Source organism: Bidens hawaiensis, unplaced genomic scaffold (assembly GCF_021521415.1).
Source record: "Bidens hawaiensis isolate Kalapana, Puna unplaced genomic scaffold, B.hawaiensis_p1.1 tig00027332_1, whole genome shotgun sequence".
NCBI lineage: Eukaryota > Viridiplantae > Streptophyta > Magnoliopsida > Asterales > Asteraceae > Bidens > Bidens hawaiensis.
In genome coordinates, this window is record NW_027494422.1 from 56,855 (window position 1) to 201,033 (window position 144,179).

At 35.8% G+C, this 144,179-nt stretch overlaps 6 protein-coding genes and 8 pseudogenes across 12 annotated transcripts; 11 read left to right on the top strand and 3 right to left on the bottom strand.

Moving 5' to 3' along the window:
• Positions 1–30,298: 30,298 nt before the first annotated feature.
• LOC143575290 (mitochondrial phosphate carrier protein 3, mitochondrial-like) lies at positions 30,299–33,243 on the top strand (annotated as a pseudogene). The gene is made up of 6 exons (XR_013142735.1): positions 30,299–30,651; positions 31,524–31,884; positions 32,025–32,068; positions 32,468–32,682; positions 32,777–32,901; positions 32,993–33,243. The product of XR_013142735.1 is annotated as a mitochondrial phosphate carrier protein 3, mitochondrial-like (transcript).
• A 536-nt stretch (positions 33,244–33,779) lies between these two features.
• On the bottom strand, positions 33,780–36,937 carry LOC143575291 (uncharacterized). 2 transcript variants are annotated; one of them, XM_077059700.1, is made up of 7 exons: positions 36,843–36,937; positions 35,500–35,583; positions 35,340–35,394; positions 35,105–35,155; positions 34,901–34,992; positions 34,751–34,828; positions 33,780–34,638 (listed from the first exon to the last, which is right to left on the bottom strand). In XM_077059700.1, the coding sequence occupies exons 2-7, from the start codon at positions 35,553–35,555 to the stop codon at positions 34,488–34,490; spliced, it is 483 nt and encodes a 160-aa protein (XP_076915815.1). In that variant the 5' UTR covers positions 35,556–35,583; positions 36,843–36,937; the 3' UTR covers positions 33,780–34,487. The 2 variants fall into 2 exon arrangements, with proteins under 2 accessions (XP_076915815.1, XP_076915814.1); XM_077059699.1 differs by having other exon boundaries at positions 36,898–36,918.
• Positions 36,938–39,292: 2,355 nt separating this feature from the next.
• LOC143575292 (sialyltransferase-like protein 2) lies at positions 39,293–44,904 on the top strand. Its single transcript, XM_077059702.1, has 12 exons — positions 39,293–39,504; positions 39,596–39,669; positions 41,442–41,531; positions 41,664–41,741; positions 42,149–42,246; positions 42,510–42,702; positions 42,839–42,929; positions 43,008–43,072; positions 43,328–43,482; positions 43,727–43,808; positions 44,016–44,125; positions 44,212–44,904. Exons 1-12 carry the CDS (start codon positions 39,417–39,419, stop codon positions 44,399–44,401), a joined length of 1,314 nt encoding a protein of 437 aa, XP_076915817.1. The 5' UTR covers positions 39,293–39,416; the 3' UTR covers positions 44,402–44,904.
• Positions 44,905–45,791: 887 nt separating this feature from the next.
• On the bottom strand, positions 45,792–66,999 carry LOC143575294 (F-box/kelch-repeat protein At2g43270-like). 2 transcript variants are annotated; one of them, XM_077059703.1, is made up of 2 exons: positions 65,553–66,999; positions 45,792–45,895 (listed from the first exon to the last, which is right to left on the bottom strand). In XM_077059703.1, exon 1 carries the CDS (start codon positions 66,997–66,999, stop codon positions 66,244–66,246), a length of 756 nt encoding a protein of 251 aa, XP_076915818.1. In that variant the 3' UTR covers positions 45,792–45,895; positions 65,553–66,243. The 2 variants fall into 2 exon arrangements, with proteins under 2 accessions (XP_076915818.1, XP_076915819.1); XM_077059704.1 differs by lacking the exon at positions 45,792–45,895 and adding an exon at positions 46,089–46,205 and having other exon boundaries at positions 65,746–66,999.
• Positions 46,389–49,940, bottom strand: LOC143575278 (F-box protein CPR1-like). Its single transcript, XM_077059693.1, has 2 exons — positions 49,501–49,940; positions 46,389–46,974 (listed from the first exon to the last, which is right to left on the bottom strand). The coding sequence occupies exons 1-2, from the start codon at positions 49,938–49,940 to the stop codon at positions 46,389–46,391; spliced, it is 1,026 nt and encodes a 341-aa protein (XP_076915808.1).
• Positions 53,299–55,277, top strand: LOC143575293 (shikimate O-hydroxycinnamoyltransferase-like; annotated as a pseudogene). Its single transcript, XR_013142736.1, has 2 exons — positions 53,299–53,696; positions 54,375–55,277. The product of XR_013142736.1 is annotated as a shikimate O-hydroxycinnamoyltransferase-like (transcript).
• Positions 57,174–63,111, top strand: LOC143575279 (structural maintenance of chromosomes protein 3-like; annotated as a pseudogene).
• A 1,433-nt stretch (positions 67,000–68,432) lies between the features above and the next one.
• On the top strand, positions 68,433–70,840 carry LOC143575295 (shikimate O-hydroxycinnamoyltransferase-like; annotated as a pseudogene). The gene is made up of 2 exons (XR_013142737.1): positions 68,433–68,890; positions 69,733–70,840. The product of XR_013142737.1 is annotated as a shikimate O-hydroxycinnamoyltransferase-like (transcript).
• A 1,801-nt stretch (positions 70,841–72,641) lies between these two features.
• Positions 72,642–78,857, top strand: LOC143575280 (structural maintenance of chromosomes protein 3-like; annotated as a pseudogene).
• Positions 78,858–79,461: 604 nt separating this feature from the next.
• On the top strand, positions 79,462–82,818 carry LOC143575281 (structural maintenance of chromosomes protein 3-like). The gene is made up of 6 exons (XM_077059694.1): positions 79,462–79,475; positions 79,534–79,543; positions 81,015–81,161; positions 81,243–81,335; positions 82,118–82,292; positions 82,628–82,818. The coding sequence occupies exons 1-6, from the start codon at positions 79,462–79,464 to the stop codon at positions 82,816–82,818; spliced, it is 630 nt and encodes a 209-aa protein (XP_076915809.1).
• Positions 82,819–95,360: 12,542 nt separating this feature from the next.
• LOC143575296 (shikimate O-hydroxycinnamoyltransferase-like) lies at positions 95,361–97,342 on the top strand (annotated as a pseudogene). Its single transcript, XR_013142738.1, has 2 exons — positions 95,361–95,799; positions 96,457–97,342. The product of XR_013142738.1 is annotated as a shikimate O-hydroxycinnamoyltransferase-like (transcript).
• A 259-nt stretch (positions 97,343–97,601) lies between these two features.
• On the top strand, positions 97,602–101,413 carry LOC143575282 (structural maintenance of chromosomes protein 3-like; annotated as a pseudogene).
• A 3,116-nt stretch (positions 101,414–104,529) lies between these two features.
• Positions 104,530–124,600, top strand: LOC143575283 (structural maintenance of chromosomes protein 3-like; annotated as a pseudogene).
• A 4,492-nt stretch (positions 124,601–129,092) lies between these two features.
• On the top strand, positions 129,093–132,615 carry LOC143575284 (shikimate O-hydroxycinnamoyltransferase-like). The gene is made up of 3 exons (XM_077059695.1): positions 129,093–129,528; positions 130,626–131,471; positions 132,595–132,615. The coding sequence occupies exons 1-3, from the start codon at positions 129,121–129,123 to the stop codon at positions 132,613–132,615; spliced, it is 1,275 nt and encodes a 424-aa protein (XP_076915810.1). The 5' UTR covers positions 129,093–129,120.
• Positions 132,616–144,179: the final 11,564 nt, after the last annotated feature.

Consider the following 144,179-nt stretch of genomic DNA (forward strand, 5'->3'; position numbering starts at 1 on the left):
TACTTTATAATCGTTTTAATGATTATTGTATAACAACTGTATTAATAGTGTTTAACGCGTTTATTGTTCTCTTGTATACTGATTATTTATTAAATATTGTACTTTCAAGAACTACTCGTGTAATAAACGGGCCTCAAACTTTTTTTTTGAACGACCAACTAAGTAACGCCGGGTACTCCGTACGCGGCCCCCATTGGCTAAAGGTATCCCGAGCCGGCCACTAGTCCGGACGGACGGAGCCCCTAGCGGTCCACCTATTGAGGGATTCCCCGGATAAAACCCGACCCCTACGCCCGCCAAACGGCACGACAGCGAGCCCGAGCGAGGAACCGGTAAAACCGGGTGAGATCAGGACTCGAACCCTGGCATGCCAGGGTCATCCCTCATATCTCCCATATAAATTGGTGATAGTGAGGTTTGAAACCCCTACCTCTCACTTGTAAAGTGAGTGCTCTACCACTGAGCCACGTCCATTTTATACACGGGCCTCAAACTAGTATTTAATAATATATAATGTAGTTTATATTAAAATATTTAACACACAAAGTGTATAGTTACGTTAGTGAAAGGTGACCCTCAATGTTGATTCGTGAAGAGGTAGGTCCCAGCAGAGCCCAGTTGGACCCGCAAGACTCACCTTGAAGAGGGACGTCTGCGCAAAGACCAACTGGTTCCGCATGACCCACCATGCTCAGAGAGATGAAGACCTTACGCGCAGTACGCCAGCTGTTCCCGCAGGAAAAGCCTCCCAATGGTGAAGTACCCCGCCTATTCCCGCAGCTGCGGATACAAGCCATCAGGGAAGGCTACCCGCACTAATAGCAAGGCTACACGCACAAGGCACTCAATAATTCAGTAATGTCACCTGAAGGAATGAGCAAGGCGGGAATACTCCCGCCCAAATGAGCCAGTCCGTACGCTTCTGGAAGATCTTTTGTACTATACCTGCCAAGGTATGGACAAAATAGACAAGATCTGACCAAAGCAGCCCATGAACCAATCACAGGGTGACAGTTCACCGACAACAGTACGAGGAGCACGCTCTAGTACAAAATGTCACTATCAGCCGCTGCCTACTCACCAACCCTTGTTGTGGCACGTACATAGCCTGCAGTTGGTAGGAAAGGAATAGTACACAGCCGGCCATGTCACTATCAGCCGCTGCCTACCACCAACCACCAGCATGGCACGTGCGTAGCCCACAGTTGGTAGAAAAGGAATAGTATACAGCTGGCTGTACCTGCTTGGAAACCTACCTTCGGCTATAAATACTCCAACACCTTGGAACGGTATGGATATCACATCTTATCACATATCATCTGATACTATCACATATCTGCTCTAGCTATCTCTTAATATACACTTATATTCGGAGCAATCTAGTCTGATTCTCACGCCGGAGGGTGGTCACAAGGAGGAACCCCCCCCCCCTTCTTAGTGACGAGCTCACGGTGTCTGTTTTGCAGGTCATCAGAAGAACAACCATCTTTGCCGGACCTAACCCTCGTAGGAAACATCTACTTAACCCCCAGATTATCTGTAATCTGCCGGGGTACCTTAGTGTTTCTTCATTGGCGCCATTCGTACATAGAAGCAAAAACTAATTCTTCTTCACTTTTTTTTCAAAACCTCTAGAAAGATGGTTAAGGTTACTCCGGTGCCAAGGCCAGCGAGTGACCAAGAAACTCCGGTAACCACAACCCCAGCTACTGGGGGGAACACCGGCGAATACACAATTTTTACGAACACTACCCCGGTTACCCAAGCCGGGGCAAGTGTAGTAAAAAATCCTTCACTGGGATTCACCGATACCCAGTTGGAGAGACAACAGATGAGGCTCCCCCGCCAAACACTTGATCAAGTTAAAGCATGGGCGGAAGCACGTCAAAAGGAATTCCAAGCTGAGTTGGATGAACGCTTACGTTCACTCCAACAGGCTGACGAATTCGGAAGCACTCGACAACAGCTCAACATGAGCAATGAGTGTGAATACTTGGACGATGATTGGGAGGAGTCCGACAGTGACGCAAACCCTCGTCACAGGGCGAAAAGGAAGCGTAAGGAAACGGACTTCCAACCAAGAAGGAATTTTGGAGAAACCTTCAAACCAAGGAACGCGGGGGGAAACCCACGTGACTTCTCCAAAACCTTTAGACCAACTGTTGCAAATGCGGGAACGTCCAAGTTTGCAAGGGACATTGCGGAAGCAATCGCTCCGAAGAGTGCCAAACAGATGTCCAACATCGGCACTTATGATGGTATATCCGACCCAGACGATCACTTGAACAGATTCATAGCGGGGGCAACCGTCAGCAACTGGACGGAACCCACGTGGTGTTATATGTTCCAGATGACGCTGGTTGGAGCGGCCAGGGCGTGGTTTGATCGTTTACCGGTCCACCACATCTATGATTGGGCGGATTCCAACACAAGTTCAGCCAGCACTTCAGTCAACAGAGGAAATATACTGAAGAGCAGTGGACGATCCTCAACTGCGTTAGAGAGGAGGATGAATCTTTACTGGATTTCATCACTCGCTTCAACTCGAAGAAGCTGAGTCTGGGCACCATAAGCGAAGATCATATTCGCTCCGCTTTCATCCAGGGCGCCGAATACCCAGAGCTTATCCGCACGTTGACGGGTAAAGACGGCATGCCATCCACATGGGATGCCATCATGACAGCAGCTAAACGTTTCGCGGAAACGGAAAAGCAACTGGGTAGAGATCTTCCCCAGAGCACAAACCTCTACACGCAGAGGACTAGAGAAAACAATGTCCGGACCGCCTGGCACAACAAAAAGAGGAAGCTAGGTATTTGGCAGTCAAGGGTAAACTTTGACACCTCATCCAGCTCTCGCCCTTTAGTAGGCAGAAGGGATAACACGCACCCATCAAGCCGAAAACCCCGGTGGACGCCACTCACCAAAAGCGTCACGGAGATATTTGCCACCGAAAAACTCCCATGGCCAAAAGCTCCAATGATCTGGCAGCGACATAACGCGGATCAGAGCAAATCCTGTGACTTCCACGGGACAAAGGGTCACACCACTGAGGAGTGTACATCCTTGAAAGATATTGTTGAAACATTCGTCAAGGATGGATGTGACAATCGTCAATTTCAGGTTAACTCCGTTAACTCAACTCCGTCAATTCAAACTTAAAGATCATTGAATCTATAACGCACACTTCATTACATTTAAACTAGGGTTTAAATGACGCTTAACACTTACTACATGTGTAGTCTTTCGGGAGTTGCACCGAAACGCAAACGAGTTGACGCAAACGATTGATGAATAAACGAAAAACGTCAAAACAGTAATTATGTGATAATTATATGTTAAATTTATGTGTTATGTGATAACATGGTTATAAACGTTAACTCAAGATGTAAACTAGTTATTTAAGTTAGAAAAAAAAACAACAATTGAAAGTGGAGGGACTTGAGTGTAACTTATTATGTTTATAAATAATAATAATAATAATAATAAACAAACCCTAACCTATTTCTTTCCCCCACAACCCCGATCGGAAACCCCATCCCCACCTCCTTGGCTGCCGTCGACTATACACACACATACAACCATCAAATCAAGCCCTTGATTGAAGAATTAGGTGCTAGGAAGGTATAATCGATTATCCTATACATCCTTATTACTTGATTTTGATGTTTAATGGGTTAATTGAAAACCCTAATGAGCCGATTTTGTGTGTGTGTATAGTTAATATGATTGTTGTTGATTGGGTAATGATTTGATAACTAGTCTTGATATTGTTACACGTTAATTGTTGTGTCTTTGATTTGAGTTCAAACAAAAACCCTAATCATGTATGTAATGTGTAATTGATGTGCATGGATGGTGTTTATGGAGTCTAGAGTGTTATATGAATGCATGATAGTTCATAGATTGTTAATATGTTGAGTTTGGATGCAAACGGTTTCTGGACAGAATGTGTATTTGATGTTTAAGTGACTGTAACGAAGTGTAAATGTGAAAATTGTTTGAGATTAATGATACTACAGTAAACTAGGTTGAGTCTAGTTTCTAAAGAATATAAATTTGCAATTTTTGGACGTGTAGAAGTTAACTTTTATGATTTTACAAAATCGTTGTGCAAAGCTAAGCTGTTAGACCTGCTGTTAGGTTGTTTTGTAAATGTTATATCTCATGAACTACGAGACCAATTGGGTTGGTTCCACTTTTGGAAGTTGACTTATTGAGTTAGGAACCTAACCCAAGTGGTCTTGCATTTATTGGATTTTTCGTTTAACGGGAATTGCAAATAACATTCTGTTGCGCATGAATTTGATTGTTATGAGTTTGCTGTAATGATTTGATGATTGTGAGAAAACTATGAGGAATAAAAATATAATAAAATATGTTATGGAAACCTAAGACATATATGCTTCTGTGATGATTTTTGGTAAATTAATTGAGATGCTATGATCATTGGAATAGTACAATCTTTCAAGTAGAATTTCTGTCTCGGTGAAACTAGCTGCTGAGTTTTGTGAAAATGCATGAAACATGATACTTGCTATATAATTGTTATGTTTTGACCAAATTACCCTTGCGGGGAATAATTGCTAATTGATTGTCATAATTTGACCAAATTGCCCTTATGGGGAATAATGGCTAGTTAATTGTCATGATTTGACCAAAATGCCCTTACGGGGAGAAATTGCTAGTGATGTACTTTATGAATACATGACACGTATATGATTGCTTACACATGTAACGTATCACAGATATACTTGTCAAAGTCACACACGATTCACAAACGAAACACGAAACATGTTACGTGCATAGGTATTATGTGCCGGGTCTAGAGACTCGATAATATTCCGACACTTAGAAAAATCTCTTTGTTGTTTTAGAACGCTAGAGAGAGTTTTTCTGTGACGCGCATCTTGGTGATTTAATTTGGGAATTTCTTCGCAAACAGTGAGTTTCACTTTCCCCTTTTTAAACTGTTTTAAACGCTTTTCACTTGGGGGAGATAACATACTCCGAAACGCATTTAAGATTTTGTTAATATAGATTATATATCACTTGTAAAGACTAAGTGGCAAACGCGTAAACTAAAGTCCTTCATAACATCGAACCGGTTAATATTTGGATAATAGCGAGTCATTGTTGAGTAGTACTACTGGGTTTGACAAACCCCACCCAACGCTAAACTCGACTGGAGGTCGAGCGGGTGTAATCTTGGCTAAACAAATACCATGGTCTGGATGACCTGGTGGCAAGGCAAATGATAAACAGTCAGCTTCGGTGTCGAACACTTAGTGATACTTGTTTTATAGGCTAGCTACCTATAGATATATAATTGACATAACACTATCTGGTAACGCAACACGCTGAACGCAATCGCTAAACATTTATTTTTATATAACTTGTGAACTCACCAACCTTGTGTTGACACTTTTAGTATGTTATTCTTAGGTAGCCTAGGCGGGCGCGCGGTTTAGGAACATGCATTGCTTGAAAACGCTTTTGTTATGCAAACTTATTTTTAACAGTTATCATTGGTTTTAAGTCGTCCTGCGTGACGCAACTTTTGGTTAAAGGTTTTTACGCTTCCGCATTTAATTACTCGTAAACGTTTCTCATGGTTTTGAAACTTTATTTTATGGTTTGATTATAACTGATGATTCCGATCCTGTTAGTTCACACCCTCTGACGGTAAAACTCCGTTAGTGGATTTTGAGGGTGTGACAGATTGGTATCAGAGCCATTGGTTATAGCTAACTAGAAGCTGCATGCATACTAGACTATAACCGCGACGACCCATTAGTTATAATGATACGCACTGCATAGGTTTGTGTAGTCTTGTAATCTTATCTCTTTACATCTTTCACTCATACGCGCGAGCATACACGGCTTACCTGTAGGAATGTCGACGCCGCCACCCTCATTCTCATCTGATCCGATGACGCATGCTCACGGGAAGGAACCGCAGTTACCTACCGCATCGCCACCCCGAGTAGTCCCGGAACTCGAAGCTCCCGCACCGAAGAGGTACCGCTTATCCGGAGGCATATACGAAAACGACGTTAGCTGGGATTGGTACCCTAACATGATTAGACGTATGGTCTATCGCGAACAAGTTCCCCCGTTACCTCACCCGAACCATCCTGCTTATCCCAACACCCTACCACCCATAACCGAACCTGTAGAGCGAGTTCTCGCAGCTGTTGTTTCATGCTTGGAGCGTGACGTGGGTTACATGCGCTATACGAGAGCGAACGTTTCCGAACTGTTAAAAGACGGAACCGAGACTAAGGAGGAGATTGCCCGCATGGCAGCGGCAATGAAGGAAATGCAAGAGGCTAGTGATCAACAGATGAAGATTATGAGAAAGATGCAAGCCGAGATGATAGACTTGCAAGAGCAACTCCAAGTAGCAAGGACCCGAACCGAGATAGCTTTAGAGCGTTGCGATGTCTTACAAATGCAAATTGCTCAGAATGCAGCCGAACCTGAGGCAGAGCCTGAGGAGGATCCCTAGGAAGATCCCGAGGAGGAACCCGAAGATGAACCGGAGGAGGAACCGGCTGAGCCAGAGGAACACTCAGAGGTGTCCTCAGACGATGACATCTAAGGATGATAACACCTAGATGGAAGGGAAATGGCTAGAAGAAACGCTGGACACGGACGTGGTAACATCAACTTGACTGCAGCTGAACTCCAAACCCTGCTGAACGACCATGCGGCGGCCGCTCTAGCCGCACATGTTCAGAACCAAGCTGGAGGTCCAAGTGGAACGTGTACCTTCAAGAATTACCTTGACTGCAAGCCCAGCTCGTTTAAGGGCACTGAGGGAGCTATAGGCTTCCTGCGTTGGGCTGAGAAGGCCGAGTCGGCATTTGAGATGTGTAATTGTCCCCCTGCCAGTAGGGTCAAATTCTTTGCTGGAACACTGGAGGATTCTGCCCTCACTTGGTGGAATTCGAACGTGCAGATCCTTGGATTGGAACTGGCTAAAGCTATGAACTGGGAGGAGTTCAAGAACATGATGCGAGAGGAGTACTGTCCGAGAGAGGAGATTTCGAAGTTAGAGTCAGAATTTTGTTCACTAAAGATTGTGGGCTCAGAAATTGAAGCCTACACTACCCATTCTCACTAGTTGGCTGTGATGTGTCCGCGGATGGTGGATCCGCCGAGTAAGAGGATTGAGATGTATATCGATGGGTTAGCACCGCAGATTCAGGGCATGGTGACGTCTTCCAGACCAGCCACGATTCAACAAGCGATCCGTTTAGCTCACAAACTGACGGATCAAGCTGTGACCCAAGGTGCGTTACCACCTAGGGGTTCAACCACTAAAGCCTGTGACAACCCGAGCAATGACAACAACAGCAACAACAACCCGAGCAGCGGAAAGAGGAAGTTTGACAACACCAGATCCTCGTCCTCGAACCTCCCACCGCAACAACACTACCGTAAGCCCGAATTCACTCGGAGCTTTAACAATCAGAATCACCACAACAATAACAACGGTAGCGGGCAGGGTTCGAGCGGATATGCTAAGAAATATCCGAAGTGCAATAGGTGCAACTATCATCATGTTGGCCAGTGTGACCGTGTCAAGTGTCAGAGATGCGGAAAGATGGGTCACCAGGCGAAGGAATGTAGAGGAGACCTTGCGGCAAAGGGTGCTCCTAAGCCAACTATGACGACAAAGGGATGATTCGAATGTGGGCAGGAAGGTCATTTCAGGAAAGATTGTCCCAAGCTGAAACAGAACGACAACAATGGAGGTAATGGAAGTGGCAGTGGTGGTGGAAGCAATGGTAAAGGAAGAGCTTTCGTTATTGGGTTGGGTCAAGCCCGCAATGATCCGCACGTGGTGACTGGTAAGTTCCCTGTGAACGATTGTTTTGCTTCTTTTTTTGTTTGACACTGGAGCTGATAGGACTTTTGTGTCGAAAGCCTTTAACCAACTCTTAGACTTAACTCCAACTCCGTTAGATGCTAAGTTTCCTGTTGAATTAGCTGACGGTAAGACTATAGTAACGACTCATGTACTTGCGGGATGTAAGTTAAAACTGTCAGGTCATGTCTTTGATATCGACCATATTCCTTTACGCTTAGTAGTTTCGATGTCGTGGTCGGCATGGACTGGTTATCCGAGAACCGAGCGGAGATTATATGTCACGATAAGATAGTTCACATTACTACCCCTTCCGGCGAGATCATTCCGGTCCAAGGTGAGAGAAGCGGCATGACCACCAGCGTCATTACCCTTATGAAGGCGCAGACCTGCGAAAGGGTCATCCGGCAATTGTGACGTAGATTGTTGAGAAACCCGCGGAGGAGAAGCGAATGGAAGATATACCGATTGTGCGCGATTTTCCGGAAGTTTTCCCGGATGCTTTGCCTGGACTCCCTCCTGTACGACAAGTTGAATTCCAAATCGAGTTGACACCCGGTGCAGCACCCATAGCACGAGCCCCGTATCGGCTCGCACCGGCGGAACTTCAGGAGTTGTCCACTCAGTTGCAAGATTTGTTAGATAAGGGTTTTATCCGACCTAGCTCATCGCCATGATGAGCCCCTGTCTTGTTTGTCCGAAAGAAGGACGGGACTTTCCGCATGTGCATCGACTACCGGGAGTTGAACATGGTGACGGTCAAGAACCGTTATCCTTTACCCCAAATCGATGATCTGTTTGACCAGCTTCAAGGATCGAGTTACTACTCGAAGATCGATCTGCGATCCGGTTACCATCAGCTAAGAGTGCGCGAAGAGGATATTTCAAAGACGGCTTTCAGAACACGGTATGGTCACTACGAGTTTTCGGTTATGCCTTTTGGCCTAACCAACGCACCAGCCGTATTTATGGATCTCATGAATAGAGTATGCAAGGCGTACCTCGACAAGTTTGTGATTGTTTTCATTGATGATATTCTGGTCTATTCCAAGAACGAGACTGACCATGAAGAACACTTAAGGGTAATTCTGGAATTGTTGAAGAAGGAACAACTGTATGCTAAACTCTCGAAATGTGAGTTTTGGCTTCGCGAGGTTCACTTTTTAGGACATGTGATCAAAGAGAATGGTATCCATGTCGATCCCGGTAAGGTAGAGGCCATCAAAAACTGGGAAGCACCTAAGACTCCGACTGAGGTGCGGCAATTCCTAGGCCTGGCCGGCTACTACCGGCGTTTCATCGAGGGATTTTCAAAGATTGCCCAACCCCTCACCGCTTTGACTCACAAAGGCACTAAGTATAATTGGGGTGACGCGCAAGAATCCGCTTTTCAACTGTTGAAAACCAAACTCTGTAGCGCCCCTATTCTAGCCCTCCCCGAGGGAACGGAAAATTTTGAGGTACACTGTGACGCATCTATACAAGGTCTCGGTTGTGTGCTGATGCAACTCGAGAAGGTTATAGCTTATGCCTCTCGACAACTACGGGTTCACGAGAAGAACTACACGAGCCATGATTTGGAACTTGGAGCTTTGGTTTTTGCTCTTAAGATATGAAGGCATTACTTGTACGGTACCAGGTTTACCATTTACACCGACCACAAGAGTCTCCAGCATATCTACGATCAGAAAGAGCTGAACATGCGACAGCGTCGTTGGGTCGAGCTGCTTAAAGATTACGATTGTGCCATCAAGTACCACCCTGGCAAGGCCAATGTAGTGGCCGACGCTCTCAGAAGAAAAGAAACAGATAAACCCAGACGAGTGCGTGCGTTGCAACTCACGATTCATGCAAACTTACCCGACCAGATTCGCGATGCCCAACTCGAAGCTTTGAAAGATGATAATCTCCCATAGGAACTCATGCGGGGCATGAGCAAGCAACTTGAAACCAGATCGGACGGGGTCCGATATTTTGAGAACCGGATTTGGGTTCCACGATACGGAGAGTTGAGAACTCTAGTGATGGACGAAGCTCACAAGTCCCGGTATTCTATCCACCCTGGCTCAGATAAAATGTATCATGATTTAAAGGCACTTTACTGGTGGCCGAACATGAAAGCCGACATTGCCACCTACGTGAGCAAATGCTTGACTTGTGCCAGAGTCAAGATAGAATACCAGAAACCATCTGGCTTACTACAACAACCGGAACTCCCAATGTGGAAATGGGAACACATCTCAATGGATTTTATCACGGGTTTACCTAAGACACCGACGAGATGCGATACCATCTGGGTGATCGTTGACCGGTTGACTAAGTCTGCACACTTCTTAGCGATTAAAGAATCGGACAAAATGGAAAGACTGACTCGCGTCTACATGAAGGAAGTAGTGTCTAGACACGGAGTGCCTGTCTCAATCATTTCTGAGCGAGATTCTCGTTTCACTTCGCACTTTTGGAAGTCACTACAAAGCGCACTAGGCACCCGTCTTGATATGAGCACAGCATAGCATCCTCAGACGGATGGGCAAAGTGAACGAACTATTCAGACCCTGGAGGATATGTTGCGTGCATGCGTGTTGGATTTCGAAAAAAGTTGGGAATCTCACTTACCTTTGGTAGAGTTTTCGTATAATAACAGCTACCACGCAAGTATTAAAGCAGCGCCGTTTGAAGCGCTGTACTGACGGAAGTGTCGATCACCACTCTGCTGGGCAGAGGTGGGTGACAGCCAAATCACTGGTTCAGAACTGGTACTCGAAACTTCGGAAAAGATTGTTCAAATCCGAAATCGCATGGCAGCAGCACGAGATCGCCAAAAGAGTTACTCTGACAAGCGCCGAAAACCTCTCGAATTTCAAGTGAATGACCAAGTGTTACTCAAGGTCTCACCTTGGAAAGGTGTGGTTCGCTTTGGTAAGCGAAACAAACTCAACCCACGATATGTTGGTCCCTACCGGATAACTGAGCGCATTGGTCCGGTGGCGTACCGACTGGACCTACCAACGGAACTCAGTGGCGTACACAATGTATTCCACGTGTCCAATTTGAAGAAATGCCTGTCCGATGAAACCCAAGTATTCCTTTGGAGGAACTGCAAGTTGATGAACAGTTACGTTTCATTGAAGAACCAGTCGAGGTTTTGGATTGGGAAACCAAAACGCTCAAGCACAGCAAAATACCAATCGTTAAAGTTCGTTGGAACTCGAGACGTGGACCTGAGTTCACGTGGGAACGCAAGGATCAAATGATGAAGAAGTATCCTCACCTTTTTGAAGGGCTGACCAAACACAGAAAACCGCGAAACCCGGCGAACCGTCAGAAATCACCGGAGGTATGAATTAAATTTTGGGACGAAATTTCTTTCTACTAGGGGATGATATGACAAACTGAAAATTTTTCTTACTTTTTCAGACATTCATCACGATTTGACTCAAATTTTCGGGACGAAAATTCTTTAACATGGGAATGATGTGACAATCGTCAATTTCAGGTTAACTCCGTTAACTCAACTCCGTCAATTCAAACTTAAAGATCATTGAATCTATAACGCACACTTCATTACATTTAAACTAGGGTTTAAATGACGCTTAACACTTACTACATGTGTAGTCTTTCGGGAGTTGCACCGAAACGCAAACGAGTTGACGCAAACGATTGATGAATAAACGAAAAACGTCAAAACAGTAATTATGTGATAATTATATGTTAAACTTATGTGTTATGTGATAACATGGTTATAAACGTTAACTCAAGATGTAAACTAGTTATTTAAGTTAGAAAAAAAAACAACAATTGAAAGTGGAGGGACTTGAGTGTAACTTATTATGTTTATAAATAATAATAATAATAATAATAAACAAACCCTAACCTATTTCTTTCCCCCACAACCCCGATCGGAAACCCCATCCCCACCTCCTTGGCTGCCGTCGACTATACACACACATACAACCATCAAATCAAGCCCTTGATTGAAGAATTAGGTGCTAGGAAGGTATAATCGATTATCCTATACATCCTTATTACTTGATTTTGATGTTTAATGGGTTAATTGAAAACCCTAATGAGCCGATTTTGTGTGTGTGTATAGTTAATATGATTGTTGTTGATTGGGTAATGATTTGATAACTAGTCTTGATATTGTTACACGTTAATTGTTGTGTCTTTGATTTGAGTTCAAACAAAAACCCTAATCATGTATGTAATGTGTAATTGATGTGCATGGATGGTGTTTATGGAGTCTAGAGTGTTATATGAATGCATGATAGTTCATAGATTGTTAATATGTTGAGTTTGGATGCAAACGGTTTCTGGACAGAATGTGTATTTGATGTTTAAGTGACTGTAACGAAGTGTAAATGTGAAAATTGTTTGAGATTAATGATACTACAGTAAACTAGGTTGAGTCTAGTTTCTAAAGAATATAAATTTGCAATTTTTGGACGTGTAGAAGTTAACTTTTATGATTTTACAAAATCGTTGTGCAAAGCTAAGCTGTTAGACCTGCTGTTAGGTTGTTTTGTAAATGTTATATCTCATGAACTACGAGACCAATTGGGTTGGTTCCACTTTTGGAAGTTGACTTATTGAGTTAGGAACCTAACCCAAGTGGTCTTGCATTTATTGGATTTTTCGTTTAACGGGAATTGCAAATAACATTCTGTTGCGCATGAATTTGATTGTTATGAGTTTGCTGTAATGATTTGATGATTGTGAGAAAACTATGAGGAATAAAAATATAATAAAATATGTTATGGAAACCTAAGACATATATGCTTCTGTGATGATTTTTGGTAAATTAATTGAGATGCTATGATCATTGGAATAGTACAATCTTTCAAGTAGAATTTCTGTCTCGGTGAAACTAGCTGCTGAGTTTTGTGAAAATGCATGAAACATGATACTTGCTATATAATTGTTATGTTTTGACCAAATTACCCTTGCGGGGAATAATTGCTAATTGATTGTCATAATTTGACCAACTTGCCCTTATGGGGAATAATGGCTAGTTAATTGTCATGATTTGACCAAAATGCCCTTACGGGGAGAAATTGCTAGTGATGTACTTTATGAATACATGACACGTATATGATTGCTTACACATGTAACGTATCACAAATACACTTGTCAAAGTCACACACAATTCACAAACGAAACACGAAACATGTTACGTGCATAGGTATTATGTGCCGGGTCTAGAGACTCGATAATATTCCGACACTTAGAAAAATCTCTTTGTTGTTTTAGAACGCTAGAGAGAGTTTTTCTGTGACGCGCATCTTGGTGATTTAATTTGGGAATTTCTTCGCAAACAGTGAGTTTCACTTTCCCCTTTTTAAACTGTTTTAAACGCTTTTCACTTGGGGGAGATAACATACTCCGAAACGCATTTAAGATTTTGTTAATATAGATTATATATCACTTGTAAAGACTAAGTGGCAAACGCGTAAACTAAAGTCCTTCATAACATCGAACCGGTTAATATTTGGATAATAGCGAGTCATTGTTGAGTAGTACTACTGGGTTTGACAAACCCCACCCAACGCTAAACTCGACTGGAGGTCGAGCGGGTGTAATCTTGGCTAAACACATACCATGGTCTGGATGACCTGGTGGCAAGGCAAATGATAAACAGTCAGCTTCGGTGTCGAACACTTAGTGATACTTGTTTTATAGGCTAGCTACCTATAGATATATAATTGACATAACACTATCTGGTAACGCAACACGCTGAACGCAATCGCTAAACATTTATTTTTATATAACTTGTGAACTCACCAACCTTGTGTTGACACTTTTAGTATGTTATTCTCAGGTAGCCGAGGCGGGCGCGCGGTTTAGGAACATGCATTGCTTGAAAACGCTTTTGTTATGCAAACTTATTTTTAACAGTTATCATTGGTTTTAAGTCGTCCTGCGTGACGCAACTTTTGGTTAAAGGTTTTTACGCTTCCGCATTTAATTACTCGTAAACGTTTCTCATGGTTTTGAAACTTTATTTTATGGTTTGATTATAACTGATGATTCCGATCCTGTTAGTTCACACCCTCTGACGGTAAAACTCCGTTAGTGGATTTTGAGGGTGTGACAATGGAAGACTTACACACCTTGTGGCATCAATCAAGAATGGAGGGAGGAATGATAACCGATACAAAAGCAACGGACGAAAGCCCGTTGACATCAGCATCCACATGGTTCATAGTAACGTCAGAGGAAGAAAAAGACGAACGACAGAACCATGCGCGTGGAAGGAAGCTGAGGTGCGCTTCCCGCGAGTGCCAGGAGGACCCAGCAAAGAAGGCCCTATCGTCATCAAAAGCCAGCTGGGGCACTACATCACTTCCCGCACTCTTGCTGACAACGGCGCCTCGTCAACGGTTATGTACAGGCAGTTTTTCGACAAGCTAGACGACGAAGACAAGGAACGCCTGGAAACGGTCTACGCCTCGATGGAAGGGTTCGACGGCAGCACAAACACCCCCCTGGGTATCCTATCTTTCCCTGTCATTCTCACAGACTGGAAACACTCCCGCACAGAAGACGTGGACTTTGTCGTAATGAGGAAGCCACACCACACGTACGACATTCTCTTTGGGGAGAGACGGGATGGCAAGGTTCAATGTCGTGGTATCTTCAGTCCATGGCATGATGGGATGGCCAACAGCTGAGGGTGTAGCGATGATCACCGGTATTCCCCAGAATTTGGTGAGCGATAACGGCACCAACTTTGCTGACAAGAAGTTACAAAAATGGCTGGAAGAACTTCAAATCACCCACACCTTTACCTCAGTGGCGCACCCGCAGGGTAATGGTGAGGTGGAAAGAGCAAATAAGAGCATCGTCGACGGCATAAAGAAAAGACTATTGGAATACAGATCCGGCTGGGTGGACGAAGTTCCACACGTCCTTTGGGCAAACAGAACGCTGAAAAAGGCCAGTACGGGAGAAACCCCGTTCAGCCTCACTTATGGCACTGAAGCCATGGTCCCGGTCGAAATTGGTTTACCCTCACCAAGGGTCTTGATTCAGCCAGAAGACAATGATGCGGAAAGACGGTTAGACCTTATGCTAACCGAAGAAAGCAGAGACTTAGCCGCAGCGTGTGAAGAGAACTGCAAGCGACAAATGCAAAAGTACTACAATACACGGGTAAAACTCTGCAGCTTCAATGTCGGAGACTACATACTGCGTAACAACGAGGCTTCGAACCAAGAACGCCCAGGAAAGCTGGCCCCGGTCTGGGAGGGGCCATACATTATCAAAGAAGTTTTGGGAAAGGGCGCATACCGGCTCTAAAGGCTCGATGGCACCCCCATCCCAAGAACATGGAATGGAGCTCAATTACGCAAATGTTACATGTAGATCAATTCCAAACTTGTAAAGAAAAGGCCTAGAGCCACTTCTAATGGAAATGATTCTCCTTTCACATTGTGTTGATAGCCTTACCTTTATACTTATGAACTTTCCACACTGATTTGCCGGTATTCACCGCATAAGTGTGAAAAGAAGTAAGTCGTTGCGTGTGGAAGGCGGCAAATCCCGCATAAACACAAAAAACGGCAAAAATTTCTAAGAAAAAGATGAGGAAAACCTTCACGCAGGTCAGTTATAGGTGAAGTTTAATCATCCCACTAAATGAAAGTGACGGTCTCACCCGCACAATCATGATAGAGGAAACTGAACATCAACCTATCGACAACCGCGCGTCGAAAGGTCAACTTATTTAAAACACTTAGAAAATTTCTAAGGAAAAGATGAGGAAAACCTTCACACAGGTCAGATATAGGTAAAATTTAGCCACCCTACTAAGTGAAAGTGACGGTCTTACCCGCACAATCACGAAAGAGGAAGCAAAACTTTAACCTATTATCTGCCACGTTGAGAAGTTAACTTATCCAAAGTAATCAAGAAATTGCTAAGTTAAACCAAAATATGCGTGAAACAAAACATATAAGGTTTACAAGGCAAGGCATTAACAAATAATATATATTCCATCAAAATTCAAATATTACAAGAATTGCTGGGCACATACCCGCATGCAAAAATATAAATCTATTCTAACAGTGGGAAGGGATCTAAAGGTTCAAACTTCAGGACCACTCCCTCCAAACCCACTTGAACCCGCACCATCAGTTGGCCGTGGCGGTTCAAGGAAAGTCTTGAGAATAATTAGCCCATCATCAGCAGCAACAATTTCGTTCACCTTCTCCATCACCGGATGCGGGAAGGCAGCATACTGGTTCACTGCTTGGTCGTAAGCAGCTTCAGTGTCCACGTCATAAAGAGGGAAGTTGGAAGGCGGGATGCCCTTCTCAACAAACCCCAGACCAAGCAGGAAACCAGCCTTTTCCCCATCATCATGGGAAGCGTTGAGGGCTGCGCTCATGGCATCGTCATAGGATGTGTTTGTGAAGACCCGATGCATAACCTACAAAAAATATGTATCAAAAACTTCTTCTAAGTATAAAGAAAAGCGTAAAGATATTATGAAGCTACGCATACCTGCGACAACGCTTCTCGTAGAAGCCATTCCTTGGTGATCAGAGCTTCCTGGAGGGCAGCTTGAGCTTGGTCACGGGCGCGTTCGGCTTCATTTTGGTTAAGGTTGGCAAGCAACACTTCTTTAGCTGCAGCCTCTTCAACGCCCTTCAGCTTACGCTCAGTGTGGTCAAGCATACCCCTCTGGTCCAAGATCTCTTGAAGCTTCTTGGCGTCTTCCATGGCCAAGGCATCATGAGCCTGCTGGAGCCTCTCTAGTTTGGCTTTAAGCTCCTCATTCTCGGCGCGCAGAGGCTCAGCAATGGCTTCAGCTTTGGTGGCCCTCTCGGTCGCGTTCCGCGCAGTTTCCTTAGCCAACCTAAGCTGTTCGTTAACAGCTTGGGTAGCCTTGGAACGGGCTTCGAGCCGGGCCTGAACTTCAACCTCGAGGGCCTTGAACGCCTTTTCCTTATCCGCAGCAATGGCGGCAAGTCTCCTGTTCTCCTCCCGGATAGCCCGCGCCTGAGCCACTTCCTGGCTACACCGTCTTTAACTTGTCGTTTTCACGACAAAGCAACTCGACGCGCGGCTGCATCTGGGCAAGGAGAATCCGAAGCTCATTCGTCAGCCTACCCTCCTGGTAGCTAGACATGGCTTCCCCCAACGCACCACTTGGGGCTGCGTGACGTGCCCACTCGACGCAATCCACAGCTGTTCGAAGGGTTGTTCCCCGGCGGATGTTCCACCGTGGAACATTCACCTCATTGGAATCCGAAACTGTAAAAACAAAAAACAGTTAGGAAAAGACGATAAAAAAAATAAAATAAAATAAAATAATAATAATAAGCCAAAATAACCCTACGCACCTGTAGGGTCGACAACAGGCCGATAGCCGCCAAACCCATCACCCGAACCTAAGGGATATCCATCCAAGAGGTCAGGGAGATGGGAAGGAGGCAAAGATTGGCTAGAAGCCCCAACCCGGAACGCACCTGAGGGACCGGCCGTAGTCGCCGGCGCTGGAGGAGGCATTGTAGAGGCCCCTGCGGTAGAAACCAACGGAGGTAAACTCACTGGAGGTGAACTCACAACCGTGGCCGTAGTTGCGGAAGAACCCGCAGGATAAAGCACCGCCGGCTCAGTGAAGGATTCCGTGAAGATGGCACTGACAGCCGGCGGGGATGACGTTACAGTTGGAACAGTTGCCTCAACGGGATGAGCAACTGAACCAATGCTGCAAACAGGCGCAGCCGCTTGGGTCATCGCCTTGGGTAGGTTGACCAAACCTACCGTCATGGGTCCAGAGAAGCTCCTTCCCGCTCCACTCGGGAATGCGGTTGCATCCATGCCTGCACGAAGACGATATATAAGTATGATGGCGGAAAGATATGCAGTTAAGCTGAATATAATTTATACTTACGAGTTTTCTTGAGCTTGAAGGTTCTGACAGGCGGGGATGAACCCGATGGAGCCGGCCTCTTCATGCCGGTCATCGTCGTCGTACTGGGCTGCCAGGAGGTGACAGCTGTCTCAACCTCCGGAACAGTGGTCTCACCACCCCCAGGGTTCCCCTCCGCCTCCTCGCTTTCAGTCTCGGAGTCAGACTGATTTCCTAGGTCGACGGTGGAGGTAACCTTCGCCTTGCCCTTCGCGCCAGTAACCTTCTTCTTCCTCACGAAGAAATGACCATCTGCAGATTCCTCATCAGAAGATGACAAAATTAGAGGAATTCCAGCAGAGGTTTGAGCATTGAGAGGGCGAGGGTTAAAGAGTCCCTTACCTGGCCGGGTGGCGCTCGAAATCTCATGGCCCGACGGGTAAACCTCCACAAACCAATCCGTCGTTTGCTCCAGGATGGGCAACTCGTTCTCGTCAATATCACGAGTACCCAACCGAGAAGGACCACCGTTCTCCCGCGGCTGCAGAAGAGACTGCAAGTTGTTTCCCTCTGAAAATAAAAAGAAAGAAATGGTTAGAACAAAAACCCTAAATTAGCAAATAATATGAAGCATACCGTAAGGGATAGAGTTCAAACCGTATTCGAGGACGATGGGAATATGTGGCGCCTCTGCCCAAGCATCTTTCCACACCCGGCTCATACCGAGCATCACCATCCCAGACTCCGCAAAGCGGTAAACCGGAGTCTGGATCTGGGAGATCTTGGTGAACCATTCCGCCTCTTGGTAATTGGAGGCGTGAAGGCTAGGGAGCGCCCTCCCGTTCTTGAACGTCATCGCAATGGGGACGACGCGAGAGGAGTTGTAGAAAAACTCCCGCTTCCAAGACCGAAGACTGCGCTCGGTAGCGCAGATCTTCAAACCCTTGATCCGAGTGACCAAGGTATACCAGCCCTGGATGCACCTCCAGGAGTAGAAGGTCATCAGGCAGTCGACACGGGGCTCAACGCCCAGAATATGGCACACCCATTCAAAGTGGCGAACCTTAGCGATCGCCATCGGGTGCACCTCCGTCAAATGTACACCGTGTCTCTCCAGAACACGGTATACGAACTTCGTTAATGGGAATCTGAGATTCCCATATATGAAGAATGAGGCATAAACCCCTATCTTGCCCTTGGGGGCATCGTACACCGTCTGGTGAGGCTCAGGAAACTCAGGCTCGAAAGGCTCGAGCATGAACTTCTTGATGATGTACTGGTACAGGTCGACGGTAAGAGCACACTGGCACTCGCCAGCAGTACTCTTATCGTACTTATCAGACGCGGACATTGGGTTCTCGGTGTACACCACAGACTCCTCGGCAGTAGCCTCATGATCATGAATGGAAGACATGTTTTGGATGTAAAGAACGATTTCAGGAGAATGCTCGACGGGAAAGTGAGAGTATTCGCCGGAAATCGTTTAGAAGAAGAAGAGTGAAGTGAAGGTGTGGATTAAGATGCACCCTCTCCCCCTTTATATACTCATCGCAATGAATGCGATGAATTTAATGCGGAGGAGAGAGAGAGCGTAGGTGCAATGAAACTATGACACGTGGAAAGAGCAAGCTGGCAACAGCTATTGAAAGGACGCGTGCCGTAAAATTTGCGCCCACGCGCCCGAAAACTCGCGCCCACGCGCCTGAAAAAGCGTCTGGAATGACCATATACCGTCACGTCGCCATAACTTCCTGCACGTCCTGAAACTGACAAGAAACCGTCGGACGACGCTAACGTCCCTTCAACAGTTTGGACTGTTCTTATCCTTTCACCAACTCTTCGAATTTCAAAAACATTCAAAAAGATTTAAAGATTCAAAAATAAGAGGGAATATACCCTTACCTTGGAAAGCGAGAAACCATAAGACGAGTGCGGGTACAGTGTCAAGGCGAAACCCTTCACATAACACTTGCAGGGAATCAAAGCTAACAAGATACCTTGGGAAACAAGAAACCGTAAGACAAGTGCGGGTACAGTGTCAAGGCGAAACCCTTCACATACTTAGCACTTGCAGGGAATTGAAGCCAAGAAGGATCTTATGGACCATGCTTGCGGAAAGGGAAATAGCACCCCCGCATAGCGGGAACGTTGAGAACTACCTTGTTTGAAACTTCAAGGTGGAATTGGTAGTTTAACATAACTGATCACTATGTCCAAAACTACCAAAACCTCGTGAAGAATCTATGCAAGTGAAACGCAACGCTCCCAACGTGCGAAGGGGTTAAACACCTACCCGCATCATAACCAAAGATCAGGCAGAAAAGTCGGGAATTTCTGCGAGTGACATTAGGAAAACCGCGGGAAGAATCCCCACGGAAAACCTTAAAACTAAAAACCATTTTCAAAACCCTTTGCTTAAGTCCAAAAGTTCACCTCATTAACAATTCATGAGAAGAACATTGGACTGGGGGGACTTGAAGAGGTAGGTCCCAGCAGAGCCCAGTTGGACCCGCAAGACTCACCTTGAAGAGGGACGTCTGCGCAAAGACCAACTGGTTCCGCAGGACCCACCATGCTCAGAGAGATGAAGACCTTACGCGCAGTACGCCAGCTGTTCCCGCAGGAAAAGCCTCCCAATGGTGAAGTACCCCGCCTGTTCCCGCAGCTGCGGATACAAGCCATCAGGGAAGGCTACCCGCACTAATAGCAAGGCTACACGCACAAGGCACTCAATAATTCAGTAATGTCATCTGAAGGAATGAGCAAGGCGGGAATACTCCCGCCCAAATGAGCCAGTCCGTACGCTTCTGGAAGATCTTTTGTACTATACCTGCCAAGGTATGGACAAAATAGACAAGATCTGACCAAAGCAGCCCATGAACCAATCACAGGGTGACAGCTCACCGACAACAGTACGAGGAGCACGCTCTATTACAAAATGTCACTATCTACCGCTGCCTACTCACCAACCCTTGTTGTGCCACGTACATAGCCTGCAGTTGGTGGGAAAGGAATAGTACACAGCCGGCCATGTCACTATCAGCCGCTGCCTACCCACCAACCACCAGCATGGCACGTGCGTAGCCCACAGTTGGTAGAAAAGGAATAGTATACAGCTGGCTGTACCTGCTTGGAAACCTACCTTCGGCTATAAATACTCCAACACCTTGGAACGGTATGGATATCACATCTTATCACATATCATCTGATACTATCACATATCTGCTCTAGCTATCTCTTAATATACACTTATATTCGGAGCAATCTAGTCTGATTCTCACGCCGGAGGGTGGTCACAAGAAGGAACCCCCCCCCCCCCTTCTCAGTGACGAGCTCACGGTGTCTGTTTTGCAGGTTATCAGAAGAATAACCATCTTTGCCGGACCTAACCCTCGTAGGAAACATCTACTTAACCCCCAGATTATCTGTAATCTACCGGGGTCCCTTAGTGTTTCTTCAATTTGTGAATGAATCATAGAAAGTAATTCATGTAGAAAATAACTTTCGTGTTCATTAAATTAAAGCTTTTTTACATTGAGTAAAAGTAGACACGCATCTAAGAAGTTACGTATCTAATAACAATTTTTAATTTAACAATAGAAGTATAAAGGTTTTTAATGTGATCATTTACCATATATTGTAGAGCAATAGACCATGTGAATCACAAATAGTAATTTAATTATATAGCATTGTGTCATTCGTGTTTATCGATCTTTTTGTTTATATATAGCAGGCCAATTCATGTGATCGTACATCATACATTCTTCTTATTTTTAAAATAATAATAATAATAATAATAATAATAATAATAATAATATGAAGTCACTATGATTGGTATTTTATTTTATTATATAAAATTAAGAAATTTGTATCCATCTCAAAAAAATATGTAATAAATAATATATGGTTGGTAACTTATTTTTTTTTCCTCGTAAAAGTTCATGAACAATTCTTTTGCACATGTTAACATACTTTATGCTTTTTTTTTTCCGTAGAAATCCGTTAACAATATTTTGCACATAAAAAACCAATATATTTTATAGCCGTTAAATACCTTAACATGCATAAATTTAAAAAATAAAATATCTCTTAGTTATGATTTGGATGAAATCATGAAAACGTTAATTATTTGACGAATTACATTATAGTAGCGATAAAAATCATTTGTTTATATTTTCTTAACTATTTTTAATAATAATAATAATAATAATATGAAGTCACTATGATTGGTATTTTATTTTATTATATAAAATTAAGAAATTTATATCCATCTCAAAAAAATATGTAATAAATAATATATGGTTGGTAACTTACTTTTTTTATTCTCGTAAAAGTTCATGAGCAATTCTTTTGCACATGTTAACATACTTTACGCTTTTTTTTTCGTAGAAATCCGTTAACAATATTTTGCACATAAAAAACCAATATATTTTATAGCCGTTAAATACCTTAACATGCATAAATTTAAAAAATAAAATATCTCTTAGTTATGATTTGGATGAAATCATGAAAACGTTAATTATTTGACGAATTACATTAGCGATAAAAATCATTTGTTCATATTTTCTTAACTATTTTTAACAATAATAATAATAATAATAATAATATGAAGTCACTATGATTGGTATTTTATTTTATTATATAAAATTAAGAAATTTATATCCATCTCAAAAAATTATGTAATAGATAATATATGGTTGGTAACTTACTTTTTTTTTCTTGTAAAAGTTCATGAGCAATTCTTTTGCACATGTTAACATACTTTATGCTTTTTTTTCCGTAGAAATCCGTTAACAATATTTTGCACATAAAAAACCAATATATATTATAGCCGTTAAATACCTTAACATGCATAAATTTAAAAAATAAAATATCTCTTAGTTATGATTTGGATGAAATCATGAAAACGTTCATTATTTGACGAACATTTTCATTATTTGACGAATTACATTATAGTAGCGATAAAAATCATTTGTTTATATTTTCTTAACTATTTTTAATAATAATAATAATAATATTATGAAGTCACTATGATTGGTATTATTTTATTATATAAAATTAAGAAATTTATATCCATCTCAAAAAAATATGTAATAGATAATATATGGTTGGTAACTTATTTTTTTTTCTCGTAAAAGTTCATGAGCAATTCTTTTGCACATGTTAACATACTTTATGCTTTTTTTTTTTTAGAAATCCGTTAACAATATTTTGCAAATAAAAAACCAATATATTTTATAGCCGTTAAATACCTTAACATGCATAAATTTAAAAAATAAAATATCTCTTAATTATGATTTGGATGAAATCATGAAAACGTTAATTATTTGACGAATTACATTATAGTAGCGATAAAAATCATTTGTTCATATTTTCTTAACTATTTTTAATAATAATAATAATAATATGAATTCACTATGATTGGTATTTTATTTTATTATATAAAATTAAGAAATTTATATCCATCTCAAAAAAAATATGTAATAGATAATATATGGTTGGTAACTTACTTTTTTTTTTCTCGTAAAAGTTCATGAGCAATTCTTTTGCACATGTTAACATACTTTATGCTTTTTTTTCGTAGAAATCCATTAACAATATTTTGCCCATAAAAAACCAATATATTTTATAGCCGTTAAATACCTTAATATGCATAAATTTAAAAAATGAAATAGCTCTTAGTTATGATTTGGATGAAATCATGAAAACGTTAATTATTTGAAGAATTACATTATAGTAGCGATAAAAATCATTTGTTCATATTTTCTTAACTATTTCTTATTTATACAAATCATTTTATATGTTTTTAACTTTTTTTAAACTTACATCATCCACGCTCTAAGGTTTTTTTTTTCAACTATATTGGTTTTGAAAGATTATTTGTTATGATCAACTTGTTGAATAAAAAATATGAAAAACAAAAAAACAAACATTGAATGGACTTTACCTTGCCACGTGTCCAATTTAAAGCATTCATTCATCTCAAACATTTCTTCTCATAAACTAAAAAAGATTCACAATTTGTTTAAATTTGACATCCGAATGACTTTAATGTGTAAAAAATATAAAAAAACAATTTCAAGAGAGAAAAAAGAAATTAAATTGGTTAGTTATGTGATTTTATTTTTTTGGGATTATGTTTGAATATAGTTAGTATGAGTTATCTCCATTTTAACACAAAAAAGGTTTACACTAGCGAAAAGTGATACTAATGACCCGTCAAAGACCAGCAAGACACACCCTGCTCCACAAGCCGGAGAGAGGGCGTACCCAAGACAATCTTACATCAAGTTGAAATTGCACCGCTTAGACTACTCTATAGATTTACATTTAGACATACATTTGCACCACCAAAAGCCTGATCTCATCTCATCAATAAAATCTTCAACCTTGATCGCTTTGTCTTCAAAGATTCTTTCGTTCCTAGCTTTCCATAAACTCCAACAAGCTATAATGACGATCACGTGGAAAGTATATTACTAGATGAGTAGAACATAGATACACAAAATTTTAATATCTAATACCTATAAATATAAATGTTTTATATAACAACTATAGAATAATAGTACATTAAAGAAATAGCTAACCATTTTTAAGATGTAGTAATAAAAATAGTAGTGTAGAGGAGCAAGACAACATATGAATCACAAATTTGTTCAATAGTACAATGCACATACATAGTAATTCAGTTGTGTAACACTGTATCGTGCTGTCATTCGTGTTTGTTGATCCTTTTGTTTATGTCGTTGGCCAATTCATATGATGATAGTATGATACATTATATTTTCTTCTTATTATGATTTTATAAAATAATACATAACTCTCATATAACTTATGTTTTTTTAATTGAACGACAAGAAGATTTATAGAGCTATGACTAGCAAGTAGCTAGTCGACCAACGAAATAGTGATTACATGAAGATAATCGGGTTTTGCAACTAGTTTACCCGGTTAATGTTTAACTGACTGTTTCTACTAACAAACCATCGAAACAAATACAAAACTACTTAATCACATACATAACATGTTTACCTTCCATTTGGAAGGCGTCTAGTTGTATCCGTCTATAATTACTTCCCATCATGGACATCTTGTCATATTCAACCCTATCGGAATTGCAACCTGAAATTTTAGCAAAACTAGTCACCTCTTGAGAATCCACCCTACTCCAGTTAAACTTGACTTAATTGAGTTTAACTCGCTATACATTTGTTCGTATATTTACATGGAGGGTCAGCACAAAGATTTTGGAGTCCTAAATCGAAATGAAATTTTGTAGCACTTTCATGATTTTGAAAAAAAAATCTTGAATCAGTCTATAGAACTTATGACTTATAGCTTAGCAACATACAAGTTTACCACCAGACCAATGCATAATTTTGTATTTATACTATCTATTATAATATATATATATATATATTTAATGTTTGTATATATTTTTATGGATTTGGAGGTACTAATTAAGTGTGGGCCTAAAATCTTTGTTTGGTTTTGCTAGCCCACTGGTCGGCCTTGTTTACGTGTCTCGATTATATTTTTATATAGATTAACCTAAAGTAACATATATATAACTTGTTTCTCCTAATCCTATTAAAATAAAATTTTCAAGTAAATAAACTTTGAGAAATTAAACTGCATAAAAATGAAGATAGTAGGTAGTGTTTTGATGAAGCCTAAATCATATATTATCATTTTCATAAAAGAAATAAAACGTGTGGTGATTATAGAATTGCGAGTAGGAAAAAGGAAGAAGGAAAACCAAGGATCCCGTGAAGGTTAGTGGTCAGTCACCACCGCACCCTTGCAATGCAACTCTCAGTTTATACAATTATATATATATATATATATATATATATATATATATATTTAAACAACGTAAATTATATTTTATATCTAATATCTAGCTATTTTTTGGTATAAACTTCAATAAATGATGTTTATATAATATTCAACCCATCACCCACTTGTGGTTTAGTGGTAGAATGCTTGGGTTTTACAGTGGAGACTTAAGTACGATTCCCACTTGTGTCATTTTGGCGTGAATATTGGCAATGAAGAACTTGAGCTAGGTTTTGTGCAAATGTTGTCAGTTTGAATATTGAGCCCATTTGGGTTTTCGTTATATTGTGTGTTACGCCAGAGAGTTGTGCTCTTGTGGTGGCACAATGACTGTCAAGTGGTAGCTGACCCAATATCACATACGTCTTAATTAAGAAAAATAGCTTAGCGTATATATAAAAACCGAGCCTACAACATCACGTCGAGATAACAAGATAAAGCCCATGGCATCAATATAACAGTGTGATCCTCTAGACGGATCTACATGGCAGCAAGAGGATCTTCATGATAATGATAGGAAGTCGTATTAGTAACATAGTTGTAAATGCGATATTGGCTTATATATGTGTAATTAACGTGTGTTGTCTCTTTCACGAACTCTCATCATCTTAAAAACCATTAACTGTGTTTTAACAAACGTATTAATCTAATTGCATGCCATACTAGATTAGATTTTAGTGTTACTACTCTTCCTATTGCAAGTGACAAGATACAAGCATCATATGTCATTATCTTTAGGATACACCAAAAGATATCTTTTTGTAGTGTCTTTTGTCGGCATATGTCTTTCATTGCTTGTCACTTTCAGTCCTAAATGTTTCAGTCTCATATGTACAAATTACAAAAATGTTTTTGACTATATATTTGAATGAGTTCAAGTATTTCAAATAATATTGTGATTATTTTCCTTACTAATTGTAAAATTATATAGTAGGTGTATATAAGTTTCCAACTTTAGGAAAACATGTAGTGTAGATTTTGCTTGACTTTTTGATGTTTGAAGTGGGACAAAATAAATTAGACTTAAAGGTATAATCAACACACAATCAAGATTTTTAGTGTCTTTGGTGGAATTTTAATGACTTATGTCACCTCGTTGATCTTCAACCAACGGGTTTTCTTCACTAAAATTTTATGCATAGTAGAAATCACTAATGCACAAATTTTTTAGGATAGAGGAGCACATGTGAGGTACCTGATTTCAGGTATAGTACTCTAACTGGGTACACTGTCGTCGGTGGTTGGGGTGGGTATGTCTTAGCAGGTATTAGTTACCTCGAAACAATGCTGCAAGCATCCAAAAGACAAACTTGCTTCTGTTAAGTAGTTTAAACTTTCAATTAACAAAAATAAGTCGCTTGGAATATCATTTTAAGATAAGTTTTACATTAATCGACCCGTATCCTCCTTCTGATCAATAGCTTTCAAACATCAGTTTGAAATTAAGATAAAACTTAACAGATTTATTATTATTATTATTATTATTATTATTTTTATTATTATTTTTAACAGAGGTCCCATGAGAAAAAAATAATGTAATAGATGGGACTGTTGTAAGAGTATTTTTATGTAGAATTATTATCGGCTAACTGTTAAAATGTGAGATTTTTATAATCCAATTTTCCTAATTATATATTTAAATAAACTTCTACTCGTTTTCTCTCTTGTTCTTCGTCAAACTGATTCAAGACTTATGTGATGTCATTGCATTCCGCCTTTGATATCACGGATTGATCCGTGTTATTGTCTAGATCAGGTTTCGGGACCTGCATAAATTCAAACTAAACTATAAGGATTACTTTTAAATTTAGTAAGGTATAAAGAAGAAAAAAAGTAAAGTGTATAGAACAAATGGTACAAAAGGTATTGCCTTAATTATTTAAGGAAAGGAATTAAAAATTGGTAAAGTTTCATGGAAGAAAACAAAATTTTTGATTTTGGATAAATAGTAAATTTGTCTCACAAAGTATTTTTGATAAATAATATATATATATATATATATATATATATATATATATATATATATATATATATATATATTTTTTTGAACGGCCAACTAAGTAACGCTGGGTACCCCGTACGCGACCCCCATTGGCTAAAAGTAGCCCGAGCCGGCCACTAGTCCGGACGGACGGAGCCCATAGCGGTCCACCTGTTGAGGGATTCACCGGATAAAACCCGACCCCCACGCCCGCCAAACGGCACGACAGCGAGGAGCCGGTAAAACCGGGTGAGATCAGGACTCGGACCTTGGCAAGCCAGGGTCATCCCTCATATCTCCCATATAAGTTGGTGGTAGTGAAATTTGATCCCCCTATCTCTCACTTATAAAGTGAGTGCTCTATCATTGAACCACAACCAACTTATTTTTTGATAAATAATATACGATTAACATTAAAAAAACCTGATATATATAAAATTTGTGTTTAAAAATTATAAGCAAAGAAGTACAAAGTAATAAATGAGAGATAATATTCATCTTGTAACCTCGTGAATTTGGATGTAGATATGAATCTACCAACATTCATTGCTTCATTTGCAAATACATTTTCAAACTTTTATAGACTTCAGTGCAAAGAATATTTTACACGGGGAGTTCCAATAAAATGTGTTGGAAATCAACAATAAAATTATCTACCTTCTAATAATGTTAAAAGCATATGGCTTCCGCTTTAAACAGACCGGGTATTATGGGTAGTTTCAAACACTGTAAAAAAAGATTTTGAAGTATAACATTATAAATATTATAAAACTATAAAACGATAGAAGTATAAAAAACACTCGGCCTTTGTTTTAAATTATTTTATTTAAATGCATTTCCATTAATTTTTTAATGTGTTTATATATTCTTTTCTAAATTTAAATCATAAATCAAGAACTTCGTATCTTTTTTTTTTGTTTTATTTTTTTTGTTTTAGTATAGTATTGCTATATTTAATAAAATTAAAATTGATAAATCATAAATCACATCTAGAGGTGCTCAAATCGCATTTTGGCCTAAATGTACCGCTTTATAAGGGGGAAAGGACCGGGTTTTAACCGGTTTTGGGGTATAGGTTACAACTAGAGGTGTACAAAAAACTTGTTTGGAACCGGTTAGCTGGAAACCGAACCGGACCGCTTCACATTCAAACCCGGTTTCAGTCAAACTGGTTCACAAACCAAACCGAACTGCTGGTTCCTATAGCGGTTCAACTTTTTCCCAATCTGACCGGTTAAACCGGTTTGATCAGTTCGACTTGTTCTACTCTAAAACAGGTTTGGGTTAAACCTGTTTTGATCATGTAAAACCCAAATCGGTTCGGTTTGGAAAAAACGGTTTTGGTTACAACCCCACGGTTTGGTTCGGGTCGGAACCGGGTTTTCTCAAACCAGTTTTATAAGCCCATTCGTAATCACAGCCCAAGTTGGCAGTTAGGTAATCTTTTTTGGGCTTCTAAAAGCCCATTTGTAATAAACCTTACAAATCAATACATCAAACTTTACAAGCCCATACATAAAAATAAGGTTTAAAAAAGTCAATTTCTTTGAAGTATCCTATTTTGACTGAAGCCTTAAAACTTTACTTTTAATTTTGTGTCGTCTAATTAAAGTCAGTTTTCTTATGCTTGTTGACCAATTTAGAAACTTCTGACGGCGTTCAAAACCATAATAAAATTCAACTTAACAAGATTCATGTGATATTAAATTTATAAATAAAAAAAAGAAATAAAACATATCCATAGTTACTACATAACATTTAAAAAAACATAACGTTTTTAGAACGACGACTTTCTTGTGTTTTTAGGCTATCGCACTTCCTAAATTGGAGAGTCATGTACCCCACTCTGGCCATACTATTTTTGTCTTAACCACGCTCACGTTGGCTTCAAAGTTTGTCTTCGGCGTTCCACTGGGAATCCATATTGTCTGCTGTCACTTGACAGTCGTTGTGTCGCCACAAGAGCAGAGTACTGGTTAACACACGGTGGGACGGAAACTTGGGTGGGTCCGGGATTCGAGGTGACAACCTTTCAAGGCATAGTTCAAATCTTTCATTGTCATATCCATCAAAGCACACACAAGTGAGAATCGAACATGGGTTCCTATCATTAAGCCACATGTGGTGGATATATAGCACCTAAAGTAACTCAAAGTTTTTATAGTTAGTAGGCCTGATGGCTTATTGCGGAGTCAAGTTGTGATAAAAAATCTTATTAAAATTGAAAGAGTATTTTTATTTATATATATACAATATTAATAGTTTAAAAGTACTTTTATTAATATATATATATATATATATATATAATATTAATAGTTTAATATCTATACTAATTTTAGCATCATATATTTATATTATATGACATATATATCGGTCTAGGTCTATTTAGATGAGATGGTAAGGTGATCAGAATGTTAAAACATAAAAAGTTAGGGATTCAAATCTAATAGTGTACAAATATTTAGTCGTAAACGTTTAAAATATATATTTATATTCCGGTCCAACAGGGGGAGGTAAAGGTTGCAATTACGTTGTTTCTTCGCCTTTGGCTACCTTTTTATTTAAAGAAAAATCATTTTAGTCAATTACGATAATACCCTTCTAGCTACCCATTTAAGTTACATCACTCTTGTAAATTTAATGCAAGTCCAGGGGCAAAAGTTAACTACAAAAATCTATATGTATAACTTCTTTTCAAAGTCCACATAACATGTCATTCGAACAATTAACATTTCAACACTATCACAATTATTATTCACCAAAGTTAATCAAACTTGAAGATAGTTAAAGAACATTTGCTAAAGAATTAATGGAAGATTCGAGGCGGTCGTTGATTCCGAGCTTCCTATACTCGTTGAAGAACGGGTTTGAATTTGATCAGGTGGTGGTGAATCAACGGAACACGAGTGATGGGTTGGGTCTTGTGTCATTGGGTGGTGTGGGAAGAGGTGTTGTGGTGCAGGCTCTAAGTGAGCCTAGTGGTATTAAGATGTTCCGCCGGCTTATTATGCTGCTTGTACCGCGGGTGGTACTTTGTCGTGTGGGATTACTCATACGGCAATAACTCCCTTGGATGTCGTCAAATGTAATATGCAGGTGATTTATTGATTATTTTTGTTAGATATCGTCAAATACGTGAACATGTTAGAAAATGACCAAACTTCAAAAACGGTATAACTTAGGCTATGCTTGGAATTATGTGGCCTCACGAATGAAATGAAAATGAAATGAAGGGCTCTCAATGGGCCGAATCATGTAATAAATGTCATTGACGAGTTGTTTCACATATATAAAATATATGAAATAAATCATTTGGAGTCCAGATTTTAGATTCAACGTTTTTATTAATTTTAACTTGATTTCTTCTTTTTTACATAAAAACCTTTTAATTTGACTAATTACATGTTTATTTAAGAAACTAATTTCTAATTATGCACTCAAAATTTTAGTTTTTACAAAATTTGACTCCACCTTACAAATATGGAACCTATATAAAAGTGGTGTTCATGTAATAGTCTAGGCATTCATAGAGCTGCTAAATGTGTCGTGTTCGGCAATTGATGGGAAAAAAGCGTGACTTAAACTTAAAATTTTATATAAACATAGAAGTTGTGTTACGCACATCAGCACATGAATCCTGAATCCGGACATGACCTATTTAACAAAAAAAAATGTTTTTATATATTAATACTTTAAAATTCTAATTTACATATATTTTTTATTCTCTTGAACCAATTATGTCTAAACTATGTCATCTTATTCTTTTATTTTGGCATAAAAAATCCCAATAGTTTAAGTTATTGTATTAAAAAAAACATTAAAAAAATACTAGATAAATAAATAAACAAGTTATATATGCCAACCTGCAAACCTGTCAGGTTGACACAACACATGACCTGTATAGCTAAACGTGTCCATGCGTTCAATCCAAAGCTGACCTGAACCCGTTCAAACCTTTAGTTATTCAGATTGACCCTACAAAGTACAAGAACATTTCATCTGGATTTGGTGTATTACTCAAAGAGCAAGGAATCAAAGGATTCTACAAAGGTTGGGCACCAACATTTCTCGGTTATAGTCTACAGGGTGCTTCGAAATACGGGTTTTATGAATACTTCAAGAAAACATACTCGGACATCGCTGGGCCCGAGTATGCAACCAAGTACAAAACATTGATTTACCTTGCTGGTGCTGCATCAGCTGAAATAATAGCCGACGTCGCTCTTTGTCTGTTTGAGACGGTTAGATTCGTGTTCAAACACAACCGGGATACGCTAGAGGTTTGTCCGATGGTCTTCCAAAGATCATCAGGAATGAAGGTGCTACAGGGTATGATTATTGATCACTTCATTAACTAATAATTAATTTGTAAAGTTTAAGTAACATATTTGTTTCCACCTAAGTAAATTTGCATAAAAAGTTGAGGATTAAAAATATTTTAATAATATTTTTTTATATATATTTTACAGGCTATACAAGGGGCTGGTTCCTCCATGGGGAAGACAAATTCCATGTGAGTTTATAATTAATAGTAGTTTGTTAATAATTGTTAATTTATTATCCTTTGCATCATAAATTCATAATATAGTTGTAGATGTTATTCAAAAATATGAAAATGGTTGAAATCCAATATTTATTTCTCCTAGTATTAAAAAAAATATATGAATAAAGAATAAATTTTGTTTATTTATAGAACCTACACATATGCAAGTCATGTGTAGGTTATATTACCTACACATGACCTACATATGTGCATGTAAATGTTAAACATTAAAAAACGTATGATTAGTTTTTCTCTATGTTCCTCGAATAATTTAGTAATCTGTAATGAACCTCTTCATACATTAATTAACTAATTAATTTATTATTTGAGTGTCATTTTTTATTAATTTTAAATTACTTTGTTGTGCAGATACAATGATGAAGTTTGCGTCTTTTGAGACAATTGTGGAGATGATGTACAAACATGCCATCCCCACACCAAAAGAGCAATGTAGTCCGAGCTTTCAGCTCGGAGTGAGCTTTGCTGGTGGTTATTTGGCAGGTATATTATGTGCCGTTGTTTCTCACCCGGTTGATAATTTGGTTTCTTTCCTCAACAATGCCGAGGGTGCTGCTGTAGGAGATGTAAGTATAAACCCAATATCTTAAACCCTTAAACCCGTTGATCAAATATTAAAGTTGCAGTTTTGACCATTTTGACCTACAACCCATTCTGCAGGCTGTCAAGAAACTCGGTTTATGGGGTCTCTTCACGCGTGGGCTGCCTCTTCGTATAATCATGATTGGAAGTCTTACAGGAGTACAATGGGGTATCTATGATTCTTTCAAAGTTTACGTCGGGCTGTAAGTTTCTTCTAAATCATATTCTCTAGCTTTATAACTATAAAACGACGAATTTGTTTTATTTATTTGTTTTATTTCGTTATTCTTTTAGGCCGACTATCGGTGGCACTGCTCCTGTTGCTGCAAAGTAAGCCAGCATAAGAAATTATTGTATCTGATTCTTTATTGTCTAGTGATTATTTATTAGACACCTATGTTGATTGCAAATAAGCACCTTATGGGTGTTTCAGACTTCAGTTGCTTTTGCTTTGTTTATTAGTATTTGTATTTTTTAAACATTTTATGAAAATTTTGTAAAACAAGTAAATTGTTTAGAGAAATTATATATTCACTATTTCTCCTGTAAGCCTTCTAATGGACCATTTTGTGCGCGGTTAGATTTTTATCATTTTAATATGGTTCACGGTTGAACTGTTATTTTGTTATTTGATCATTATGTATTTTGTGATGTAAGTTTGTCAGGTAGAATCATTTAGTCTGACATTCTCGTTTCTCTCGCGTATTGTCACGTAAATCATTCGTACTACAATCGTCTCACATTCTTGTTTCTCTCGCGTATTGTCACACGTAAATCATTCGTACTTCAACACTATCAAAGAGTGGTGAATACAAAAGGACAAGGAGGTTGTCTGAGTTAGCTAATTATGCAACTAATTGTGTTAATAAAATGCAAATCTCTTGTAAGTGCTCCAAACTAGAAGGGGGACATCAAACACGGTTTCAGACCCGACCCACAGGTACAAACCTGGTTCCGTTTCTCAAAGAAACCATTCCTGGAACCAAATCGAACAAAAACCTGTTAGAAACCCGGTCAAAAACCCGACCCTACCCGAAATCGGTTCCTACCCGACCCTGTTCTTAACTTTGTTGACCAAACCCATAACCGGTTCTAGAAAGAACCTGGTTTGCCACCCCTACTCCAAACTATTGTCGCTATTCTTTGAAGCTTACTTCAATAATCGACAAATTGGGGGCATTTTGCAACCACCATAAATAAGTTTCCAATTAGGACTACAAATGAGTTGAGTCAAGTCGATGGCTCAAAACTGGTTTATTGAGCCAGCTTTCCAATTAGGACTACAAACGAGTCAAGTCAATGGCTCAAAAACATCTATTAAGACTAGGCTTTTGATCAAACAAGCTCTACTTGAAAATGTGAATAAACGAAAAAGGCACATCATGCATATCTCCTATTAGACAAGCTCGAATTGAGCCACACCTAGAACTACCGACGAAAGTATGACCATAAGTGCATATAATCGAAGCACTCAACACATTAAGTAAACTATCCTAAACACTCTAATCCCTAAGTGAAGAAACATTTTTGTTGCTTCTTAAAATCTCATCCAACCAAGAAAAATATTCATATGTGATTCAAAATTTCAAATCAACTTTATATAATCATACTCATAATCCAAATCCTCCTAAATCACGAGAAAAATGTACGCATAAAGCTTCTTTCACTTAGCTGCCAAACAAATTATTCATTCTAAGCCATAAAATGCTGCTACAATCTCATAACATTAAGTTTAAAAGCTAGTGTTGACATTCTTTTAATACCTTTTAAACGAATAATTCCAAAAGTTTTAATCCTCTGCTTCTGAGCTTTTGACCTCTTTAGGAGATGCAAAACTCTTGCTAAGCTGTGATCTAGTCCACGGATCCAATGGTGGCCTTTGAACTGGTTGTGGGGCCGGCGGTTTTGACTGTCTAAGCTCATTTTCCCTGTCTATGAACCTGTTAAAGTCACAATGTTTAAAAATATAACTTAATGTATCATAAAGAGAGAATAAACTAATGAAAAAGTACTTTAAGCCGATGTGATAAAAAAAAGAAAAAAAAAACTTACTCAATATATGCCATTGGTGCAGCATCACCAACCCTTATACGAGTTCGAAGCACTCTTGTATATCCTCCTGCTCGATCTCTGCATCAGCAATATATTGTTTAACCACAGTTAATACTGAGTAAAAAACTTAAAAAGAGGTTTAATGTTCACTTGTATCGGTAAGCTAGCTCTGTAAATAGTTTGTGAATAACATCATCTCCTCGCACAAAGGCGGCAGCACGCCTAGCAGCACAAAGGGTACCCTGTAAATAGTTTAGACAACAGTTCAAACATATTGATGATGGGCAGATAGGTAATTGGCTTCAACAAATAACATAAAGTATGAAATATATAAAAGGTTCAAGCTACACATACCTCTTTCCCAAGTTGCACCATGTTATCAGCAAGTCGGCGGACTTCTTTTGCCTATAACAATTAAAAGTAAATAAGATGAAAATAGGAAACATGTAGCACTCTTTTTGAAATAAGTAACAAGGCTTTATAGTTTACAGCCTACAGTTTAATTCACACTATACACGAGTATTGTCTTAAGTTTCAACAATGCAATTTTGCTAATGATAATAAGAGAAAATCCAATAAGGTAGTTTACCTTGGTAATAGTAGTTTCAATTCGTTCATGCTTCACCAACTGAGAAACCATGGTCCTGCAAAAACACACAATACTACTTAGTGTTTTCATCCTAGGTGTCATGCAACGCTTGCTACAAGCAAGGATAAACCACATGTAAGACAAATCGACAATCAAAAACCTGAGCATGGACATCCTATGTCCAGTAGGACGATTGAGCTTCCTGAACTTTGTCATAATGCTCAAGTCTAACAAACGTAGAAACCTGCAGTGTTGACCGCACTAAGTTTGTGAGGTTGAATATAAGAGCAGTGAATATGGAGTCATTTCATACATTCATTCTTGTGTAAGGAATCAAGTGGCACAACGGAAACAATCAAAACACGAACATATCTCATGCAGAAAATAAAAAAACATAACCAGAGAATTTAACGTGGTTCGATCAAGGCTGAAACTAAGGTTTATCTTTAAATAGTTAAAGTTGCAAAGATTACAATTACAGAGCAGCGTATATATAGATAACAACTAGAGCTAAGAACTTGGTGAACAGGATACAAACAATGGACCTTCTAATAATTAATTAACCCGACCCAAAGCCTTAATAACCAAACATGCTGCACTTAGTTGTTGATTCTTGATTAGTCAACTTGATTGATTGAAGGCAACAGGATATTTTATCCGTTTACTCTTACATCAATGTCATTTGATGTATGATATTAACAAATCAACATGCATTTAGAAGAAGTTAGAACTACTAACAAATGAAAAAAAATTCCAGCTGACAGAAGATCTACACCGAGAGAATAAGTTATACTCCTTTCATCTCATACTCAGTCCACTTATGACTTTGAATACTCACTATGCAGTTAATGTGGAAAAATATCGGATATCGGTCGAGGACCGATATTTGAGATATCGGTTATCGCGGTGGGATAACGGTAACTTTAATATCATGCAGAATTTATATATACAACTAAACACTAGCAATTCAGTATACTCTCCTACCATTAACAAATTAACCTTTTGCAACTTACAAAACACTAACAATTGTAGCAAACTAATTAAGACTTAAAACACTAAAAATTGACAAATAAGACTTAAAAAACTGACATCCGGGAAAATCGGTGATATATCGGCCAAATATCCGTCAGCATCGCCTATGGACCGATATTTTGCAACGATATTTTACCAAGGAACCGATAGCTTCCAAGATTCACACTTTACTTCGATATATTGAAATTAAAATTTATTAAGCCGCTAATATACTCGACCGGAAAGTCATATTTGTATATTAACCTAATGAATCACCAGCAGTTACTCAATTCTGAAGACAATAAAACCACTTAATTGACTCTTTAACAAATCAAAATGAACACTAATTTAAATGAATTGATTCAGTACTTCAAATCATGAACAAATATTATTTAATTGTTCAATCAAATGAAACTACAAATTAGGTTAAATACAGAACTGATGTACGGCAGTCAAACCCTAACCAAATTAAACCAAAATTGGTCACCGTACGTGTTCGTGTGTGTACGTATGTGTGGTGGTATAGTGAGTACGCCGGAGAACTAACCGGTGGACGACGACGGCGGAGCTGATGCAGTAATCGTTAGTGGTGTGGGCGAGACGGCGGAGCCGATGATCAAATGCTTTATTATTATTACTTACAAGGTTAAACTAGTAACACAAATTACCCTGTAAGTATGCATATTCACAAATATGGTCCTTGTGTTTTCTTGTTTTTTTTGTTCTTTTACTCTTCGTATACATATTAGGGTTGTTCACGGGTCTAGCCTTAGTCGAATCAGGGCGAGTTCAAGCTCAAACTCAAAATTAAACGAGGCAGCTCGGCTAGGTTCGAGTTTGAGTTCGAGCTGAGCCATGAACTGAGCCGAGCTTGGGTCGAGTTCAACTCGGTTACAAAAATGAGCCAGATTGGCTTAAATCGTTTCAAATCAAGCTGTTTTAGCTAGTTTTATTTGAGTTTATATCGGGTGAGCCACTGGTTTTTTGAACAGACCTGATTCATATAAGTTAGATGTTTTAAATTTAAGTATGTTATAAAACTTTTGTATAAAAACGGGTAGTTTTGTTATGAGTGAGATTTTGCTAGTTGTTTTTATTTGTTTATGTTATTAAACTCAATTTGATATGTTGATGACATTGACGGGTCTATTATTATTATTTTTTTTTCATATAGGTTCTTCGTTCGGGTCGTGTTGTGTTGGAGAACATTATAAAATATGTTATCGACTTATCAAAATAAAAGGATATAATAATTAAAAAAACACATGACATAATTATAAATTGCATTTATTAAAGTAAAGAGAAATTTCATATTTCGATCTTTTTATTTCTCACACATGACTATTTTACCTTTGTTGTAAACAATGATATAAAAAGTTGCAATAATATGCATAACCAATAATGTAACTTTGTTTTCCAAAATAGTAAAAACTAGTTGTATGAATACCACATAAAGGTTAGAGTAACATCTCTCATAATTTACACTTATGTGTTTATTATTTCTTCCAATTATTTTTAAAGTTTTTTAAATCACATCATTAATCTTGAGCTAATCATAGTTATATTATAACAAACATTATTTTTTTGTTTTCAAAGTGTAGAATCAGTTTTGCCCTTTAAAATAAGATGACGACGCAATTTATTGTCCACTTACATGTCTTTTTATTCTAATTGAATATTTTTGTTCAGTTTTATGGCTAGATCTTAAAATATGGTAAAAATATTAAGAAAAAAAAGAGTGTAGTTAATTTTCTTTTGTAAGTTTTATAAAAGTTAACTATATTTGATATGACTAAGTTTCTAGTAAAACCTATATTGGAGTTTAGATTAAAAAAAGGGTAACAAATCATAACAGTCCATCTCAACTTTATAAAATTATTTATTAAAAATTATAACAAAAATAAAAATAAAATGACTTTTTAATATACACATTAAACAATTATAATAATAATAATACCATAATCTATGGTCGGTTTTAGTTTGGGTTGATACCGGTTATTTGGCTGGTTTATGATAAGTTTTTGTCTGGTTAACAAGTTTGAAACCGGTTTAGCGGTGAGAATTACAATTCCAAACCTACGGTTTCAATCTTTTCAAACTGGTTAGCCCTTATCTAGTAGATAAGGGCTATTGTCCTGCTCGAGTCGTACAATGCGATTTCGCATTGACGACTCCAAGCTCGCATTTCGGACAACAGTTCCTTCGTGGGGCGGCCCTGCATCAGCAGAAGCGGTTGAGGCGCCCTCCGTTGATGTTTCGGGAAATGGCTCCATCAACACTCCTATCGAGAACGAATCTTCCGTCCAGGAGTTCGAGTGTGATGGTCCCCCGGAACCTGAATTGGAAGGGATTATTTCCCCACCCGACGGCATCATATTGGCTCCGGCCCCAAATCGGTTGATTTTGATTCAATTTTCGAGTCGATTCCATTAACTGGAATTATTTGCCCAGCTCTAAGTAGCAGTAGCTTATGAGTAGTAGTAATACTTACAATACTTATTTGCCCAGCTCTATCTCTATAACTAAACCAAAAAACACTATATTTTCTCTCTCATTTTCAATTAAATAATACTTTTAGCTTTTATCATTACATTTTTTCTACCCTCCACTCACAACCACTCTTAATACGTTAAAAATTTGTGTAGGGTGAACAGTGTTTTCCAAATTTATTCACCAATAAAAATTTCTTTATCTCCTTCAGTTACAAACACTTAATAGTAAAATCCACTCACAATAATTTAAAAGACATGTTGAGAATGCTCTAATATAACGACGTCAAAAAAACTAGTTCACTAATTACCCGACACACATACAAAACTTGGGGGGTAAGTAATAAGTTACAACACTCTTAAAGGGCCATAACTGCTACTTTGATGTAACTATAAAAGTCCTCTGTTTGCAAATCAGATCGAGAAAACACAATCACACCTCACTAGACTGCAATCCGTTAGGGTTTCAATATCTTTCAATTACACACAGTTAGTTAATTAAACTTTAATTAATTAAACTAATCAACCTCAGATCTCTCAATACATTATTAATCTCTAAACAACAACTAATTGATACATGAGGCTCTTACAATTAGCATTCATTATCGCTTTAGCGTCTGGATTTGCCGCCATTTTCATCTACATCACTGGCGTCTCGGATCTAAGTAAGCTTCGTGTTTATATTATTTAGTTTCATCTCTAATTGTTGATAATTAGTAGCTTAATTTGGTGTTGTGGTTGTTAACTTGTGAACAGACACGACGTTAAATGTTTCGGATGATGAGATCGAAGCGTTGCTGTCGTTGCGAAGCGGATTCCAGAAGTGTGTGGTGAGTTATAAAATATGTTGTTTATAGAAGTTAATTATTTAGCTGTATATGTTTATTTATCTATTAGTTGAGGAAACAGGATTGTAACATTTTAGTGGCTTAATGCTTTACATGCTGCAAATAAATTGAGTTTCCGTGTTATTTTTATTTTTTAATATAACATTGTGTGTAAAAGTTAGTTATGTGAGAAATAGAGGTAATCAGGTATGGATTGTGATAATTAAAGGTGTGAATGTTTAGTTATTGATATAGGAAGTAGAATAATTTAAAACTTAGAGAAGTTGTTGTTTAGTGATTTTAGTGGCTTGATGTTTTACATGCTGCAAATAAATTGAGTTTGCGTGCTATTTTTTATAAATATTGTCTGCAAAAGTTAGTTATCTGAGGAATAGAGGTAATCAGCTATGGATTATGATAATTAGAGGTGTAAATGTTTGCTTATTAATTGAGGAAATAGAATAATAACTTAGAGAACATGTACTGTAGTGATTTCAGAGGCTTAATGCTTTACGTGCTGCAAATAAATTGAGTTTCCGTGTTATTTTTTAATAAAACATTGTCTGCAAAAATTATTTTTCTGAAGAATAGAGGTAATCAGCTATGGCTTCTGACAAATACAGGTGTAAATCTTTGTTAAACTTAGAGAACATGTACTGTAGTGATTTCAGAGGCTTAATGCTTTACATGCTGCAAGTAAATTGAGTTTTCGTGTTATTTTTTTTATAAACATTGTCTGCAAAAGTTAGTTATTTGAGGAATAGAGGTAATCAGCTATGGTTTCTGATAAATATAGTTCAGTAGATGTTTATTTCTTAATTGAGGAAAAAGAACAATTTGCAACTTAAAGAACATTTACTCTAGTGATTTTAGAGGCTTGATGCTTTACAAGCTGCAAATAAATAGAATTCAGTATACAGCCGTAGTTCTAAAGGATAAAGGATTTCAGAAGTGTGTGGCAAGTTTCCTTGTAATTTTTATAAAGCATTGTTTGTAAAAATTTGTTATGTTCGTTCGTTTAAAAAATGAACATGTTCGTTTCCGTTTATTTTTCGTTCATTTAAAATCTAAACGAACAGTTCACGAACATAAATGAACACAATTGAACAAAGATAAACGAACATATATGAAATGCGTAAACAAACACAAACAAACATAAATGAACACAAACGAATAAGTATAAACCCATAAGTAGATGATTCATTCTAAAACCACATCAAAATAAGTTTTTTAAAAGTATATAAATACATGATTCATGAACATAAATGAACGAACATGAACGGACATAAATGAACGAACATTAATGAACGGACATGAATGAGCATAAACGAACATAAATGAATGAACAAATTATGTGTTCATGCTCGTTCATTTAAATTGAACACAAACTTTTTGTTCATGTTCGTTCATTTATTTAATGAGCGAACGTAAACGAACTTCCGATCGAACGGGTCAACGAACAGTTCACTGAACGTTTGGTTCGTTTACAGGCTTGTTTCTGTATAGTGTTCATGTTGATTAATAGAGCTGTAAATGTTTATTTATTAATTGAGGAGTTAGTACTATTTGAAACTTAGAGAATATGTACTTCTGTACTTTTAGAGGTTTGATGCTTTACATGCTGCAAATAAATAGAATTGAGTGTGAAGCCCTAGTTCTAAAGGATTAACAGCCTAACAGGACTGTTAGAAGGTTATGTAGTAACACTATAATAAGAACATCAGTGTGTTCTTGTTTTGTGATTTGTTGTGCTCACATTGATCGTTTTGGTTCAGGCGGCAAATGGATTAGGGCTGCAAGCTATTGGTAGCAGAGACTACTGCAAAGTTACACTACAATTTCCCAGTGACACCATTCCTATGTGGGTAGGTTTTCTCAAATTCAGGATTTTTGTTAACATAATATGGTTAAATGCCCATAATTAGTTTTTTCCTCTTCATGTTTATCTTCTACTTGTATCTTTTTGTATAGTATCTTAATTGACTGTATTTTAACAGAAAGACCCCAAAACTGGAAACGTGGAGGGCTTATCTTTCGAGTTTAATCTGTGTGAAGCGGTTGCCACATGGGAGCAGGTTAGTCTATGATGTGTAGTTAGTTTTAATGTTTTTATTTTGTGAAATTTGTAGTCTTCTCTTATCAAGTTGTATAATAATAAAATTCACACTTGGTGCCACCTAATGTACTACAAGCAAAACTTAATACATGATGTTGATTCGTCTGCTTTGAAATATGCTACTGATTGCCAATTTACTTTGTAGAATGACACTTTTAAGTGATACTTAAGTTATCTAACATATATGGAAGCTTTTTATGCCAAACTGGACAAAGATACTTTAAACTTTATTTTTGGTATCAAGAAAATATCAAGGTGCAGAATTTGAATCATTGATGGGTACTTTAAATGGGAACTGATATTCAAGCTGTTTAGTTTTGTATTTTTTTTATTATTGTTTGATTACTCATACGTTGAGTCGTCCAGGTTCGGAAGAGTACCACCATTCTCACAAAGGAGTTCATTGATGTACCTAATGGATGGACAGATTATGCATGGAGAAGGATTAATAAAGGAATACTTCTGTAAGTCTACTGTCCGTTTATGCATGGATTTGACTATTTGAGTAGTTTAAATGTTCTAACTTAAGCGGATTTGACTGTCTGAGTAGTTTTGATGCATGAATTTGACTATTTGAGTAGTTAAGCCATATCCGGCTTGGTTCAGGAAAAAGAATCCAAATTGCCAATATTTCTAGTTAGATTATAAATGTCCAGTTTATTTTCATTTCGCAAAATAGTCTTTCATAGTTAATTACCTGTCTGATTCGGTCCGACTCATGTTGCAGTAACAACTGTGCAAATAAAACACTCTGCATGGAGAAACTATCTTTGGTACTACCTGAAACACCACCATATGTGCCCCGTCAATATGGCCGATGTGCAGTTATTGGTAACTCTGGAGATCTGTTAAAAACAAAGTTTGGGAAAGAGATTGATGGTTATGATGCTGTTCTCAGGGAAAACGGTGCACCAATCAATGTATGTATCAGTTACATTTGAATCTTAGCATATAGTTTTTTTTGGTGAAAACAAATGTTCTTCAATATGGTTTATTAATCCAAATTTCAGCATATAAAACTTATTAACCCAATGCTCCCCTCCTGTTGCTATGCAGAATTACACAGAGCATGTGGGTACAAAAAGTACATTTCGGTTACTTAATAGGGGTTCTGCCAAAGCTTTGGATAAAGTCGCCGAGTTATATGGTATTCTATTCTTGTAATTTTACATGCGTTATTTCAGTATTATCACTGGAACTATACTGAGAGTTTCACATTTTACAGAAACTGGGAAGGAGGTGCTACTCGTAAAAACTACAATCCATGACATCATGAACAAAATGATTCGAGTGAGTACAGTCTTTACATGGTTACTACAAATGTTAATCGAAATGCTTCACTTGTTACAACCATTATTGAACATCATGCACACTCTTTAAGTTTTGATGAGAATGTAAAGTAAAGTTTAAATATATATTTTTGAATGTTTAACTCTCAGATTTTTTGAATTTAATTACCAAGATGTTGTACATGCTATTTTTGTGTCCAATATACCCTTTTGTCTTCAGTCTCCCTGATTTTCAAGCTATAAATTTGTATTGTAGGAAGTTCCAATTCTCAATCCCGTATATCTCATGTTAGGTGCATCTTTCGGTTCAGCTGCAAAGGGAACTGGGCTCAAGGCTCTTGAATTTGCTCTGTCAGTATGTGATACTGTTGACATGTATGGATTTACTGTGGATCCAGGATATAAAGAATGGTATACAATCTTATATAAACTTCTCTCTCCTCTTATTATTGGTTACTATGTGGCATGCCATATCACTTGCATCAGGTTTTAGTCAACAACCAGCCAGCTTTGCTTAATTTAATCAATGAAGTCTCTAAAGTCTATTTGTCTTGTTGAAACATAGATAAACTAGCTCCGTAATTTGTCGTTATGGAAACAGTGTTTGAAGTTATGTAAAATGTCTAATGAGTTATCATGGAAATGCTGGTTTCAGGACAAGATATTTCTCCGAGTCTCGACAAGGCCACACCCCATTGCAGGGTCGCGCTTACTACCAGATGATGGAGTGTTTAGGAGTAAGTTCATTATATACTCCTTGTTCAAGATTATTATATATTACTTTTAGGAGATAAACTCCTCCCTTTCTCTAAGAAACGAGATTATTATATATCCAGCATCATGTTTCTGCCTTTTTAGTAATACTATTGTTGTTTCTTGATATAAAAAGTTCTCACTCTCGCCACACTAATTTATTGTTTATTTGTTCAAATTGCTTATATAAGCTTATCAAAATCCATTCGCCTATGCGAGCTGACCCAAACCGTGTTGTCAAATGGGTGCCAAGCCAAAGTACAATCACTGCTGCTAGACTCGCGTCAGAGAAAATGCTGAGGTATTTCTGTATCCACCATTTGCATCTTGTTATCTTTAGAATAATGATCTTAATCTTCGAATAAAAACGGTTTATTACTGTACCAGATGGGTTGCAGCCGGGTCCGATGACCCACTTGCATCTTGTTCCATCATCAAGAAGAAACTCCACAAAAGCCAATTTTCATCCCTGAGAAAAGCGGCTATTGATCATCAAAAATATGTGAAAGAGACCACGATGTACCCTTTGGAACATAGCGTTGGACACAGTCAACTCTGCACCTTGTCCAATAGCTGACCCGACGTTTATCATCACCTCCATATACACAAACCGCAACCACTGCTGCTCAAGTTTATCAGCATGTTACCAAATACCCGTTCTTCACTATCTGTAAGTTTCTCTATAGTATCATCCCCTCCGTAATTCGTTCACTCCTTTTAATAAATACTTATATGCTAATCACCCAACCGGATCATGCAATTTGGTTTAGGTTGGCGTTTCTGATCATGCGCGGAGCAGATTCGGCTTCACTGAACAGTTGTAAAATTTGTTAATTATTAATATTAATGGTCTTTTTGTATGGGATCAAAGAATCAATAGGCTTAGCATCGATTATTTTATCAGTGTCGCATCATTTATTTCTTTTTGTCCGGCCATAGGTTTATGTTTGATTTAGTAACCGAACGTGTTTTGTCCCGTGACATTACAAATGGTCGCTACAATGTGCTTTTCTAACCATTATTAATTAGAGTCGAACTGGATATTGAGGATGTGTTAGCTCTTCGTCATCCACTTATCTTTGAACTCGCACTTTGAAGGTTGCTTTTTTTAAAACTCTTGTGCATGGTTTTATTTAGGTGGCTGAAACTCCACGGGATAACGTCCAGCCTTACTAGACAATGCGTGTGACATGCTTATCAAACATGTTGGTGTTAGGGGTTGTTTGGTTCATTCAGAGAGCCTCTGTCACATTCAGCAATAACAATAAGTTTGAATGATTCAGGTCTAATTTTAACCATTCAGATGTTTTTCTGTTTGAAACCAAACAGTCTGAAGTCTGAATGAATCAGATGTTTACATCTGAATGGTTCCGTTCAGATGTAAAAAAACAGCCCCTTAGTCTTTAAGAAAATAACATGTTTGGTTTTGAGTTTGCTAGATGTGTTAAACGTGTTGTTTCGTGCTCAATCCGACACATTGCTAGCTCTAAGGAATGAAACCTTGTTTGAAGAAAAAAAACAATTTCGTTGTTAAAACAATTGTCACTATTGTTCACATAATGTACCAATACAAGAACAATTATAGAATGAAAGTAGACAACAACTAATTTAACCGAAACTGATCTAAAACCGGTTTAAGTGAAACCTGTTTAAGACCAAACCATGGTTTGCATACTCCTATTTTATTAAAAATCGAACCGAACCGGATAAAACCCAGTTTCAAATTGAATCGATCATTTTTCTACACACATTGGTTTTAAATCGAATAGGTTTGGGTAGAAACCAATTTTGACTTTCTTTGACCGAAACCAAAGTTTCCTGAAGACCGGTTTACCTCGGAAACAAAGAAGAATAAGAGATATCTATGTGCTAGGCTTCAACTTAAATATCACTATGTGACTTGGCTGATATAAATTGGAAACCCACTTCATATTTTCATAATCTTGAAATTTTGTTTAGCATTTTACCAGAGTGGCCAAAACCGATGCAGCCCGATAACCAAAATGAAGGTTTTCTATCACAAACCGTTTTGATTCGAGTCAAATTGAAGGTTTTTTCAAATCTATATGTTCTGATCCAAACTTGACTCGTTAACTAGCCCGCTCCGCTTGTTTTGCCATGCATATATCTCATAATTTGTGTTTTCGTCATGCTCAAAAACACTTACTGTTGATGTTTATAACAAACATATTTTAATTGAATATAATTCGAAGGGTAAATTAGAAAGATACATTGAGACAAAGATCAGCATTCAAACTTCCAAACAGATGTGAATTCAAAATATAAAAGCACAAGTGCATCAAGACAAAGATCATGTGCAAAAGAAATGTTTAATAATTTGAAATTAAACCTAGAACAACTTACCTCAATCTTTATACTGGCTTGCATGCTTCAAATGTCTTTTGTTCTTAACTCTCCGCTTTCAAATGTCATTTATAAACCACAAGATCTTTTTGATCAAGCAAAAGCAGTGTTTCCATATAGTCACACACAGCAAATGAATCCAATGATCCATCAATCCCAAGATTATCGACGTGTTTTGAGTAGGGCTCGTAAATAGCAAGCTACCCACGATCATCATCTCCTTGTTCTCGAGTTTCAATGATAAGTTCACCACTCTTCCGAAATCCCAGTTCATTAGTTCCTTTTATATGTGTAAAAGTGAATAACTTTGTAAACGATTTCGGATCACCATCGCACATCATCCACACATCGTAATCTAAATTAACGGTTTCTTGTGATCCATACACAACAAGCGACTCCCCAAGCTTAGGCATGCCCCCAAGTTGTAAACCATGTGGAAGGTTTACTACTCTAAATTCTTCACTTGTCATATCAAATGAAATAATAATAAACGCATCCCAAAAATTACCGTCTGTAATCTTACCGAATGCAACCCAATAGATAACTCCATCTATAACTACCACATTCTTGCGAACGTAACTTAATAATATATTAGCGGGGAGACTGCCATATGACCTTCTCCAAGCCCCTGTGCTTAATGTAAAAACCTCAACCTCAGGGTTGCAAGTTACATTTTCTATACCTGTCGTCGTCATCTGGTAAACAACATATGTAATCTTGACAATCTTAGGGTCCTTGGTCTCACGACAAACCCCAAAACCAACAACAGTTTCATATCCCCTCCCTCTAAAATTGTAACATACGAAAATCGAAACCAAAAAATATCAATTGTCGAATTAATAAGTCGGATATTGTAAGGGTTAATAACTGGTAGGATAGATAAAACGTTAACGAAGAAAAATCAAAGATTTTAAATATAAATGTATTTTGCTAGCTAATAAGGAAAAGATTTTAATAACGACAAGATTAGGGTTGTTTAAAATTATTTCTAAACTTAAAGGTTGAAAGTGTAAATGTTTAAATTAATGGAAGGACCATTATTGCCCTTTCATGAAACCTCAATTTGAAGAATACATGAACTATAACTCTTGGCAGCCGACTTTCCGGCGAAAGGTGATCAACTAAATATTAGATATTACTAACTAATAGATATTATCGCAAATTTTGTGGATCAACTCGTATAAGTATACGTAATAACATGAAGATTTCTTATATCAAACCTTAAAGTCTCTACTTCTCCCTACCGTTTCGCCATCACCACTGCCCCTACGAATCGCCAGAAAACCGTCGCCACCGCTAACGGTTGTAGCTTGAGGCAACCATCACTGCCGCATACGTTTTAGTGTTAGCCAGAAATCACCAACACAGTTGTTCTTGTCCATTCGAGTTACGCCACCGACATCGGAACCGCGAGTGCTGGAATACGACGCCGCCGCCCTGCAACTAGCCGGAGAAACCGCAGCCACCTCTACGCGGGTTCTCGCTGACGCTGCTGGTAGCCAGGCAACCACCGCTCGCTTGCACTCCCTGCTCGTACACGTGAGGTCTTCGCCACTACCGTAACCTGTTGTTGCCGGGAATCACCGACGCTATCACCATCTCGAGTCGACCTTCCATCTGAATCGCCGTAGAAGGTAAACCCATATCGATCAATAATTGTTTCGTTATATCAGTTAACAAAGGGTCGGCTTAACAACTCTTGGCTAATGGGTTTAAAGAACAAAAACAAAACATATGTTTTAAGATATATATATATATATATATATATATGTTCGAAACCAAATATGAAGTCTGAAATAAGAATGCCAACTTTAATATGTTGCTTTTATTCTTTTTTATTTACTGTTTATGAATCCAAAGCCAATATTAAATTACGTTAATAAAAGTGGAATGACCTATTTAAGTTATGTTGAGAAGCTTGTATAATGAGTTTTAGTACTAATATATATAATTGGAATTCAACGTAAACAGTTTTATGAATATGAAATAACTACTAAAGTATGTAGTATATATTAATGAAATTGGGGAAATAGTAATTATAATAAGACAATTATATACGTATACAGAGAACATTACCAAATAAATAAAGTATACATGGATATCAAAGCATAATCTAAATTACAATAATATTATAGGTCCCCACGACATATAATTCAAGCTTACGGTTACCGCTATTTCGCTTAAAAGGTACAGATTCCATGTTTCTTTTCTTTTAGCTTTATATTGTTTTCATCGTTCTCGTAGTGTACGGATTCTGTGGTCTTTTACTTGTAGCGTAAATATTGTTTCCCATCGATCTCATAGTGTATGGACTTCGTGGTCTTACACTGGTAGCGTCATACCGTGTCTTTGCTATCATAGTATATGAGTTCTTGAGTTATTGATCGCGTTATATTTATTGAGTTATTTCATAGTATCCTGTCACCGTTATTTATTGCAAAGTGTTAGATTGCTATTGTTAAATTGTCATGCATGCGATATAATATATTTTATTGCACTCATTGTCGCATGTTCCTAATAGACCATTGTACATTGATTGATTGTTATTGAGACATATTATATTAATATTGACCATTGTTATTGTATTTTATTTGACCTCAATACCCGAGCATTTATCCACCTATGGGGATGTAGGGCGTCAATCGAGGCACCTTTGACGTGCTATATATGTGGCGGAGTGATTAGTCCACAACGTCTCTATTTTATTGTGTGATGAGAGCACTTACTGATATACTGATTACTGAGAGACGTATGGATCGATCCTAGGTAAACTGTTACTGGAGTGAGATGGTTAGGTGTGTGTGTCCACATTCCTATCTCACTTAATTACTGGTGCATTAGTCTGCAGCTAATGTACATACTGTTACTGTTACTGGCTCACATGGGTATTTCCATAGATATATTGTTATTGTACCAATTCATAACTGATAGTTCAGCGTATTGTTAGTGTTACCGGCTCATAGACTGTACTTGTTTCCCCTGTAATCGTTTATTGTATTGCGTTGTTCTTCACCATTTGTTACTGCTATTTTCCTCCATTACTGGGCAAATTTTTGGCTCATCCGTGTTTCTTTGTTCTGTGTTTTCTTTAATTTGTTACAGGTACTCAAGGGAATTCGGGGAACATGTGATAAGAGAGTAAAAGTGAAAGACTAGAAGTTGGAAAATAAGGAACTTAAATAATTTTCTTTTGAGTGAAACAACTTTATTTAATTTTCGTTGTCGATGATATTGAACCTTTTTGGTATTTAATGATTTTAAACTTTTAAATTTGGATTTATTTATCGTATCGAGTGACACGTCGGCCCTAACCGGGTCGGGGTGTTACAAAAATTCCCTTGTCTAACATTCGGCACGAAAACAGCAACCGCTTTTCTAATTGAAACATTCCAAATAACAACATCCATTCTACAATTTCCATCACCTGGAGTACCGCTATACAAACCCACCAAACTGTGAGAAGTGCCGATTACCCTAGGACGTTCAAGCTTCTTAACCAATAGAGGAACTTTGAGAGAAACTTTGTGTTTCGGGAAATTATGATCATCGACGATTGAAACATATTTTTGCTTATAATCAACTTGACCACTAAACCTAACAAGAGTATCTTCATACATCACGAGCAGATGTTGTGGCTTTGTGTGGTGTCCCTTGTAATGTTTACTAATAAAATCCGAGCTGTCGATGATAGACTTCCATGTTTTGGAGACCGATCGGAATTGAATCAACGATTTCACAAGAAGCTGAGTCATGATTTCCAGTTGGATTTCATGCGGTAAGTAGTCTGACATTATGATTATTTTGAGTCTTTGACTACTGAAGATCGGTGTGCATGGGTTTTTTTTAGGGTTTTGGTATATATAAACGAAAGAAAGAGAGGTAAACGACCTTGGTAAACTAAACTATAATAAACGGAACCATCAATATAAAACCGAACTGAAATTAACCAAAAATTGCATTAACCGACAATAGGTTATCGGCTATTTTTAACCCTCGATTAACCGAACAGAACTATTCATATTTTCATATATTTTTAGTTTTTATATCTTAATTTTTTGTATTTTATATTATACCTCCATTTATAATGTGTTTGTACGTACATCAATTTCATACATTCATATCATGTTTATATACATCCAATTCATTTATTCCTAAGCAAAAAATTTAGCACAAATTTGGTTTTGGTCATTAACCAAAACTCCGAACCGAAAAATTAACTAACCGAATAAATCGTGCCGAATTAACAAAAAACCGGCTGGTTAATAAAAGTGATTAGCCAATGACTTTGGTTATGGTTATGGTTTTGGTTTTGATTTTGGCTAATAAAATATGAATGAAACGTTCACGAATGCAAACGAACATAACAGAAGAAAGATAAACGACCATAAATTAATGAACAAGGGTAAACAAACACAAACGAACAAATATAAAACTATAAATACATTATTCATCCAAAGTTATTTTTTTTCCAAAAAATGAACATAAACGACCTGAAAGCGATCATAAACGAGAATAAATGAAAAAACATTATCGAGCATAGATGAACATTCAAAAGATATGTTCATGTCCGCTCGTGTAATTAAATGAACACAAACTTTTTGTTCATGTTCGTTTGTTTATTAAATGAGCAAACATAAATGAACTTTATGCCGAACGGTTCACGAGCTGTTCACTGAGCGTTTGGTTTATTCAAAGGTATAGCTAAAACTTAAAATGAGACGTAAATGATTCATGAAATGGCCGCTAAATGTCTTTTGTCTAAAGTCTAAACCCAAAATTTTACCTTGGGTTAAACCGGTGCAAACTTGTATTACCGGTAATTATGATGGTTCAAACTATAAGTTGGTCGCCCAATTTACACGGCTAAAACGTACTAGGCTTGTTTTTTCAGTTCTACTGTTCTCCACGACTATAACCACCTCTAAGGTTGTGCGCGGTGCGGTTTTGGGCTAAAACCGAAATTGAAAACCAAAATTTCAGTTTTTTTGTTTTTTTCTAAACGTTCGGTTTGGTTTTTTCTTCTCTTTTTGGGTTTTTGGGATTCAGGTTAGGTTTTTTCGATTTTGCTAACTGGGCTAGTAATTTCCGGGGCCAAAGAAATTTGACCTATGATATTTTGAAATGGCCTAATATTTAAAATAATAATAATAATAATAATAATAAATTAGTAGAATGTTGTACATTTTGGCCTAAAAATAAGAAGAGAATAAAATATGCTTACATTTAGAATGATTTGATCTCATTTAAATCTACTAAACATAACTGATTAATGTTAAAAATAAAATATATATCATGTTTATAAAACACAAACAATTCAATGAAAAACTAATTGAACAAATCGGTTTTCTCGAATCGGTTCGGGTTTTTCGTACTTTCACAAAACCCTAAACCGTTATTTTGGTTTTTAAAAAAATAAAAACCGAACAATTGGATTCTAATTCGGTTCGGTTTTCTGGTTTGTTTTTTCTTTTGGATTTCCCCCAAAACGGTAATTAATTCCTATTTTCTTAACCTAAATTGGCCATCGAATTGCTCAATGTTTGGCGATGATATTGTGTTATGGCTCTTTTGATACTATTAGAGTTACTCATTTAATTAGTGTTGTTGGTAGTTAGCTCGTCAGTATCTGATATTATATGTACTTGAGAATATTTTATTCCAGTTTGAATTGTTGATAGATGTTATTATTTCATTTTCAGCATTCATAAATCGTTATAGTTGTCCGAACACTCCAACTATAAATTTGAATTGTGTTTAAGAAAATAACATTGTTAATCTTAAACCGATTTTCAGAGTTTGCAGCGTAGATACAACAAAAACAGCCTGAGATGAAACCAAAAGGTTTGTCTAAAGCTCAACGATTGGATATAATCACAACTCTTCTTATACCATCATAGAAACCATTCTATGTATTTTACCAATTGAAGAGATAGCAAGGACAAGTATCTTCTCAAGGGAGTGGAGGTTTAAATGGACGACAATCCCTAAACTTGTGTTCAGTCTGCCTACCGTACTCGAAAAAAAAATTAAAAAGAAACAAACATCTAACATGGCGAGTGCAAGTAAAAACATGGACACGAGGTGTAAACTTTTTTATGCTATATACCAAGTGTTGTTACAATGCAGAGTCCAACACACGAGTTCTCGCTTTCGATGCGAACATGTTACACATGTACTGAAATTGATCAAATAATACTTCATTTGTCTAGAAACCATACCATCAAGAAATTAACACTTGCGGTGCATGAATTCAGCGTACCTATATCACTATCCTCATCGCGTCAGTTAACGGAGCTAGATCTTAAATATTGTGATATCATCCTTAAATCAATATTCAATGGTTTTGGTAACCTTACAAGCTTATCCTTGACGTGGGTAAAGATATCTGCAGAATATTTACTTCATCTAGTATCTAGTTGTTCGTTACTTAAGATCTTCAGTATGGTATGTTCTTCCTATCCTTATAATGTGGTGTAGTGATAGGAAGCCAAGGTTTCTCGACAGAGACCCACGTTCAGTTCTCACAAACAATACTTTAAAAGGGGGTATGGGTGACTCAATGAAGCAGTTTGCTCATAAGAGTGTTCGGGTTTACCAACAGTGGCCTTCGGGCGGTGAGTTTTTCTGAAATTGAAGATAACTTGGAGACGCTTAAGGACTCCGTAGAGTTAGGTTAAGCTAGCTGGCGATGATCATTTGTCATTTGATAATCCCGTACAAAATACCTAAACAATTTGCATGTTGGTTGTTCAAAAAATATATATAATTAAAGAATGGCTTCCTCGTATTAACCATAAATCCAACATTATGATCATATTATGTATATCTTTACTAGTTACCCAAAGTATGCCTGTTTTGTATATTTTTTGTTCTTCTAAATGTTTGTCTTGTGTTTGTCATTATTGAAGATCAAAATTGTTACAAAGTTCGAACCAATAAGACAAATGTGCAAATCAATTAATTAAAAACAAAATTCCGTATCTGAAAATATCATATCAATTTTTTCAAAACATTTTATATTATTCTCTTATATTATAAATACTCTTAAAGTTCTAGCCTCATTTCATACAAAATTATCACTTCATCTCCAACACATTAATACCTCAAAAGATGAAGCTCATGGTACGAGAATCAGCTATGGGGACCAGACTCCAAATATAAACCTATGGAACTCTAACCTCGACCTCATAGCCCCACATGTTCACACGCGAACTGTCTATATATATCGTCCCAATGGTGCTACCAACTTCTTTGATACTAAACTCATGAAGAGCACTTTGAGTGAAGCTTTGGTTGCATTTTACCCGTGGGCAGGCCGGTTGAAGGAGGATGAGAACGGTAGGATTGTGATCGATTGTCAAGGACAAGGCGTGTTGTTTGTGGAGGCGGATTATGATGGTGTGGTTGATGATTTTGGTGACTTTGCACCTACACCCGAGCTTCAGGAGCTTATCCCAGAAGTTGATTACTCGCAAGGAATCGAATCATATCCATTGCTGGTCTTACAGGTGATTAAAAACATGCATGTCCATGCATGACTCGATACGTAGACATTATTAAATCGATCATTTTACTAGATAGAACATGTCGAATCAGTTTTAAAAGGCATGTGACATTATTTAAGGGTTAGGCTAAATGTACCCCTCCCGAATTAATTAAGGGTTACTACACAACATTTTCAAATTTTATGGTCTCTCTTTAAAAGTTTTGTTTTTTTTTCTATAATGTATTTTTTTTCTCTCGTTTTGTGTTTATTGTCCTTGATCATAATAATATATATTATTATCACTGTCATGCATTATTATATTTATAAAGTTATATATAAATATGTGTGCGTGAAAGATTGATACTAAGTTTTCGAAGCAGATTTGTTTTTGGACTTTTCTTATACACTCTTCTAACGCGAGATAGGTTTACGAAAAAATTTTGGTTTCATTTTATATTTTTTTAGTATTTTTAACCTTTTCACGGTTAAACGTGCATGCACGCGCAGTTCAACGTTTTAACGTAGTTTTTTTTTATGTATAAGGCCTCTACCATAACACACGGCCTTCATACCTAGTCATTAAAAATAATTTAGAAACTTAAAGTATAAACTTGGTATTTAACCAATTTAAGTCAAAGTACTTTGTCTTTAAGTTGTAAGCTAATAAACACAAACGTGTTTTATATGTAAATTTGAGCAGGTTACTTTCTTCAAATGTGGAGGAGTTTCTCTAGGAGTTGGAATGCACCATTATGTCTGTGACGGGGCCTCTGCGTTGCATTTCATGAACGCATGGGGCGATATGGCTCGTGGCCTTGACCTCATCATGCCGCCTTTCGTAGACCGGACACTCCTTCGCGCACGTGACCCCCCACATCCAGCCTATGAGCACAACGAATGCAGGCTCACACCGCCAATGAAATTGCCACTCGAAGCACAACCACGAGAAATAACCGTCTCAATTTTGAAGTTAACACGAGGCCAACTCAACAGGCTCAAAGAAAAATCCGTGGAAGATAGCAGCCCAATAAACTATAGTTCATTTGAAATTTTCTCGAGTCATGTTTGGAAGTGCATTTGTAAAGCTCGTGGACTGCCTGATGATCAGGAGACCAAGCTTTATTTTATAGCTGATGGGTGGGCTAATATTAAGCCCGCTCTGCCACCGGGGTATTTTGGGAATGTTATCTTCCTACACAACGCCACAACATTAGCAGGCGAAATTATATCAAATCCTAGTTGGTACGGTGCTAGTAAAATCCGTGAGGCGTTAGGAAGGAGAACCACCGATTACCTAAAGTCAACAATCGACTACTTGGAACTTCAGCCTGATCTGGGGTCTCTGGCTAGTGCCGTTGTGGAGACTTATAAAAGCTCAAATCTTGGTATAACCACTTGGGCTCGGCTCCCGATTCATGATGTCGACTTCGGATGGGTGAGACCGATATTCATGGGGCCCAGTGCGATCGATGTGGAAGGAATATTAACATTGTTACCAAGCCCAATCAATGATGGAAGTTTGTCTATAATAATTTCTCTAGAAGTTGAACAAATGAAGCTTTTCAAAAAGTTGTTGTATGATATATAACATGTTACATACGTCTATTTCTGTATTTCATGGCAAGTTGGCAACTCTATGTGTGAGTGTCCACTTTCTTCTTTCTACATCCTTTTGAAAGTGTCTTGCATGTTCGAACCTTTGTGTATTTGGTTTTTGATAAAACTTTAATGAAAAAAACATATAAATGAAGAATAAAGTATGCTTGTTTGTTAACATCTCCATCTTCTAATAAATATGGACACATGGTAGGCATCCTAGGGTTGTTTCTCACAATCAAAATCCTGCCCAAAATTATCCTTTTCTTATTGTCAAAAATCTCTCCTACCCATAGAGTTTGACGACTCGATCTCTCTTGCTAATAACAACCTAAGATATAATTTGTTTTTAAGAGGTAAATGTCTGTAGTTTGTGAATACATCTGCAAACCTCTATAGAAAAAGATGTGGACCAAATGTATGCAGTCTATAATTAATAATAAGGCTATTTGTTTTTTATTTTTTATTTTGTATTTTTGCAGATTGCTAAAATAAACTGATGTATTATAAGGCTAATGATTCAATCTCCTCAATTAAAAAATCAAACCTAGGTCTTTTCAATATGAGTTCTCAAATCCTATATATATTGATTTCAACTTTCAAATACACAAAAACCTAATGACTAATTTCAATCTTATTATGAGAAAATTTTAGCAAATACATCTTTTTAAGGCTTTTAATTTCACTTACAGTCAACATCGAAGTTCGGGAGAGTAGGGGTTGTGGAGGGGCGATCGGTGGAGGAGCAAGGGATGGTGGCTAGTGTTGAGAGTCTGTGAAGGAGAACGATGGTTCATGTCTGCGCGGTGCAAACAAAAGAACTCCCGCGAAGCTTTTTTCAAAATACCAATACCACCTAAGTCTACCTTGACACTTCTGGTTCTGCACGACTTTAGTTTTCCGTTGCCAACCCTTTCCATCGGTTTTAATAAGTAGCAAACCTGATAATCGTTTCCACATCTCAACTTTAGAATTTTGATGTTTTTTTTTGCCTAATCTTTTCAAGTCATTTGAGAATTGAAGTTTCCTCCGAGTGCCGGCCGAATCTTTCTTCGATCAGGTACCAGCCATCTAATGGTGTTAGCTGGTAATTAAGTATCACCATAGTTACAAAATTCCTAGATCTAGGCCACCTTAGTAATAAGTTTATAACCATTGGGATCAAGTTTGTCATTAGTTAAGTTTGAGACTCGAACATGGGCAAACCACATGGATCAACCATGCAGTCAGTTACTCTATTTATTATGAACTTCAATCAGATTTACATTGCTATCCCTGAAATTTAATAGTGTTACTCTATTAAAACTTTGGGGTGATTTATGTTTTCCTAACATTTTTTATTTAATTCCATATATGGTTTTTGATAACTTGGGATTCTCCGTCAAAGTGACAGCCGTCATGATATGTTTGTTTAACTCTGATGAGGTGTAGGGTTGTTTACATGGCTCATGGGCCCATTTTCTGCCCTAAGGTATTTTATTAGGAATGTCCAATCAGACTTATAAAACATTAACAGCAGTACTAGCTAGGTTTCTCTCTTGGTCAAGTAAGTTATTCCTTGCTCATCACAACTGATTATCATGCATTCTAGGCGCTAGTCGGCCGCCGGCGTATCAAGTATAGATTAATCAGGATTAATAGGGTTTAATCGAGATTAATCCGATCAGAATTTTATATATAGTATTTCATAAATACACACACCAAATTTTATACATAAATTTTCACTTTTGACCAATTATTTCGAGTATAGTTAGTTTAAATTAGTGAGTTTCGGTCGTATTTGCGAAATGTATTATCATTCTTGATTTTATGATCATGCTGTTTTTTTCACATTAGCTAACTTATGTTGACACATTTTCAATATGATTACCTATAGGTTTAAGCAACCTATAAGTATATCAGAATGTACATAAAACAGGTAATTGTTTTAGTTCATTTACTTCTACCTTTTAATTAGCTTCTTCTTGTCTTGAGTTATTCATTATTCTTTTAATTATATCACCTGCATTTGCTTGTGGGGTTGTACTGCAGGTCATTATTCAAGGGTTTAAGAGCTATGAAGAACGAATTGCTATCGAAGATTTCAGTCCGAAAGTTAACTGTCTTGGTATTATGATTTACTTTTTCATGTTTCTTTTACCAATAATACTCTTTTATTCTCATGTAATGCTTTCTAGTATTTATCTTTATCTGTTATCGTGGCTTGTCACGTAGAGATGACCAGGTTGGACCCATAGTTATCAAAGCGCTAGGCGCACTCAAGGCGCATAGGCCTCGCCTAGGGCCTAGGAGCAAGGCGCAAAAATAGCGAGGGTCTGAAGAAAAAAAACGCACTTGAATAAAAAATTTAAAATATATTATGAAAAATAATATTGTTCTTCAAATAAGATAAACAAAAGCTATTATATAACATTTAATATCATCTAATTAGTATCAAAAGTTTTAAAATATTCAAGGTTCAAATTTAATTCCAGAACTTGAATAACAAAATGTATCAATATAATGCCTTTGACCTCTTCTAGATCTAAGTTTTAATAGCACTTCTTGCGTTTCTTTTGCTCGGCTTTTATCTTCTCATATTCTTGGCATAGACAATGTTGAAGCGCTCGCCTAGGAACTAAAAGCGCATTTATTGAGCCTAGCCTGAAAAATGGGCCTAGGCGCAAGAGTCGAGAGCTTTTAATAACTATGGTTGGACCTGTTGTGGGCCGTGACCTTTTAAATATATAACCATGATTAAGGTTATCGTAAGAGGGATTATTGTAATCGAGTTTTGAGTTAGCTAGTTTCTTGATTATAATAATACGAACGTTCATCCTAAAATTGTGTGTTTGTTGGTATTTTGATTATCAATTCGTTCTTGAAAAGATTCAACTAAGTTAACACTATGTATTCTTTTCGCGATAATCTTTGCACTATGATTATAATTATTCAAATTTAAACTGCAGTTGGTACAAATGGATCTGGGAAGTCTAATATTTTTCATGGTACGTGTAGCTCAATAACTTTTAACTATCTATTTATTCGCTCGTTTGTTTGCATCTCAACCTACCTGATTTACGTTTGCAGCAATTCGTTTTGTTATAAGCGACCCTTTTCATAACCCGTGTGTTGAAGATCGGCTTGCCTTCCTCCATGTATGTTGGTTATCTTTTTATGGTTTTATAAAATGGTCATATCAAACTTGTTTGCAATAATAAATAATAAGTTTTATGTGAACATTATTGCACAGGAAGGAGCAGGACAAACAGTTCTACCAGCGTTCGTTGAGATTGTTTTTGATAATACCGACAATCATATTCCTGTAATGTTTATCATTTATTAGTAGGCATAATCTTTACTTTGTATATGTGTAAATTATCATTTATTCTCACATTTTGCTATGATGGTAGCTCACAATGTTAATATTGCACACACATGCTTAAAATGGTCATATATCCTTTTATGTTCCACAATAAAATTGTATTCTTAGTTTAGAAAATGTTGGTCATAGCTTTTAAGTAGTTGATCAAAACACATAAAATGTTATTATTAAAATGTTAGTCACACTTATTAGCTGTTTTATTTTGCCAGATGAGTTTTGCTACTTTTTTATGTATTGCTATTGAATTGTGTTTCGTCTGCACGGAAATATGTCAAGTATTTAATTAGTACTAATGGTTGCTAAATATCTGTGATTTGAAGGTTGATAACATGGAGGTGCGGCTGCGAAGAACAATCGGTACTAAAAAAGATGAATATTATTTGGATGGGAACCATGTAACGTAAGAACCGCATAATTGATAATTTGAATTCTCTTATTATCATTTTTGAATATCATGTAAAAAACTTAAAGAAGCAAACACATCATTGTAGGAAAACTGAAGTTAAGAATCTGTTGGAAAGTGTGCGGCTCTCTCTTTCCAATCCATATTATGTCGTGCAACAAGACAGCGTATGACATCTCTTCCATTCGAATATTTTGATCACAGGTGAAGTGTATATTTATATTAATCATGCATTTTTTGCAGATGGCATCATTGGCCTTGATGAATGATTCGGAACGACTGGACCTGTTACTGGAAATAAGCGGTATTCGTGTTTATGAAGAGAGTCGTCTTGAAACCATGAAAATGTTGCAAGAATGGCAAGTGATTGTTAAGATTGCCAGATTGGTATTTAACTATTTATTGCATTTGGTTAATCTTTTCTTATATACTTTATTACTTTTATTATAAGATCAGGAAATAACAGAAACCAGATAATTCAAATCCTGCAATACTTGGATGAGAGATTACGCGAGCTAGATGAACAAAAAAGCCGAGTTGAAGAACTATCAGCAGCTTGATAACCTGAGGAAGTCTTTAGAATATACTATTTATGATAAAGAAGTTAATGATGCTCGTCGGGAATTGGCTAAGGTAATTATCTATATAAGTTTCAAAATTTTGTTGATAGTAATACATTTTTGGTAATGCAGGCTTGTTTAAATGAGTGTGAAAAGACTCGTCAAAATGAAGATAATCGAGCGGAACAACTTATTAGTAGAAAAAACATTTTACTTGCAAAGCAAGAAGAACTCACCGAGAAAATCAGAGATTTGGGTCCGTTATCATCAGACGCGCTTGAAACGTAATCATAGTCTCTTGACCACCATTCTATTTGATTTAACTGCATTTTCGTTATCATTGGCTGATATATCTGCCAATAGAGCTTGCCAAATGAGTTGGTCGGCCGGGTTGGGTATGGATCGTTTATTTTTGTACGTGTTAAAAGTGGGGTGGACATGAGTCAGTTTGGGCTCAAACCGAACCAAAAACAAAAACAAAAGGAGTTGGTTTTTGAGTTTTTAAAAACCGTTTTGTTCCAGTCTTACCATTTGGGCTTGAAAGTTTTGGGCTATAAAAATATGGCCCATATTAATGAGCTTTGGCTTAAAACTCACCTACATGTTTTTGTTTGTAATTTATTAATTATTATACATTTGGGCTACAATATTTAGTTATCACTATTTTTATAACTTGTTTAAAATACAGATTTAAAAATAAACTCTATAACTCTGGTTTGGTTTGGTTTTTTATAAAAAGATAAAAATGTAGAACCAAACCGTCAGTTTTTGTTGGGTTTGGTTTTTGAATACACTTTTGGTGGTTTTCAATCCGTTTGATCGCTTGGCTCATACGCCCTCTTTTTAGCCATCTTTGTATTTTATCGTTTTAACCCGTTACAATATAGACTCAAATCGATCCATTAGTAAGTGAATGGGTTGTTAACACATCAAATGCAGGCACAAACAGAAAAGCTTAGAAGAATTATATAAAATGCTGCGCAAGTGCAACGAGAAGTTAAAACAGTTTAGTCATGCAAACAAGAAAGTACTTGATCAGTATGCATACTTTTCGGATCAAAGAGAAGAACTCCAGAAGCGACTACAAGAACTTGATGCTGGTGATGAGGTAACATTAATCTTATTTATTAATTTTCACTTCTTTTAAGTTTTGAGAAAAAAATATGAAAAGGACTATGAAAGTAGTGTGATTTTCTTGTTTGTGTTCGTTCGTAAAAGTTGTAAACATACAATCAAACCAATGTGATTTTCTTGTTTGTGTTCGTTCGTAAAAGTAATGTGCAGAAGAGTGAGTTAGGCCTAGTTATTAAAACTACACCAAGTTGTAATGATACAAATAATAATTAAATGAATATATTGACAAACATATATGAACAAACATAAACTAACGAACACAACTGAATGTAAATGAACGAATTTAAAATTAACGGAGATAAATGAACTTCCCGTTGAACGGTTCGTGAACTGTTCATTGAATGTCTAGTTTTAATCTTTTACATCGTAAATTATGTTAGTTTTGGTAACCGGCATTTTATTCCATCAATAAAACCATTTCAATATCTTATCTACAGAAAATCAAAGAACTTGTATCAATACTGGATCAACGCAACGATGAATATATTGAAAGTACTTTGGAAGGTGTGGCTAAGCATTTTCGAGATGTATTTTCTGAACTTGTGCAAGGTGGTCATGGACTTTTGATCATGATGAAGAAAAAGGTCGGGTTTTTTACTTTCCTTTATACGTACATTTTCTGTCCTTGTGGGATTTCTAACTTACTTCACGTGTCTTCCAAAGCAGGATGGTGAACCCGCTGATAACAATTATGATGATCATGGGCCTCGGGTTGATGCCGAGAAGCCTGTTGATAAATACATTGGTGTAAAAGTAGAGGCAAGTGTTCTCTACAGAATCTTTCTTTTATCATAGGACTTATGGGTGTAAACAAGCCCGAGCTCGGCTTGTTGAATATTCATTAATTAATTTATATACATTTGTGTTTTTTTTTGTATTTTATAAACTATACTTTTATATATAACATAATGTGCATTGTTTAGTTATATTATTATAATTTTTTACTACTAATTATTTTCATATAAATGAATATTTTAACACATTAAACATAAATTATATCAGGGCCGTCTCAACGTCCTTGTAGGCCTAAAGTGAACTAAAATGTTGAGAGATTTTTTAAAAACAACTTGATATAAACCCTCATTCTATACCCGGGTTTGGGACCGGCAATAGTAAACTATTAAGTTTATAGTTGGTGAACTTAAATTTCTTTTAAAAAATAAAAATTTTGTATGTAAATACATATTTTTTTGTTTTTTGATTTTTACTCTATCAAACATTCAACATACAACAATACATAATCGAAAAGAATTGGGCCTTCATTTTAGTTTGTGGCCCATTTTTAACACATATATATTATATACATGTTATGACAATGTTATAATAATTGGAGGCCCAAGGCAGTGGCCTGACTTGGCCGGCCCATGGGCCGGGCTTGAATTATATAAATAATAAGCTCGCATAGGCTTGCAGCCAGCTCGAGCTTGATAAGAGAAGCTCGGGCTTTGATTGTTTGTTAAACAAATTTACTTTAAGGCTCGGGCTTCGATTGTTTGGCTTGATCCAAGCATTTAACGAGCTGGCTTGGGTTTGTTTACGACTCTTATCATAGTTAGAGGTGGCATGTATGATGTATGTTTTGAACTTGTATGTGCAAAGGTTCATTTTGATTTAAGGTTATTACTGTAGGTTTCTTTCATGGGACAAGAGGTGACACAATCAATGAATCAATTGTCCGATGGTCAGAAGACTATGGTTGCATTGGCACTTATATTTGCCATTCAAAGACATGATCCTGCGCCGTTTTTCCTGTTTGATGAGATAGATGCCGCATTAGACCCTCAGTATCGAGCTGCAGTTGGAAGTATCCTGCCAAATATTTGAAGTTTTGATAATAGAGCAAATACTATAAAAAAACCAACATACTTTCTGTTTTTTTATCGTAAAAGTCCCTTAACAATTTTTTAAAAAATCTAACATATGGAGAGTTTTTGATGTGTAAATATTGTTAAAAGAACTTTTACGAGAAAAACAGAAAGTATACTAGTTTTTTTATACTATTTTCCCTTAATAATAATGATCAAATTTTCCGTGTAAAATGATTCAAGAGATTAATCCATTTAAAAGTAAATAGGTGGAAATTGTCAATTTTATTATTAAGTTTTAGCTAGTCAAATAATCGTTGACTTGCACTCGAGTGTGTTGTCTCGTTTGTTCTATTATTTGCATCCTTGACAATTTGTTTCTAGATATCATTCGTCGCTTCGCAGATATGCAACGTACACAATTCATTGCAACAACATTTCGACCCGAGCTTGTGAAAGTTGCGGATAAGATATATGGTGTGACAAACAAAAACCGTGTTAGTCATGTAAATGTTATCACCATCGAGGAAGCATTGGATTTCATCGAGCACGATCAAATGCATATTGCTGAATGAGCTGCACCTGGTAAAGTCTAAGTCAACTTGTTACATTATTTATTTTGAAAATAATACGATAATTTGAATAAAATGTTATAGGTCAATTTTGGTTGTTTTAAAAATTATATGGGTTGGTTTGGGTCATAGGTTTTAACTAAATTTGTCAAAATGAGTCACTTGAAATTCCACATTCTTATTTTCGGGTTAAAATGAGTCGACAAATTTAAAGATGTGGGTCGATGTGGATTAAGTGTCTTAAGGAAAAATGGCAGGTTCGGGTTGAAACGGGTTTTGGGTTAAAACGAGATCGGTTTAGGTTTCGGCTCGGATGAGGTTTCGTGCCGACGGAGGAAACATTTTACTTTTAAAAAAAAAAATTTTTTTTTGTGTTTTATTTATATTTTGAGTTCTGATTTTTTATTGTTTTTTTCTAATTCTTTTTTAGGAGTTTTTTATCTCTAAAAAAAAAGAAAAAGAAAAATCATTACGCAAAAAAAATAAAATAAAATCATAACCCTTTTTTTCTTATTATTAAAACCTCATTAAAAAAATTTGGCTACTTTTATACCTTATTTTAAAGTCACTTATTAACAAGAATTTGTGTATGTTTAGGTGTAGTGGCTCAACATGGACTAGAGGATTTGTGTTGAATGAAGAAATGCATCATCTTTTTTTTTATATGTTAAGACTTGATCGTTTGATGTGATTTGATTAGAATAATTATTACTCAATGTAGAAGTAGCTACCAGCAAACTCTACTAAGCGTATGCATGGGTCGGTTCAGTTTTTGGCTAAACTCGAACCAAAAACCAGTATGTACTGTTCCATTTTGGTTTATTCCGGTTTGGGTGTGCTACTTTGGTTCAGTTTCGGTTTTTTTGGTTTTATGACTTTTGTCATTAAAGCTTGAAAATTTTGAACCGAAAAAAATGGCAAAATATATTGAATTTAGGTCAAAAGGTTTTTGCTAGTTAATAATTAATTGAATATTGTACGTTGGGCCTACGAGTCTACGGTATTTTTGGTTTGGCCGAAAAGAAAATAAATTTCACTTAGCAAAGCAAGAAGAGCTAACCAAGAAAATCAGAGAGTTGGGTCCGTTATCATCAGACGCGTTTGAAACGTAATCATAGTCTCTTGACCACCATTCTATTTGACTTAACTGAATTTTTGTTATTATTGGCTGATATATCAGCCAATAGAGCTTGCAAAATGAGTTGGTCGGCCGGTTTGGGTATGGATTGTTATTTTTGCGTTAAAAGCGGAGTGGTCATGTTAATCCACGGGATAACGTTCATCCTTGTTTTGTTCTAGAGTTATTTGAGTGTTTACTAGGCAATGCGCGTGACACGCTTATTAAACATGTTTGTGTTAGTCTTCAAGAAAATAACATGTTCAGTTTCGAGTTTATTAGATGTGATAAACATGTTGTTTCGTGCTCAGTCAATTTAATAAGACATGACACATATTGCTAGCTCTATGGAATGCAACCTTGTTTGTAAGAAAAAGCAATTGCGTTGTTAAACAATTGTCACTATTGTTCACATCATGTAGTCATGTACCAATACAAGAACAATTATTTGAATGAAAGTACACAACTAATTTAACCGAAACCGATTTAAAAACGGTTTTGATGAAACCTGTTTAAAACCAAACCATGGTTTGTATACTCCTCTAGTAAAATGCGAACTGATCCAGATAAGACCCAGTTTCAAAACTGAACCAATCATTATCGTATTTTTTCAAATATGTTTGAATAAAAACCAAATTTTGACTTTCTTTGACCAAACCAAAGTTTCATGAAAACCGGTTTATCTCGGAATCAAAGAAGAATAAGGTAGCGTTTGGTATGAAGTAATGGTGGGCGGAATGGAATGGATCATTCCAAATGAATAAAATAAAACATGTTTGGTTGTCTTCATCAATGGAATGAATTATTACTAAGGAATGAAAATCATTCCATATATAACATTTTTCATTCCATAGTAAAAAGTGTTTTTTTCATTCTTTCAAGGAATGGAATGAAATGATCAACAATTATTATTATTATTATTATTATTATAGTATAACTATTATTTAATTATAATAATTATTATATTATATTTTTTATTATTATATCGTATTATTTTATTATCGTCTCATTAACTAACAAATAAAATATGTGTGTATAGTTTACTATTTAATAATAAAATAATAATAAAGTGATTATTCTTTTCATTCCTATATGGTAACCAAACAACATAATGAAATAGTAATGATTCATTTCATTCCCTTATCCATTCCATTCCACTCTCTATTTTATTCCTTCGTTCATTCCATACCAAACCGACTAAGAGATACACTGAGAATCTAATTGTGAATGAACAAGTATCACCATGACGGATTGATGCAAACAGCCTACGATGTAATGGGTCGATCTAATAACTGGTTCCCGATAGGACCGGATCTCTTTGTTTGACTGCACAGTAGCTATGCAATGCTTATGTTCACTTCTAGAATCCATTATAGCATTATTCAAAGTAATTTAGTATGCCAGGAATAACTATAATAATGATAATAATAAAAAAGAATCAGCATTCAAACTTCCAAACAGATGTGAATTCAAAATATAAAAGCACAAGTGCATCAAGACAAAGATCATGCGCAAAAAACATGTTAAACAACTTGAAATTAAACCTAGAACATCTTACCTCAATCTATATACTTGCTTGCATGCTTCAAATGTGTTTTGTTCTTAACTCTCCGCTTTCAAATGTCATTTATAAACCATAAGATCTTTTTGATCAAGCAAAAGCAGTGTTTCCATATAGTCACACACAGCAAATGAATCCAATGATCCATCAATCCCAAGATTATCGATGTGTTTTGAGTAAGGCTCATAAACAGCAAGCTGCCCACGGTTATCATCTCCTTGTTCTTGGGTTTCAATTATAAGTTAACCATGCTTCCGTAATAATAGTCCACGACCTTGAACTTTTGAAGTATAAGTGAATAGCTTTGTAAACGATTTCTAAACACCACCGCCCATCAAAAATACATTGTAATATGAATCAGTGGCATGTCCAACCACAACAAGAGACTCTCCTAGCTTAGACATGCCCACGAAATTTAAACTATGTGGAATGACTACTTCTCTAAATTCTTCGCTTGTCATATCAAATGAAATAACCATATCCCTAAAATCACTATTATGGTAGTATTCTTAGCATTAAGAACCCAATAGAGAACTCCATCTACGACTACATCATTCTGGATTAAACTGTTAATTAATATATGAGAAGGGATATTGCCATTTGACCTTCTCCAAGCCCCCATGCTTAATGTGAAAACCTTAACCTCGGGAGGGTTGTCAGCATATGTAATCTTGACAATCTTAGGGTCATTGGTCTCACGACAAACTCCAAAACCTATATTAGTTTCATATATCTCATCTTCGATAATATTAGGCACGAAAACAGCAACGGCTTTTCTAACTGAAATATTCCAAATAACAACCACATCCGTTCTACGACTTCCCTTGCCTGAAGTACTTCCATCGCCCGGAGTACCGCTATACAAACACACCAAACCGTGAGAAGTGCCGATTATTGTAGGACATTCAAGCTTCTTAACCAATATAGGGACTTTGAGAGACACTTTGTGTTTCGGGAAATTATGATCATCGACAACTGAAACATATTTTTGCTTATAATCAACTTGACCACTAAACCTAACAAGTGTATTTTCATACATCACAAGCAGATGTTGTGGCTTTGTGTGGTGTCCCTTGTAATGCTTACTAATAAAATCCGAGCTGTCGATGATAGACTTCCATGTTTTGGAGACCGATCGGAATCGAATCAATGATTTCTCAGGAAGCTGAGTCATGATTTCCAGTTGGATTTCATGAGGTACGTAGTCTGACATTATATGATTATTTTGACTACGAAGATCGGTGTGCATGGTTTTTAGGGTTTTAATAGTGACAAAAGAAAGAGATGTAAACGACCTTGGTAAACTAAACTATAATAACGGGACCATCAATATTAAAACCGAACCGAAATTAACCAAAAACTGCATTAACCGACAATAGTTTATCGGTTATTTTTTAACCCTCGATTAACTGAACTGAACTATTCATATTTTCATATATATTTAATTTTTATATCTTGATTTTTTGTATTTTATATTATACCTCCATTTATATCATGTTTATATACATCCTATTCATTTATTTCTAAGCAAAAAAATTAGCCCAAATTTGGTTTTGGTCATTAACCAAAAATCTGAACCGAAAACCAGTTAACTAACCGAATAAACCGAGGCGACTTAACCAAAAATCGGTTGGTTAATAAAAGTGATTAACCAATGACTTTGGTTATGGTTTGGCTAATAAAATATAAATGAACTGTTCACGAACGCAAACGAACATAATTGAAGAAAGATACACGACCCTAAATTAATGAACATATATATCAACAGGGGTAAACGGACACAAACAAAAATAAATGAACACACTAAATAAACACAATCAAACAAATATAAAAGAATAAATAGACGATTCATCAAAAGTCTTTTTTTTTCTTCAGAAAATGAACATAAACGACCATAAAGCGATCATAAACGAGCATAAATGAATAAACGTTAACGAACATAGATCAACATTCAAAACAAGTGTTCATGTTCATTCGTGTAATTAAATGAACACAAACCTTTTATTCATGTTCATTTGTTTATTAAATGAGCGAACATAAATGAATTTCTTGCCGAACGGTTCACTAGTAGTTCACTGAGCGCTCGGTTTATTTACAGGTCTAATTAAAACTTAAAATGGGTGGCTCCATGAAGAAAAATTGAGATCTTTGTGATCTCCAATTCGATCATAAGGGCGTTCGGGTTTACCACCAGTCATTCAGGTGGGTGAGTTTTTCTCAAAATTGGAGATAACTTGGAGACGCTTAAGGACTCCGTACGGCTGAGTTAAGCTAGCTGGCGATAACCTTTTGTCATTTGATCACCCCGTACAAAATACCTAAACAGTTTGTTTGTTGACTGTTCAGAAAATATATATAATTTAAAAATGGCTTCCTCGTATAAACCGTAAATCCAACATTATGATCATATTATGTATGTCTTTACTAGTTGCCCAAAGTATGTCTGTTTTGTATATTTTTTGTTCTTCTAAATGTTTGTCTTGTGTTTGTCATTATTGAAGATCAAAATTGTTACAAAGTTCGAACCAATAAGACAAAATCCATTAATTAAAAACAAAATTCCGTATCTGAAAATATCATATCAATTTTTTCAAAACATTTTATATTATTCTCTTATATTATAAATACTCTTAAAGCTCTAGCCTCATTTCATACAAAATTATCACTTCATCTTCAACACATTAATACCTCAAAAGATGAAGCTCATGGCACGAGAATCGGCTATGGTGATACCCGCGGACCAGACTCCAAATATAAACCTATGGAACTCTAACCTCGACCTCATAGCCCCACGTGTACACACGCGAACTGTCTATATATATCGTCCAATTGGTGCTGCCAACTTCTTTGATACTAGACTCATGAAGAGCGCTTTGAGCAAAGCTTTGGTTGCATTTTACCTGTTGGCAGGCCGGTTGAAGGAGGATGAGAACGGCAGGATTGTGATCGATTGTCAAGGACAAGGCGTGTTGTTTGTGGAGGCTGATTATGATGGTGTGGTTGATGATTTTGGTGACTTTGCACCTACACTCGAACTTCAGGAGCTTATCCCAGAAGTTGATTACTCGCGAGGAATAGAATCGTATCCATTGCTGGTCTTACAGGTGATTAAAAACATGCATGTCCATGCATGACTCAATACGTAGACGTTATTAAATTGATTACTAGACAGAACATGTCGAATCGATTTAAAAAGGGTGTGTGACGTTAATTTCAGGGTTAGACTAAACGCACCCCCTCCCTTACTTGTCAAACCCCCCCCCCCCCCCCCCCCCCCCCCCGAACTTTGACTTCCTTCAACAATTTTATTTGACATGTTACTACACTCTAACCGTTTTTAAATTTTATGGTTTCTTTTTTATAAGATTTATTTTTATTTTTTTCTATAATGTTTTATTTTATTTTTTTTGTATTCTCTCTTTATATGTTTATTGAACTTGATCATAATAATATTAATTATTATCAATGTCGATGCATTATTATATTTATAAAACTATATATAAATATGTGTGTGCGTGTGTGAAAGACTGATACTAGTTTTCGAAGCAGAAGCATACAAGTATCAATGTCCTTTTGAACTTTTATTCTTGCAGTTCTAACTTTCTTTTTAGATTTGTTTTTGGACTTTTCTTATACGCTCTTCTAACGCGTGGTGGGTTTACATAAAAAAATTGATTTCATCTTATAAATATTGTGAAGTTCAACATTTTTACGTATGTTTTTTTTATATGTTTAACTCCTACTACAACACATAGGCCTTAATATGTTTTTTTGTATATGTTTTAACTCCTCCACTACAACACATAGGCCTTAATACTTTGTTATGAATAAATTAGAAACTTAAATTCTAAACTTGTATTTACCTAATTTAAGTCATACTACTTTATCTTTTAGTGTTACTTGTAACTAATAAATACAAACATGTTTTATATGTAAATTTGGGCAGGTTACTTTCTTCAAATGTGGAGGAGTTTCTCTAGGAGTTGGGATGCACCATTATGTCTGTGACGGGGCCTCTGCGTTGCATTTCATGAACGCATGGGGCGATATGGCTCGTGGCCTTAACCTCATCATGCCGCCTTTCATAGACCGGAGACTCCTTCGCGCACGTGACCCCCCACATCCAGCTTATGAGCACAATGAATGCAGGCTCACACCGCCAATGAAATTGCCACTCGAAGCACAACCACGAGAAATAACCGTCTCAATTTTGAAGTTAACACGAGGCCAACTCAACAGGCTCAAAGGAAAAATCCATGGAAGATGGCAGCCCAATAAACTATAGTTCATTTGAAATTTTCTCGGGTCATGTTTGGAAGTGCATTTGTAAAGCTCGTGGACTGCCTGATGATCAGGAGACCAAGCTTTATTTTATAGCTGATGGGTGGGCTAATATTAAGCCCGCTCTGCCACCGGGGTATTTTGGGAATGTTATCTTCCTACACAACGCCACAACATTAGCAGGCGAAATTATATCAAATCCTAGTTGGTACGGTGCTAGTAAAATCCGTGAGGCGTTAGGAAGGAGAACCACCGATTACCTAAAGTCAACAATCGACTACTTGGAACTTCAGCCTGATCTGGGGTCTCTGGCTAGTGCCGTTGTGGAGACTTATAAAAGCTCAAATCTTGGTATAACCACTTGGGCTCGGCTCCCGATTCATGATGTTGACTTCGGATGGGGGCGGCCGATATTCATGGGGCCCAGTGCGATCGATGTGGAAGGAATATTAACATTGTTACCAAGCCCAATCAATGATGGAAGTTTGTCTATAATAATTTCTCTAGAAGTTGAACAAATGAAGCTTTTCAAAAAGTTATTGTATGATATATAACATGTTACATGTTACATACGTCTATTTCATGGCAACTCTATGTGTGAATGGCCACTTTCTTCTTTCTACATCCTTTTGAAAGTGTCATGCATGTTCGAACCTTTGTGTATTTGGTTTTTTATAAAACTTTGATGATAAAAATATATAAATGAAGAATAAAGTATATTTGTTTGTTAACATCTCCATCTTCTAATAAATATGGACATATGGTAGGCATCCTAGGGTTGTTTCTCACGATCAAAATCCCGCCCAAACCTATCCTTTTCTTATTGTCAAAATCTCGTGGGCGGATCTTTGTCCTACCCATAGATTTTGACGACTCGATCTCTCTTGCTAACACCATAAGATGCATTTTGTTTTTTTAAGAGGTAAAATATCTGTAGTTTGTGAATAACATCTCCGGACCTATGTAGAAAAAGTGGACCAAAGACATGCAGTCTATAATAATAAGGCTATTTGTGTTTTTAATTTTTGCACTACTAAAATAAACTGATGTTTTTAAGATTAATGATTCAATCTCTTCAATTAAATCAAACCTAAGTCTTTTCAATGTGTTCTCAAATCCTATATATTTATTGATTTCAACTTTCAAATACACGAAAACCCAATGACTAATTTCAATCATGAGAAAATTTTAGCAAATAATGAATTTGAAGACTGTTAATTTCACTCACAGTCAACATCGAAGTTCGAGAGAGTAGGGGTTGTGGAGGGGCGGTGATCTATGGAGGAGCGAGGGGCGGTGGCTAGTGTTGAGAGTATGTGAAGGAGAACGATGGTTTATGAGATTAGAAAGATGTTAGAGGAGGTAAAAAGAGGAGGAAACATTTGTGAGAAAAAAAAACACTCTCCAGAAGCTCATGTCTGCGTGGTGCAGACAAAAGAGCTCACGCTAAGTTTTTTTTTTTTGAGAAAACAAGCACCACCTAAGTCTACCTTCACACTTCTGGTTCTACACGCCTTTAGTTTTCCTTTGTAGATCCTTTCCACCGGTTTCAATAAGTTACAAACTTGATAATCGTTTTCACATCTCAACTTTAGAATTTTGATGTTTTTTCCCCTAATCTTTTCAAGTCATTTGAGAATTTAAGTTTCCTCCGATCACACGCCGAATCTTTCTTCGATCAGGTGCCAGCCAACCATCTAATGGTGTTAGCGGGTAAGTACCACCATAGTTACAAAATTCCTAGATCTAGGCCACCTTAGTAATAAGTTTATAACTATTAGGATCAAGTTTGTCATTAGTTAAGTTTGAGACTCGAACGTGCAATATCTGCAAACCACATGGATCAATCATGTAGTCAATTACTCTATTTATTATGAACTTCAATTAAATTTACATTGCTATCCCTGAAATTTAATATAGTTACTCTACGGCCCATAACCTTTATTAAAACTTTTTCGGGGTTTTTATGTTTTCCTAACATTATTTATTTCATTCCATATATGGTGTTTGATAACTTGGGATTCTCCTTCAAAGTGATAGCCGTCATGATGTTTTTGTATTTGAGTTAATGTTTTATAAGTCTGATTGGACATTCCTAATAAAATACCTTAGGGCAGAAAATGGGCCCATGAGCCATGCAAACAACCCTACACCTCATCAGAGTTAAACAAACAGATAATCACACAGCAGTACTAGCTAGGTTTCTCTCTTGGTCAAGTAAGTTATTCCTTGCTCATCACAACTGATTATCATACATTCTAGGCGCTAGTCGGCCGCCGGCTTATCAAGTATAGATTAATCAGGATTAATAGGATTTAATCGAGATTAATCCGATCAGAATTTTATATATAGTATTTCATAAATACACACACCAAATTTTATACATAAATTTTCACTTTTGACCAATTCTTTCGAGTATAGTTAGTTTAAATTAGTGAGTTTCGGTCGTATTTGCGAAATGTATTATCATTCTTGCTTTTATGATCATGCTGTTTTTTTCACATTAGCTAACTTATGTTGACACATTTTCAATATGATTACCTATAGGTTTAAGCAACCTATAAGTATATCAGAATGTACATAAAACAGGTAATTGTTTTAGTTCCTTTACTTCTACCTTTTAATTAGCTTCTTCTTGTCTTGAGTTATTCATTATTCTTTTAATTATATCACCTGCATTTGCTTGTGGGGTTGTACTGCAGGTCATTATTCAAGGGTTTAAGAGCTATGAAGAACGAATTGCTATCGAAGATTTCAGTCCGAAAGTTAACTGTCTTGGTATGATATACTTTTTCATGTTTCTTTTATCAATAATACTCTTTTATTCTCATGTAATGCTTTATAGTATTTATCTTTATCTGTTATCGTGGCTTGTCACGTAGAGATGACCAGGTTGGACCCATAGTTATCGAATGCGCTAGGCGCACTCAAGGCGCATAGGCCTCGCCTAGGGCCTAGGAGCAAGGCGCAAAAAAAGCGAGGGTCTGAAGAAAAAAAACGCACTTGAATAAAAAATTTAAAATATATTATGAAAAATAATACTATTCTTCAAATAAGATAAACAAAAGCTATTATATAACATTTAATATCATCTAATTAGTATCAAAAGTTTTAAAATATTCAAGGTTCAAATTTAATTCCAGAACTTGAATAACAAAATGTATCAATATAATGCCTTTGACCTCTTCTAGATCTAAGTTTTAATAGCACTCCTTGCGTTTCTTTTGCCTGACTTTTTTCTTCTCATATTCTTGGCATAAACAATGCTGAAGCGCTCGCCTAGGAACTAAAAGCGCATTTATTGAGCCTAGCCTGAAAAATGGGCCTAGGCGCAAAAGGCGAGGGCTTTTAATAACTATGGTTGGACCTATTGTGGACCGTGACCTTTTTAAATATATAACCATGATTAAGGTTATCGTATGAGGGATTGTTGTAATCGAGTTTTGAGTTAGCTAGTTTCTTGATTATAATAATACGAACGTTCATCCTAAAATTGCGTGTTTGTTTGTGTTTTGGTTCAATTCGTTCTTGAAAAGATTCAACTAAGTTAACACTATGTATTATTTTCGCGATAATCTTTGCACTATGATTATAATTATTCAAATTTAAACTGCAGTTGGTGCAAATGGGTCTGAGAAGTCTAATATTTTTCATGGTACGCGCAGGTCAATAACTTTTAACTATCTATTTATTCGCTCGTTTTGTTGCATCTCAACCTACCCGATTTACGTTTGCAGCAATTCGTTTTGTTATAAGCGACCCTTTTCATAACCCGTGTGTTGAAGATCGGCTTGCCTTCCTCCATGTATGTTGGTTATCTTTTTATGGTCTTATAAAATGGTTATATCAACTTGTTTCCAGTATAAAATAATAAGTTTTATGTGAACATTTCACAGGAAGGAGCAGGACACACAGTTCTACCAGCGTCCGTTGAGATTGTTTTTGATAACACCGACAATCGTATTCCAGTAATGTTTATCATTTATTAGTAGGCATAATCTTTACTTTGTATACGTGTAAATTATCATCTATTCTCACATATTGCTATGATGGTTGCTCACAATGTTGATATTGCACACACATGCTTACAAGATTGCAAATGAAGTAGAATGAAACAAAGGATATGACATTAAGATGCTATAATAGATAGCAGACTAAACACATAAAACTATAGTGACCGACGGAATGAGGAGATGTAAATGTGTAACTTTTGTGAGTGATTCGTCATGAAACATTTGTTACATTTAGTTTAAAAGTGTATAGTCATATATCCTTTTATGTTCTATAATAAAATTGTATTCTTAGTTTAGAAAATGTTGGTCATAAACCGAAAAATAGAGTTTATCAGGACAGACAACTTCGTAGCTTTGAAGTAGTTGATCAAAACACATAAAATGTTAGTCACACTTATTAGTTGTTTTATTGCCAGATGAGTTTTGCTACTTTTTTATGCATTGCTATTGAATTGTGTTTCGTCTGCACGGAAATAAGTTTAGTTTTTAAATACTACTAATGGTTGCTAAATTTATTTTCTGTGATTTGAAGGTTGATAACAAGGAGCTGCGGCTGCGAAGAACAGTTGGTACTAAAAAGGATGAATATTATTTGGATGGGGAGCATATAACGTAAGAACCACGTAATTGATCTATAACTTGAATTATCTTATTATCTTTTTTTTGAATGTCACGTAAAAGAAGTAAACGCATCATTGTAGGAAAACCGAAGTTAAGAATCTGTTGGAAAGTGCCCGGTTCTCTCTTTCCAATCCATATTATGTCGTGCAACAAGACAGCGTATGACATCTCTTCGGTTTGAATATTTTGATCGCAGGTGAAGTGTAAATTTTTTAATAATCATGCATTTTTTGCAGATGGCATCATTGGCCTTGATAAATGATTCGGAACGACTGGATTTGTTAATGGAAATAAGTGGTATTCGTGTTTATGAAGAGAGTCGTCTCGAAACCTTGAAAATGTTGCAAGAAAATGGCAAGTGATTGTTAAGATTGGTATATTATTGCATTTGGTTAATCTTTTCTTATATACTTTATACTTTTATTATAAGATCAGGAAATGCGAAAAATCAGATAATTCAAATCCTGCAATACTTGGATGAGAGATTACGCGAGCTAGATGAACAAAAAGCCGAGTTGAAGAAGTATCAGCAGCTTGATAACCTGAGGAAGTCTTTAGAATATACTATTTATGATAAAGAAGTTAATGATGCTCGTCGGGAATTGGCTAAGGTAATTTTATCTATATAAGTTTCAAATTTTTTGCTCGATTATCGTTTTTATAAAATCAATTTCCTAACTAAACTGTGATTATTGATAGTAATACATTTCTTGTAATGCAGGCTTGTTTAGTTGAGTGCGAAAAGACCCGTCAAAATGAAGATAAACGAGCGGAGCAACTTATTAGTAGAAAAAACATTTTACTTGCAAAGCAAGAAGAGCTCACCAAAAAAATCAGAGATTTGGGTCCATTATCATCAGACGCGTTTGAAACGTAATTTTAGTCACTTGACCACCATTCTGTTTGACTTAACTGAATTTTCGTTATTATTGGCCGGGTTGGGTATGGATCGTTCCTTTTGTACGCGTTAAAAGTGGGGTGGCCATGAGTCAGTTTGGGCTCAGTCGAACCAAAACAAAAAAATACAAAAAAAAAAAAATCGGTTTTTGAGTTTTTAGAAACCGTTTGGTGCCGGTCTTACCATTTGGGCTTGAAAGTTTTGGGCTGAAAAAAATTGGCCCATATTAATGAGTTTTGGCATAAAACTCACCTACATCTTTTTGTTATTAGTAACTTATTGATTATTATACATTTGGGCTACAATATTTAGGTATCACTATTTTTATAAATTTTTATAACTTATCCAGATTTAAAAATTAAACTCTATAACTCAGGTTTGGTTTGGTTTTTTATGATTATGAAACCAATAGTGTTTGGTAATATTTGAATACACTTTTGGTGGTTTTCAATCCGTTTGATCGCTTGGCTCATACAACCTCTTTTTAGCCATCTTTGTATTTTATCGTTTTAGCCATCTTTGTGACATCCCACATCGGTTGGGAAGGAGAACTAAGCCTTCTTTATAAGGAGGTGGATACCTTCCCCATCATAACACGTTTTGGGCGCTTAATGGTAGTGAATTAGAGGAGAATTCCACAGTTAAGCGTGCTCAGGTGGGAGTAGTATAGGATGGGTGACCACCTGGGTAACCAAAAGCAAATCCGTGAGGCGATGGTGGTACAACCCGGCCAAAGCGGACAATATTACGGTGCGGTGGTAGCTGGGCTGTTACACTTGGCTCATACGACCTCTTTTTAGCCATCTTTGTATTTTATCGTTTTAACCCGTTATAGAAAAAATATAGACTCAAATCGATCCATTAGTAAGTAAACGGGTTGTTAACACATCAAATGCAGGCACAAACAGAAAAGCATAGAAGAATTATATAAAATGCTGCATAAGTGCAACGAGAAGTTAAAACAGTTTAGTCATGTAAACAAGAAAGCACTTGATCAGTATGCATACTTTTCGGATGAAAGAGAAGAACTCCAGAAGCGACTACAAGACCTTGATGCTGGTGATGAGGTAACATTAATCTTATTTATTATAATTTTCACTTCTTTTAAGTTTTGAGAAAAAAATCTGAAAAGGACTATGAAAGTAGGCTTGTAAACATACAATCAATTGAGCACATACAATCAAACAAACGTGATTTTCTTGTTTGTGTTCGTTCGTAAAAGTAATGTGAAGAACGTGTTAGGCCTAAAAAGTTATTAGAACTACACTAAGTTGTAATGATACAAATAATAATTAAATGAATATATTAACTAACATATACGAACAAACATAAACTAGCGAACACAATTGAATGTAAACGAATTTAAAATTTAGGGACATAATGAACTTCCCGTTGAATGGTTCACGAACTGGTCATTGAACGCCTAGTTCATTTACAAGTCTAAAAAAGTGTACATTTTTACGTTTTTGTTCTCTGCATTTTTCTAAAAACCATTTCAAAATCTTAATGACAGAAAATCTAAGAACTTGTATCAATACTGGATCAACGCAACGATGAATATATTGAAAGTACTTTGGAAGGTGTGGCTAAGCATTTTCGAGATGTATTTTCTGAACTTGTACAAGGCGGTCATGGATTTTTGATCATGATGAAGAAAAAGGTCGGGTTTTTAGTTTCTTTTATACGTACATTTTCTGTCCTTGTGGGATTTCTAACTTACTTCTTATATATGTCTTCCAACAATTCAGGATGGTGAACCCGCTGATAACGATTATGACAATGATGTGCCTCAGGTTGATGTCAAGAAGCCCATCGAAAAATACATTGGTGTAAAAGTAAAGGCAAGTGTTCTCTACAGAACCTTTCTTTTATCATAGGACTTAGGGGTGTAAACAAGCCCGAGCTCGGCTCGTTGAATATTAGTTCATTAATTAATTTATATACATTTGTGTTTTTTTATAGTTTTTAAGCTGTAGTTATATATATGTATATATATATATATATGACATAATGTGCATTGTTTAGTATATTATTATAATTATTTACATACTAATTATTTTCATATAAATAAATATTTAACACATTAAACATAAATTATATTAATAATAGGCTCGCATAGGCTTGCAACCAGCTTGAGCTTGATAAGCGAAGCTCGGGCTTCGTTTGTTTGGCTTGATCCAAGCTTTTAACAAGCTGGCTTGGGTTTGTTTACGACTCTTATCATACTTAGAGGTGGCATGTATGTTTTGAATATGTATGTGCAAAGGTTCATTTTGATTTAAGGTTAATATTGTAGGTTTCTTTCATGGGACAAGAGGAGACACAATCAATGAAGCAATTGTCCGATGGTCAGAAGTCTATGGTTGCATTGGCACTTATATTTGCCATTCAAAGACATGATCCTGCTCCGTTTTTCCTGTTCGATGAGATAGATGCCGCACTAGACCCTCAATATCGAACTGCAGTTGGAAGTATCCTGTCTAATATTTGAAGTTTTGTCAAAAGTTTTTTAGAGGTGGCAATAAGGGCGGGTTGAGTGGGTTGGTTGACTGGTCAAAACGGAATGTTTTTACGTGTTGGCTCAAAACACCGCCAAAGTTATTTAAAAAATGTTTTTATAAATAGTTAGTCTGTCAAATACGATTACAAAAATCATATTATTTTGATAGTAAAGCAGATACCATACAAAAACCAACATATTTTCTGTTTTTTCTCGTTAAAGTCCCTTAACAGTTTTGATCACATTTAACATGTGAAGATGATGTGTAAAAGCTGTTAAAAACAACTTTTATGAGAAAAATAGAAAGTATACTGGTTTTTAATAATATTTGCCCTTGATAGTAATGATCTAAACTTTTCAGCATAAAATGATATAATGGGTGAATTTCAACTAATTTTGTTGACCCGTTTGAGATAAGCATAGCCCGGATTAATCCATTTAAAAGTAAATAGGTAGAAATTGTCACTTTTATTATTTAGTGCTAGCTAGTCAAATAATTGTTGACTTGCACTCGCGGGTGTTGTCTCGTTTGTTCTATTTTTTGCATCCCTGACAACTTTTTTCTAGATATCATTCGTCGCTTCGCAGATATGCAAAGTACACAAGTCATTGCAACAACATTTCGACCCGAGCTTGTGAAAGTTGCCAATAAGATATATGGTGTGACTCACAAAAACCGTGTCAGTCATGTAAATGTTATCACCATGGAGGAAGCATTGGATTTCATCGAGCACGATCAAATGCATAATGTTGAATGAGCTGCACCTGGTAAAGTCAAAGTCAACTTGTTACATTATATTTTACAAATGTTCATCATCATCATCGTCGTCGTCGTCGTACTCAGTATATCCCACCAATAGCAAAGCTATGGTAGGGTCTGAACATTGTTTATTTTGAAAATGATATGATGATTTGAATAAAATGTTATAGGAGCTAGGTTTTGTTTGTTAAGTACTCTTTAGATTCATTCGAATGGTTTTCAGTGTTATTTGTTTGACTCGTTAGAGATAAAACCCCATTAAAAAAATTGGCTGCCTTTGTATCTTATTTTAAGGCTTGGGTTATACACACATCAAGAAGGTTATTCAAACACCAGGAGAGCCTATATGACTCGTATAGGTACAGAGTCAGGTCATTTTTGGTCAGGAGTGTTAGCTTTTATTCCCTTGTACGGTATAGACCCTATACGAGCCGTATAGGGCTATATGACTTGTATAGAGTCTGTTTGACTCGATAGGTGTTTTAAATTAGATAATTTTAAGATTACTTTCAAATTACAAAATGTTAAAAATAACATCCAAGTTGGTTATAAACTAAAGGTAAATATTTTGCTCCATACTAATCAAACAACCTACGAACAACATGAGTGTTTTGGGGTAAGTATAGGCTGACATGCTGTCTATATGTCATATAGACCCTATACAGCTCATATAGGTCAGACAAGGTAAGTGGGCTATTCGAGCCAGAAAACCTATACGACTCGTATAGGGTTGATACGACTCGTATGGACTGCAAAAAGTTGTCACACTATCACCTCCGTACATATAAGTTAGGGCTATACGACTCATATAGACCCTATACGAGCCGAGCCGTATAGACTTATTTACACAACAGGGGGGCTGGTGTTTGAATATAACCACCATATTTTAAAGTCACTTATTGACAGGAATTTGTGTGTTTTAGGTGTGGTGGCTCAACGTGAACCAGAGGATTTGTGTTGAATGAAGAAATGCATCATCTTTTTATCTATAGACGCCATGTTTTTTAAATCTAGCTATATATGCATGTTGACTCTTAACATTAACATTCTGGTGTTTTTGTTTGAACTTGAAGCCTTATTTTCTTAATTATCATATGTTAAGACTTGATCGTTTGATGGGATTTGATTAGGATAATTATTACTCAATGTACAAGTAGCTACCAGCAAACTCTACTAAGCGTATGCATGGGTCGGTTCAGTTTTTGGCTAAACTCAGAACCAAAAACCAGTATGTACTGTTCCATTTTGGTTTATTTCAGTTTGGGTTTGCTACTTTGGTTCAGTTTCGGTTTTTTTGGTTTTGTCATTAAATCTTGAAAATTTTGAACCGAAAAAAAATGGCAAAATATATTGAATTTAGGCCAAAAGGTTTTTGTTAGTTAATAATTAATTGAATATTGTAACGAGTCAAACAAATAAAATTGAATATTGTACGTTGGGCCTATGAGTCTAAGATATTTTGGGTTAGGCCGAAAAGAATATAAATTTCACTTATACAAGCGCGAGATATATAGCACTGAGACCTAGAAACACAATTGTATCATATACAAAGTTTAGGCCTAAAAAGTTCTTAAAACTACACTAAGTTGTAATGATACAAATAATGAGAAAAGATAGAATACAATAATTGCTTAACGTACATTAGGTACAAGAATACTTATATTCATGAAATCGATCCACGAAATCACATTACAAGATCTCGAAATCGTCAATACATATCGAATTAATCATTGGTTCACCGAAATAAAACAGTTTTAGATCGTTAATCGATCAACCTTTTACTTTTCTTCACGAAAATCGTTTTTGAGCGTTTTAGGTTTTTGGCTGAGCGTTTAGTATTTTTGTCTTTGAGTGTCTCGCGTACCTATCGTACATTGAGTAATTATTGTACACTAACCTCACCCTACAAATAATAATTAAATGAATATATTGACAAATATATACGAACAAACATAAACTAACGAACATAATTGAATGTAAACGAATGAAGATAAACGAATTTAGAATTAACGGAGATAAATGAGCATCCCGTTGAATGGTTCATGAACTATTCATTGAACGTCTAGTTGTAATCTTTTACATTTGTAAATTATGTTATTTTGGTAACCGGCATTTTATTCCATCAATAAAAATCATTTCAAAATCTTAATTACAGAAAATCAAAGAACTTGTATCAATACTGGATCAACGCAACGATGAATATATTAAAAGTACTTTGGAAAGTGTGGCTAAGCATTTTCGAGATGTATTTTCTGAACTTGTGCAAGGCGGTCATGGATCTTTGATCATGATGAAGAAAAAGGTCGGGTTTTTAGTTTCCTTTATACGTACATTTTCTGTCCTTGTGGGATTTCTAACTTACTTCATATGTCTTCCAAAGCAGGATGGTGAGCCCGCTGATAACGATTATGACAATGATGTGCCTCAGGTTGATGTCAAGAAGCCTGTCGAAAAATACATTGGTGTAAAAGTAAAGGCAAGTGTGTTCTCTACAGAACCTTTCTTTTATCATAGGACTTATGGGTGTAAACAAGCCTGAGCTCGGCTTGTTGAATATTCATTAATTAATTTATATACATTTGTGTTTTTTCCATATTTTTTAAACTATAGTTTTATATATAACATAATGTGCATTGTTTAGATACATTATTATAAATTTTTACTACTAATTATTTTCATATAAATAAATATTTTAACACATTAAACATAAATTATATCAGGGCCGTCTCAATGTCCTTGTAGACCAAAAGCGAACTAAAATGTTGAGGCATTTTTTAAAAACAAATTGATATAAACCCTCCTCCTTTACCCGGATTTGAGACCGGCAATAATAAAAATTTTGTATGTAAATATATATTTTTTTGTTTTTAGATTTTTACCCTATAAAGCATTCAACATACAGCAATACATAATCAAAAAGAATTGGGCCTTCATTTTAGTTTGTGGCCCATTTTTAACACATATATTATATACATGTTATAACAATGCTATAATAATTGGAGGCCCAAGGCAATGGCCTGACTTGGCCGGCCCATGGGCCGGGCTTGAATTATATAAATAATAAGCTCGCATAGGCTTGCAGCCAACTCGAGCCTGATAAGAGAAGCTCGGGCTTCGATTGTTTGGCTTGATCCAAGCTTTTAACGAGTTGGCTATGGTTTGTTTACGACTCTTATCATAGTTAGAGGTGGCATTTATGATGTATGTTTTGAATATGTATGTGCAAAGGTTCATTTTGATTTAAGGTTAATATTGTAGGTTTCTTTCATGGGACAAGAGGAGACACAATCAATGAAGCAATTGTCCGGTGTTCAGAAGTCTATGGTTGCATTGGCACTGATATTTGCCATTCAAAGACATGATCCTGCGCCGTTTTTCCTGTTTGATGAGATAGACGCTGCACTAGACCCTCAGTATCGAGCTGCAGTTGGAAGTATCCTGCCAAATATTTGAAGTTTTGATAATAGAGCAAATACTATAAAAAAATCAACATAGTTTCTGTTTTTTTATCGTAAAAGTCCCAAACATTTTTTAAAAAAATCTAACATATGGAGAGTTTTTGATGTGTAAATATTGTTAAAAGAACTTTTACGAGAAAAACAGAAAGTATACTAGTTTTTTTAATACTATTTTCCCTTAATAATAATAACGATCAAATTTTCCGCATAAAATTATTCAAGAGATTAATCCTAAATAAATTGTTGACTTGCACTCGCGTGTGTTGTCTCGTTTGTTCTATTATTTGCCTCCTTGACAACTTGTTTCTAGATATCATTCGTCGCTTTGCAGATATGCAAAGTAAACAGGTCATTGCAACAACATTTCAACCCGAGCTTGTGAAAGTTGCTGACAAGATATATGGTGTGACTCACAAAAACCGTGTTAGTCATGTAAATGTTATCACCATGGATGAAGCATTGGATTTCATCGAGCACGATCAAATGCATAATTCTGAATGAGCTGCACCTGGTAAAGTCAAAGTTAACTTGTTACATTATATTTTACATCATCATCATCGTACTCAGTATATCCCATCAGTAGCTATGGTAGGGTCTGAACATTATTTATTTTGTAAATAATATGATGATTTGAATAAAATGTTATAGGAGCTAGGTTTTGTTTGTTAAGTACTCTTTAGATTCATTCGAATAGTTTTCAGTTTTATTTGTTTGACTCGTTAGAGATAAAACCCCATTAAAAAAATTGGCTGCCTTTGTACCTTATTTTAAGGCTTGGGTTATACACACATCAGGAACGTTATTCAAACACCAGGAGAGCCTATATGACTCGTATAGGTGCAATCGTGCAGAGTCAGGTCATTTTTGGTCAGGAGTGTTAGCTTTTATTCCCTTGTACGGTATAGACCCTATACGAGCCGTATGGGGCTATACGACTTGTATAGAGTCTGTTTGACTCGATAGGTGTTTTTTTAGATAATTATAAGATTACTTTCAAATTACAAAATGTTAAAAATAACATCCAAGTTGGTTATAAACTAAAGGTAAATATTTTGCTCCATACTAATCAAACAACCTACGAACAACATGAGTTTTTTGGGGTAAGTATAGGCTGACATGCTGTCTATATGAGTCATATAGACCCTATACAGCTCATATAGGTCAGACAAGGTAAGTGGGCTATACGAGCCAGAAAACCTATACGACACGTATAGGGTCGATACGACTCGTATGGACTGCAAAAAGTTGTCACACTATCACCTCCGTACATATAAGTTAGGGCTATACGACTCATATAGACCCTATACGAGCCGAGCCGAGCCGTATAGACTTATTTACACAACAGGGGGGCTGGTGTTTGAATATAACCACCATATTTTAAAGTCACTTATTGACAGGAATTTGTGTGTTTTAGGTGTGGTGGCTCAACGTGGACCAGAGGATTTGTGTTGAATAAAGAAATGCATCATCTTTTTATCTGTAGACGCTAGGTTTTTTAAATCTAGCTATATATGCATGTTGACTCTTAACATTAATATTCTGGTGTTTTTGTTTGAACTTGAAGCCTTATTTTCTTCATTTTCATATGTTAAGACTTGATCGTTTGATGGGATTTGATTAGGATAATTATTACTCAATGTACAAGTAGCTACCAGCAAACTCTACTAAGCGTATGCATGGATCGGATCAGTTTTTGGCTAAACTCAGAACCAAAAACCAGTATGTACTGTTCCATTTTGGTTTATTTCAGTTTGGGTTTGCTACTTTGGTTCATTTTCGGTTTTTTTGGTTTTGTCATTAAAGCTTGAAACATTTGAACCGAAAAAAATGGCAAAATATATTGAATTTAGGCCAAAAGGTTTTTGTTAGTTAATAATTAATTGAATATTGTAATGAGTCAAACAAATAAAATTGAATATTGTACGTTGGGCCTATGAGTCTACGATATTTTGGGTTAGGCCGAAAAGAATATAAATTTCACTTATACAAGCACGAGATATATAGCACTGAGACCTAGAAACACAATTGTATCATATACAAAGTTTACTCGTATAATGTTTCAACACTGTTTGGGACATGTCTTTTATACATCTATTTTCAGCTTTAAACATTTAAATTAGCTATAACTGTTTACAAAATAGCTTAGAACACTATAACCAAGCTTGAAACCGACATATTTCAGCTTCGAAACTTCATAATTGAGCTTAGAACGTCATAACCGAACCATATTCAACTAGAACAAAATACATTGGACAATCAACCAAACTTAACTGAAAGTGATCCATAACCGAAGTTTAACTGGCAATTTTATAGCTAAATTAGCTCGGCTACAGTTATGATAAAACCCCCATAATCGAATTGAACTGACTTTGCATACCCCAAACTTCTAACCTAAAATAACTATGATGGATTTCAAACATATTAACTTTTTCTTACTTTTTCTTCTTCATTTGTTTTTTCTTCTACAACCAACTTCCTTAATTTAGTTGCAATTATACTGAGGATTAAAATCGTAATAAAATATTCAATCCTTAAGACTTTGTAATTTCTAATATTAGTTACGACTTATGAGAGAACTATAACTAGGCTATAAGAAATATGAAATAAAGTTATTTAATAATAAAATGTGAATATTGTACTAATTATATTGCATCGTATTTAAAGAAAAATTCCGTAAATAAGTGTTTGTAAAAACAAATTCTTCTTTAATTCTTCTTTTAGTGGGTGAAAAGATAAGACCAATGACATGGTCACCATTTGATTCAAACTACATCATTAGTTGCACTTTGAATAAACTACAACTTAGTGATACTTGTCATATAATCTTGTTGTGTCACATGTAACACGACTACTCCGGTGGGGGCGAGTAGGGCGGCCCGTGCACCTTAACATGATTTTCAGCATGAAACAACTGGGATAGAGTCGGATAAACAAGCTAAAGTAGTGGATATGCTGGCTTCACCAACTTCCTATATGTCAACTCTTGAAACCCATTTGTCTCCTAAAGAAATTGCTTCTTTAACTAGTGGGTGCTAAGATAAGATCAATGACATGCCACCACTTGATTTCAACTACAACATGATCATTATACCATTATCTTTAAATATTATTATTATTTCTACATATATTCTTCATGATTCTCTCTTTATAATTAGATTATTTGCTTAACAAAATAAGGATATACATTTTAGAGAGAGAGAGAGAGAGAGAGATCATAAATGATGCATAATTAAACTATGGCAAAATAAAACACAAGTAAAAACAATCATGCTCTCATTTGCAAAACATGTAAGTGGAATTCAAAGTCTCTACAAAAACAATCATCAACAAATATAGTTACAAAGTCTGAACCGAAAAAGACTAAGGGGGTGTTTGTTTGCCACTGAATGGAACCATTCGTATGGCATATCTAAATCGAATACACATAAGAGCATTTGGCTTTTTTTAAAAATGGCTTATGAATGGAACGTTGAACCTCTAATTTGGTCAATGTAAACTGTGTTGAAGCCGAATGAAAAAAAAGACCAGAATAACTCTAGACATAATATACCTAAGTGAGTTTTTAACTTAGTTTTTATATATAGACAAGTATTTAACTGATTAGTGATTACACGAGAAACACAAGAATTTGTGCTTGAATTTGAATTATGAGAATTTAATAATTTAATAATCAACTAGGTTTTATAACCCGCGCGTTATGCGGGTTTGTGTCTAGAAATTTCAACCTCGCACGTTGTGGCCGAGCATTGTGGTGCATCAATACAATGTCCAAACCTTTTGAGTTCCATTACATTTACAAAGGCTATAGCTCATTAGTGAATAAAACTTGGAAAAACCTTTACACAAACAAAATGAAACAATTGTTGGCCCAAATTTGTACTTATATCCTTTGAAATCAGGAGCTCCAAATTTGTACTTTAATTTACTGCGCTCTTTTGAAATCAGCAGCTCCAAACCAAAATGAAACAATTGAGGGCCCAATTAACAAACTGTAGATTCCAAAAGTGTACGTCTTTATCCTAAAATCAATAATACGTTAGTGAAGACATCTAAAATGAAGTCCTTATTTTATAGGTATTTTAGAGATTTGAATAACCTTTTCACCCAACTTAATATTAAGTCTTATTAGATTAACATAACTAAAAAAATAAATAAAACGCCGTAATGCACTAAAAAACAATTAAAGTTTTGACTAACCTTTTATCCTCTGTAAAGAAGTTTAGAGAGTTTTCCTCCTTGTCTTCTTCAACCACTGCATATTGCATACCACGTAACCCATAAATCATTCAAATATATAACAAAAGTATTAAAAAAATAACTAAAGAATAGAGTTTTGAACCGTTTAAACCCCCCCCCCCCCCCCCTTTCCAGTTTTACCCACTTGACCAATCAAATCAAGGTTGTGCATATTACAGTTCTACGGTACAAATATTGGTATTAAAATTTTGAGTGGCTGCTGCTAAAAGTTTGTTGAATTAAAAATTTATGAAAGTGGTCAACTTAATCACATATTGACTGACCATTGGTCAGCTAATGAAATGCACCAACGTGACAAAAACTCATTATCCAGTATGTAATTATCATTAGTGTACTTGCACAGCGAAGAAATCAAATTGGTGTCACGATTTCTTTGAAAGCGTAAATGCAGTATGACCGGCACTTGACTATCAGCTAAAGATGTCGACTCAGCTAAATCAAGAAACAAACATGTGTCAAAGAAAGTATAAAATAATCCTAAAATCCAAAAATCAAAGAACAGTTTTAAGAATTTGGTGTATGGTACATGTAGTGTCATATAATGTTCACCTCTTTTTAATAAAATTAGATCCCATTGTTCTGTCTAGTGTATACCAATTGTATCTAAAACAACATTATATTGCTCTTTCAAGATTACTTCAAGATCTTGTATATGTTCTCCCATAGACCTGCAACAAATATATCTCTTTCCTCTTCTGAAAATAAAAAAATAAAAAATTAGAATCCATCATGAAATAAATGAAAACCTCCAAACAAAACATACTTAAAATTTAGTAAATGACATTGACATTACCTGCAACTGAAAGGTAGGCATTGGAGATCGATTTATGCCATGTTTAAGAGTTCCAAAAATGGAACCCGACACAGCATCCCGTCGCCTAGGGTTGACAAAATAGAACCCGGAAACAGAAGAATCGGAGCCTTAATAGACAAAGTCGAAGTCACAAAAGTAGCACAACACCACCGCCATACTTTCGGAACCCAGCATCAGACTAATTGGAGCCACAAAAGTGTGCACAGCATCACCGTCATACTTATGCCACCAAGAAAAACCGCCGATTTCCGGTGATCTCTCAAACAATAGAGAGAGAAAGCTATCAATAAAAATAAACAATCAGATACATAAAGTCACCGGTCTCCGCCACGTCTTCGCCTAGGATTCCAAAATGGAACCCGATAACAATAAATGCGTCAAAACCCTGTAGGAAAAGTGGTTCACTGTTAGTTAAAATAATAATAAAAAATATAATAGCGATACTCTCGTTAATCCTGGAAAATTCACTTAGTACAATACCATTTACAAAAGTACATAAAAAGAATATAAAATGCAATTTTATATACCGAAATGATTCAATCCATATCTTACTAAGAGAGCTTCCATAAGCTTTATTCTAGCATCCATGTCACAAGTCTTCATCACTTGAGTCTCCAACAAATGTTTCTTCAAAACAACAATTCGTTTATTGAAATTGGGTAACGGTTTTGGTTGAGGATCGTGTTAGATACGGGCCCTTAAAACAGATTTCATGCCTACTCTCAAGCGCGTCTGTTTCCCAGGGTACAACAACCGGAACAGTATATGTACTGCCGGAGATGGCCACGAACCCGATGAAGTCACCGGCTATATTAGTGTTTATCAAGATGTAGGAAAATTTGTTGAAGTTGTTTGACATAATATAGAGAGTGCTCCTCTCTAAATTTTGTCATGAGTGTGTGTAAGTGACTCCAAAACTTTTTTAAGTCTATCTACAACATGAACCAACAAGTTCATTATATACTTGCACAAAATGAGAAATACTTTAACCAAATTAATATGTCATAAACAATAAAATTAATTTAGTCATAAACAAGATAATTAATCTTGTAATAAACTTGAAATTAATTATTGTAATTAACATGGTTAAATACTTTTAATTAGATTTAAGTGGTGAATCAAAACCATCATATTTATTCATGACATGAGTTGAAACAAATTATTTGACCAGGTCCAAACAACTGTTCGCAACAGTCCATTATGCAGGCGCGACACTCATGCGCTCCTACGTGGGACACGATGTCAAAGATAAATCCAATTTTCTCTTCTTTGGTTATTTCAACCATACAACTTCGAGCATTGATATTCATTCATCTAAGCTCCGTTTTGGACACTCAAATCAATATTTATACAACACATATATAAATATATTATTTATGTCCAAAGTTAGTGAAAAACCCATTTTCACCAATAAATTTTCCAACAATCCCCCACATGAATGGAGATCAATCAAAACACATAAAATTTCCAATGAAAACCTCGACAGTTGAGTATTGCAGGATAGGTAGGTGTTACCCTTTGAACCTTCCTTTGTGAAGCATACTTAGCCTCCTAGCGGTTTGTAGACGCGATGTCTTTGAACAGACCCCCATTTGTGGAAACGACAATACGCCTTCACACAATACTCTCCTTAGCTGGGCACATCCCTCACTGTCGTGTCCGTTATGGTCATGGAACACTAGCCTGGTTCTATGAAAGCTCTAGGAACTGCGCACCTCACAGTTTCATTCGAAGCGACCCCACTTCTCTTTCACATAGGTGATTTTATCTCAAATCATTAAAAACATTAAGGTTAACACGATTTACACAAAATCGTCAACCATACATTATGCTTAACCTCACAACATGTCACCGTTGTTAATAGGAATGGACTAGAAAGTAATTAAACTCCATTTATTATTTTTTGGAGAATATTTATATATATATAAACATATATATTAGCTTGTATGTAAACATATACATTAGTGATGCCCCCACAATGACTACCCTTCGGTTATATGATTAAGTTGTCCTATTGAACTTAGCTCTTGGGATCTCTAGTCTGCTAAGTTAGGTTTCCCTCATACTTTCTTTTCCCACGGGCTTTAGTCCCATTCCACAACTTCATCTCTCGTCAACCCTCGGGTTGTTGGATCCAAAATATTATCTATGACTTTGTCAAGCCATTTGTAAATAATTTCAGTTTGAGATGAGTTGTTATGATGTGTTCTTAACTTGTAAGTTAATTTTCCTATATTCAAGCTTCTATGAGTATAACAACAGGTATCACCTTGAACCTTGTTATAATAAATGTCTTAGAAGAACATAAATATTATGTTTTAGGCGAACACGTGTTTGCAATATCTATTTAGATCACCAAATTCTTATTGCCAAACATTAGCAACCAAATATATGCCCAATATTCAGATGCAAGTTACTCCCACATTTAAGTGTTATTGGATAGCATTCAAATGGGGTAATGAAAGGTTCTCCCTTTCTACGTGTTTGAGAATCTTCTCATACAACCAATTTTTCATACCCAAAGGGTCGGTTCTTAAATGTCTCATCCCCTACATTTCTTGCCATTTGAACTACTATTTGTAACCTTACTTATGACAACAGATGTTTATAACGACATTTAGATACCCGTGATTTGAACAAGAGTTGCCTCATTGTATTAGTGAGTTCATCAATGTTTATTTTGGTACTCAATAGCTTTTGAGTTGACCAACCAACATATGTCATTGTCATAAGTTTGTCATCAAACCAATGAATTTAATGCCCTTCCTTATAATGAATGAAAGTATCTTTCAACTTTCTCTACACGCTAATTCGTTGTGTCCATATATACATTTTGAATATATAAAGTTAATTAGTCTCCGGGGAGTACCATAATTAACTAAGTACTAGTCTAGCATGCTTTAGACTATAATATTTTAGCATGTGAACAAAAGATGCATCATTCTGATCATTCACAGCCTCAAGGTATAACACCATATACCTTGTTCACATTCACTTAGACACACCACAAACTTCAATGTTTAGAAAAAATCTCTAGATTATTTCATGTTACAAAACATGACTTTATCATTCAGTTCAAGAACACAACTCTTTTCCCTTGATCTTTAAGGCTTCAACATTGACTTATGTGGACTTACACATAAGTCTTAATCCAAGTGAATTTTGGTGAAGACATTGTTTTCTTGAAACCATGTATTAGGATACTCTCCTAAAATGAAGGACACGTCCTCCACATAGTTCAAACAAAATTGATGGTGGTAGAAGCATCTACGAGTCCATCATTAGTAAAACTCTTATAACAAATCTCGAACGATTTATTATAAATGTTAATAATAATAACATATATTTCTTTCATATGTTGTAATCAAATTAGAATTCACATCGTGTGAAATTCTCATGTTGATACTCTCAATGTTTAATGATATATTTCATTCTTGTGTATATCCTTTCAATATACATATATTTTTTTTATCATGATACTCTCACGATTTGATAAAAGAAAACAGGTTCTGAAACGTGTCACCACCACCCACATGCATTTGGGACACGTGTCAGCCCCACATTCTATTTGATATTGTGTTCATCATACAAGCTTCCACGTCGCCAATTCCTTGAACCCGTTATATTTTTTGAGATTTTCAAGAATTCAAATTTTGAAAGTTGAATAAAGATTCCTCTCTCTCTCTCTCTCTCTCATAACCCTAGATCTGCTTTCCTCTTTTATTTCTACTGTCATTTTCTTTGTTTGTTTTACTCTCTACCACTTTTCTTTATTATCAAAAAATCAGATAATCGGTTCTTTAATTGGCGGTGAATCTGGTAGGGAGTTGATATGATTATATGCTGATGTGTAGTGAAACACACTTACTTTCCGTATCATTTTTATCATGTTTTAATTGCTTTTTAGTTTAATTACTAAGTTTTATGGTTTGTTTATGCTTAATATTACAAAGATGATTGTTTTCTTGTAGGTTATGAAGTTTGGTGGAAAAAAGAGTTAAATTGGAAGAGTTTAGGGGCTTAATTGTGCAACTTTCAAACTTATAAGTCAAGGCTCGACCCAAGCCCACATCTTAAAAGCCTTACACAATATTATATTAAGTTAATTAATAAAGTTTCCAACCATTCATTCATCATTAATCCCGAAATACAAAGAAATTAAAAAAAAAAACCTAAACCCTAACTACAACTTCCGATTGGAACCTGCAGCCGGCAAAGAAGAAATAAAAAAAGGAAAGAGGCGGCGGCTGTTGAGGGGCTGTTGGCGGCTGGAGAAGAAGAAGGAGGCTCAGGGTGATCTTGGGCAGCTACTAGGGACCTTATTCATCATAGATCTCAGCCATACTTGATAGTAAAACATCCATAAACTTTACTTGCTTTTCAAGAACCCTAACTTTATTGATTTGGTCTTTTGTTTTGAATTGTTTTGCAATTGATTGATTGTTTGACTTGTTATTGATATTGTTTGGTTCTTGAATGAATTTAATTATGTTTATGATGATGTTTATGATGTTTTTCTTGAGTATACATGGCTGTCCAAAATCAATGAGTAGCTAAACTTGCATGTTCTGCCTATGATAGATGATTGTTGAGTAGTTTTGACTTGTTTAATGGATTGTTAATGTTCAAGACTTAAATTATTGATGTAAAGTTTAACTAAACCATAAATTAGATTGTGTGTGATGGCTGTGTTTTATGTTTTATTACTTATAATCCTCTTGCATTAGTTAATTGAATTAGTTTTGATTAATTGATTGCTTGTTAGACTCTTGACTTGGTGTTTAGGGTTTATTTGCGGGGTGTACAACCGTATGGATAAGTGGGTAATATAATCATCTAAAATCAGTTAAAATACACCTTCTTTGAGACCGAGAGGTGATAAGAAGTAATATTGTCTCGTTGCTTTTACTTGTTAGAATTAAGACCGCGCGAGAGCGGGTTTTTTTCTTGTCAAGTTTGAGTGTTTATGTGCAATTAGTTGGTTTAATTTGGGTTAAGTTAAATTGTTCCTCTATCCTTATTGTTCCTCTATCCTTGGTGACATAGTATTTGTCTCCATTAGGATAGTGTGTCGATGAGACCGAGAGGAGAGTCGACATTTGAACACGTTAATAATTGTTTTTCCGGTTTGTTCTTTAAAATCAATTAAAATAAGTTAGAGTTTGTTAGAGAGACTGAGAGGTAATTTGACTTTCTTAAACAAGTTTTAGTTGTGTCATCTTTTATAACCGGTGTCGTGAATATTTTCAATCTATTGTCTTGTTATTTCTATCAACATGATTCATTCCTAGGTAGACGTCTTTATTCATTGAATTTAAACCAAAGTTTTCAAAGTATTTTGTTAAAAGTTTTCATTTAATTAAGTTAAGTAGTTTAATCAATTCTAAATATTAAAAAATCATTTAAATAATATTTTGGTGAGTCTTAGTTAGAGTTTAGTAATTATAAACGTTTTCACGTGTCTTCGAGTTCGATATCCGGACTTTCCTCATCTTTGCTATACGCGACCGGTACACTTGCCGTTTGTGTGAACTAGGATAGATTGTTTGGTAATTAAAGCTTAGTTGCGATTTGTGTTTTATATTTATATATATATTTTCGCACATCTTAGTCATCAGATATCACCGGCAAAGAAATGTTGAAATCGAGGGTTGACGATATGGTTTTCGTTCTCAGATCTGGTAAATATGGAACACAGTTGATATTGGTAAATATCGCATCCACCTCTCTCCTTCTCAGATCTGGTTTTCGTTTTCAATTTTTGTTCAAAACCCTAATTTCCCTATTTTTCATAATATGCATGTGTAGCTTCCACTTCAATGAACACAAACATAGCAATTCAGTTTAGGGTTTATAATTCTTTTTTTAATTCAGTTTTTGTGTGTTTTTGTTCTTTTTTTTAAATTCAATTTAGGGTTTATTGGTGCAACATTGTTTATCTTTCAGTTGTGGGTTTTTAAAGGCATCTTGGCTGTTCATGGCTCTCTGAAAATAAGCAAATCAGCATTCAAAGAGTTTTTAAAAGTATTCAAGTTTCGTGTCCTCTTTTGCTTGAACCGATATATGGCAATTTGTGATGTTTGAGGACGCCAAAGAGGTACGCATTATCGCCTGTTCAATTTTGATTCAATATTACTAATCTATCTCTCATCATTTGTTTAAGTTCATAAGTTTTAATATCCTACATCTTCTAAATTTCCAATGTTGATGGTTCTACTACAGGTGCTATTTTTTGGGCACAACCGTCCCAAAGATTTATCTACAACATATTCATCCGTTGTAAATAAACCTGGTTGGAAGGTATGCTTGTGTAGTTGTGGTTATTTTTATTTTCTATATTTTCTGTGTTATGATAGTTGATTAAATATGGTTTATTAATTGTATATCCGTATGCAAGGTATCTCAGTTGATATAATGGTGGAGATGCTCTTACTCAAGTCGATAAAATTCGAGTACCTGCTGAAAATAACTTACCACTGACCCATTTTGGTTAAAAGACGGGCCTGCTCATCATGATGTAACCATTGTTGATGTCAATTCAAAGTGAACTTTAAGTTTCCATTTTTTTTCAAAGTCATATTCTTAATTAATGAAGTAATTCAGATAATTGGTTTCCCATGGTTATTTGATTATTATATTAGCTTTTAAATAGTTCAAGTTTGTATTACGTAGAGTACAGAAATAGAAAAAAAGTGATTCTATATCTCGATCTACATGCTTGGCGAAAAGATTGTTGCCATTGGTAATTTTTATTGATTTATACTTTTCAATTAATTCAGTGGCTTTGATATATTTGTGTGATTTATTTGTGTAAAATTTGTATGTACATTAATATATCTGTGTAAGATATAGACGGATATATGATAGGACTTATTTGAAATGGAATGTGTTGATATGTTTTTGAGCTGATTTAAATAATTGATTAATGCTATTGGGTTGTTTCGGTCATGGCTGTTGGCGTGGTATGATGTGGTATGATGTTCGACTAATAATATTTATGGACTTTACGCTGAGACAGTTGATCATCAATCATGAGGAGGTAGGTATAAGTTACTCTGCATTCTTATTATCATTTTCTTGAAATCTGATTTTTAAAATTTGACTATAACCATATAATAACCATCAGTTACTTAAGATATACTGTTTGTGATGCATACTTTTATGAAACACACACACATACAATTGTTAACTTCTGCCCAAAACATTGCAAATCATGTGCGGCCAAAAATCAGCCTAAAGATTCCCCTAAAGTGAAGTGTCATTAGAGATTTAGAGGATAAAGAGAATGAGGAGATTCAAACACATATTAGAAAGGAGTATGGGCAATCTGATTATCTCCTCTTAATATCTTAGATCTTTTGTTGCATGATGAACAAACAACCTTCATCACAAGCACTTATCCTTCTTCTTGAAGTGCTCCTTAGTCCTTCAGATAAGTTGAGGTATACTTCTCATATGTTTAATTTGGTAATTAGTTTCTGATAATATTCATTTGTCATCTGCAGATGTGTTGTGTCTATATTTCTTTTCATTGCTAATTGACTAATTTTACTTGACTTTTGTTATGGACACAGTGGTGCTTGCTGATGTTGGGGGTACGCTGGATTATGGCTCCAATAGAGGAAATTATGAGAATAAAATTTAACATTTGTTGTTTTCCCTAATATCATCATATGCCTAAACAAATGTGGTAGTTTTTGTATAGTTATTTTATAATATAATCATGTATTCACACATTGTGGATTGTTTGGTAAATATTTGTATCTTTAAAATGCAAAGAAAAACTAATTATGTTATTATGACATTAAAGTACCGGTGGACGGGTATAAAACTAGTATATATACATATATAAATATGCGTTTTGACAGCACAAAGTCTCAAATGTCAAATATACCTGGCCCCATGCAAGAGAAAATCAGCACTACATACAATTATAAATACTCCTAAAATATTCCTTATACACGATACAAAATTTTACACATCATTAACAACCAAACATACACATGAAGATCGTGGTACGAGAATCAACGACAGTGGTTCCACTCGACCAGACTCCAAACATAAACCTATGGAACTCGAACCTCGACCTCATGGTCCCGTGTGCTCACACACAAACGGTCTATATTTACCGTCCCAATGGTGCTACCAACTTCTTTGATACAAAACGCATAAAGGAAGCTTTGAGCAAAGCTTTGGTTGCATTTTACCCGTTGGCAGGCCGGTTGAAGGAGGATGAGAAAGGTAGGATTGTGATCGATTGTCAAGGACAAGGCGTGTTGTTTGTGGAAGCGGATTATGATGGTGTGGTTGATGATTTTGGTGACTTTGCACCTACACCCGAGCTTCAGGAGCTTATCCCAGAAGTTGATTACTCGCAAGGAATCGAATCATATCCATTGCTGGTCTTACAGGTGATTAAAAACATGCATGACTCAATACGTATGTAGACGTTATTAAATCAATCATTTTACTAGATAGAACATGTCGAATCGGTTTTAAAAGGCGTGTGACATTAATTAAGGGTTAGGCTAAATATACCCCTCCCTAATTAATTAAGGGTTACTACACAACATTTTTTTAAATTTTATGGTCTCTCTTTAATTTTTTTTTTCTATAATGTTTATTTTTATGTTTATTGTCCTTGATCATAATAATATTTATTATCACTGTCATGCATTATTATATTTATAAAGCTATATATAAATATGTGTGCGTGAAAGACTGATACTAAGTTTTCGAAGCAGATTTGTTTTTGGACTTATCTTATACACTCTTCTAACACGAGATAGGTTTACGTAAAAATTTTGGTTTCATTTTATAATTTTTTTATTATTTTTAACCTTTTCACGGTTAAACGTGCATGCGCGCGCAGTTCAACATTTTAACGTACACTTTTTTTTTATGTATAAGACCTCTACCGTAACACACGGCCTTCATACTTAGTCATTAAAATTTATTTAGAAACTTAAAATATAAACTTAGTATTTAACCAATTTAAGTCAAAGTACTTTTGTCTTTTAGTTGTAAGCTTATAAACACAAACATGTTTTATATGTAAATTTAAGCAGGTTACTTTCTTCAAATGTGGAGGGGTTTCTCTAGGAGTTGGGATGCACCATTATGTTTGTGACGGGGCCTCTGCGTTGCATTTCATGAACGCTTGGGGCGATATGGCTCGTGGCCTTGACCTCATCATGCCGCCATTCATAGACCGAACACTCCTTCGTGCTCGGGACCCGGCACATCCACCCTATGAGCACAACGAATGCAGGCTCACCCCACCAATGAAATTGCCTCTCGAAGCACAACCACGAGAAATAACCGTCTCAATTTTGAAATTAACACGAGGCCAACTCAACAGGCTCAAAGAAAAATCCATGGAAGATGGCAGCCCAATAAACTATAGTTCATTTGAAATTTTCTCGGGTCATGTTTGGAAGTGCATTTGTAAAGCTCGTGGACTACCTGATGATCAGGAGACCAAGCTTTATTTTATAGCTGACGAGCGGGCTTATATTAAGCCCGCTCTGCCACCGGGGTATTTTGGGAATGTTATCTTCCTACACAACGCCACAACATTAGCAGGCGAAATTATATCAAATCCTAGTTGGTATGGTGCTAGTAAAATCCGTGAGGCGCTAGGAAGGAGAACCACCGATTACCTAAAGTCAACAATCGACTACTTGGAACTTCAGCCTGATCTGGCGTCTCTTGCTAGTGCCGTTGTGGAGACTTATAAAATCTCAAATTTTGGTATAACCACTTGGGCTCGGCTCCCGATTCATGATTGACTTCGGATGGGTGCGACCGATATTCATGGGGCCCGGTGCGATCGATGTGGAAGGAGCATTAACATTGTTACCAAGCCCAATCAATGATGGAAGTTTGTCTATAATAATTTCTCTAGAAGTTGAACAAATGAAGCTTTTCAAAAAGTTGTTGTATGATATATAACGAGTTACATACGTCTATTTCATGGCAACTCTATGTGTGAGTGGCCACTTTCTTCTTTCTACATCCTTTTGAAAGTGTCATGCATGTTCGAACCTTTGTGTATTTGGTTTTTGATGAAACTTTAAATCTTTAATGATAAAAACATATAAATGAAGAATAAAGTATCCTTGTTTGAAACTTTAAATTTTTATGCATTGCTATTGAATTGTGTTTCGTGTTTCGTCTGCACGGAAATAAGTTTAGTTTTTAAATAGTACTAATGGTTGCTAAATTTATTTTCTGTGATTTGAAGGTTGATAACAAGGAGCTGCGGCTGCGAAGAACAGTCGGTACTAAAAAGGATGAATATTATTTGGATGGGGAGCATGTAATGTAAGAACCAGGTAATTGATCTATAACTTGAATTATCTTATTATCTTTTTTTGAATGTCATGTAAAAGAAGCAAACGCATCATTGTAGGAAAACCGAAGTTAAGAATCTGTTGGAAAGTGCCCGGTTCTCTCTTTCCAATCCATATTATGTCGTGCAACAAGACAACGTATGACATCTCATTATCTCATCCATTTGAATATTTTGATCACAGGTGAAGTGTATATTTTATAATAATCATGCATTTTTTGCAGATGACATCATTGGCCTTGATGAATGATTCGGAACGACTGGATCTGTTAATGGAAATAAGTGGTATTCGTGTTTATGAAGAGAGTCGTCTCGAAACCTTGAAAATGTTGCAAGAAAATGGCAAGTGATTGTTAAGATTGGTATATTATTGCATTTGGTTAATCCTTTCTTATATACTTTATACTTTTATTATAAGATCAGGAAATAACAGAAACCAGATAATTCAAATCCTGCAATACTTGGATGAGAGATTACGCTAGCTAGATGAACAAAAAGCCGAGTTGAAGAAGTATCAGCAGCTTGATAACCTGAGGAAGTCTTTAGAGTATACTATTTATGATAAAGAAGTTAATGATGCTCGTCGGGAATTGGCTGAGGTAATTTTATCTATATAGGTTTCAAACTTTTTGCTCGATTATCGTTTTTATAAAATTAATTTCCTTACCAAACTGTGATTATTGATAGTAAATTAGTAATACATTTCTTGTAATGCAGGCTTGTTTAGATGAGTGCGAAAAGACCCGTCAAAATGAAGATAAACGAGCGGAGCAACTAATTAGTAGAAAAAACATGTTACTTGCAAAGCAAGAAGAGCTAACCAAGAACATCAGAGAGTTGGGTCCGTTATCGTCAGACGCGTTTGAAAAGTAATCATAGTCTCTTGACCTCTATTCTATTTGGCTTAACTGAATTTTCGTTATCATTGGCTAATATATCTGCCAGTAGAGCTTGCCAAATGAGTTGGTCGGCCGGGTTGGGTATGGATCGTTCTTTGTACGCGTTAAAAGTGGGGTGGCCATGAGTTAGTTTGGGCTCAATCGAACCAAAAACAAAAACAAAAAATAATAATAATAAAAATAAAAAATAAAAAATCGGTTTTTGAGTTTTTAGAAACCGTTGGTGCCGGTCTTACCGTTTGGGCTTGAAATTTTTGGGCTGAAAAAAATTGGCCCATATTAATGAGTTTTGGCTTAAAACTCACCTACATCTTTTTGTTAATTAGTAATTTATTGATTATTATACATTTGGGCTACAACATTTAGTTATCACTAATTTTATAAATTTTTATAACTTGTTTAAAATACAGATTTAAAAAATAAACTCTATAACTCAGGTTTGGTTTGGTTTTTTATGATTATGAAACCAATATTATTTGGTAATATTTGAATACACTTTTGGTGATTTTCAATCCGTTGATCGCTCGGCTCATATGTGCCCTCTTTTTAGCCATCTTTGTATTTAACCGTTTTAACCCGTTATAGAAAAAATATAGACTCAAATCGACCCATTAGTAAGTAAACGGGTTGTTAACACATCAAATGAAGGCACAAACAGAAAAGCTTAGAAGAATTATATAAAATGCTGCATAAGTGCAATGAGAAGTTAAAACAGTTTAGTCATGCAAACAAGAAAGCACTTGATCATTATGCATACTTTTCGGATCAAAGAGATGAACTCCAGAAGTGACTACAAGACCTTGATGCTGGTGATGAGGTAACATTGAGAAAAAAAATATGAAAAGGACGATGAAAGTAGGCTTGTAAACATACAATCAAACGAACGTGATTTTCGTGTTTGTGTTTGTTCATAAAAGTAATGTGAAGAAGAGTGTGTTAGGCCTAAAAAGTTATTAAAACTACACTAAGTTGTAATGATACAAATAATAATTAAATGAATATATTAACAAACATATACAAACAATTGAACAAACATAAACTAATGAATATAATTGACTGTAAACAAATGGAGAGAAACGAATTTACATTAACGGACATAACAAAACCTCGCGGTTCATTGAACGCCTAGTTCATTTTCATGTCTAAAAAAGTGTACATTTATACTTTTTAATTCTTTGAATTTTTTATTTTGAGTTTTTGTTGATAATATCTTTTACATTGTAAATAAAGGAAGTTTAGGTAGTTTATTCCATCAATAAAAACCATTTCAGAATCTTATTTACAGAAAATCAAAGAACTTGTATCAATACTGGATCAACGCAACGATGAATATATTGAAAGTACTTTGGAAGGTGTGGTTAAGCATTTTCGAGATGTATTTTCTGAACTTGTGCAAGGCGGTCATGGATTTTTGATCATGATGAAGAAAGAGGTCGGGTTTTTAGTTTCCTTTATACATATTCTATCTTTGTGGGATTTCTAACTTACTTCATATATACGAATTCAGGATGGTGAACCCGCTGATAACGATTATGACAATGATGTGCCTCGAGTTGATGTCAAGAAGCCTGTCGAAAAATACATTGGTGTAAAAGTAAAGGCAAGTGTTCTCTACAAAACCTTTTTTTTATCATAGGACTTATGGGTGTAAACAAGCCCGAGCTCGGCTTGTTGAATATTCATTAACAATTTATATACATTTGTGTCTTTTTGTACTTATATGATATAGTTATATATGCTACATAATGTGTTTTGTTTAGTCATATTATTATAACTTTGTACATACTAAATATGTTTTTTCAAATAAATATTTAGCACATTAAATATAAGTTATAGAAAATAATGTATATGCTCGCGAGCCTGAGCTCGTTTAAGTTTGGCCTGATCCGATCTTTTAACGAGCTGAATCCGACCCTAATAATAGTTAGAATTTATATCTACAAAGGTTCATTTTAATTTAAGGCATTATCGCAGGTATCTTTCCCGGGACAAGAGGAGACACAATCAATGAAGCAATTGTCCGATGGTCAGAAGACTATGGTTGCATTGGCACTTATATTTGCCATTCAAAGACATGATCATGCGCCGTTTTTCCTGTTTGATGAGATAGACGCTGCACTAGACCCTCAGTATCGAGCTGCAGTTGGAAGTATACTGCCAAATATTTGAAGTTTTGATAATTATAGAGCAAACACTATAAAAAACTAACATACTATCCTATTCCATAGTGATCAATAAATCGACTAATAAGTCGTTTCATGGCAGTTCCGTCTATCACTTTCTTTAACAGTTTCTAAAAAAATCTATCATATGGAGAGTTTTTGATGTGTAAATATTGTTAAAAGAACTTTTACGAGAAGAACAGAGAGTATACTAGTTTTTTTTATACGATTTTCCCTTAATAATAATGATCAAATTTTCCGCATAAAATGATTCAAGAGATTAATCCATTTAAGAGTAAATAGGTGGAAATTGTCGCTTTTATTATTTAGTTTTAGCTAGTCAAATAAATTGTTGACTTGCACTCGCGTGTTTTGTCTCATTTGTTCTATTATTTGCATCCTTGACAACATGTTTCTAGATATCATTCGTCGCTTCGCGGATATGCAAAGTACACAGTTCATTGCAACAACATTTCGACCCGAGTTTGTGAAAGTTGCTAACAAGATATATGGTGTGACTTACAAAAACCGTGTCAGTCATGTAAATGTTATCAACATGGAGGAAGCATTGGATTTCATCGAGCACGATCAAATGCATAATGCTGAATGAGTTGCACATGGTAAAGTCAAAGTCAACTTGTTACATTATATTTTACAAATGCTACATTAATTATTTGAATAAAATGTTATAGGAGCTGGGTTTTGTTTGTTAAGTATTCCCACTGTCCTATTATAAGTGTTTATATATATATATATATATATATTTCCCATTATAAGTGTACATTTTCAAAATTTATTAGTTAATTTCCAAGTTACCCTTAAACACACACAACCAACATTAATAAACAATATTGATGAACCCACTTTTCAAGAGCATTATTGTCATTTGGTAAGAAAAAAAAAATAATCATTCAATCCACCTTAAAGTTTGTGTTTTTCAAACCTGTACACTTATAATGAGACGGAGGGAGTACAATTTAGATTCATTCGAATGGTTTTCAGTTTTTTTTTGTTTGACTCGTTAGAGATAAAACCTAGAGGTGGTTAATCTTGACCCAAATCACTTTAAATAGGTCAATTTGGGTTGTTTTAAAAATTATATGGGTTGGTTTGGGCATAGGTTTTAACTAAATGAGTCAAAATGAGTCACTTGAAATTCCACATTCTTATTTTCGGGTTAAAATAGGTTGACAAATTTAAAGATATGGGTCGGTGTGGGTTAGTGTCTTAAGGAAAAATGGCACGTTCGGGTTGAAACGGGTTTGGATCGGAACGAGATCGGTTTAGGTATTGGCTCGGATGAGGTTTCGTGCCGACACGAGTTTTCGCACCGGACGAGTTGGGTTTCGGTTTCTATCGTGTTTTCGCACTAGACGGGCCGATTTCGGATTCGTTTTCGGTTTTTTGTTTCGTTTTGGCCAGATGTTTTCAATTTCATTTATGTTCGGTTTCAGGTTTTTAGTTTCGTTTTGATCTTTTTTTTTCGGTTTCGATCAATTCAGTTCAGTTTTGATTTTTGTTTCGTTTTCGTCAACTTTTCGGTTTATTTCTCCTTTTTATATGAACGATGACAACGGAGAAAACATTTTACTTTTTTCGTGTTTTATTTATATTTTGAGTTATGATTTTTTTTATTGTTTTTTTTTAATTTATTTTTAGGAGTTTTTGCTTAAAAACAAATCATAATGCAAAATATAAAAAATCATTACCCTTTTTTTTATTATTAAAACCCCATTAAAAAAATTGGCTACTTTTGTTCCTTATTTTAAAGTCACTTATTAACAAGAATTTGTGTATGTTTAGGTGTAGTGGCTCAACATGGTTACATGGACCAGAGGATTTGTGTTGAATGAAGAAATGCATAATCTATTTTTTTTTATGTTAAGACTTGATCGTTTGATGGGATTTGATTAGGATAATTATTACTCAATGTACAAGTAGCTACCAGCAAACTCTACTAAGCGTATGCATGGGTCAGTTCAGTTTTTGGCTAAACTCGAACCCAAAACCAGTATGTACTGTTCCATTTTGGTTTATTCCGTTTTGGGTTTGCTATTTTGGTTCAGTTTCGGTTTTTTTTGTTTTCTCATTAAAGCTTGAAAATTTTGAACCGAAAAAAAAGGCAAAATATATTGAATTTAGGCCAAAAGGTTTTTGTTAGTTAATAATTAACTGAATATTGTACGTTGGGCCTACGAGGCTACGATATTTTGGGTTAGGCCGAAAAGAATATAAATTTCACTTATACAAGCACGAGATAGCTAGCACTAAGACCTAGAAACACAATTGTATCATATACATCTATTTTCAGCTTTAAACATTTAAATTTGCTATAACTGTTTACAAAATAGCTTAGAACACTATAACCAAGCTTGAAACCAACATATTTTAGCTTTGAAACTTCGTAATTGAGCTTAGAATGTCATAACCGAACCATATTCAACTAGAGCAAAATACATTGGACAATCAACCAAGCTTAACTGAAAGTGATCCATAACCGAAGGTTAACTGGCAATTTGGTTATGGTTATGGTTAAGAAATATTCCATAGCTAAATTAGCTTGGTTATGGTTATGATAAAACCCCTGTAATCGAATCGAACTGACTTAGCACACCCCTAGCTTCTAACCTAAAATAACTATGGATGGATTTCAAACAAAAGAGCTCCCGCAGAGCTTTTTTTTAAAAAAACAAACACCGCCTAAGTTTACCTTCACACTTCTGGTTCTACACAACTTTAATTTTCCTTTACCGATCCTTTCCACCTGTTTTAATAAGTAACAAACCTGATAATCGTTTCCACATCTCAACTTTAGAATTTTGATGATTTTTTTGCCTAATCTTTTCAAGTCATTTGAGAATTTAAGTTTCCTCTTATCGCACGCCGAATCTTTCTTCGATCAGGTACCAGCCATCTAATGGTGTTAGCGGGTAAGTACCACCATAGTTTACAAAATTCCTAGATCTAGACCACCTTCGTAATAAGTTTATAACTGTTGGGATCAAGTTTGTCATTAGTTAAGTTTGAGACTCGAACATGCAATATCTACAAACCACATGGATCAAACATGTAGTCAATTACTCTAATAATTATGAACTTCAATCAGATTTACATTGCTATCCCTGAACTTTAATAGAGTTACTCTACGGCTCATAACCTTTATTAAAACTTTTTCGGAGTTTTTATGTTTTCCTAACATTATTTATTTCATTCCATATATGATTTTGATAACTTGGGATTCTCCGTCAAAGTGATAGCCGCCATGATATGTTTTTGTATTTGATTTAATGTTTTATAAGTATGAATCCCTACACCTCATTAGAGTTAAACAGATACTCACACAGCAGTACTAGGTTTCTCCTTGGTCAAGTAAGTTATTCCTTGCTCATCACAACTGATTATCATACATTTTAGGCGCTAGTCGGCCGCCGGCGTATCAAGTATAGATTAATCAGGATTAATAGGGTTTAATCGAGATTAATCCTATCAGAATTTTATATATATTATTTCATAAATACACACACCAAATTTTATACATAAATTTTCACTTTCGACCAATTCTTTCGAGTATGGTTAGTTTAAATTAGTGAATTTTGGTCGTATTTGCGAAATGTATTATCATTCTTGCTTTTATGATCATGTTGTTTTTTTCACATTAGCTAAGTTATGTTGACACATTTTCAATATGATTACCTATAGGTTTAAGCAAGCTATAAGTATATCAGAATGTACATAAAACAGGTAATTGTTTTAGTTCCTTTACTTTATTTGCTTCTAACTTCTACCTTTTAATTATAGCTTCTTCTTGTCTTGAGTTATTCATTATTCGTCTAATTATATCATCTGCATTTGCTTGTGGGGTTGTACTGCAGGTCATTATCGAAGGGTTTAAGGGCTATGAAGAACGAGTTGCTATCGAAGATTTCAGTCCGAAAGTTAACTGTCTTGGTATGATATACTTTTTCATGTTTCTTTTACCAATAATACTCTTTTATTCTCATGTAATGCTTTCTCGTATTTATCTTTATCCGTTATCGTGGCTTGTAAATGATGTTTGTTATATTATTATAATAGGCTCGTCACGTAGAGATGACCAGGTTGGACCCATAGTTATCAAATGTGCTAGGCGCACTCAAGGCGCATAGGCCTCGCCTAGGGCCTAGGAGCAAGGCGCAAAAAAAAAGAGGGCCTGAAGAAAAAAAACGCACTTGAATAAAAAATTTAAAATATATTATGTATATCAATCAATCATACCCAGTGAAGTCCCATCAACAGCAAAGCTATAAGTAGGGTCTGGGGAGGATGGGATATAGGCACACCGTACCTCTATCCAAATAGGATAGAGAGGTGGCTTCCATGGAGACCCTCGGCTCTAAAAACATATGTCTGAGGGAATATAAGGAAATCAAAGTTTAACAGTAAATAATAATAATAATGATAATAATAATAATAATAATAATAATATATGAAAAGAAAATACCATTATTGTGTGCAATCAGAACAAGGTAAATAGACGTCCTAAAGTATTCATTTTTCCCTAAAAATCCTTAACTTTAATTCTAGTCATCCAATAATTCATATCCTCAACCATGTCCTCTGAGAGATTTAGGTCTATCATATCATGCCTAATCCTTTCATCACAAGTCAATTTAGGTCGTCCTCTACCTCTCCTCCCCTCTATAGTAATGTTTTCTACGGATCTAACAGGGTTCATCGTCTGTCTTCTCTTCACATGTCCAAACCATCTCAATCTCCACTCTCTTATCTTGTCTGATATGTTCGCTACCCCTAATCTCTCCTGAAACACAACGTTTCTTATTCGGTCTAGCCTTGTGTGCCCACACATCCAGCATAGCATTCTCATTTCTGCTACCTCCATCTTCCGCACATGTGCCTTCTTGATAGCCCATCAATCTATTCCATATAGCATTGCAGGTCTAACTGCGACCCTATAAAATTTTCCCTTTAGTTTAGTTGGGAAACTCTTGTCGCACAATATATAGTTGGGAAACACTATAAATTATGTATATGAAAGATAATATTATTCTTCAAATAAAATAAACAAAAGCTATATATAACATTTGATATCATCTAATTAGTACCAAAAGTTCTAAAATATTCAAGGTTCAAATGTAATTCCAGAACTTGAATAACAAAATGTATCAATATAATGTCTTTGACCTCTCCTAGATCTAAATTTTAATAGCACTTCTTACGTTTTTTCTCGGCTTTTTTCTTCTCATATTCTTGGCATAGACAATGCTGAAGCGCTCGCCTAGGAACTAAAAGCGCATTTATTGAGCCTAGCCTGAAAAATGGGCATAGGCGCAAGAGGCGAGGGCTTTTAATAACTATGTTGGACCTGTTGTGGACCGTGACCTTTATAAATATATAACCATGATTAAGGTAACCGTATGAGGGATTGTTGTAATCGAGTTTTGAGTTAGCTAGTTTCTTGATTATAATAATACGAACGTTCATCCTAAAATTGTGTGTTTGTTTGTGTTTTGGTTCAATTCGTTCTTGAAAAGATTCAACTAAGTTAACACTATGTATTCTTTTCGCGATAATCTTTGCACTATGATTATAATTATTCAAATTTAAACTGAAGTTGGTGCAAATGGGTCTGAGAAGTCTAATATTTTTCATGGTACGCGCAGCTCAATAACTTTTAACTATCTATTTATTCGCTCGTTTTGTTGCATCTCAACCTACCCGATTTACGTTTGCAGCAATTCGTTTTGTTATAAGCGACCCTTTTCATAACCCGTGTGTTGAAGATCGGCTTGCCTTCCTCCATGTATGTTGGTTATCTTTTTATGGTCTTATAAAATGGTTATATCAACTTGTTTGCAGTATAAAATAATAAGTTTTATGTGAACATTGCACAGGAAGGAGCAGGACACACAGTTCTACCAGCGTCCGTTGAGATTGTTTTTGATAACACCGACAATCGTATTCCAGTAATGTTTATCATTTATTAGTAGGCATAATATTTACTTTGTATACGTGTAAATTATCATCTATTCTCACATATTGCTAAGATGGTTGCTCACAATGTTGATATTGCACACACATGCTTAAAAGATTGCAAATGAAGTAGAATGAAACAAAGGATATGACATTAAGATGCTATAATAGATAGCAGACTAAACACATAAAACTATAGTGACCGACAGAATGAGGAGATGTAAATGTGTAACTTTTGTGAGTGATTCGTCATGAAACATTTGTTACATTTAGTTTAAAAGTGTATAGTCATATATCCTTTTATGTTCCACAATAAAATTGTATTCTTAGTTTAGAAAATGTTGGTCATAAACCGAAAAATAGAGTTTATCAGGACAGACAACTTCGTAGCTTTGAAGTAGTTGATCAAAACACATAAAATGTTAGTCACCCTTATTAGTTGTTTTATTGCCAGATGAGTTTTGCTACTTTTTTATGCATTGCTATTGAATTGTGTTTCGTCTGCACGGAAATAAGTTTAGTTTTTAAATAGTACTAATGGTTGCTAAATTTATTTTTTGTGATTTGAAGGTTGATAACAAGGAGCTGCGGCTGCGAAGAACCGTTGGTACTAAAAAGGATGAATATTATTTGGATGGGGAGCATATAACGTAAGAACCACGTAATTGATCTATAACTTGAATTATCTTATTATCTTTTTTTGAATGTCATGTAAAAGAAGCAAACGCATCATTGTAGGAAAACCGAAGTTAAGAATCTGTTGGAAAGTGCCCGGTTCTCTCTTTCCAATCCATATTGTCGTGCAACAAGACAGCGTATGACATCTCATCCGTTTGAATATTTTGATCGCAGGTGAAGTGTGTATTTTTTAATAATCATGCATTTTTTGCAGATAACATCATTGGCCTTGATGAAAGATTCGGAACGACAGGATCTGTTAATGGAAATAAGTGGTATTCGTGTTTATGAAGAGAGTCATCTTGAAACCTTGAAAATGTTGCAAGAAAATGGCAAGTGATTTTTAAGATTGGTATATTATTTATTGCATTTGGTTAATCTTTTCTTATATACTTTATTACTTTTGTTATAAGATCAGGAAATGCGAAAAATCAGATAATTCAAATCCTGCAATACTTGGATGAGAGATTAAGCGAGCTAGATGAACAAAAAGCCGAGTTGAAGAAGTATCTAACAAAAGTGTTATGGTAAAAGATTGTAATGATAATAATCAATATTGCATTTACAAAGAGGGAGAAGTATCCCTATATACACATTAGTCCAACAATCAAGCCAAGAATTGTGCTATACATATGGAAACCAAATAAAAGGAATATAAATGACATTAAAAGGATTTGACTATGAAGCTATAATCACGGAGAGAATAATATACTTCTATACTCCCCCTCAAGTTGGAGCGTGTAGATCTTGAAAGCCCAAGTTGTCGAGTAGTATACGAAATTGCTTGGTTCCCAATGGCTTTGTGAGGACGTCGGCAATTTGTGTTTTAGTATGAATTTTCTTCGGTTGTATTTCTTTCGAATCAACTCGTTCACGAACAAAACAACAATCCATCTCAACGTTTTTGGTTCGCTCATGGAAGACGGGATTATTTGCAATGTGGCGTGCAGCTTGATTGTCACAAAACAAAGGGGTTGAACCACCGAGAGGTGCGTCGAGTATACTTAATAGCCACCGCATCCATAGTATTTCACTAACCGCGTTGGCCATAGCGCGATATTCCGCTTCTGTCGATGAGACACAACGGACTGTTTTTTTGGATTTCCAAGACACGGGTGCGCCCCCTAAGAGCAATACATATCCGGTTCTGGATCTTCGTGTGATAGGACACCCGAGCCAGTCAGCGTCGCAATAAGCGGTTAGGCCGAGCCCTCCTTCTTTGGAAATTAATATTCCTTGTCCCGGAGTCGCCTTAAGGTAACGAAGTACCCTGTTGGCAGCCTCCATGTGGCTTTGTCTCGGGTCACTAACAAACTGACTCAAAACATTAACTGCATAGGCTATGTCGGGCCTCGTGGCTTGCAAATAGAGGAGTCGCCCTATTAGTCTTCGGTACTGGCTTGAGTCAACTCGTGGCTCCTCATCACATTTTCCAAGTTTAAGATTTTGTTCCATGGGAAATGGGCTCGGTCGGCAACCCGTCTTTCCCGCATCTTCAAGAATGTCAAGTGTATATTTGCGTTGACTTAACACCATTCCCACTTTTGTCCTTGCAACCTCAATTCCAAGAAAAAACTTTAACGCGCCGAGATCCTTGATGCTGAATTTGTTGTCAAGAAAAACTTTAGTTTCTTTTACCTTGTTCGAGTCATCTCCCACAATAATCACATCATCAACATAAATGAGCGCAGCAACGAAAGCATCCTTAGTTTTGAAAACAAACAGAGAAGAATCGGCTCCTGTTTGTTTAAAGCCGATTTCCAATAAGGAGTTCGTAAATTTTTTATACCAATTTCTAGATGCTTGCTTAAGCCCGTACAAAGATTTCTTTAGTTTGCAAACTCGGTTATCACTTGGTTTTCCAAAGCCTTGTGGTATTTTCATGTAGACGTCCTCATGCAAATCTCCATGGAGAAAAGCATTGTTTACGTCCAACTGATGAATATGCCATCCTCGTTTCACAGCCACGGTTAGAAGAGTCCGAACAGTCACTAATTTTGCCACCGGGGCAAAGGTTTCATGAAAATCAACTCCTTCCTTTTGCGTAAAACCTTTTGCTACAAGACGCGCCTTGTATCTCTCTATATCCCCGTTTGGTTTATACTTTATCTTATAAACCCACTTTGAGTCGATTGCCCGTTTTCCTTCCGGTAGTGTTTGTAATACCCAAGTATCATTTTCTTCAAGAGCCTTGATCTTCTTCTTCATAGCATGTCTCCATTTTTCACCTCGAACGGCTTGATGATAATATTTCGGCTCATCGCGCGAGGTGATGGCCGCCAAAAAAACTTTGTGCTTGTTAGTAAATTTATCATAAGAAATAAAATGCGCTAAGGGATGTACCGTTGAGAACGTTTGATTGGAGGTGGAATGCTCGTGGTTTATAGATGAGGGAAGATTAACTTCGTAGTCATCGAGGTGCTTGGGGCGGACACGATTTCTTTTCTGCGTTGGTACATTTGCATCATGGCTATTTTGCTCCATGTTCTCAACTTCTGGTCCATGTCCTTCTGCTTCATTATTATTTTCACTGGGGTTTTCATTCTCATTGTTGGGCTCATGAACACCATCTGCCCACTGCTCAATATTTTCAGAATTAGACTCATGCTCATATTCAACATTTTGATTGCATGATGTCACTTGCGGAATAGTGGTGGACTTAGTGAGCTCATCAGTTGGCTCAACTTGTGTTGCTATTGTCTCCATATTTTCTTCCCACTTTGATGGAAAAATAAAGATTTCTTTTTCTTCGGGTATTTCATTAGAAAAAGGAAAAATATTCTCCATAAATTTAACATCTCTAGATGTTATAATTTTATTAAGACGTGGATCATAGATTTTATAGCCTTTCGTACCTTGAGGATAGCCCAAGAAGACCCCCGGTCTCCCCCTTACCTCGAACTTATCGCCTTTTGTCTCCGTATATTTGTAATAAGCAAGACAACCAAAAATCCTCATATGGTCGTAAATGGGTTTTTGGTTGTACAATACTTCATAAGGAGTCTTGTTCTCGATCACTTCGGATGGCAACCTATTTATTACATGTGTAGCCGTTAAGACACATTCCCCCCAAAATCTTGTTGGTAAGTTAGCCTCAAATTTTAACGCTCGTGCCGTTTCCAACAAATGTCTGTGCTTTCGTTCCACCGCACCGTTTTGTTGTGGTGTGTGTGGACATGTGGTTTCAAGAATAATCCCGTTCTGTGCATAAAAATCAAGCATGTGATTTGAGGTGAATTCCCCCCCCCCCCCCAATTATCGCACCGTATTCGTTTAATATTTTTCTCAAATTGGACTTGTACCATTTTGTGAAAATAAACGAGGCAAACACTTGCTTCATGTTTATGTTTAAGAAGAAAAACCCACACGGCCCGGCTAAAGTCATCAACAATTGTCAAAAAATAGCTACCCCGTGTGAACGAAGGTGTTCGGTATTTACCCCACACATCACAATGCAACAAGTCAAAACAAGCATTCGTTTGTGTGGTGCTAATAGGAAAAGGCAATCTCGTAAACTTAGCTTTGACACATGAGTCACAAAAGTCTTTCGAACTTAAAGAAACATTCTTAAAAAAAATCAACGTAGGATAGTTTTGAGTTTGATGGATGACCCAACCGCTTGTGCCATGTACTAACAGTAGTCATCATAGCATGCCTCTTTGTTTCCACCATCCCCATATTGTATAAACCACTTTTGCATTCACCCGCTCCAATCAATGTCCTCGAACGTAAGCCCTGCATGACACAAAAATCCGGGAAAAATGTGACAGCGCATTGAAGGTCTTGTGAAAATTTACTAACAGACAATAGGTTGCATTTAAATTTTGGAATATGAAGAACATTTTAAATCACCAGGCCGTTCGGTAACATACAACTTCCTCTACCTTCAACGGCAATAGTTTCGCCATTTGGTGTAACATCCCGAAATTTCTAAAGTAATATTTAATATATTATTTTGTCGGGTGAAATAAACGAGTTAGTGGAATGATAATAATAATAGCAAAATATGAAGACTTAGTAGAATAATTAGATAGGATTAGATATGGACCAAAAGGAAATATGGGCCTTCGGTCCATGGGCTTAAGGGAGTATAAATACCCCCTTAAACCCAATCCTTTCCATTCCATCCATTTATCCATCCTAATCTCTGCACACTCCAAAACACACACAACCCGAACCAAGATCCAAAGGCAAGGACCCGAGCTCGTTAGTGCTAGATCGTCGTGACGAACCAAAGCAACAAGACCAGCTCGTGTTCGTAGTTCGACTCATTTACGGTACGTTTATATCGAGAACATGTTCGTTTAGGTTTGGATTAGTATAGAAATGATAGATCGGTGTTTGTATGGTAAAAACGAATCCTACAAAGCTAAACTTACTGAAAATGGTTAAGATTTGATGGGTTAATTGATTGATAAAAGAACCCGTAACCTATATGCCTAAATCGCACCCCTTAAACATCGATGTTAGGCCGATTTGATGGTTGGGGTTTGTAGGCGCTGGTCAGACGATTCCGTGGATACCTAAATCGAGTTATTTGGTTAAGAAACGAAGATGATTAAGGACGAACAGTAGCTGCAGCCTACAACTTCGCCTGCAAGCTAAGTTCGCCTGATGAACTTCGCCTGCAAGCTAAGTTCGCCTGATGACAACTTCGCCTAAAAGCTAAGTTCGCCTGATGACAACTTCGCCTAAAAGCTAAGTTCGCCTGATGACAACTTCGCCTAAAAGCTAAGTTCGCTTAAGGGTTAACTTCGCCTAAAGCTAAGTTCGCCTAAGGGTTAACTTCGCCTAAAGCTAAGTTCGCCTAAGGTTTAACTTCGCCTAAAGCTAAGTTCGCCTAAGGTTTAACTTCGCCTAAAGCTAAGTTCGCCTAAGGTTTAACTTCGCCTAAAGTCGAGTTCGATTAGAAAATAAATTATAAGCGATAAGTAAAAGTAAGCTAATACCAGGCCGCCAGATTAGATCAGGCGAGTATTGATACGTGTAACTTATACAGTCAGCCGAGCTCAGTTGAAGAAGGGATTTACAACTATCGGAGGAAGAGGCAGAGTTCAGGTGAGTTTCTAGCCCCATTTCCTTGTTATGTTTTCGGGGCTGTGTGCATACTCGATGTGAAGTGTGAATACACTTACCTTAAGTGGTAAGTGTATGCTATAGATCTTATACGAGGTAGCTATTATATAATACTTGTTGGTGCGTGAACGATCTTCGGATATTGCACGCATCGCCAAGGACAGTGATTGCTAAGTGGTTATTAGTGTGTATGTATGCTATGATGTGACTTGCTTATTATGTAAATGATATGAAGCATGTTGTAGATAAGTAGAGGTAGAGCGTGTTAGAAGTGGCAAGGGTGTAGTAAGAGTGATAGTGGCATGACGATAGTACGTGGTAGGGTAAGCCTATACGTGACTACGTCATTAAAGTGGCAAAGTGGCATAACGTTAAACGTTATTAAAGTGGCAAAGTGGCATAACGTTATACGTTATTAAAGTGGCAAAGTGGTAAGGTGGTAGGTGTAAATAAGAGGCTAAGTGGTAAGGTAAGCAGGTTAGATAGTGGACTACGTGTCTTCGGATACGTATATGATGCATGTAGTGGTTGTATGATAAGTTGCTTGATTAACTAGAACTCACTCAGCGTAGCTGACTTTTAGTATGCACGCTGGTGAGTAGAGGAGGCATCTCGCTTGAGGAGACACGTGGCACTGAATAAGAGGCTGGCATCGGAAGACTCAAGATGTTTAAGTTTAATGTTTCGTTTATTTTGAAAGGCAAAATGATGTTTTAAGACAAGACGTGTTTTGATATGAAATGTTTTAAGAAAGTTTTTATATTCCGCGAAAGTTTTAATGAACTCTGATTTGTAAGAACTGTGTTTATGAGTAAATCCGACGCTAAAGTAGGGCTACCGGGTTCGGGGCCTTACAAGTTGGTATCAGAGCATAAGTTCGAGAGATTTAAGCATCCTACATGCTTAGACTCGAACAGAGAATGGGATTTAAAATGAGAAAGAAAGAAGATGCCAGTTCAAGATAGCCATGTGTCACTCAAGCAAGCTCAGTAAAGGTAAAGTGTATGGTAAATGGTGTATGTTAATGTTGGCTTATTTGCTAAATGAAGAATGAGTGCAGGTTAGGGATAGGATTAATTGATCTTAACTGATTAACTGTGTAAGAGTATAAACAAGCACAAGTGAAATCATGAAGGGAAGTATGTAGAACCTGAGGAGTAACGCAAATAGTTAATTACACTTGATCAACGTCATTAACTACTTACCTTATGAATCATGTGCTAAATAATTCCTAGAGTGATAACATTTGTGTTTCCTTAGAGATAAGATAGATGACTGTTACAAAAGAGGCGGACACGAGAAGAATCTGAGGCAGAGCGATATACGAAAACAACATGACTCCAACTGCAAAAAGTAATGAAGAAGTCACGCTTGGAGCTTGTAGTCAGATATGCTAAGAGAGTTGCCAAATTGTCACAAAAGCATCAAAGGAAGCCCTTGGAAAGACGAGACGAGACTTGAGACATCGAGAGCCTCATGGACAAGCTAACTTAAATAGCTAAAACACATGACCACCATTCGATGGCTGCAAAGTCGGGAGTAAGAAGGATAACTCAGAAAGCAAAGGTGATTCAATAAAGTGTGCGATTATAAAGAAAAAGGTATTCCTTTTGCAAGAAATAAGCTAGGTTTCGGGGACGAAACCTCTTTAAGGAGGGAAGACTTGTAACATCCCGAAATTTCTAAAGTAATATTTAATATATTATTTTGTCGGGTGAAATAAACGAGTTAGTGGAATGATAATAATAATAGCAAAATATGAAGACTTAGTAGGATAATTAGATGGGATTAGATATGGACCAAAAGGAAATATGGGCCTTCGGTCCATGGGCTTAAGGGAGTATAAATACCCCCTTAAACCCCAATCCTTTCCATTCCATCCATTTATCCATCCTAATCTCTGCACACTCCAAAACACACACAACCCGAACCAAGATCCAAAGGCAAGGACCCGAGCTCGTTGGTGCTAGATCGTCGTGACGAACCAAAGCAACAAGACCAGCTCGTGTTCGTAGTTCGACTCATTTACGGTACGTTTATATCGAGAACATGTTCGTTTAGGTTTGGATTAGTATAGAAATGATAGATCGGTGTTTGTATGGTAAAAACGAATCCTACAAAGCTAAACTTACTGAAAATGGTTAAGATTTGATGGGTTAATTGATTGATAAAAGAACCCGTAACCTATATGCCTAAATCGCACCCCTTAAACATCGATGTTAGGCCGATTTGATGGTTGGGGTTTTTAGGCGCTGGTCAGACGATTCCGTGGATACCTAAATCGAGTTATTTGGTTAAGAAACGAAGATGATTAAGGACGAACAGTAGCTGCAGCCGACAACTTCGCCTGCAAGCTAAGTTCGCCTGATGAACTTCGCCTGCAAGCTAAGTTCGCCTGATGACAACTTCGCCTAAAAGCTAAGTTCGCCTGATGACAACTTCGCCTAAAAGCTAAGTTCGCCTGATGACAACTTCGCCTAAAAGCTAAGTTCGCCTAAGGGTTAACTTCGCCTAAAGCTAAGTTCGCCTAAGGGTTAACTTCGCCTAAAGCTAAGTTCGCCTAAGGTTTAACTTCGCCTAAAGCTAAGTTCGCCTAAGGTTTAACTTCGCCTAAAGCTAAGTTCGCCTAAGGTTTAACTTCGCCTAAAGTCGAGTTCGATTAGAAAATAAATTATAAGCGATAAGTAAAAGTAAGCTAATACCAGGCCGCCAGATTAGATCAGGCGAGTATTGATACGTGTAACTTATACAGTCAGCCGAGCTCAGTTGAAGAAGGGATTTACAACTATCGGAGGAAGAGGCAGAGTTCAGGCGAGTTTCTAGCCCCATTTCCTTGTTATGTTTTCGGGGCTGTGTGCATACTCGATGTGAAGTGTGAATACACTTACCTTAAGTGGTAAGTGTATGCTATAGATGTTATACGAGGTAGCTATTATATAATACTTGTTGGTGCGTGAACAATCTTCGGATATTGCACGCATCGCCAAGGACAGTGATTGCTAAGTGGTTATTAGTGTGTATGTATGCTATGATGTGACTTGCTTATTATGTAAATGATATGAAGCATGTTGTAGATAAGTAGAGGTAAAGCGTGTTAGAAGTGGCAAGGGTGTAGTAAGAGTGATAGTGGCATGACGATAGTACGTGGTAGGGTAAGCCTATATGTGACTACGTCATTAAAGTGGCAAAGTGGCAAAGTGGCATAACGTTAAACGTTATTAAAGTGGCAAAGTGGCATAACGTTATACGTTATTAAAGTGGCAAAGTGGTAAGGTGGTAGGTGTAAATAAGAGGCTAAGTGGTAAGGTAAGCAGGTTAGATAGTGGACTACGTGTCTTCGGATACGTATATGATGCATGTAGTGGTTGTATGATAAGTTGCTTGATTAACTAGAACTCACTCAGCGTAGCTGACTTTTAGTATGCACGCAGGTGAGTAGGAGGAGGCATCTCGCTTGAGGAGATGTAACATCCTAAAAAATTTTAATGATGAATAAAGGAAGTTATGTTTAGTGATTTCGCGTAATTAATTAATATCGGGTAGGGAGCGGGTCTTGGACTTGGATTAATTGAGAGGGGTTAAATGAGAATGGGATTTCAGGGATATAAATACCCCCAAAATCCCAAAATATCTTCATTTTTCACCAAACTCCCTAACACTCCAAAAACACACACATACCACACTAACTACGCCGCCGGACCGAAGGCAGATCCGGGCAGATCCGGCAGACCCGAGTGAGAGAGAGGGCGATTAGTGGTGATAAGCAACTAAACGAGATCCAAACAAGCCCAAAAAGGTATGATTCTTGATCTTTGAAGTTTAAAGATCCAAGCTTTTTAGTGTATAAACGACCAAAAATGGTCGGGTAGCGTAGTGGGTGATATTGAACCATAGCAAGGGTGTTAAAATCGCTCGAAATGCCGATCAGAAACTAAAACAGCGGCTGCCTGGGCAACTTCGCCTTCATCTGGGCAACTTCGCCTTCAAAGTGACGAACTTCGCCTGCAAGCTAAGTTCGCCTGATGAACTTCGCCTGCAAGCTAAGTTCGCCTGATGGCAACTTCGCTGTAAGGTTAAGTTCGCCTAACTGGTAACTTCGCCTGAGGCCAAGTTCGCCTGATGACAACTTCGCCTGAGGCCAGGTTCGCCTGATGACAACTTCGCCTGAAGCCAAGTTCGCCTGATGGCAACTTCGCTGTAAAGTCAAGTTCGCCTGATGACAACTTCGCCTGAAGCCAAGTTCGCCTGATGGCAACTTCGCTGTAAAGCTAAGTTCGCCTAGCTGGTAACTTCGCCTAAAGCTAAGTTCGCCTAAGGTTAACTTCGCCTAAAGTCAAGTTCGATTAGAAAATAAATTAAAAATCTAATGAAAAATATGTTAAAACATTTAATGGAAATAAAATTTTTCCAAGCTGACCTGCCAGCTCGACCCCAGCCAGGGGCTCTGCCCCTTGGACCCTGCTAGGGGCTGCCGCCCCTAGACCCCGCTGCCAGGGGCGCTGCCCCCGGACCCCCGTTCGTTGTGGGTAGTAATTTAGACTAGAAAGATGTTACAAGTAGTGATAGTTAAATTGATATGTATACTTGTTATACAGTCAGCCGTGCACAACTGAAGAAAGGGATTACGATCAACGGAGAACGTAACCGTGTTCAGGTGAGTTTCTAGCCCCATTTATGTGTTACGTTTTCGGGGCTGTGTGCATACTCAATATGTTTGTTAATACACTTATCCTAAGAGATAAGTGTATGCCTTATGTGGATAATGTGAAATGTATGAATGATTGCTTGATAGTACGTGAACGATCTTCGGATATTGCACGTACTGTCAGGTTGTAACGCTATGTATAAGGTAAGTATGTTATGTATATTTATGTGTATGAACATGATAGAGATAATAGAAGAAAGAAATGATAATGTATGGTTACGAAAAGGGTACCGAGCCCTACTAATACTCGAGGTATGATGTATGGTTGTATGGTAACGAAGAGGGAATCGAACCCTTCTAATATTCGAAAACTAGGGACCAGACCCTTATAATATCTGTGATGATAGGGACCAGACCCTTATAATATCTGTGATGTTAGGGAATCGAACCCTTCTAATATTCGAAAACTAGGGACCAGACCCTTATAATATCTGTGATGTTAGGGAATCGAACCCTTCTAATATTCGAAAACTAGGGACCAGACCCTTATAATATCTGTGATGATAGGGACCAGACCCTTATAATATCTGTGATGTTAGGGAATCGAACCCTTCTAATATTCGAAAACTAGGGACCAGACCCTTATAATATCTGTGAGGTTATAGGGCGAAAGGCTCTTTAAAAAGTATGATTATGTATGTAAGGAAAGCATGAAGGTAAAAATGAACGTATGATTATGAATGTAAAGAAAGTATGAAAGTAAAAATGAAAGTAAAAGCACTTAGGTGTATATGAAAGAAAGTTAAGAGATTAAGTATGAAGAGTAAGAATGTATTGTATGATTATGCGATTAACTAGAACTCACTCAGCGTAGCTGACTTTTAGTATGCATGCAGGTGAGTAGGATGAGGCAGCTCGCTTGAGGAGACACATGGCACTGAACAAGAATCTGGCATCTGAAGACTTATGATGTTTTAATTTAATGCTTTAATGTTGAAAGACAAAGGATGTTTTGAGACAAGTTATGAATTATGTAAAGTTTTATGAAAGTTTTATATTCCGCACAAATGTTTTAATTAACTCTGATATTTAGAACTGTGTTTATGAGTAAATCCAACACGAAAGTAGGACTACCGGTAACGGGGCCTTACAGGAGACACGTGGCACTGAATAAGAGGCTGGCATCGGAAGACTCAAGATGTTTAAGTTTAATGTTTCGTTTATTTTGAAAGGCAAAATGATGTTTTAAGACAAGACGTGTTTTGATATGAAATGTTTTAAGAAAGTTTTTATATTCCGCGAAAGTTTTAATGAACTCTGATTTGTAAGAACTGTGTTTATGAGTAAATCCGACGCTAAAGTAGGGCTACCGGGTTCGGGGCCTTACATTTGGTATTGTGACGGGTGGTTCACAATTTCTTTTTATTTTATTTTTTAATAAGGCATTATCATATATTATATGCTCAGTGGCACCCGAGTCTATAACCCATTTACCTTTTTTACCAAAGTTACCTGCCATGTTGGCTGCGGGTGTTGCTTCTTCTTCTGTTGTCCCATCTTTATTACTAAAGAACTTCACAAACTGTTGATATTGAGCATTGGTTAAACCCGGTACCGGGCTTTCTTCTACCTCCACACAAGCTGCCCTTGTCTTCACTTTTTCTGATTTTCCTTTTCCCAGCCACCATTCAGGATAACCGATGCGTTTAAAACACTCATCTTTGTTATGCCCATCTTTACCACAGAAAGTACAATGCTCCGCTTGTTCCCCTACACCTCGTTTTCCATCCCTGAGCTTAGGGCGATTTAGTGACTGACCTTGATCGCGCTTACTAGGCACATGCGCTTGAAAAGCTGCTGGCTCATGAACTGATCTCTTGCCTCCTGATATAGCTCTTTGTTGTTCGTCATCCTTCACTAATTGAAAGGCACTCGTGAGAGAGGGTATTGGCTGCATAGCCAATATTTGGGTTCGAATGGTTCCGAATTCAGCATCCAAACCGAGAAGAAATTCGTACAACCTTTCCTTATCTCTTAGATCTGTGAGTTGCTTCCCTACCTCACATGTACAACCGTTGCATTCACATTTAGGAACCGAAAACACGTATTTCATCCCAGATTACTCGAAGCTTGGTAAAGTATGCCGAGACAGAGGTACCTTCTTGCTTTGTGGTGGATAGTGATTGTTTTAATTCATACGCCCTAGGCGCACTCGCCTTCCCGAATCGTTCCTTCAGATCGGTCCACATGCCTTGGGCTGTAGCAGCATATTTTACGCTCGTCCTTATTTCTTTCTCCATAGCCGTGTTCAGCCAACCCTTAATCATGGCATCGCATCTCAACCATGCCATGAAATTAGGTGAGCCTTGGTCTAGTTTCTTTATCGTCCCGTCCACAAAACCAGTCTTGTTTTTGGCAAACAAGAAGTTAAGCATTTCTTGGGCCCAATCATTGTAGTTTCCATCAGTCAACACGTCATTCACATGCATCTGTCTTGGATAGTATGAGGGATGTAGGTAATATGGAGATTCATGGTCTGAGCCTCCTTCGTAACCCTTCCCGGATTTGTCTTCTTTACCACCTGCCATGGCAAATAACAATTCTTCTTCTTTATATTTTTTTTTATTTGATCGTGAGGATCTTTACTGCTCTGATGCCATAACAAAAGTGTTATGGTAAAAGATTGTAATGATAATAATCAATATTGCATTTACAATGAGGGAGAAGTATCCCTATATACACAGTAGTCCAACAATCAAGCCAAGAATTGTGCTATACATATGGAAACCAAATAAAAGGAATATAAATGACATTAAAAGGATTTGACTATGAAGCTATAATCACGGAGAAAATAATATACTTCTATAGTATCAGCAGCTTGATAACCTGAGGAAGTCTTTAGAATATACTATTTATGATAAAGAAGTTAATGATGCTCGTCGGGAATTGGTTAAGGTAATTTTATCTATATAAGTTTCAAATTTTTTGCTCGATTATCGTTTTTATAAAATCAATTTCCTAACCAAACTGTGATTGTTGATAGTAAGACATTTCTTGTAATGCAGGCTTGTTTAGAAGAGTGCGAAAAGACCCGTCAAAATGAGGATAAACGAGCGGAGCAACTTATTAGTAGAAAAAACATTTTGTTAGCAAAGCAAGAAGAGCTCACCGAGAAAATCAGAGATTTGGGTCCGTTATCATTAGACGCACTTGAAACGTAATCATAGTCTCTTGACCTTCATTCTATTTGACTTAACTGAATTTTCGTTATCATTGGCTGATATATCTGCCAATAGAACTTGCAAAATGAGTTGGGCGGTCGGGTTGGGTATGGTTCTTTGTACGCGTTAAAAGCGGAGTGGTCATGAGTCAGTTTGGGCTCAAATCGAAACAAAACAAAACAAAAATTAATAAATGAGTTCTTAAAACCGTTTGGTGCTGGTCTTACCATTTGGGCTTGAAAGTTTTGGGCTAAAACAATTTGGCCCATATAGTGAGTTTTGGCTTAACACTCACCTACTACATCATTTTATTAATTAGTAATTTATTGATCAGAGTTAAGTGTCATTTTAGTACCTGTGGTAGCCATTTTAGTACTTGTGGTTTGACTAATTACGCAACTTTAGTACATATTCTTTATGTTGTGCAAATGGCTACCTTAGTTTCAAAAATTTGCATTTTTAATATTTTTTTTCTAACCCCATCTATTTTTCCGTTAAGTCAGTGATAATTTTGTAACTTTGTTATTTTCTTTGTTTTTTTCTTTTCTTTTAAACGCTTATAATCTTGTAAATGGGCCAAATTTTTATTGATTATTATACATTTGGGCTACAGTATTTAGGTATCACTATTTTTATAGATTTTTATAACTTTTTTTAAAATACAGATTTACAAATTAAAACCAAAAACTTAAAATGTATAAACAAACTTTCGGTTTTTGTTGGCTCAGTTTTTCGTTGGTCTGATTTGGAACACATCCTGTCTAGTTTGTTTTATAACTAGTCTGTAAAATATGATTATGAAACTATATTATTAGGTAATATTTGAATACACTTTTGGTGGTTTTCAATCCGTTTGATCGGTTAGCTCATACGCCCTCCTTTTAGTCATCTTTGTATTTTATCGTTTTAACCCGTTAAAGAAAAAAATATAGACTCAAATCGATCCATTAGTAAGTAAACGAGTTGTTAACACAATAACACATCAAATGCAGGCACAAACAGAAAATCTTAGAAGAATTATATAAAATGCTGCGCAAGTGCAACGAGAAGTTAAAACAGTTTAGTCATGCAAACAAGAAAGCACTTGATCAGTATGCATACTTTTCGGATGAAAGAGAAGAACTCCAGAAGCGACTACAAGAACTTGATGCTGGTGATGAGGTAACATTAATCTTATTTATTAGTTTTCACTTCTTAATTTTAAGCTTTGAGAAAAAAATATGAAAAGGAAATGAAAGTAGGCTTGTAAGCATACAATCAATTGAGCACATACGATCAAACGAACGTGATTTTCTTGTTTGTGTCCGTTCGTAAAAGTAATGTGAAGAACAGTGCGTTAGGCCTAAAAAGTTATTAAAACTACACTAAGTTGTAATGATACAAATAATGAGAAAAGATAGAATACAATAATTGCTTAGCGTACATTAGGTACAAGAATACTTATATTCATGAAATCGATCCACGAAATCACATCACAAGATCTCGAAATCGTCAATACATATCCAATTAATCATTGGTTCACCGAAATAAAACAGTTTTGGATCGTTAATCGATCAACCTTTTACTTTTCTTCACGAAAACCGTTTTTGAGCATTTTAGGTTTTTGGCTGAGCGTTTAGTATTTTTGCATTTGAGTGTCTCGCATACCTATCGTACATTGAGTAATTATTGTACACTAACCTCACCCTACAAATAATAATTAAATGAATATATTGACAAATATATACGAACAAACATAAACTAACGAACATAATTGAATGTAAACGAATGAAGATAAACGAATTTAGAATTGACGGAGATAAATGAACATCCCGTTGAATGGTTCATGAACTATTCATTGAACGTCTAGTTGTAATCTTTTACATTGTAAATTATGTTAGCTTATGTAACTGGTATTTTATTCCATTAATAAAAACCATTTCAAAATCTTATTTACAGAAAATCAAAGAACTTGTATCAATACTGGATCAACGCAACGATGAATATATTGAAAGTACTTTGGAAGGCTTGGCTATGCATTTTCGAGATGTATTTTCTGAACTTGAGCAAGGCGGTCATGGATTTTTGATCATGATGAAGAAAAAGGTCGGGTTTTTAGTTTCCTTTATACGTACATTTTCCGTCCTTGTGGGATTTCTAACTTACTTCTTATGTCTTCCAAAGCAGGATGGTGAACCCGCTGATAACGATTATGACAATGATGTACCTCAGGATGATGTCAAGAAGCCTGTCGAAAAATACATTGGTGTAAAAGTAAAGGCAAGTGTGTTCTCTACAGAACCTTTCTTTTATCAAAGGACTTATGGGTGTAAACAAGCCCGAGCTCGGCTTGTTGAATATTCATTCATTAATTTATATACATTTGTGTTTTCTTTTATATTTTTTAAACTATAGTTTTATATATAACATAGTGTGCATTGTTTAGTTATATTATTATAATTTTTTACTACTAATTATTTTCATATAAATAAATATTTTAACACATTAAACATAAATTATATCAGGGTCGTCTCAACGTCCTTGTAGGCCTAAGGGTGTGTTTGGGATTCCTTATTTAAGTTCAAAAGGACTTTATGTGAAAAGGAATTATAAACTTATGACTTTTTGAAAAGGAGTTTGTATAAAAGTGTTTGGATTAACTTATGTTAATAAGTTGTTTTTTAAGGAGTGCTTGGGAATAGTATACCCTTTAAGTTAATAAGTTAGAGAATCATAACTTTTCAAAACTCTCTTAGTTTGCCTTGGCCATAAGTTAAAAACCATAAGTCCTTATGGTTTGCCAAACACCTTTTACACATTATTAACTTTTCAAAAAGTTTATAAGTTATAAGTTGGTGGAAATAAGGAATCCCAAACACCTCCTAAAGTGAATTAAAATGTTGAAGCCTCTAAAGTGAATTAGGCCTTTTTTAAAAACAATTTGATATAAACCCTCCTCCTTTACCCGGGCTTGGAACCGGCAATAATAAACTATTAAGTTTATAGTTGATGAACTTAAAATTTTTTATAAAATAAAAAACAAGAATTTTGTATGTAAATATATATTTTTTGGTTTTTTTGTTTTTTGATTTTTACCCTATCAAGCATTCAACATAAGCAATACATAACTAAAAGGAATTGGGTCTTCATTTTAGTTTGTGACCCATTTTTAACACATATATTATATACATGTTATAACAATATTATAATAATTGGAGGCCTAACAAAGTTGGAGGCCCAAGACAATGGCATGACTTGGCCGGCCCATGGGCATGAATTATATAAATAATAAAGCCAGATTGTTTGTTAAACAAATTTACTTTAAGGCTCGGGCTTCGATTGTTTGGCTTGATCTAAGCTTTTAACGAGCTGGCCTTGGGTTTTTTTACGACTCTTATCATAGTTAGAGGTGGCATGCATGATGTATGTTTTGAACATGTATGTGCAAAGGTTCATTTTGATTTAAGGTTAATATTGTAGGTTTCTTTCATGGGACAGGAGGAGACAATCAATGAAGCAATTGTCCGGTGTTCAGAAGATTATGGTTGCATTGGCACTTATATTTGCCATTCAAAGACATGATCCTGCGCCGTTTTTCCTGTTTGATGAGATAGACGCGGCACTAGACCCTCAGTATAGAACTGCAGTTGGAAGTATCCTGCCAAATATTTGAAGTTTTGATAATAGAGCAAATACTATAAAAAACCAACATACTTTCTGTTTTTTATCGTAAAAGTCCCTAACAATTTTTAAAAAAATCTAACATATGGAGAGTTTTTAATGTGTAAATATTGTTAAAAGAACTTTTACGAGAAAAACAGAAAGTATACTAGTTTTTTTTATGCTATTTCCCCTTAATAATAATGATCAAATTTTCCACATAAAATGATTCAAGAGATTAATCCATTTAAAAGTAAATAGGTGGAAATTGTCACTTTTATTATTTAGTGCTAGCTAGTCAAATAAATTGTTGACTTGCACTCGCGTGTGTTGTCTCATTTGTTCTATTATTTGCATCCTTGACGACATGTTTCTAGATATCATTCGTCGCTTCGCAGATATGCAAAGTACACAGTTCATTGCAACCACATTTTGACCCGAGCTTGTGAAAGTTGCTGACAAGATATATGGTGTGACTCACAAAAACCGTGTTAGTCATGTAAATGTTATGACCGTGGAGGAAGCATTGGATTTCATCGAGCACGATCAAACGCATAATGCTGAATGAGCTGCACCTGGTAAAGTCTAAGTTAACTTGTTACATTATGTTTTACAAATGTTACATCAATTATATTGAAAATTATACAATTATTTGAATAAAATGTTATAGGAGCTAAGTTTTGTTTGTTAAGTACTCCCTCCGTCCTATTATAAGTGTTCAAATTTTCTTTTTGTTTGTTCCATTACAAGTGTATACTTTCAAAATTTATTAGCTGATTTCCAAAGTTTACCCTTAAACACACAACTAACATTAATAAACAATATTGATTGACCCACTTTTCAAGGGCATTATTGTTATTTGGTAAGAAAAAAAAAGTAAATATTCAATCCACCTTAAAATTTGTGCTTTTCAAACCTCGATACTTATAATGGGACGGAGGGAGTACAATTTAGATTCATTCGAATGGTTTTCAGTTTTTATTTGTTTGACTCGTTAGAGATAAAACCTAGAGGTGGTAATCTTGACCCAAACCACTTTAATAGGTCAATTTGGGTTGTTTTAAAAATTATATGGGTTGGTATGGGTCATAGGTTTTAACTAAATGGGTCAAAATGAGTCACATGAAATTCCACATTCTTATTTTCGGGTCAAAATAGGTCGACAAATTTAAAGATGTGGTCGACGTGGGTTAGTGTCTTATGGAAATATTGCAGGTTCGGGTTGAAACGGGTTTTGGATTGGAACGAGATCTGTTTAGGTTTTGGCTCGGATGAGGTTTCGTGCCGACACGAGTTTTCGCACTGGACGGGTTGGGTTTCGGTTTCTTTCGTGTTTTCGCACTAGACGGGTCAATTTCGGATTCGTTTTCGGTTTTTTGTTTCGTTTTGGTCAGTTTTTTTCAATTTCATTTATGTTCGGTTTCAGGTTTTTAGTTTCGTTTTGATCTTTTTTCGGTTTCGATCAATTCAGTTCAGTTTTGGTTTTTGTTTCGTTTTCGTCAACTTTTCGGTTTATTTCTCGTTTTTTTATGAACGAAGACAACGGGGGAAACATTTTACCTTTTTTTTTTACTTTTTTCGTGTTTTATTTATACTTTAAGTTATGATTTTTTTATTGTTTTTTTTTTAAACTTTTTTAGGGGTTTTTGATCTCAAAAAAAAAATCATAACCCTTTTTTTTTATTATTATTATTAGAACCTCATTGAAAAAATTATTAACAAGAATTTGTGTGTGTTTAGGTGTAGTGGCGCTCAACATGGACAAGAGGATTTGTGTTGAATGAAGAAATGCATCTTTTTTTTTATATGTTAAGACTTGATCGTTAGATGGGATTTGATTAGGATAATTATTACTCGATGTACAAGTAGCTACCAGCAAACTCTACTAAGCATATGCATGGGTCGGTTCAGTTTTTGGCTAAAGTCGAACCAAGAACCAGTATGTACTGTTCCATTTTGGTTTATTCCGGTTTGGGTTTGCTACTTTGGTTCAGTTTCGGTTTTTTTGGTTTTCTCATTAAAGCTTGAAAATTTAGAACCGAAAAAAATGGCAAAATATATTGAATTTAGGCCCAAAGGTTTTTGTTAGTTAATAATTAATTGAATATTGTACGTTGGGCCTACGAGGCTACGATATTTTGGGTTAGGCCGAAAAGAATATAAATTTCACTTATACAAGCACGAGATATCCAGCATTGAGACCTAGAAACACAATTGTATCATATACAAAGTTTATTCGTTTAATGTTTCAACGTTGTTTGGGACTTGTCTTTTATACATCCATTTTCAGCTTTAAACATTTAAATTTGCTATAACTGTTTACAAAATAGCTTAGAACACTATAACCAAGCTTGAAACTGACATATTTCAGCTTCGAAACTTCATAATTGAGCTTAGAACGCCATAACCGAACCATTTTCAATTAGAACAAAATACATTGGACAATCAACCAAACTTAACTGAAAGTGATCCATAACCGAAGGTTAACTGGCAATTTGGTTATGATTATGGTTAAGAAATCTTCCATAGCTAAATTAGCTCGGTTACGGTTATGATAAACCCCATAATCGAATCGAACTGACTTTGCACACCCCTAACTTCTAACCTAAAAAACTATGGATGGATTTCAAACATATTAATTTTTTTTTTTTTACTTTTTCTTCTTCATTTGTTTTTTTCTTATGAAATTATACCGAGGATCAAAATCGTAATAAATATTCAATCCTTAAGACTTTGTAATTTCTAATACTTCTATTAGTTACGACTTATGAGAGAATTATAACTAAGCTATAAGAAATATGAAGTAAAATTTAATAATAAGATGCTAATATTGTACTAATTATATTGCATCTTATTTAAATTATGAGGGATTCTGATGACGACATAAATAAATGTCAAAGACTCAAAGCCGGCCACGTAAGACAAAATTTTTTATAAATTGAACTGTAAAATTCTTTAAATAGTCTTTTTTAAGATATAAAACGTGTGTTTTAGCCCTAAATCCTCTAATATTCTCATAATAGTTTATAAAAGTTGTGAGGCGACAGATTAGGAAAAGATCCTACTAGATTTCTAAACCAATAGTAAATATTTCCATTTTTCTGCACTTAAAACTACTTTCATAAAACATTAAAAAGTTATATAGGGTGAACAGTGTTTATTCAGATTAACTCATCAACAAAAGTTTTTCTATCTCCTCCAAGCTCACTACCATTAATAAGTAACTACTTTGTACAATATTGAGAACCCAATCATAACAATACAGAGAACCTGTCGAAAATGCTATAAGCTAAGTAAACTTAATTCTTCACTAACTTCCTTTAGTGAACCCTCAAAACCAATTCGTCCCCCAATTTCCTCTTTTGGTGGGTGAAAAGATAAGACCAATGACATGGTCACCATTTGATTCAAACTACAACATCATTAGTTGCACTTTGAATAAACTACAACTTAGTGATACTTGTCATAAAATATTCGTGTCACATGTAACACGACTACTCCGGTGGGGCGAGTAGGGCGGCGCGCGCACCTTAACATGATTTTAAGCATGAAACAACCAGGATAGAGTCGGATAAACAAGCTAAAGTAGTGGATATGCGACAGTAGATTCCGGTATCACATAAGCTAGCTAGCTGGCTAAATATAATACTTCACCATATGTCAACTCTTAAAACCAATTTGTCTCCTTAAGAAATTGGTTCTATAATTAGTGGGTGCTTCTTTAAGATAAGATCAATGACATGGACACCACTTGATTTCAACTACAACATGATCATTATACCATTATCTTTAAATATTATGATTTCTACATATATTCTTCATGATTCTCTCTTTATAATTAGTTTATTTGCTTGATTAATTAACTTAACTTAAAGGTCTACTAACCAACAAAATAAGGATATACATTTGAGAGAGAGAGAGAGAGATCATAAATGATGCATAATTAAACTATGACAAAATAAAACACAAGTAAAAACAATCATGCTCTCACTTGCAAAACATGTAAGTGGATTTAACGTCTCAAACAAAAACAATCATCAACAAATATAGTTACAAAATCTTAACCGAAAAAGACGAAAAAGACTAAGGGGGTGTTTGTTTGCCACTGAATGGAACCATTCATATGACATATCTAAATCGCATAGACATAAGAGCATTTGGCTCTTTTTAAATTGGCTTCTAAATGAAAAGTTGAACCTCTTGTGTTGAAGCCGAATGTAAAAAAGACCAGAATAACTCTAGACATAATATACCTAAGTGAGTTTTTAATAGGGGTGACAATTGTGACCCATTAGGTTGAATGAGTTGTATCAAAATGTATATGATGGGTCAGAATGGGTCAAACTAAAAAAAGAAAATGATTGAAACAGGTCAAAACGGGTTGACATTTTTCGGGTTTTTTTTATGGAACGATAGAAACGGAAGAAACTTTTTAGTATTTTTACTTTTTAAACTTTTGATTTATATTTCGAGTTATAATTTTTTAATTATTGTTTTTGAATTTTTTGGTGAGGGTTTTGAAATGGGTTTTGAAATTCTCATTTTACCATTTCCAAACCCTCCACCAAAAAATTCAAAAAAAATAATTAAAAAATTATAACTCAAAATATAAATCAAATTACAAAGTAAAAATACTAAAAAGTTTTTTCCGCTTTTCTCGTTCTATAAAAAAACCGAGAAATGTCAACCCGTTTTGACCCGTTTCAATCATTTTCTTTTTTTAGTTTGACCCATTCTGATCCATCATATACATTTTGATACAACTCATTCAACCAACAGGTCATAATTGCCACCTCTAGTTTTTATCTTAGTTTTATATATAGACGAGTATTTAACTGATTAGTGATTACACGAGAAACACAAGAAATTAAATATTTATGCTTGAATTTGAATGATGAGAATTAAATAATCAATATGCGTTTTGACAGCACAAAGTCTATGTTCAAATATACATAGGCCCCATGCAAGAGAAAATCAACACTACATACACTATAAATATACAATCCTAAATATTCCTTATATATACATGATACAAAATTTTAAATTTTACTACAATCTTCAACACATCATTAACAACCAAGCATACACATGAAGATCGTGGTACGAGACTCAACTACGGTGCTTCCACTCGACCAGACTCCAAACATAAACCTATGGAACTCGAACCTCGACCTCATGGTCCCGTGTGCCCACACACAAACGGTCTATATTTACCGTCCCAACGGTGCTACCAACTTCTTTGATACAAAACTCATAAAGGAAGCTTTGAGCAAAGCTTTGGTTGCATTTTACCCGTTGGCGGGTAGGTTGAAGGAAGGCGAGAATGGCAGGATTGAGATCGATTGTCAAGGACAAGGCGTGTTGTTCTTGGAGGCGGATTATGATGGTGTGATTGATGATTTTGGGGACTTTACGCCTACACCCGAGCTCCAGGAACTTATCCCCGCCGTTGATTACTCGCGAGGAATCGAATCGTATCCGTTGCTGGTCTTACAGGTGATTAAAAACATTTACATGCATGATTATGTATGGATCTCATATATATAAGTATATAACTTCAATTCAATGCCTAGTGCTAAGTGCTAAGTGCTAAGTTGCTAACCACTCTTTTTTAAGTTTTAGTTTCACCAATTCTATTATTAATATTATAAGTTTTAACTCATTTAATTTTTAAATAATTTTATTTTTCTCTAAGTTAAAACTTAGTAACTTACTGTAGCATAATGATAAATATTTAAATGTTTATTTCTTGACAATGCAATATATTGAGAACCGAATGTAAACCCTAGAAATTTAAGATAGGTATGTGGGCTCACACTAATAATACTTAATAATAATAATAATACATAGTTCAATACTTACGTTCATTAACTTAAAGTAAAAGCTAAATGTATACGCGTTTGTGTTTGATTTAATTTTTTTTCTAAACATTCTAATATAAAATTTATTAAATACGGTGCTGTATTCGAAATAAGCCATTTTTTAGTATACCGAGTGTTGATATCGTGCTAGTACCATGACGAACCGACCGATACTGATCTAACAACATCTATGCAGGTGTCAGTATTATGGATTATTGCTAGCGGTATCCATTTTTATGATTTTTGAATCGTTATCATTTTGAGCATATTTCGACTTTATTATTTGGGTTACGTGAAAGTTTTGTGTAACTTTATGGTTTTCATTTTCGATATGGTATTTTCAGTATTATTATTATTATTATTATAATTATTATTATTATTATTATTATTTGTTATTGGTTCGAAACGTGAACTCACAACTTTATGTTTTTGACTTTTATTTGATTAGATATAATACCATTGTAACTATTGTTTTATGTTTTATGCATATATCAACTTCCCTCTAGTCATAAATAATTTAAAATTCTTTTTATATACATATATTGAACTAACTTAATCAAAGTACTTTATCCTTTAGTGATATTCTAACTTTAACTAAATATTTAATTTCTATAATGTTAACAAAATATAACTTTGGAGTAGACATAATATGAAAGTTGAGATAGTGAATGGATTGATGATGATAGTGCTATAAATACAAACATGTTTTAATTTATATGCAAATTTGAGCAGGTCACATTCTTCAAATGTGGAGGAGTTTCTCTAGGAGTTGGAATGCACCATTTCGTGTGTGACGGGATCTCCGCACTTCATTTCATGAACGCCTGGGCCGATATGGCTCGTGGCCTTGACCACATCACGCCACCCTTCATAGATCGAACCCTCCTTCATGCTCGTGTCCCACCACAACCGGTATATGACCACATTGAATACCACCTCGGTTCGCCAATGAAACTGCCACCCGAAGCCCAACCACGCGAAATAGCATTCTCAATTTTTAAGGTAACACGAGACCAAATCAATGCGCTCAAAGCCAAATCGAGTGAGGATGGTGGTCCCATCAACTATAGTACCTTTGAGATGATCTCAGGACATGTTTGGAAGAGCATGTGTAAAGCTCGTTCCCTTACTGATGAGGAGGAAACGAAGCTCTACTTTCCTTCTGATGTGCGGGCCCATCTTGAGCCTGCACTACCACCAGGCTATTTTGGGAATGTTGTCTTCACAAATAATGCAACAACACTAGCGGGCGATATTCTATCAAAACCTAGTTGGCATGCCGCTAGTAAAATCCACGAGGCGGTAGTGAGGAGGACCAATGACTACATAAAGTCAGCAATCGACTACTTGGAACTTCAGCCTAATATAACGTCTTTGGTTGGTGACACTGTGGAAACCTTTAAAAGCGCGAATCTTTTTTTAACTACATGGGCTTGGTTTCCGATCCATGATGTGGACTTTGGATGGGGTCGACCGATATTCATGGGGCCCGTTATGATTAGTGTTGAAGGAGTATGCACTAGACGTGCACAAAAAAACCGGTTCCGGAACCTAACTGGTGGAACCGAACCGGAACCGGTTCCAGTTCCAACCCGGTTGGTACAATACCCGGTTTGGGTATTTTTGTACCCGAAAATCGTACCCGGTTCTCCTATTTGTATGTCAGTATCAGTTCCAACCCGGTTCTTAATTGGAACCGGTTCGGTTCGTACCTGGAAAAACCGGTTCCGACGGGTTTTTTTTGAAGGGTCAAACAAAAGTCAAACTAGCCGTTGGAACCGGTTCCAACGGTAATATAGCCGTTGGAACCGGTTTTTTAGACACCAATTAGCCGTTGGAACCGGTTCCAACGGTAATATAGCCGTTGGAACCGGTTTTTGAGACAATAGATCCGTTGGAACCGGTTCCAACGGTAATATAGCCGTTGGAACCGGTTTTTGATGCCCAAACCTATATATAACTTGTTTCCGCCACTTGTTTTACCACCAAACTCAAAAACAAACTAAAAAACTACTCCTTTAGCAAACTCGTTCCTTTACCCGACCATCCAACTAAATATTATTATGGCACACATCAAAAAAACTAACAAGAAGGCTAAGAAGAGTGCTTTTGTTGCCATTTGTTGTCGGTTTAAAGTTAATTGTGGTTTGGAGTGTGTTTTATAGTTTTGGAATTGGTTTAACAAGTACACAAGAAAATAACCTATTTGTAGTTAAAAAACCGGTTCCAACGGTCAAAAACGGCTATATAGCCGTTGGAACCGGTTCCTAACGACTACAATATTTAAATTTCAAAAAAAACCGGTGGAACCGGTTTTTACGTAAAAACCGGTTCCGGTTCATACCCTACTCGGTTCTTAAAAGTTAGCATATCTGGGCATCGGTTCGGGTCGGGAACCGAACCGGTTCTTTATTGGAACCGGTTCCATTTTACAACCCGGTGTGAAAAAACCGGTTTCGAACCGGTTCGGGTTTTCCAGTTGAACCCGATTTGTGCACGTCTAGTATGCACCTTGTTACCGAGCCCGATCAAAGACGGGAGCTTGTCAATAGTCATTTCGTTACAAACTAAGCATATGAAGTTTTTTAAGAAGTTCTTGTATGATATATAAAAAAAAGTTAGGGCTTTTGAGTGTAATACTTGAATTTCTAAACATTAACATAATAAATCTAGTTATATTAATGGGGCCTGTTATGAATAGGCTGAGGGTATTGGGGGGTGAGCGGGGGCGCGACCGCCTACGTGTCTCGCGAACACCGCTACACCCCTCTGGTGATTGGTGGCACGGTTGGCCGCCGTGGCTGGGACCACGAGGCTACTAGCCGTTGGTGATGTTTTGGTTTTCAAAAAAATAGCCGTTGGGCTATTTTAAATTCTTTTTTTTTACAAACTCATTATAAATAACTACCCTATTTTATAACAATAACACACCATTCTCACTACATTTCTCTCTAATAATTTAAGAATCTATCAAGTTACAAACCATGTCGGGTTGGGGTAATATTAACATCAACGACACTCAATTTATATGTATTTTTTTATTTTCCTTTTTATTTTTCTTTTTATTTTCCTTTTTATTTCCTTTTTATTTATCTTTTAATTAAGTATTTTAATTTATATTTGTGTATATAACAAAAAAAATAATAAATAAATAAAATCAATCAAGCCCCTGATCACCTGGACCACTACACCCTCTGAGGTTTGGTTGAGGGGCTTGATCATGTGCCACATCAACGCCTACGTGGCGCAAATATATTGAATCACTTGGGGCTCAACCAAGCCCCGGTGCCCAACTACCCTCAGCCTTAGTATTGAAGTTCTTGTATGATATATAAATGAATTGTTTATTACTATCTTTTTTTGTTTTTACGACCAACAAATAGAGAATTGCCTAGATATTTCGTACAGGGTAAGTCAATGGCAAAAAGCACCGCCAATTAGCTTAACCCAGTCGTATGGAGGCCTTAAGTGCTTCCAAGTTATCTCTAATTTATGAGAAAACCCACCCGTCCAATGGCCTAATGGTAGTAAAACTCAGACATCCTCGTATCAAACTAGAGTTTTATCTTTAGTTAGTGGATAACTGGATTTTAATATATGCGACAATATTTTAAATCCACCACCCTTTATTTTTCTATTATTTACCCATTTATAATTAACCCATTTATAATTAGCACTTAATTATATTTTTATTTTATGTGATAATGATTTAGTCAAAAATGCTCATACGGTACTTAATAAAAAAAATTAATTTAAACTAACATACATGATACAGCTAATTTGTATGAATAATGGGATTTAACAAACTTATTACACCAAACCATTCAACGACTTCTAAAGTCCGGAAACATAGAAACCACCACGAAAGCGTTGCCACCACGTTCAAGAATGCTTTAGAGCTTCACGAGTTTGAATTCTTCGCAATTGGTATGCACGTTGTAGAGTGGTTTAGTTAGGGAAAATAAACCAGCGACCCAGCTGATTCTGATTTGATTAGTGTGCAGTAGTACTGGTTAAAAACACGTTCATAACTCATCTAAATACACACATAGATATGCCATTATGCATGTGGGCTAGTGTCAGGTTGCGTGGGTGCTAGCGTTCATCACACCTACCGTTGCCTACTTCGAAGCCCGTTCACAAATGATCTAGTTTTCTAGTTATGTTCATATAACGCAACCTCATACTACATATTAAATCATGACCATCGACCAAACCAGACCGACGGACTGAATACCAGCCCTAGCCCAAAATTCTACTTAAAAACTTGATACATATAGACATGATACAAGAAGCCCTACCAAGATTCTATAAAGAAATGCATACAAGTATTTACATGTATCTTGTTCTCCAACCACAAACATACGCGGGTTTTAAAGGACTCGATGAATTTGCCCGACCCAAAATATTAAAAAGAATAATAATAATAATGATAAAATCTACTCCACCTTTACTTGGTTTCCTTCAAGTTGTGGCTTATTCGGTTCAGCTGGAAAGTATTTAACCCCCACCATGTCTCCAACTGTACTTATAACCTGGCAAGTAAACATTGTTACATTACATGATGAAATTATTTAAATGCAGTATATTAATACTATATTATTATCTAACAGTTCGGTTTTTAACCTCTAACGCTTTGACCATGTCTTCGTGTGTATGAGCAGCAGAAATGCATATACGCGTTCTAGATAACAGTAAAGGGCTAGCAGGAAAACCAACCATAACAACCGCCACCTGTTGTCACAGAATTAAAAAATTTATATATATATAGGGGATGGTTCATGCGAGAAGTAAAGTTACAGCGAGAAGTGCGAGAACTTAATCTAGACCACTCATTTAATTTTTAATCTTGAATCATTAAAATATATAAAAAGGTTATTAAAGTAATATAAATATGTTCTCTCTCCAATTAATATATATAATTAAACCAATACAAGTTACATTTCTAACTAATATAATTAATATAATCACAATAAATCCATAAAACAATAAATTAATCTTTATAATTTTTTAGCTTATATCTTGAATTCATCCTACACAACTATAATTTTTTCCTACACATCTACAATTTTTTTCCTACATGTCTTTAATTTTTTCATACACATCTAAATATGTTTCCTACACATTTTCAATTTCTCCGTACGCATGTTTTTCGTCCTACACATCTTCAAATGTTTCCTACGCATATTTAATTTCTTCCTACACGTCTTTAATTTTCTCATACATATCTTACTTTTTATCCTACACATCTTTAATTTTCTTATACATAACATATTTTTTTCCTACACATCTACAATATCGCCAAACACGTTTTTCTTTCGTCATACACATCTTCAATTTTTCCTACGCGTATTTATTTTATTCCCATGCATATTCAAACTTTTCCTACACATTTTTAATTTTATCATACACGTCTTCATTTTTTTCCCTACACATTTCTAATTTTCCCATACGCAACTTAAATTTTTTCCTACACATCTTTATTTTTCTCATACATATCTTATTTCTTTTCCTACACATTTCCAGTTTATTCGTACACATTTTTTTCTGTCTCACACATCTTCAGAGTATTAATTTTTTTTTCAAAATAGCAATCAATGATGAAGTTACTATTTTGCTTAAATGTTATAAATTAAAAACTTTTTATTGGTGAAAAAAGAGCAAAATCAAATCTTACACTAATATATAATAAAATAAATAAATTGTAACTTACAAATTATAAATTCTTGAGCTTTTATTTAGGGATAGATGAGACTAATTAAATGATGATTTGTTTTATTCTACCTAAACTACCCTATTATTATTAATTTCAAAGTCTTTCAAGTTTTATTAATTATAATAAATGCAATAAATTTTCAACCATTGATTAATAATCTAATGGTTGAGATCACTTCTCGCACTTCTCTCTATAAAATCACTTCTGAAATGAACTTAATCCTATATATATATATATATATATAAAAATGTTAAAGAAACGGACATTATTATTCAAAAAAAAACATACATTCCGTTTGAGACACTCTGTTGAAAAGGCGGGGATTTTTCCAGGATTATAAAGCATTATAGGCGAGTCATCGTCCCCTAAAACTTCAAATCCCATTTTCAGCAACTCTGATCTAAAGTAATTGCTGTTGTCACGAATTTGAGCCAGCTTCTGAGCACCTATATAAAAAGGTAACAATAAATAATTTAAATATCGGCTAATTATGATCAACATGGTCAAAATGCTGTTTAGAGAGTAAATTTATAGAAATAAGAAATATGAACCTCGATTAGAGCCGTCTTCTCCGACAATAACCTTTATGGCAGATATAATTTGCTGAGCAGCAGGCGGTGATATGGATGTGGCGTATAGATGAGCCGGACAAGTGTATTTTAAATACTGAATAAGTTCCTGTCATGCAAATAGAAATGTCGAAACAACAACAATAATAATATTGTTTATTTCTGAAGTGATAAAATAAAAGGAGACCTCGGATCCTGCTATGTAACCACCACATGAACCGAATGATTTTGTGAAAGTTCCCATCATAATATCCACATCAGCAGTATCGACACCCAAAAGCTCACACACGCCTCTTCCAGTTTTCCCAATTGCTCCAATACTATGAGCTTCATCCAAGTACACGTATGCCTGTTACATATACAACAAGTTAAAACTCCTATAACTACATGTGGTCAACAAAAGTACAACTTAAGTGACTTAATATTCAAAAGAATTACCTTGTACTTTTTACATATTGAAACAATCTCGGGAAGCTTGCAAAGCTTGTAAATTTCTCCTTCCATGCTATATATCCCCTCCACGACAACCATGATTTTCTTCCAAGGTCTATGTGTTCTCGGTTGACCATGTGCAATGTTTTCTCTCAATACACATATAAAAGTATGCAAGTCAATAACAAAATATATAAATATGCAATACTAAATGAATTTTAAGAAGCAATAAATATGAACTTACTGTTATGTTGAAATACTCTAATTGTAGCACCGGACCCTCGAGCGCCATTGACAATAGAATTATGGTTCAAAGAATCACTAATTATTAACCCTCCCTGTGAGCAATCATGAAAAAAAAAATAATGAGAAACTAAACGTCTCACTCGTATTAATATTCTAATAGTGGTGCATACTTTTCCAATTAAGACAGGAAGGATAGCAGAGTTAGTGACATAACCCATTCCAGTAACTAAAGCAGCTGGTTTCCCAATAAAACGAGCCACCGCCTCCTCTAATTCAGAATGCAGGTCTGTAGTTCCTGAATTCATAATAACAAGTAAAGATAACAGATCATGAACTTCGATTCCCATTTACGTACGTTAAAAAAAATTATAAAGAAAAAGTTACAAGAACGGTTCCTATGGTATGCTTAAATTTCACTTTTGGTCCTTAAGTATGGGAAAGTATACCACTGGTCAAAACTTATGTAAGAGAGAGAGAGAAGGGTCCAAATACAAAGTAGAGAGTAGCCTAAGAAGTCCAAAAAACAATATCGTTGTAACATGCGGCGCTGGGGGCGTTTCGATAATATTTGATTTTTATCAAATTCCCATACATTTTTAAATGGAAATAACTCCATCCATACCAGGGACCATTGGTCTTATGCTCTTGCATACGTTTGGACCAGTGGTGTACTTTCCCACACTTGAAAACCAAAATTGAAACTTTAACATACCACAGGGACCATTTGTGTAATCTTTTCTATTATAAATAGGATATGGAACTAGAAAACTACCTGCATCAGCACGAGAACTGCACGTGCTTGCAAAGTATTTCTTCAAAGACTGAATTACACGGGGCGTGCACTATTCATCCGCAGCAGCAAATCCAAGGTAGTTATATGATCCCAAGTTAAGGCACCTGTTTACTTTTGTAGTCCGCCTGCAAATATATATAATTTTTTTAGTTTAAACGAGTGTTGAGGACACCTTGTAGACTGAAATGGGATGCATCATAAGTCATAACATGTTCTAACATTTGGATATTAAGGAGGAACCAAATCAATATGGTAAATTTCAACTGCAAACTCAGGATGCATATCCACTCACTCACTTGAGTGTCTTGTTATTATCTTTGGAAACACGCTCCAGCACATCAAACCAAGCATCAGGTGGACTTGATATAGTTCGTCCAAAACAATCCTACATGTACAGTTAAGTTGGTTGAGTAAAACTTACAGAGGCAAGTTTCAGTGCACATAGGGCTGCAAACGAATCGAACCGAACAAGGCCTAGTTCATGTTCATCCGTTAAGCTTTTATCGGACAATCAAACAGTTCATTCACAGCTAGCCAAACGCAATTTCTTGTTTGTGTTTGTTCATTAAGGATTAAAGGAAATGAGCTTGTTCATGAACGGTTCACGAACACAAATGAACACAAACAATGTTTTATTTGATTTGGCTAACCGAGAATGGTCAATGTCAACAACTCGGTCCGGCGATTTAACATTCATATTCGTATGTTAATTTTACATATAAATAAATCACATAATACTCATATATATTATTGTTTTATAGTTAAAAAAATTCCTTAAGTCTATATGATAAGATTAAAAAAGTAAAAAAAGAAGTATTAAAAACCTTTAAAAACAAACATTTATGAACATAAACGAATACTTTATCAAACCTTCACGGACACAATTGAACGAACACGTGTTCGTGCTCGTTCATTATATTACCAAACAAACTCGTTGTTCATGATCGTTCATTTATTAAACGAATGAACATAAACGAACTTCCGCCAAACCGTTCACTAACAATTCGCCAAACGTTCAGTTCGTTTAGAGCCCTGCACCATTTACATAAACAAAGCACACTGAACAGAAATAGCCGGAAATTATTATTATACCTGAATACGAAGATATAATCGACGAATATAAAAATCTTCAAGCTAGGCAGATCGGTGCATATCCCTAACAATACACATCATTTATGCATTATACTAACAACAGTTTCAGTTGAAAATTATAAGAGAAAATAAAACAATAAGATGTGATTGAGCAGCACCTGTAGATTGCTATCCTTGTTCCACCAATCAAGAAGATTACGGAAGAAATCACGAAATTGACCAAAAGCAAAGAGCAAACCATAACTCTAACTAAAGTAGGTTTTTAAGTTGTTATGTACGGAATCTTTATCACCTTGACGACAAACGAAGTTGATCGGAGATCGGAAGGGTGACTGGTATAGAGATGGAGTAATTGGATGGTGTGTGTTTGTGTTCGCATTTGGTTTTGGAGATGTTGATTATTGCAACTAGTCAAATCCAAACCAGCCACAATCAACACCTCCAAAAACCAAATCTAAATCCAAACACAAACACACACCATCCAATCACTCCATCACTCTACCCATCACCCTTCCGATCTCCGATCCACTTCATTAGCCGTCAAATTGTTTAAAATCCGTACACAACTGTTTTAACAACCTACTTCAGTTTATGGTTTGCTCTTCGCTTTTGGTCAATTGCATGATGTCTTCCATAATGTCGTTGATTAGTGGAACAATGACACGATCTCCAGGTGCTCAATCCCATCTTATTGTTTTGCTCTCTTTTAATTTTCAACTGAAATTGTTGTTAATTGTTAATTGTTAGGGATATGCACCGATCTGCCTAGGTCTTGAAGATTTTTATATTCGCCGATTATATCTTCGTATTCAGGTATAATAAATAAAACAAAAAACAAAAATATATTAATGTATTATGCGATTAAATTATATGTAAAATTAACATATGAACATGAATGTTGAAAAAAATCACCAACACAAACTTGGTAGCCGGAGTGAACAGTTGACACCAACCATTCTTTGTTAGCCAAAAAAATCAAATTAAACATTGTTTGTGTTCGTGAACCGTTTGTTTGTCTGATAAAAGCTTAACAAACGAGACGTCATTTGGTTCGGTTCGTTTACAGCCCTAGATATACACAAACTTGGTAGCCAGAGTGAGCAACAGTGTCACAGTTGACACTAACCATTCTCTGTTAGCCAAAAAATCAAATAAAACATTGTTTGTGTTCGTGAACCGTCGCTTGTTTGATAAAATCTTAACGAACGAGACGTTGTTTGGTTCGTTTCGTTTACATCCCTAGATATACACATAATTAGAGGTGCAAACGAGCCGAGCTACTCGAGATCGGCTCGTGAAATAGCTCGATCGAGCCGAGCTTAATCGAGTCTGAGCTTCACTTTTCGAGCTCGAGCCGGCTCACAAGCCTAAACGAACCTGCCATTAAGATAATTTTTTAATTAATATATTTAATAATTATTAAATAACATATATAATGTTATGAAAAATAACTAGATAATATATATTATTTTATACATAAAATTATAATTGAAAATATAATATAATATAATATATATATATATAGTTATAAATAAATAAAAAGTAATTAATAAATAGTAAACGAGCCGAGCTCGAGCTTCAAATTCTACTCACGAGCCGACCTCGAGCTTCGAAAACAGAGCTCGAAACAAGCCGAGCTTGAGCTTCGAAAATAGAGCTCGAAACAAGCCAAGCTCGTGTGTAAGTTATACGAGCTGAGCTCAAGCCTGCTCGTTGAGTACTTCACTACTAGTTGACATAATCTAGACTTTTTAACATAACTCAAATCAAGCTGTATAAACTGCCAAAACCTAATCAACAAACCGAAAACGTTCCAACGGCATCATTAGCTTAAACAAATCACACAGAACAGAAATAGCCGGAAATAATAATAATAATAATAATAATAATAATAATACCTGAATACGAAGATATAAGCGGCGGATATAAAAATCCTCAAGGCCTAAGCAGATCGGTGCATAGCCCTAAGAATACACAGCATATAATATAGATGATTAACGCATTATAATAATAATAATTATAATAACATGTAAGAGTGTAAAAATAAAAGGATGAAGATGTGATTGATTGATTGATTAAGAAGCACCTGGAGATTATTATTATTATTATTATTATTATTATTATTAGTGTGGTTGAGAAGTAGTGATGCAAGGGGTGTAATGTGTAAACGTCATAGGCTAAAGCTAGGCTCGTTTCGAGGCTTAGTTTTCAATTGAGCCTGGCTTGTAAGTAACTTTTTAAGTTTGGCTCGTTTTGTCTTTTTCTTTATTTATTATTTAATCTTTAAACTTACATTATATATATATATATATTTTAACTAGCTTTTATCCTTCGTATTACGGGATTGTTTTATATTATTCGTTTCTAAAATTTATATATTTTTTTTTATTTTTCATTATATATATTAAAAGAAAGTTAATAATAAACCTTAGGGTTTTTTGATGAAAGAGCTTCACAAATATATGAGATGTTATAACCGAGTTTAAAAGCTATGGGTTTGATGAGACCCATGACCCGTTTATTTTTTTATACTATAAAATTGTTTCATAATTATAAATAATATCTTTTTTTTAATTTGGATATTAATTTTTAATATATTCCTATTTTATAGAATTTCATATCAAATATTGGTGAGATTAATTTTTAATATAATGAGATGTTATAACCTGTTTAATGGCTATCTGGGCTTGGTGAGACCCATACCCGTGAATTTAGGTTAAATGCATGAGAAACAATCATTTACAAATAAAGAAATCTGGTGACTTGAGGAAAAATATGGAGGTTTCGTTTATATATATTTAAGATTAAAACTTTTATTTGTAGCATAATATAGTGTATACTATTAATTTACTTAAATTTATCATAGTTTATACTAATTATTATTAAAACATATTTAGTGTATTAAATGAAAATTTGATAGTTGATAGACTTGCAAGCGGGCTGGAGCTTGAAAAGTGAAGCTTGGTTCGATTCGAATTTTTAACAAGCCGATCTTGAGCAGCCTGACTCATTTACACCCCTAAGTATTACACCATTATATGCGATATGGACATGTTAGTCGATTCAATACTCAGAGTGTTTGGGATTCCTTATTTTAGCCTCCTTATGACTTACAGCTTTTCCAAAAAGCTATAAGGTGTTTGGACGAGTTCAACATTATGAGGGCAATAAGGCATAAGTTACATTTTTAATTTTTGTAACTTATGACAATAAGTTATAATGAGGTTAAAATAAGGATGGGCAAATACAACATTTGAATCACATTTAAAACTTTTTGGGTAAATTGGTAAAAGATCACTATGCTAAATTGTTTGTTCAATCTAGGGTGGTCACTTTTACCTGAAACCCGAAACATAACCCGAAAAAACTCGTACTCGAACCCGAACTAACCCGATTCGAAGAACCCGAACCCGAAAAAAAACTAACCCGAACCCGAATCGAAGTAATTCGGGTTGGTTCTTGGGTTTGATTTAAGTTTTCGGTCAACCCGAATAAACTTTTAGTTTTGAAATTAAATATATTTTTAGGTATAGTAGGCTAACTCTTAACCACTAACGTAATCAGAATCTGGCTCTAATCGACTGTTGTCATTCTAACTATTATCGATCAAATGTTTATTACTAATTTTGTGTTTTTCGTTTATTACTAATAGCAACCGTAATCGAATACCAAATCACGCCCAATTGAATACGATTATGGTTCGAGTTAGTTTTACTGTTCTTTTGAATTATTTATTCAAGTTATGTTGGTTTATTATTTGATTATTTACGTTATAAACAGAAGAATATGTTGTTTTAATTTTAGCGTTGTGGTTATTAAATTTTTTTTGTTTTCTAGGATACTTGAAACACCTGATCAACCCAACGTGAAAAACCCGTGAGAGATTTGGATTGGGTTTCAGGTCATCATTTAAAACTTTACAACCCGAAGAACCCGACCCGAAAAACCCGAAACCCGAAGAACACCCCTAGTTCAATCGATTTGGTTCACCGTCCCGCAGGCAATGAATTCGGATTCAATCTATTTGGTTTATCATATATTTGCAACGAGCTTTTAAGGTTTATATACACTTCATTGTCACCTTCATCAAGTTTGTCTCCACATAGGCACATACATTTAATCAATCGATCGTCAGAAAGGTTCAAGATTTTCTCTATATATACAATAAATAGTTATATAAACTTATATTTAGTATATAAACAAACAATAAATATTACAGTTTGAAAGTGCATTTAATTTCACTACTTATGGAGAGATGGTGTAGAAGGTGAAAAGTTGCCTATCTCTATTATGATGTAATATAGATATAAAAAAAACAGTAAATGTTGTTATTTTTATCATGGGCCAGCTAGGGCTCGTTCATTAAACACGTTGTGCTCACGAGTCTACTTCACTCGTTAACACCCATACAGAAAAATGAGAATTCCATTTTTCACAAAATTAATGCAAACCTTTAACTAAAGCCATGTGAATAAATCAACAAAATCTTAAATGATTAATTCAAAAACTAAAACGCAAAATTCAAATCCCATTCAAATAAGTTAACACAAAAAAGTTAATTTAGCCTTAGAAAAACTTAATGACCTACCACAAAACAATACAACCAAACATTTAAACAAAAGTACAAAACCATGTATACCAAAAATAACATAGTTAAAGTAATATACTCCATACCCGTCAGCACGACCACACTGGCCCAGGCGTGATGAGATCGTTGCCAAAAGCCACCACACGAAAACTGCTCTTCAACATGCGGATCAAGTTTCCGCCCATCTTGAACTCTTTCAAGTTTCCTTGCAGGATGGTTACTCTTATAGCACCTTCACCTTCCTATTATGATCATTACAAACTCATTTTATTTTGAGAAAATTTCACAAATGGTCACGTGGTTTGACCATATTGCAAGTTTGGTCTCCAGATTTTAAAATTTACAAACTTAGTCCAAACATACATCAGAGGGTTGCGTGTTTAGTTCCCACTGAGTCCCAGTTAATTTTTAACGCAAAAGTGGTGTCATCAAATTCTATAATATTACAGTTATGTTTTGTTTAAAGTTTTAAACCCAAGCACATCCACACACACATACATTTATTCTATATAGGCATGTGTTGATCTGCCTCAAAATCTACTATTCGTTCGGGACTAGCTTAATCTGTGTTTAAGGGAGACACAGCTTAACTATCACTAATCAAACACTTATATAAAGATTTTTTTAAACATCAAAAGGCATATCGTCTTAACATGTTTACAAAATCAAACCAATTACTGCATGATGGAATAAAGTAAACATAAAAGATAACATGCCTGTTAAGAGAAGATGGAAGAAAGGTAATCTTGGTCCTCCATCAAGATTTTTTAAGTTTTTTAGTCTTCATGAGAAAGTCAACTGATTTGTCATCAAACGACACTAGCAACCCCAACCTGATCAGTTCAGAAAG

What these genes read in the sequence shown, in the direction of transcription:
- LOC143575292 (XM_077059702.1), top strand. Translation starts at nt 39,417, where the DNA reads ATGAGGCTCTTACAATTAGCATTCATTATCGCTTTAGCGTCTGGATTT. An exon ending in CGGTTGCCACATGGGAGCAG is followed by an intron (nt 41,742 to 42,148) that starts GTTAGTCTATGA and finishes TGAGTCGTCCAG; the next exon opens with GTTCGGAAGAGTACCACCAT. An exon ending in GATCCAGGATATAAAGAATG is followed by an intron (nt 43,483 to 43,726) that starts GTATACAATCTT and finishes TGCTGGTTTCAG; the next exon opens with GACAAGATATTTCTCCGAGT.
- LOC143575281 (XM_077059694.1), top strand. An exon ending in TGATCATGATGAAGAAAAAG is followed by an intron (nt 81,162 to 81,242) that starts GTCGGGTTTTTA and finishes CTTCCAAAGCAG; the next exon opens with GATGGTGAGCCCGCTGATAA. An exon ending in GTATCGAGCTGCAGTTGGAA is followed by an intron (nt 82,293 to 82,627) that starts GTATCCTGCCAA and finishes ACTTGTTTCTAG; the next exon opens with ATATCATTCGTCGCTTTGCA.
- LOC143575284 (XM_077059695.1), top strand. Translation starts at nt 129,121, where the DNA reads ATGAAGATCGTGGTACGAGACTCAACTACGGTGCTTCCACTCGACCAG. An exon ending in ATCCGTTGCTGGTCTTACAG is followed by an intron (nt 129,529 to 130,625) that starts GTGATTAAAAAC and finishes AAATTTGAGCAG; the next exon opens with GTCACATTCTTCAAATGTGG. An exon ending in GTGGAACCGAACCGGAACCG is followed by an intron (nt 131,472 to 132,594) that starts GTTCCAGTTCCA and finishes TGTTATGAATAG; the next exon opens with GCTGAGGGTATTGGGGGGTG.
- LOC143575294 (XM_077059703.1), bottom strand. Translation starts at nt 66,999, where the DNA reads ATGTCAGACTACGTACCTCATGAAATCCAACTGGAAATCATGACTCAG.
- LOC143575278 (XM_077059693.1), bottom strand. Translation starts at nt 49,940, where the DNA reads ATGACTCAGCTTCTTGTGAAATCGTTGATTCAATTCCGATCGGTCTCC. An exon ending in TTTTGTAACACCCCGACCCG is followed by an intron (nt 46,975 to 49,500) that starts GTTAGGGCCGAC and finishes TTACAATTTTAG; the next exon opens with AGGGAGGGGATATGAAACTG.
- LOC143575291 (XM_077059700.1), bottom strand. Translation starts at nt 35,555, where the DNA reads ATGACAAAGTTCAGGAAGCTCAATCGTCCTACTGGACATAGGATGTCC. An exon ending in TGGTGCAACTTGGGAAAGAG is followed by an intron (nt 34,993 to 35,104) that starts GTATGTGTAGCT and finishes AACTATTTACAG; the next exon opens with GGTACCCTTTGTGCTGCTAG. An exon ending in GCACCAATGGCATATATTGA is followed by an intron (nt 34,639 to 34,750) that starts GTAAGTTTTTTT and finishes TGACTTTAACAG; the next exon opens with GTTCATAGACAGGGAAAATG.